This window comes from Pristiophorus japonicus, chromosome 7 (genome assembly GCF_044704955.1).
Source record: "Pristiophorus japonicus isolate sPriJap1 chromosome 7, sPriJap1.hap1, whole genome shotgun sequence".
NCBI lineage: Eukaryota > Metazoa > Chordata > Chondrichthyes > Pristiophoridae > Pristiophorus > Pristiophorus japonicus.
Window position 1 is genome coordinate 92,913,319 of NC_091983.1, and position 144,179 is coordinate 93,057,497.

Here is a 144,179-nt window from a genome sequence, read left to right on the forward strand (position 1 = left end):
GATGAATCAGAGCCTAAGATACCAAGTTTCTGGCAAAAAAACAAAAAGGTGGATTCAGTCTTGCCAATGTTTAGTTGGGAGAACATTCTTACTCATTCAGGATTTAATATCTCACCAGCGTTCTGAAAGCACAGCATCAATCATGAAGTCGAGGATGGTGTCAGACAGATAAAACTTAATTTTATTGGAAAACATACAGTACTCTAGTTAAATGTTTCATGGCTTCACAGAAAAAATGAATGGTAAACCTTATTTGTTTGGGGAATCAAGAGTCATATGTCATTTCGTCACAATAATATTGCTTACAAGTGCTGTATTTTGACATCAATTAAGTAATTGTTTGCCAAACCATTTTTTGTTAAAAGGACTCCATAGCACCCGATTTTTCGGCTCTACGAGTGCCGTACTGGACTGCATCTTGCTGAGGAGAGTGTGCCGGAAGTATGTTGAGTGGGCAGGGCATGAAATTTGATGGTAGCACTGCCATTTTCATCCTCAATGCTGGAGCTAATGCCCTGTGTTAAACTCGCACACATACGTTCAGCAGCAGCAAGGGCCCCCAACCAAAGATAGTTAAAGGGATCAGCAACCACTCTCGGGTTAGTTGCTGATTGATTTCTACTGACTGTGTGTAAGTTTGCGGAACAGTTTGGAGCTTTCCAGAGTTGGTTAAAGTTGGTGAGTTGACAGAGAGTGGTGCTGCAAGTGGAGAAGCCCTTGGTTCTGACTTTAAGGGCTTTGGTCAGACCTCTTCTTCCCAGTCATGGGTGCTCTAATTGTCATTCCACTTGGCCTGCAGCATAATAGGGAGATGGAGCAGAGGCAGTGAAGAAGAGGACAAGCTGCTCACAGAGGGAGGAGGAGGAGGGGGAGAAGAACTTTCAGTAGGAGGCCTTACCCACCTAAGGTCTTCCGAGAGAAATTCTCTTACTTCAACCTGAGTCAGAAGCAGTGTCTGAGGTGTCAGCAATTTACGAAGGAGGTGCTCACAGAACTCTGCTACCTCTTGCAACAAGACCTGCAGCCTCACTCCAGGGCAAGGACAGTGCTGCTAGTGTCTGTGAAGGTGACCATGGCCTGACTTTCCTCACTGGAGCAGGCGACATCTGTAACATCTCCCAGTTCACCTTCCACTGCTGCATAAGAAAGGTGACAGATGCTCTTTATGCCAGGAGAGGGGACTTCATTGTCTTCTCTCTGACCAGACAGAAGCAGGCGGAGAGTGCACGTGGCTTTGCCAGGATAGTGGGCTTCCCCGTGGTGCAAGGCACAAATCAACTGCACACATTTGGCTTTACAGGTGCTGCATCTAAATGCAGAGATGTACTGCAACCGCAAAGATTACCACTTGCTGACTGTGCAGCTGGTGCGACCATGCTCAGCATATAATGATGGTGAATGCCCAGTATCCTGGCAGCAGTCTTGATACTTTAATTCTGCGCCAGTCTGCTGTTCCCTCAGTCTTTGAGCCACCAAGACAAAGTAGAGGATGGCTGCTGAGCAACAAGGGCTATCCCTAGACCACCTGGCTCATGACCAAGCTGTGCAACACATGCATTGTGAGCAGCATGCATATAACGAAAGCTATGCTCCACATGGAATCTGATAGAGCAGACCATTGCCATCCTTAAACAATGCTTCCGCTGTCTGCACCCCACTGGAAGAGCGCTGCAGTACTCACCAGAGCATGTCTCAAGATTCATCATGGTCTGCTGCATGCTCTACAACCTTGCCATCATTGGGGCACAGCCCTTGCCACCAAGAATATGGCGACCAGCTGAGGAAGAGATGTAGGAGGAAGAGGAGGAAGAGCAGGAAGAGGAAGCAGAAGAGGAGGAAGCAGAAGGGGAAGTGAACACAACCCCAATTCCCCTTTCAACAATAGTCCCACACCTTACCTTCCCTCTGTTACTGACCATCACAGCATCCTCTTGGCCACAATGCTGACATAAAAGCCACCACAAAAGAAACATTCCAATCCAACTTTATACATCAATCCATCCAATATTACATCGCAAAGTTGACTAATCACCCTTGCAAATATCCTTAGTGCCTATCTCCTGTGTGTCTTTGCCTGTCCTAACACTCCTACAAAGTGCTATCCCAGTGGCTGCAGCATGGCTGTTGACTTTTAGTGGAGCAGGCTGAAGATGGCCTTGCAGGACCACCTTGAACAACTCTGGGCCTAGAAGGCCCAGCTGCAGACTGCACCACCTCGGCATAGGTGGCAGCAGTCTGGGTTGGATGGCTAACAAGTAACAAAAGCACTGGTGGAGTGGCAGTGGTGGGAGAACAAATGTTGTCATCTGAAAGAGGACAGCAGGTTTGTCCTCCATGGAGTCACTTCGACTATCCTGGGGAGGTGCCTCAGCATTCCTAGTAATCTGCTGGAGGATAGATTACTAGACTGTGATACCTGCATGCCCCTTTCCACACTGGTAAATGCAGCGATGGCGGCAACAGTCTAAGCTTGTTGTAAGCAAACTGAGCCTGCACGAGAGCATTATGGGCTTGCATGACAGAAGTCTGAGCTTTCACTGCAGCACTCGGATGTTGGGTAGCTTTTGCTTGTGTGCAATGAAAGCTGAGACATCGGCCATCAGACGTTGCATAATGGTTGGATCTACAAGTGTGCTAATGGATCTGCCCACCCTTTCCAGCTCTGCACAAAGCCTTGTGCAAGGTCGATGCCGGACTCTACCATGCTCCTTGACATTGTACTCAGCTTTCTGGCAGATCTGCCAATTACCAAGCATTTCATTGTGCTTACCCATCACTGATTTTCTGTAGACACCCTATCAAAGTCTTCATCTGAATCCTCTGTAGCAGAACTCATACGCGACTTCACCCTCTGGGGAGCTGGCACCTGCGCTACCATTTCCCCCTGGCCTGGCTATTGGCCACTCATATCCGGTGTCCTACCACATGCAGATCCCACCTCTAACCTATCCTCTAAAGTAACTGGAGTGTCAGTATCTGAGTTGGTAGCTGCGAGTGTAAAATTGTGTGACGGTGATGTGTCTTCATCATCAGTGCCTTGGTGTTCTTCAATTTCCTGCTCCTCTACAGTGCCTGGTCAGGTGGCAGTTCTTGGATATCTGCAAGGAGAAAGGCACAAGGGTAAGGCTGTGGTGAGGGGAAGGGGGGAAAGCAGGAGGTGCATGCTTACATCATGTGCAGCTTGTAAATCAAAATAGATTGTTGGAAGAGGGGAAGCGGGATGTGAGAAGGAAGATTATGTATGAGGATACCTGCATTTTGTATTCTTTCAGTCCTGCTGCTGGCCAGGGGCTCAGTGATGGCCCTGCCAATAATAGCCAGCACCGCCTCCTCCATCGGGGTCAGGTTATGCAGGCATGTCTGTCCCCCACCAGTTAGGTCATGCTGGTGCCAGTTGTGAGCCATTTTGTCCTGCAAGAGAAAGGGAAGTGTGTCAGTGAGTGTGGTGGAATGTGTTTGAGTGATATGCCTGTCATGGTTGAATAGTTGACAGTGTCTGTAAGCTGTGAGAAGTGGCTATGAGGTTTGCAGCAGTGGTAAGTGTGTAAGGATGAAGTGAAGCTATGAATTTGAAGTATGAGTTGTGTTTGGTAGAGATTGTTGGTAGATGAATGATGTGAGTGTAGTGCAGTGTATGAGGCTAATGGTGCAGATGGTGGGATATGGCATTTGAAGATAAATTCACTGACCTTGTCCACTCGTGTCAGGTAATTAAATTTCTTCCAACACTGTGTCAAGGTCCACGTGGCTATAATGCTGGCACTGGCCACAACTGCTATCTGCTTCCATTGGATTGGATGCATTTGCCTGGAGGGCCTCCTGGCCCCCTGTGGTAACTTCGATGAAATGAGATGTGAATTGGCAAGAATAGACTGGCGAATGATGCTTAAAGGGTTGATGGTGGATAGGTAATGGCAAACATTTAAAGGTCACATGGATGAACTTCAACAATTGTACATCCCGGTCTGGTGTAAAAATAAAATGGGGAAGGTGGCTCAACCGTGGCTAACAAGGGAAATTAAGGATATTGTTAAATCCAAGGAAGAGGCATATAAATTGGCCAGAAAAAGCAGCAAACCTGAGGACTGGGAGAAATTTAGAATTCAGCAGAGGAGGACAAAGATTTAATTAGGAATGGGAAAATAGAGTATGAGAGGAAGCTTGCTGGGAACATAAAAACTGACTGAAAAAGCTTCTATAGATACATAAAGAGAAAAAGATTAGTGAAGATAAATCTAGGTCCCTTGCAGTCAGAATCAGGTGAATTTATAATGGGGAACAAAGAAATGGCAGACCAATTGAACAAATACTTTGGTTCTGTCTTCACGAAGGAAGACAAAAATAACCTTCTGGGAATACTAGGGGACCGAGAGTCTAGTGAGAAGGAGGAACTGAAGGAAATCCTTATTAGGCTGGAAATTGTTTAGGGAAATTGACGGGGTTGAAGGCCGATAAATCCCCAGGACCTGATAGTCTGCATTCCAGAGTACTTAAGGAAGTAGCCCTAGAAAGAGTGGATGCATTGGTGATCATTTTCCAGTAGTCTATCGAATCTGGATCATTACCTATGGACTGGAGGGTAGCTAATGTAACACCACTTTTTAAGAAATGAGGGAGAGAGAAAACGGGGAATTATAGACCGATTAGCCTGACATTAGTAGTGGGGAAAATGTTGGAATCAATTATTAAAGATGAAATAGCAGCGCATTTGGAAAGCAGTAACAGGATCAGTCCAAGTCAGCATGGATCTATGAAAGGGAAATCATGCTTGACAAATCTTCTAGAATTTTTTGAGGATGCAACTAGTAAAGTAGACAAGGGAGAACCAATGGATGTGGTGCCTTTGGACTTTCAAAAGGCTTTTGACAAGGTCCCACACAAGAGACTGGTATGCAAAATTAAAGCACATGGTATTAAAGCACATGTATTGACGTGGATAGAGAACTGGTTGGCAGACAGGAAGCAGAGAGTCGGGATAAACGGGTCCGTTTCAGAATGGCAGGCAGTAACTAGTGGGGTGCCGCAGGGCTCAGTGCTGGGACCCCAGCTATTTACAATATACATCAACGATTTAGATGAAGGAATTGAGTGTAATATCTCCAAGTTTGCAGATGACACTAAGCTGGGTGGAGGTGTGAGCTGTGAGGGGGATACTAAGAGGCTGCAGGGTGACTTGGACAGGTTAGGTGGGTGGGCAAATGCATGGCAGATGCAGTAAAATGTGGATAAATGTGAGGTTATCCACTTTAATTGCAAAAACACAAAGGCAGAATATTATCTGAATGGCGGCAGATTAGGAAAAGGGGAGGTGCAACAAGACCTGGGTGTCATGGTACATCAGTCATTGAAAGTTAGCATGCAGGTACAGCAGGCAGTGAAGAAGGCAAATGGCATGTTGGCCTTCATAGCTAGGGATTTGAGTATAGGAGCAGGGAGGTCTTACTGCAGTTGTACAGGGCCTTGGTGAGGCCTCACCTGGAATATTGTGTTCAGTTTTGGTCTCCTAATCTGAGGAAGGGCATTCTTGCTATTGGGGGAGTGCAGCAAAGGTTTACCAGACTGATTCCCGAGATGGCAGGACTGACATATGAGGAAAGACTGGATTGACTGGGCCTGTATTCTCTGGAGTTTAGAAGGTTGAAAGGGATCTCATAGAAACATATAAAATTCTGACGGGACTGGACAGGTTGGATGCAGGAAGAACGTTCCCGATGTTGAGGAAGTCCAGAACCAGGGGATGCAGTCTAAGGATAAGTGGTAAGCCATTTAGGACTGAGATGAGGAGAAACTTCTTCACTCAGAGAGTTGTTAACCTGTGGAATTCTTTACCGCAGAGAGTTGTTGATGCCAGTTCGTTGGATATATTCAAGAGGGAGTTAGATATGGCCCTTACGGCTAAAGGGATCAAGGGGTATGGAGAGAAAGCAGGAAAGGGGTACTGAGGTGAATGATCTTATTGAATGGTGGTGCAGGCTCAAAGGGCCGAATGGCCTACTCCTGCATCTATTTTATATGTTTCTATATTTCTCTATCCTTGTGTTGACTTCCTGCACCAAGACCTCCAGTGCTGCATCAGAGAACCTTGGAACACGCGGTCTCCCCTGTTGTGTTATCATTGTTTTTCTTTCCTGCTCTCACTCTTTTCCCCAGTCTGTTTAATGACCTGCTGCAGGCAGAATGCACATCCACTTTAAGAGGTGCAGACTGCCTTTAAGAAGTGAGCATTCAGCTGCTCAGCTATGCATTCAGCACTAGGCTGAACACCACAATCATGTTAATCAACAGACATGCATTACTTTGAACGGGCATGGGTTAATTGCGCATCGCGATGCCCGCGGCAGTTTTCGGGTGCAAATAAATTTTTAGCCTAAACACATTTTTCCAAACCCAATGTACCTTTAATAGCCTAGCCAAGAATTGAGAAAACTAGAAGGCAATATTTGATTTAATGGAAAATGACCTCTCCATGGTTAAATCATTTTCTTTTCATATTTTGTTTTCTCTGTTCAGCTGACATTCCCCTCTTCTCTCAAGTTGCCCTGCTATCCAGAGACACAGAATCCAAGTGTGAATCAAGACTGTAGTTCTACTCCAACTGTTGCAAATTGAAATCCATGTGAGACAGCCTCCTGGAGTGCGTATTACACCTCAGGTCTTAAATGTGCTCCATTATTCTTGTTAGGTATTTTGCCACTTCTGTGTTGCGTGTCCAAACCTAGTTGCATTAATGTAAAAGTGGAAATATAATTGTAGCCTTTTACGTCTGCAAAGACCTCAAAACTATGGAGATCCTCCATTGATCGACACGCTTGATTGAACCCCAGTAAGCTGGCCCATATATCTCTGGCTTCTCAGTACAATAAATATCTAAGCTTCCTGCTCGTTTTGCTGAAGAGGAAAGACTCTCATTGTATCAAAGAACATGGTTGGAATTTTTTGTCGCATTGTAACCGCTCATTGCTTCTCCCACAAAGTGCTTCTGAGTACTCAATCTCTCCCCAAGCCCTTTTCCCAACTAATCCAGATCACTGTCTTCCTGTTGTTGCCAATTCACACTTGCATGATTGAAAATATTACAGTTTCCCTGCCCACAATGTCTCAGTTGCTTACATGCAATTGGAATCAGAAAAGTTGACTAACAGCTTCAAAACAGCTGACAATTCAAAAAGCATTATACAACTGGAATAGTCCTTAATAAAGGCCAATGACTAAGGGCACTAATTCAAGATGACTGAGTAATTAAATTATTTTTATTAGATTGGATTTCAGAATCTTAATTGGTGTTTTGAGTTCATATTCTGGAATTCAGTTTATTTTTCTGTGAAAACTGAAACCCAATGGTTTCGCGTATGACAAATACGAACATACAAACAATGACGAACAGGTAACGACCATCTGGTCCATCCAGCCTGTCCCACACAATTGAGATACCTTGTGTATCCACCCCACCCGAAACCACGTGATCGCCTGGAAGAGGCAAAAAAAAGATTTTTAAAATTCCAGACCAATTTTGGAAAATAAATCTGGGAAATTAATCTCCAACCCACCTAGACGATCGAAACTAGTCCAGGAGATCACTCTGGCCCTGAATTCCCTGCAGTACCGACTTGCTGTAAGAGGTGATCTCCACCCCAGCCAGAAACATATCTAGCTCTCACTTGAAGGAATTCAGTGAATCAGCATCCACTGCAGGAGGCGGCAGCCTGTTCCATAGGTCCACTATTCTCTGGGAAACGAACCACCTCCTGACATCAAACCTAGATCTGGCCTTATACAATGTAAGTTTGTGACCCCTGGACCTCCTTAACCTACTTAATTGGAACAAACTGATAACTGGAACAGTCTATTTCCTTTATTGTCTTATAAACCTCAATCAGATTACCTCTAATTCTATGCCTCTCTAACGTGTAGAGTCCCAACTCTTTTAGCCTACTTTGATGCTTTAAACTGGGAATTAGTCTAATGGCCCTCCTCTGTACTCTTTCCAAAGTCTCAATATCACCTACTCACCATGTGAGGAGACCAAAACTGGACACAGTATTCCAACTGAGGCCTGACCAAGACAAGGACAAAATAGTATAGCTTGCCTTGTACTTAATTGTCCTATGGATACACCCCAATACCCTATTTGCCCTAGCTATTACTTCATGGCATTGCTCATGTACCTTTAAAGATGTATGCACTCGAATGCCAAAATCTCTTTCTATCTCCACCTTCTTTAATGCTTTTCCCTGAAGGGTATATGAATGTTGAGCATTTGCCCTGCCCACATGCATAACACTGCACTTATCTAAGTTATACATAATTTGTCAGTCATCAGCCTAAACTCCCAACACATTAAGATCTGCTTGAGGCAGACAAACATCGTCTACAGTCCTAACACTCATACAGATCAAATTTGCAGATCGTGTCCCTAACACCCACACCCAGATGATTAATAAAGATAGTAAAGACCAACGATCCCAACACCAATCCCTGCAGGACACCACTGGTGACCAGTCTCCATACAGATCCAAATCCATCTATAACTATTTTTTATCTATGTCCTGCCAGCCAGTTCTCAATCCAGCTCAATATATTACCACTGATACTAGAGGCTTCGAACTTATAGAGAAGCCTCTTGTGTGGTACCTTATAAATGCTTTCTGAAAGTCTATGTAGACAATGTTTACTGGACTTCCCTCGTCCACCAACTTTGTAACTTCTTCAAAAAATACAATCACATTTGTAAGACATGACCTCCTTTTTATAGAAACATAGAAACATAGAAAAATAGGTGCAGAAGTAGGCCATTCGGCCCTTCGAGCCTGCACCGCCATTCAATAAGATCATGGCTGATCATTCCTTCAGTACCCCTTTCCTGCTTTCTCTCCATACCCCTTGATCCCCTTAACCGTAAGAGCCATATCTAACTCCCTCTTGAATATATCCAGTGAACTGGCATCAACAACTCTCTGCGGCAGGGAATTCCACAGGTTAACAATTCTCTGAGTGAAGAAGTTTCTCCTCATCTCAGTGCTAAATGGCCGACCCCTTATCCTAAGACTATGTCCCCTGGTTCTGGACTTCCCCAACATCGGGAACATTCTTCCCGCATCTAACCTGTCCAGTCCCATCAGAATCTTATATGTTTCTATGAGATCCCCTCTCATCCTTCTAAACTCTAGTGAATAAAGGCCCAGTTGATCCAGTCTCTCCTCATATAACACCCCAGCCATCCCTGGAATCAGTCTGGTGAACCTTCGCTGCACTCCCTCAATAGCAAGAATGTCCTTCCTCAGACTAGGAGACAAAAACTAAACACAATATTCCAGATGAGGCCTCACTAAGGCCCTATACAATTGCAGTAAGACCTCCCTGCTTCTATATTCAAATTCCCGAGCTATGAAGGCCAACATACATTTGCCTTCTTTACCGCCTGCTGTACCTGTCTGCCCACTTTCAGCGACTGATGAACCATGACACCCAGATCTCGTTGCACCTCCCCTTTTCCTCGACTGCCGCCATTCAGATAATATTCTGCCTTTGTGTTTTTGCCCCCAAAATGGATAACCTCACATTTATCCACATTATACTGCATCTGCCATGCATTTGCCCACTCACCTAACCTGTCCAAGTCACCCTGCAGCCTCTTAGCGTCCTCCTCACAGCTCACACCGCCACCCAGTTTAGTGTCATCTGCAAATTTGGAGATATTACACTCTATTCCTTCATCCAAATCGTTAATGTATATTGTAAAGAGCTGGGGTCCCAGCACTGAGCCCTGCGGCACTCCACTAATCACTGCCTGCTATTCTGAAAAGGGCCCGTTTATCCCGACTCTCTGCTTCCTGTCTGCCAACCAGTTCCCTATCCACGTCAGTATATTACCCCCAATACCATGTGCTTTGATTTTTCACAACAATCTTTTGTGCGGGACCTTGTCAAAAGCCTTCTGAAAGTGCAAATACACCACATCCACTGGTTCTCCCTTGTCCACTCTGCTAGTTACATCCTCAAAAAATTCCAGAAGATTCGTCAAGCATGATTTCCCTTTCATATATCCATGCTGACTTGATCCGATCCTGTGACCGCTTTCCAAATGCGCTGCTATTTTGTCCTTCATGATCGATTCCAACATTTTCCCCACTACTGATGTCAAGCTAACCAGTCTATAATTACCCGTTTTCTCTCTCCCCCCTTTTTTTAAAAGTGGTGTTACATTAGCTACCCTCCAGTCCATGGGAACTGATCCAGAGTCGATAGACTGATGGAAAATGATCACCAATGCATCCACTATTTCTAGGGCCACTTCCTTGAGCACTCTGGGATGCAGACTATCAGGCTCCGGTAATTTATCGGCCTTCAATCCCATCAATTTCCCTAAGACAATTTCCCGCCAATAAGGATATCCTTCAGTTCCTCCTTCTCACTTGACCTACTGTACCCTAGTACCTTTGGAAAATTATTTGTATCTTCCTTCGTGAAGACGGAACCGAAGTATTGGTTCAATTGGTCTGCCATTTCTTTGTTCCCCATTATAATTTCACCTGAATCTGACTGCAAGGGACCTACGTTTGTCTTTACTAATCTTTTTCTCTTCACATATTTATAGAAGCTTTTGCAGTCAGTTTTTATATTCCCTGCAAGCTTCCTCTCGTACTCTATTTTCCCCCTCTTAATTAAACCCTTTGTCCTTCTCTGTTGAATTCTAAATTTCGCCCAGTCCTCAGGTTTGTTGCTTTTTCTAGCCAATTTATATGCCTCTTCCTTGGCTTTAACACTATCCTTAATTTCCTTTGTTAGCCATGGTTGAGCCACCTTCCCAGTTTTATTTTTACTCCAGACAGGGATGTACATTTGCTGAAGTTCATCCATATGATCTTTAAATGTTTGCCATTGCTTATCCACCGTCAACCCTTTTAGTATTGTTTGCCAGACTATTCTAGCCAATTCACACCTCATACCGTCGAAGTTATCTTTCCTTAAGTTCAGGACCCTAGTTTCTGAATTAGCTTTGTCACTCTCCATCTTAACAAGGAATTCTACCATATTATGGTCACTTTTCCCCAAGGGGCCTCGCACAACAAGATTACTAATTAGTCCCTTTTCATTACACAATACCTAGTCTAGGATGGCCAGCTCCCTGGTTGGTTCCTCGACATATTGGTCTTGAAAACCATCCCTAATACACTCTTAGACTGGGTGTTGTGTAATGAGAGAGGATTAATTAATAATCTCATTGTGCGAGGCCCCTTGGGGAAGAGTGACCATAATATGGTGGAATTCTGCATTAGGATGGAGAATGAAACAGTTAATTCAGAGACCATGGTCCAGAACTTAAAGAAGGGTAACTTTGAAGGTATGAGGCGTGAATTGGCTAAGATAGATTGGCGAATGATACTTAAGGGGTTGACTGTGGATGGGCAATGGCAGACATTTAGAGACCGCATGGATGAATTACAACAATTGTACATTCCTGTCTGGCGTAAAAATAAAAAAGGGAAGGTGGCTCAACCGTGGGTATCTAGGGAAATCAAGGATAGTATTAAAGCCAAGGAAGTGGCATACAAATTGGCCAGAAATAGCAGCGAATCTGGGGACTGGGAGAAATTTAGAACTCAGCAGAGGAGGACAAAGGGTTTGATTAGGGCAGGGAAAATGGAGTACGAGAAGAAGCTTGCAGGGAACATTAAGACGGATTGCAAAAGTTTCTATAGGTATGTAAAGAGGAAAAGGTTAGTAAAGACAAACGTAGGTCCCCTGCAGTCAGAATCAGGGGAAGTCATAACGGGAACAAAGAAATGGCAGACCAATTGAACAAGTACTTTGGTTCAGTATTCACTAAGGAGGACACAAACAACCTTCTGGATATAAAAGGGGTCAGAGGGTCTAGTAAGGAGGAGGAACTGAGGGAAATCTTTATTAGTCGGGAAATTGTGTTGGGAAATTGATGGGATTGAAGGCCGATAAATCCCCAGGGCCTGATGGACTGCATCCCAGAGTACTTAAGGAGGTGGCCTTGGAAATAGCGGATGCATTGACAGTCATTTTCCAACATTCCATTGACTCTGGATCAGTTCCTATCGAGTGGAGGATAGCCAATGTAACCCCACTTTTTAAAAAAGGAGGGAGAGAGAAAGCAGGGAATTATAGACCGGTCAGCCTGACCCCAGTAGTGGGTAAAATGATGGAATCAATTATTAAGGATGTCATAGCAGCGCATTTGGAAAATGGTGACATGATAGGTCCAAGTCAGCATGGATTTGTGAAAGGGAGATCATGCTTGATAAATCTTCTGGAATTTTTTGAGGATGTTTCCAGTAAAGTAGAGAAAGGAGAACCAGTTGATGTGGTATATTTGGACTTTCAGAAGGCTTTCGACAAGGTCCCACACAGGAGATTAATGTGCAAAGTTAAAGCACATGGGATTGGGTGTAGTATGCTGACGTGGATTGAGAACTGGTTGTCAGACAGGAAGCAAAGAGTAGGAGTAAACGGGTACTTTTCAGAATGGCAGGCAGTGACTAGTGGGGTACCGCAAGGTTCTGTGCTGGGGCCCCAGCTGTTTACATTGTACATTAATGATTTAGACGAGGGGATTAAATGTAGTATCTCCAAATTTGCGGATGACACTAAGTTGGGTGGCAGTGTGAGCTGCGAGGAGGATGCTATGAGGCTGTAGAGTGACTTGGATAGGTTAGGTGAGTGGGCAAATGCGTGGCAGATGAAGTATAATGTGGATAAATGTGAGGTTATCCACTTTGGTGGTAAAAACAGAGAGACAGACTATTATCTGAATGGTGACAGATTAGGAAGGGGGAAGGTGCAGCGAGACCTGGGTGTCATGGTACATCAGTCATTGAAGGTTGGCATGCAGGTACAGCAGGCGGTTAAGAAAGCAAATGGCATGTTGGCCTTCATAGCGAGGGGATTTGAGTACAGGGGCAGGGAGGTGTTGCTACAGTTGTATAGGGCCTTGGTGAGGCCACACCTGGAGTATTGTGTACAGTTTTGGTCTCCTAACTTGAGGAAGGACATTCTTGCTATTGAGGGAGTGCAGCGAAGATTCACCAGACTGATTCCCGGGATGGTGGGACTGACCTATCAAGAAAGGCTGGATCAACTGGGCTTGTATTCACTGGAGTTCAGAAGAGTGAGAGGGGACCTCATAGAAACGTTTAAAATTCTGACGGGTTTGGACAGGTTGGATGCAGGAAGAATGTTCCCAATGTTGGGGAAGTCCAGAACCAGGGGTCACAGTCTAAGGATAAGGGGTAAGCCATTTAGGACCGAGATGAGGAGAGACTTCTTCACCCAGAGAGTGGTGAACCTGTGGAATTCTCTACCACAGAAAGTAGTTGAGGCCAATTCACTAAATATATTCAAAAGGGAGTTAGATGAAGTCCTTACTACTCGGGGGATCAAGGGGTATGGCGAGAAAGCAGGAAGGGGGTACTGAAGTTTCATGTTCAGCCATGAACTCATTGAATGTCGGTGCAGGCTAGAAGGGCTGAATGGCCTGCTCCTGCACCTATTTTCTATGTTTCTATGTTTACTCCAGGAAATCCTCCTCCACTGCATTGCTACCAGTTAGGTTACCCCAATCAATGTGTAGATTAAAGTCGCCCATGATTACTGCAGTACCTTTATTGCACGCATCCCTTATTTCTTATTTGATGCTGTCCCCAACTTCACTACTACTATTTGGTGGTCTATACACAACACCCACTAGCGTTTTCTGCCCTTTGGAATTCCGCAGCTCCACCCATACCGATTTCACATCATCCGGGCTAAGGTCCTTCCTTACAATTGCATTGATTTCATCTTTAACCAGCAACGCCACCCCGCTTCATTTTCCTTTCTGTCTATCTTTCCTAAATGCTGAATACCCTTGGATGTTGAGTTCCCAGCCTTGGTCCCCCTGGAGCCATGTCTCCGTGATGCCAATCACATTGTATCCGTTAACTGCTATCTGCACAGTTAATTCATCCACCTTATTCTGAATACTCCTCGCATTGAAGCACAGAGCCTTCTGGCTTGTTTTTTTTTTAACACACTTTGCCCCTTTAGAATTTTGCTGTATTGTGGCCCTTTTTGTTTTTTGCCTTGGGTTTCTCTGCCCTCCACTTTTACTATTCTCCTTTCTATATTTTGCTTCTGCCTCCTTTTTATTTCCCTCTGTCTCCCTGCATAGTTCCCATCCCCCTGCCATATTAGTTTAACTCCTCCCCAACACACTTATGGAGCCATGTTGGATGTCCCTAATATGTCTTTATCAAAGCATTCATATATTGCATCCCGAATAATTCCCTATGAAAAGAATTAGTTACAGTGGGAGTGCAGTGGGACATGAACTTGTCATAATTGAAACCGCAGCTATACCCAATTTTCCATTACAGGTACTTGCATTATATAGGGGTGGAGGGGGAAACTGAAGTGCTGAACAGTGCAATTTTTGCATAATGTATTTGGAACTTTTTGAAGGGGGAATTGAGCTCCAGTGATACAAAAGATATTTTTTAATGAAGATTTGTGGGCATGACCCTTCCCAAGAATGTTTTGTTGCGTCCTTTGGTGTCTATTCCAGCTTTTTGAAAGATACGATGATTCTTTTCTTTATCTGCTTTCCGTCCTCCTACAATCCAAGATTGGTGGGTCACCTAACCATTACTTCTTGAATAATCTCACCTTCTCTATTATTCCTTTCAACCTTGATGGTAATTTGCATTGTGAGCTTTGATCCTGTGTCTATGTATCTCAATTAAGTTACAAAATACAGGAACGTATATCTCTGATGTCTACTGATGAGAAGTTAGCAAACAGAATCTCACTGTGAGTGGGAAAGTTTTACATTTCACAGGATGCAGTAAAGTTTTGGAGATTGTCAGAGCTAAATATTGTATGAGACCACCAGAATTGGTAAGGCAGTTGAACATGTCTTTAGCATGCCCAAGTTTCATCAAAAGTAATACATTGTATCTGATCATCTTTCCATTCAACAGCTATTACTGGCTTTGAGGATTGTTAGCATTGCTTCAGCTGGTAACCTTTATCACCACAATAATCAAGATTCACATCTACTCCCAGCTTCCTGTAGAAGAAATTGTCAGGTCAATTGGTATTATTGCAGGATCCTGGGAAAAGAGTTAATATATGTTTGGTGATATTTTTGACAGCACACTAGCTGTTTGTACTGGATTTCCCCATTGCAAAAATAATTGAAACTAAAGAAAAAGTGAACATTCTGCATTTCTTTTTCTTATCAGTAAAAAACCTTTGGCATTGTTGCCAAATTAAGTAAATTCAATGGTTAAGTCATGGCAGGAGAGCCCAGATGTGTGTCATGGTCCTCCTGTGCTATGTGGGAAATCAGGGAGGCTTCCAGAGCTCCTGACTACTATGGGTGCGGGAAGTGTATCCCGCTGCAGCTCCTATCAGACCGCACTGCGGCACTGGAGCTGCGCATGGATTCACTGTGCAACATCCGCGATGCTGATGATGTCGTGAATAGCACGTTTAGTGAGTTGGTCATACCGCAGGTAAAGGTTACAAAAGCAGATAGGGGATGGGTGACCATCAGGCAGAGCAAGAGTAGGAAGATAGTGCAGGAGTCCCCTGCGGTCAACTCCCTCCAAAACAGATATACCACTTTGGATAATGTTGGGGGAGATGACTCAACAGCGGAAGGCAGCAGCAACCAAGTTCATGGCACCATGGGTGGTTCTGCTGCACAGGAGGGCAGGAAAAAGAGTGAGAGAGCTATAGTGGTAGGGGATTCTATTGTAAGGGGAATAGATAGGCGTTTCTGCAGCCACAATCGAGATTCCAGGGTGGTATGTTGCCTCCCTGGTGCAAGGGTCAAGGATGTCTCGGACACAGGGCATTCTGGAGGGGGACGGTGAACAGCCAATTGTCTTGGTGTATATAGCTACCAATGATATAGGTAAAAAATGGGATGAGGTCCTACAAGCTGAATTTAGGGAGTTAGGAGTTAAATTAAAAAGTAGGACCTCAATGGTGGTAATCTCAGGAATGCTCCCAATGCCACGTGCTCATCAGAGTAGAAATAGCAGGATAGTTAAGATGAATATGTGGCTTGAGAAATGGTGCAAGAGGGAGGGATTCAAATTCCTGGGACATTGGAAATGGTTCTGGGGGAGGTGGGACCAGTACAAATCGAACGGTCTGCACCAGGGCACGACTGGAACCGATGTCCTAGGCAGAGTGTTTGCTAGTGTTGTTGGGGAGGGTTTAAACTAATATGTCAGGAGGATGGGAATCTATGCAGGGAGACAGGGGGAAGTAAAATGGGGGCAGAAGCAAAAGGTAGGAAGGAGAAAAGCAAGAGTGGAGGGCAGAGAAATCAAAGGCAAAAATCAAAAAGGGCCACATTACAACATAATTCTAAAAGAACAAAGAGTGTTAAAAAAACAAGCCTGAAGGCTCTGTGTCTCAATGCGAGGAGCATTCGTAATAAGGTTGATGAATTAACTGCGCAGATAGCTGTTAACGGATATGATGTAATTGGGATTACAGAGACATGGCTCCAGGGTGACCAAGGCTGGGAACCCAACAATCCATGGGTATTCAATATTCAGGATGGATAGACAGAAAGAAAAAGGAGGTGGGATAGCATTGCTGGTTAAAGAGGAGAGAAAAACACAACAGTAAGGAAGGACATTAGCTTGGATGATGTGGAATCTGTATGGGTAGAGCTGCGGAACACCAAAGGGCAGAAAACGCTAAGTGGGAGTTGTATACAGACCACTAAACAGTAGTAGTGAGATTGGGGATGGCATCAAACAGGAAATTAGGGACGCGTGCTATAAAGGTACAGCAGTTATCATGGGTGACTTTAATCTCCTTATAGATTGGGCTACCAGAGAGCTGGCCATCCTAGACTGGGTGTTGTGTAATGAGAGAGAATTAATAAGCAATCTTGTTGTGTGAGGCTCCTTGGGGAAGAGTGATCATAACATGGTAGAATACCACATTACGATGGAGAGTGACACAGTTATTTCAGAGACTAGGGTCCTGAATTTAAAGAAAGGTAACTTCGATGGTATGAGACGTGAATTGGCTAGGATAGACTGACGAATGATACTTAAAGGGTTGACGGTGGATAGGCAATGGCAGACATTTAAAGATCACATGGATGAACTTTAACAACTGTACATCCCTGTCTGGTGTCAAAATAAAACGGGGAAGGTGGCTCAACCATGGCTAACAAGGAAAATTAAGGATAGTGTTAAATCCAAGGAAGAGGCATATAAATTGACCAGAAAAAGCAGCAAACCTGAGGACTGGGAGAAATTCAGAATTCAGCAGAGGAGGACAAAGGATTTAATTAAGAGGGGAAAAATAGAGTACGAGAAGAAGCTTGCTGGGAACATAAAAACTGACTGCAAAAGCTTCTATAGATATGTGAAGATAAAAAGATTAGTGAAGACAAATATAGGTCCCTTGCAGTCAGAATCAGGTGAATTTATAATGGGGAGCAAAGAAATGGCAGACCATTTGAACAAATACTTTGGTTCTGTCTTCACTAAGGAAGACACAAATAACCTACTAGGGGACCGAGAGTCTAGCAAGAGGAGGAACTGAAGGAAATTCTTATTAGTCAGGAAATTGTGTAGGGAAATTGATGGGATTGAAGGCCGATAAATCCCCAGGGCCTAATAGTCTGCATCCCAGAGTACTTAAGGAAGTGGTCCTAGAAATATTTGATGCATTGGTGGGCATTTTCTAACATTCTATAGACTCTGGATCAGTTCCTATGGAATGGAGGGTAGCTAATGTAACCCCACTTTTTAAAAAAGAGGGAGAGAGAAAACAGGGAATTATAGACCAGTTAGCCTGATATCAGTAGTGGGGAAAATGTTGGAATCAATTATTAAAGATGAAATAGCAGTGCATTTGGAAAGCAGTGACAGGATCGGTCCAAGTCAGCATGGATTTATGAAAGGGAAATCATGCTTGACAAATCTTCTGGAATTTTTTGAGGATGTAACTAGTAGCGTGAACAAGGGAGAACCAGTGGATGTGGTGTATTTGGACTTTCAAAAGGCTTTTGACAAGGTGGCATGCAGGTACAGCAGGCGGTGAAGAAGGCAAATGGCATGTTGGCCTTCATTGCGCAAGGATTTGAATATAGGAGCAGGGAGATCTTACTGCAGTTGTACAGGGCCTTGAATATTGTGTGCAGTTTTGGTCTCCTAATCTGAGGAAGAACATTCTTGCTATTGAGGGAGTGCAGCGAAGGTTCACCAGACTGATTCCCGGGATGGCAGGACTGACATATAAAGCACGACTGGATCGACTAAGCTTATATTCACTGGAATTTAGAAGAATGAGAGGGGATCTCATATAAACAAATAAAATTCTGATGGGATTGGATAGGTTAGATGCAGGAAGAATGTTCCCGATGTTGGGAAAGTCCAGAACCAGGGGGTCACAGTCTCAGGATAAGGAGTAAGCCATTTGGGACCAAGATGAGGAGAAACTTCTTCACTCAGAGAATTGTGAACCTGTGGAATTCTCTACCACAGAAAGTTGTTGAGGCCAGTTCGTTAGGTGTATTCAAAAGGGAGTTAGATGTGGCTCTTACGGCTAAAGGGATCAGGGGGTATAGAGAGAATGCATGAATGGGGTACTGAAGTTGCATGTTCAGCCATGATCATATTGAATGGTGGGGCAGGCTCGAAGGGCCGAATAGCCTACTCCTGCACCTACTTTCTACGTTTCTATGTTTCTATGTACTGGGCAAGACTATGCAGAAACCAGCAGTCTTATAATGTTATACACGTCTTCTTGTTACTATTCGCTACTCATAGAGAACAAATGCAATGAGATAATTGATTATCTGATATTTCAGGGTTTCATGGTAGACTGATTGACAGTCTGTTACATTACCATAATAGTTAATCTTGTTGCTGCTCACCCCTTCTCTCTACCATGCCTTGTGGCTGCTCTTCACTTCCCAACATCTTAAACAATGCCTAGTTGTGTTTCATACAATTTGGCAGTTAGTGGGCGAACACTCTGAGGGAGAAGCAATGTTTAACCCTGCCTTGAAATATGTAGTGTGTGAATTGGAGAAATTGTTTTTGTAATGAATGGGTTGTGAGCTTAAGTGAAAGTATAAGGTTATAGCTTGAAGGAAAGTAACTCAATGATAAATTCACACGTTAGAATATGCTTTTCCCCCAGGGTCAAAATATTGGCAACCATCATGACTACTGCGTCTGTGTGTTCGTAGACCTACTTTCATATATTTTGGGATATGCTTATGCTTATGGCAAGTTGAATCCTGAAGTAATTTGTGTGAAAGTGAATTAGTTTCGGAAGACAATTGTTTAGAATCTAGCATACGGATCAATTTTAATCTGGAACTACTCTTGTAGTGCTAATCCTTATCCATTTTGTTTGCATAGTGGCTCCTAAACCAACATATCTGACTCTCAGCTGGCTTACACTCCTCAAAGCTCAAAATTTGCTGCTCCTGCATATGTATAGATTTTATGGAGTGTGAATCAGCTGAGAACCAGAAATGCTGGTTTGAAGAACTACTATGCTAGCCTCCAGGCTAGATCCAAGGTCGTCCCATCCTCTGTCTTCAAACTACAGTACGCGGACGACGCTTGCATCTGCGCACATTCAGAGGCTGAACTCCAAGCCATCGTCAACATCTTCACCGAGGCATATGAAAGCATGGGCCTTACATCCATAAGACAAAGGTCCTCCACCAACCTGACCCCACCACACAGCACTGCCCCCCAGTCATCAAAATCCACAGCACGGCCTTGGACAACGTGGACTACTTTCCATACCACGGGAGCAAGGGCAGACATCGACGACGAGGTCCAACACCACCTCCAGTGCGTCAGCACAGCCTTCAGTTGCCTGAGGAAGAGAGTGTTCAAGGATCAGCTCTTCAAATTTGGCACCAAGCTTATGATCTACAGAGCTGTAGTGATACCCGCCCTCCTGTATGGCTCAGAGATGTGGACTATACACAGCAGACACCTCAAATCACCGGAGCAATGCCACCAATGATGTCTCCATAAGATCCTGCAAATCCCCAACGTCAGTGTTTTCGATCAGGGCAACCTCCCCAGCATTGAAGCACTGACCACGCTCGCCCAGCTCCGTTGGGCGGGCCACATTGTCTGCGTTCCCATCACAAGCCTCCCAAAGCAAGCACTCTACTCGGAACTCCTACATGGCAAGCGAGCCCTAGGTGGACAGAGGAAAGGTTTCAAGGACACCCTCAAACCTCCTTGATAAAGTGCAACATCCCTACCGACACCTGGGAATCCCTGGCCAAAGACTGCCCTAAGTGGTGGAAGAGCATCCGAGAGGGTGCTGAGCATCTTGAATCTCATCGCTGTGTGCATGCAGAAAATAAGCGCGGGCAGTGGAAGGAGTGTGCGGCAAACCAGACTCCCCACCCACCCTTTTCTTCAACCACTGTCTGTCCTACCCGTGACAGAGACTGTAATTCCCGTATTGGATTGTACAGTCACCTGAGAACTCACTTTTAGAGTGGAAGCAAGTCTTCCTCGATTCCGAGGGACTGCCTTTGATGATGATGATGATGATGCAAACAGAGTCTTAAAAGTGAATTTTCCACTCAAAACGCCGACAGTTGGCAGCTACACAGGAGTAGAGAGTTAAGGTGTTCCACTAGTGAAAATAAATCAGGATTACATTGCACAGGCAGCTGAAATGCTTCTGCTCTCTTGCTCCTCCCCTTCAACTCTCACTATGGCTGTGAGAGTAGGGAAACTGCATTGATATCAGGGAGAAGAGAAACAGGGAGATAACATCTCGCAAGAGTATAGTAGCAATAATAATTTGCATTTAGATCGCACCATTACCATAGAAAATGTCTCAAGTCACATTACAAGGGGCGGGGTGGGGGTGCAGGGGGTGGTGAGGGAAAAGAGAAAAAAATAGATGAAGTGAATAAAAGAGCAACTGATTCTCGGCTGGTTAACACTACCTAGCTTACACATGGTATGAAAGTCAGGAGAAGTGAACAAAACCTGAGATAAAAAGATGGTGATTGAGAAGGTTTTAAATGATTAAAATTAAACCAATATATGGTCGTGAATTTGTACATTCTTTCTGGTTATCTTGTGCTTATCTTTGCTCATCAGACATACAAAAGAGTTTTGTAATCCATTATACCAAAGCAAAGAGGGGAAGCTGTATGTTTAGGCAGGAAGCTCCAAATAATAAGGCAGAGACAGCTAAAGTATTTGCCACCTATATTGGGTCAAAGTTGGAAGACCAAAGGGTGCAAGACGGGTTATAAGACTAGAGGAAGCTGAATAGGGTGGGGACGAGGATACAGATTTTGAACTTAATGCATTGGGATAGGGTGCCAGTGTAGGCAAAAAGAGCAGAAACTATAATTAGGTAGGTTCTACAACAGGCAAGCAATCCACTCTGTCATTTACCACCCATTGGTGAAAAATACCCTCATTTTCCCTCTCTGCTTTTCATCTCTTCTGTGAGATGCCTTGTTCCCTTGATCCCCTTCCCGTTCAACAATTCCTCCTGGCTCCCATGCTTGCCAACATTGAAAATGGCACTCTTTGTTCAGGTACTGTCCCTACCCCTTTCAAAACTGCCAACACGTCCCTATCTCTAACCTTCTCCCACCTCAAAGTTCATCGAACATGTCATTACCTTCCAGCTTCATTCCCATCTCTCTTAAAACTCCCTGTTTGAATCCCTCCAGTCTAGCTTCTATCCTGCTTATGGCTCTGTAAACACCCTGGTCAAAATCATGAATGATATCCTCTGGAGCTATCGAATACATTTGCATAATAATAGCACTATCAATTTAATATTATCCAGCTTCAGTATTTTGCATTGAAAATTGTTTGAATTTAGTAATTTAAAGAATTGATATTATGTACTTTGCAATAACCTATATCCTGGCCACAATAGCATGAGTTTAGGTATGTGGGAGCTGCATAGAGTTTGATCTGTATAATCTTGAGCATTCTGCCAATGTTGCCTACAGTTGAATCTACATTATTCCATGTGTTGCTTAGAATGCCATGATATATACATAGTTACCAAGTCCCAATGTTTCTCCTTGCATGGATAGTCCTGTTAAGTGCAAATCTATTTAAGGCAACTTTTAGTCTATCTCATCGAACTGCATAAGATCTTTTCTTTGCACACTCTTTTGTGAACCTTTAAAAAAATATTTCTAATCAATGAAAAATGTAAAAGGGTGCCCTTGTTTCTCCTGGGTCCTTTGCTCCATCTCCCACCCCCTGAAAAATGGAATGGCACAGATTTTGTGGGGCCTATGACTGCATAAGCACAAGTGTCCCGCAAGTTCCAGGTTTCCGCATGTGATGTGGAACTATCGATCTGTCATGTTTCAGTTTGACAGATCGTACCAATCTGCAGGAAATGGATATTTGCTGGAGCAGAGTTGGACTATTTGGCCAACTACTGCCCAGTGAAATCCTTACACCTGGTAAAAGCAAGCGTAAGGCCCTCTTTTACCGGCATAAGGGTTTAAATAAATCTTATAATATATTTTTTTCATGATTTAACCGTTAAAAAACCTTTAAAATGAGTTTAGGTTATTTTTGGCCGTTAAAAAATGTTTAAATATATTTTTCGAAAAATTACATTTTTGTTTTAAATGTTTAATTACATTTTATTTTAATTAATTTTTAACATGTGATGATTTATTTTTATTTAAGTGCTGTGAAATGTAGTTTTTTAGGGGATTCCTAATTATGCTTATGGGAATTCTGTACATAAATGGGAATTCTGTACGTAAATGGAAATCCCCTTTGTGATTGGTTGGGCTGGTCCACGTGATCCCAGGGATGTTTGTGACCCACATGAACCTCTGGGATACGTGGCCTTTATGCAGGTGTATGCCTGTAGACCCAGGAGCATGAGTCTTTGAATATATGGAGGCACCAGGTGCTTTCCTTGCAGTTCGGAGGCATTCACCCACAGGAAGCCTCCGACCGCAACTTCCAGCCCAATATTTCCTTCAACCACTTCACAACTGCACAATACTGCTTTAAGAGCTTGTGAAAAGTCCTGTAATTTATATATTTTTTATTTGCTATGAGTTTTATATTTTTCTCATATTCACCAAGAATACAATGACTATGGGCCCTGTTCACTCAAATACATTATAGGCATAGAAATCAAAAGTGACTTGTGATGGAATATTCTATCAATACAGAGGCATTTAGATTGTAACTTTGGAGAGTGACCTCAATATGTCAGTTCCATCTCAGGAACTATTATTCTATCTCTTGGCTTCTGCTAGTTGTATGATGGATAACACATTTATAGGTTTTATATTCTTGCATAATGCCAGTGTTGGCAGCAATTTGAGCAGGTGGTATTTCATTTCTTTTTAATCTTTTAAATGATTAAAATCAAACCAATATATGGTCGTAAATTTTTATATTCTTTCTGGTTATCTTGTGCTTATCTTTGTGCATCAGACATACAAAAGAGTTTTGCAATCCATTATATCAAATAGTTAGTAATTTTAGTTTCTATCCATTTTTTTGTTCGTCCACTAATTTAGGTTTGTTGTATCACAAATATCTCCAACAAAAGATGCAGACAGCAAATCCATGCCATCTTCTGTCAATAGCACTCTGTAATCACCACTAAAAGGTGGGCTTCAATTATTTTTTTTATTTTACCCAGCTGGGTGGAGGGGGGGGGAGTGTTATCCGCCTCCCAATGAAAGCCCATCTGTGTTTCGAAACTCAGTAAATGGAGAATAGTCACAAATCCATGTTCTAATTTTCCTGCATGTGGCATTGTGTATTGGTAAATCAGTACTGTCTCCCACTAGACTACCTACAGTTAATAATTTAAATCAAAATGAAGATTAGTGGATTTTAGTTTAGTGGCACATTTAACAACATTTTAAGTGCTGTGATTTCTGAATCTCAAAAACATTTTACCCTAAGTTATCTCAGCTTTTATAATTTAGATCACTCTCATGCGTGAGTCCCAACTTTCCAAACCTTTCACGAGTTGTCTTGATCTTGCCTTGCCTTGATCTTTCATTGCTAACTTTTAAAGATACACTCTATCTTTCAAGAATATCAATCTTGTCAATTATTGTCAAACTGTCTGGCTGCTTTTTTCACATTTCCAAGCTGTCTTTTCTTATCAGATTCTTTAAGTGTCTATGAGGTTATCCAACTCTTAACTGTCTGATTCAAATAAAATTGTCTCTTTTATATCCTGGAAAAAGATTACGAGGACACTATGGCTTTGAATATCTGATCTCTCAAATCCAAAAGAAACTGTCAAGTCAAATACAAACTGAACCAATCATGAAGTCTGTCTGTACTTGAAAACTGTGTTAAATTCCCTCTCAAAGCTGTTACAAGAAAGATGACAACAACAAATCTTGCAACATTGTATGAGTATGGACTTCAGCTGGTCACTTGCATAATAAGTGAGTTTTAAAGTGTCAGCCAACTGTTCAAAGAAACATAGAAAGTAGGTGCAGGAGTAGGCCATTCGGCCCTTCAAGCCTGCACCACCATTCAATATGATCATGGCTGATCATGCAACTTCAGTACCCCATTCCTGCATTCTCTCCATACCCCTTGATCCCTTTAGCCACAAGGGCCACATCTAACACCCTTTTGAATATATCTAACGAACCTACCTCAACAACTTTCTGTGGCAGAGAATTCCACAGATTCATAATTCTCTGAGTGAAGAAGTTTCTCCTCATCTCAGTCCTAAATTGCTTACCCCTTATCCTTAGACTGTGACCCCTGGTTCTGGACTTCCCCAACATCGGGAACATTCTTCTTGCATCTAACCTGTCCAATCCCATCAGAATTTTATATGTTTCTATGAGATCCCCTCAGTCTTCTAAATTCCAGTGAATATCAGCCTAGTCGATCCAGTCTTTCTTCATATGTCAGTTCTACCATCCCAGGAATCAGTCTAGTGAACCTTCACTGCACTCTCTCAATAGCAAGAATGTCCTTCCTCAGATTAGGAGAGCAAAACTGCACACAATACTCAAAGTGTGGTCTCACCAAGGCCCTGTACAACTGCAGTAAGACCTCCCTGCTCCTATACTCAAATCCTCTCGCTATGAAGGCCAGCATGCCATTTGCTTTCTTTACTACCTGATGTACCTGCATGCCTACCTTCAATGACTGATGTACCATGACACCCAGGTCTCGTTGCACCTCCCCTTTTCCTAATCTGTCACTATTCAGATAATATTCTGCCTTCCTGTGTTTGCCACCAAAGTGGATAACCTCACACTTATCCACATTATACTGCATCTGCCATGCATTTGCCCATTCACCTGACCTGTCCAAGTCACCCTGCAGCCTCCAAGCATCCTCCTCGCAGCTCGCACTGCCACCCAGTTTAGTGTCATCTGCAAACTTGGAGATATTACATTCAATTCCTTCGTGTAAATCATTAATGTATATTGTAAATAGCTGGGGTCCCAGTACTGAACCCTGCGGCACCCCACTCGTCGCTGCCTGCCATTCTGATAAGTATTCCCACTCCTTGCTTCCTGTCTGCCAACGAGTTCTCTATCCACATCAATACTAACCCCCAATACCATGTGCCTTAATTTTGCACACTAATCTCTTGTGTGGGACCTTGTCAAAAGCCTTTTGAAAGTCCAAATACACCACATCCACTGGTTCTCCCGTATCCACTCTACTAGTTACATCCTCAAAAAACTCAAGAAGATTTCTCAAGCATGATTTCTCTTTCATAAATCCATGCTGACTTGGACCGATCCTGTCACTGCTTTCCAAATGCGCTGCTATTACATCTTTAATAATTGATTCCAACATTTTCCCCACCACTGATATCAAGTTGACTGGTCAATAATTATCTGTTTTCTCTCTCCCTCCTTTTTTAAAAAGTGGGGTTACATTAGCTACCCTCCAATCCATAGGATCTGAACCAGAGTCCATGGAATGTTGAAAAATGACCATCAATGCATCTACTATTTCTAGGGGCACCTCCTTAAGTACTCCGGGATGCAGACTATTAGGCCCTGGGGATTTATCGGCCTTCAGTCCCTTCAATTTCCCTAACACCATTTCCTGAATAATAAGGATTTCCCTCAGTTCCCCCTTCTCGCTGGGCCCTCGGTCCCCTAGTATTTTCAGGAGGTTATTCGTGTCTTCCTTAGTGAAGACAGAACCAAAGTATTTGTTCAATTGGTCTGCCATTTCCTTGTTCCCCATTATGAATTCCCCTGATTCTGACTGCAAGGGACCTACATTTGTCTTCACTAATCTTTTTCTCTTCACATATCTATAGAAGCTTTTGCAGTCAGTTTTTATGTTCCCTGCAAGCTTACTCTCATACTCTATTTTCCCCCTCCTAATTAAACCCTTAGTCCTCCTCTGCTGAATTCTAAATTTCTCCCAGTCCTCAGGTTTACTGCTTTTTCTGGTCAATTTATAAGCCTCTTCCTTGGATTTAACACTTTCCCAAATTTCCCTTGTTAGCCACGGTTGAGCCAACTTCCCTTTTTTATTTTTATGCCGCACAGGGATTGTACAATTGTTGTAGTTCATCCATGTGCTTTTTAAATGTCTGCCATTGCCTATCCACCGTCAACCCTTTAAGTATCATTCTCCAGTCTATCCTAGCCAATTCACGTCTCATACCGTCGAAGTTTCCTTTCTTTAAGTTCAGGACACTAGTCTCTGAATTAGCTGTGTCATTCTCCATCTTAATGAAGAATTCTACCATATTATGGTCACTCTTCCCCAAGGGGCCCCGCACAACAAGATTGCTAATAGAAACATAGAAACATAGAAACATAGAAAATAGATGCAGGAGTAGGTAATTTGGCCCTTCGAGCCTGCATCACCATTCAATAAGATCATGGTTGATCATTTCCTGAGTACCCCTTTCCTGCTTTCTCTCCATATTCCTTGATCCCTTTAGCCATAAGGGACATATCTAACTCCCTCTTGAATATATCCAATGAACTGACATCAACAACTCTCTGCGGTAGGGAATTCCACAGGTTAACATAGAAACATAGAAACATAGAAAATAGATGCAGGAGTAGGTAATTTGGCCCTTCGAGCCTGCATCACCATTCAATCAGATCATGGTTGATCATTCCCTCAGTACCCCTTTCCTGCTTCCTCTACATACCCCTTGATCCCTTTAGCCATAAGGGCCATATCCAACTCCCTCTTGAATATATCCAATGAACTGGCATCAACAACTCTCTGTGGCAGGGAATTCCACAGGTTAACAACTCTCTGAGTGAAGAGGTTTTGCCACATCTCAGTCCCTTATCCGAAGACTGTGTCCCCTGTTTCTGGACTTCCCCAACATCGGGAACACAATCTACCCGCATCTAACCTGTCCTGTCCGGTCAGAATCTTGTATGTTTCTATGAGATCCCCTCTCATCCTTCTAAACTCCAATGTATAAAGGCCCAGTTGATCCAGTCTCTCCTCATATATCAATCCAGCCATCCCGGGAATCAGTCTGGTGAACCTTCGCTGCACTCCCTCAATAGCAACAACGTCCTTCCTCAGATTAGGAGACCAAAACTAACACAATATTCCAGGTGAGACCTCACAAAGGCCCTGTACAACTGCAGTAAGACCTCCCTGCTCCTATACTCAAATCGCCTAGCTATGAAGGCCAACATACCATTGCCTTCTTTACCGCCTGCTGTACCTGCATGCCAACTTTCAATGACTGATGAACCTTGACACCCAGGTCTCGTTGCACCTCCCCTTTTCCTAATCTGCCACCATTCAGATAATATTCTGTCTTTGCGTTACCCAAGTGGATAACCTCACATTTATCCACATTATACTGCATCTGCCATGCATTTGCCCACTCACCTAATCTGTCCAAGTCACCCTGCAGCCTCTTAGCGCCCCCCTCACAGCTCACACTGCCAGCCAGTTTAGTGTCATCTGCAAACTTGGCGACATTACACTCAATTCCTTCATCCAAATCATTGATGTATATTGTAAATAGCTGGGGTCCCAGCACTGAGCCCTGCGGCACTCCACTAGTCACTGCCTGCCATTCTGAAAAGGACCCGTTTATCCCGACTCTCTGCTTCCTGTCTGCCAACCAGTTCTCTATCCACGTCAATATATTACCCCCAATACCATGTGATTTGATTTTGCATACCAGTCTCTTGTGTGGGATCTTGTCAAAAGCCTTTTGAAAGTCCAAATCCACCACATCCACTGGTTCTCCCTTGTCCACTCTACTAGTTACATCCTCAAAAAATTCCAGAAGATTTGTCAAGCATGATTTCCTTTCATAAATCCATGCTGACTTGGACCGATCCTGTCACTGCTTTCCAAATGCGCTTCCCCACCACTGATGTCAGGCTAACCAGTCTATAATTACCCGTTTTCTCTCTCCCTCCCTTTTTAAAAAGTGGTGTTACATTAGCTACCCTCCAGTCCATAGGAACTGATCCAGAGTCGATAAACTGTTGGAAAATGATCACCAATGCATCCACTATTTCTAGGGCCACTTCCTTAAGTACTCTGGGATGCAGACTATCAGGCCCCGGGGATTTATCGGCCTTCAATCCCATCAATTTCCTTAACACAATTTCCTGACTAATAAGGATATCCTTCAGTTCCTCTTTCTCACTAGACCCTCGGTCCCCTAGTACTTCCGGAAGGTTGTTTGTGTCTTCCTTCGTGAAGACAGAACCAAAGTATTTGTTGAATTAGTCTGCCATTTCTTTGTTCCCCATTTTAAATTCACCTGAATCCGACTGCAAGGGACCTATGTTTGTCTTCACTAATCTTTTTCTCTTAACATATCTATAGAAGCTTTTGCAGTCAGTTTTTATGTTCCCGGCAAGCTTCTTCTCGTACTCTATTTTCCCCCTCTTAATTAAACCCTTTGTCCTCCTCTGCTGAATTCTAAATTTCTCCCAGTCCTCAGGTTTGCTGCTTTTTCTGGTCAATTTATATGCCTCTTCCTTGGATTTAACACTATCCTTAATTTCCCTTGTTAGCCACGGTTGAGCCACCCTCCCAGGTCTCATTGCACCTCCCTAATTAATCCTCTCTCGTTACACAAGACCCAGTCTAGGATGGCCTGTGCTCTAGTTAGTTCCTCGATATATTGGTCTAGAAATCCATCCCTTATACACTCCAGGAAATCCTCCTCCACAGTATTGCTACCAGTTTGGTTAGCCCAATCAATATGCAGATTAAAGTCACCCATGATAACTGCTGTACCCTTATTGCACGCATCTCTAGTTTCCTGTTTGATGCCATCACCAATCTCCCTACTAGTGTTTGGTGGTCTGTACACAACTCCCACTAACGTTTTCTGCCCTTTGGTGTTTCGCAGCTCTACCCATTTGGATTCCACATCATCCACGCTAATGTCCTTCCTTACTATTGCATTAATCTCCTCCTTAACCAGTAACCTTACCCCACTTCCTTTTCCCTCCTGTCTGACCTTCATGAATATTGAATACCCCTGGATGTTGAGTTCCCAGCCTTGGTTACCTTGGAGCCATGTCTCCGTAATCCCAATTATATCATATCCGTTAACAGCTTTCTGCACTGTCAATTCATCCACCTTATTATGAATGCTCCTCGCATTGAGACTCAAAGCCTTCAGGCTTGCTTCATTCACACTCTTTATCCTTTTAAAATTATGTTGTAATGTGGCCCTGTTTGATTTTTGCCCTTGATTTCTCTGTCCTCCAATCTTGCTTTTCTCCTTCCTATTTTTTGCTTCTGCCTCCTCTTTACTTCCCTATACAAAAACACATAAGGCTAGAGTTTCCACTTTGGGCACAATCGCCGATCCATTATGCCCAAAATTGTGCCTGTTTTGAGAAGTTTATTTTCTTGTGTTTCCACTAAACTTTATTTCCATATCGCCAAACTTAAAATTTGCCATGAACTAGCGCAATCGAGCAGCTGTGTGCTGCACAGCATCAAACAATTGATTTGCAAGGAAAGACTGGAAAAACTTTGTGAGCGAAATTCAGTGGCGTCTCATTTAGGGGTTAGGGTTGTCCCTTCTTTAAGGCCCATTACCACCTTTAATGGGGTGGTAAGGCCTTTCCGCCCGGGGGCAGGCAGAGGGGCCGACCCATCCACAATTGAACCCAAGCTGGAGGCGGCGGGAACGGGTTTCCGCCGCGCCCCGTGTTTCTGCCCTGACCGCCCGGTTGTAACCCCTTACCGCCCCGCGGGGGAAATTCCCCTGGGGGAGCGTGACTGCCACCGGTCAGTGCCCCCGACAGCTTCGCAAGGCGGGAAGCTGCCAGTGGATGAGCGGTGTGGCCACCCTTTTGTTTTAATGGTCGGCCGATTCCTGAGTCAGCCGACCATTTACCACCCCCTTCAATGGTAGCTGCAGGTTCAGCCGGGCCACCAAGAGGCAGCCCGGCAACCCTCTTGGGTGCTGGGCCGCTGGCCCGACCAAAGCACTCCCTGGTGGCCCAGTGGGCTCCATGTCGGCCTCGCAGCGTCCCTCCCCTCTAAGTGAAGAGGAGGGGCGCTGACGCCATCACCAGCGTACTGACATGATCACTGGGCGATGGTGTCAGAGTTGAAGAGCCCAATTTTCCGGCTCTTCCCTCTGACTCCTGCAGGGTGGTAAATTGCTGGCTAATTCATAGTGCTGTCCTCAATTTCCCACTGAGGCAATTATGGCTGCTTAACTTTTAGAAAATGTATCACCAGCGAGATGCCTTACCAAATTGTGTGAAATTCTAAGTTTTCACCTCAGGAGTGAAGGGGGTGGTAAATGAGGTGCTAATGGCCTCAACTGGGCACTGTAGGGGTGCTATTCACAGAGAGTTACCCAATGTTAGCAGACTTGCATTCAGTAATCAGCCTTCAATCTTTGACTCCAGCTCGATCTAGCTCTTAAAGGGGAGGTTATTTCAATTTGCTGCTGCTCATTTTCAGCATTGCTGCACTTGAGTCAGTCATCTGTGCATCTCAGCAACTCAGAGATCTTTTCTGAAATGGCTGCGGAGAATCCCGCTTCTAGGGAGAAGGCCACGTGTTTTAATGATGTGGCGCTGGAAGCATTGGTGAGAGCAGTGGAGAGAAGGAGGGAGTCGCTGTTCCCTCCATTGGGAAGGAGACCATCTCCACAGGTTTTCAGGGCCATGTGGCGAGAGATGGCCCAGGAGGTGTTGGCCAACACAGTGGTGGACAGAACCCTCACCCAGTGCAGAAATAAATTCAACGACTCAGTCAGGTTGTGAAGGTGAGTACATAGAATAGAATAGAATACATGCCTCCATACCTCCTCCATACCAGCTTCTGAACCTCTGTCTGTGCACACTGTGCAAGCCACCACTTCCCCACCACTCAACCACCAAGCATCTGCAGCTACTCACACTCACATCCTCAACTCATGCCTAACATTCACAGCTATTCAACCACGGCAGGCATATCTTCCATATACATAGCTGGACTCTTACTCACACAAGTTCTTTTCTTTTGCAGGCTAAGATGGCACATAACAGAAGGAAGCAGTTGCGGATTGGAGGAGGGGAACCTGAACTGCAGCAATTGAGTGACCTAGAGGAGCAAGTGCTGCGGTTCATTGGCTTGCAGGTGGTGGGCGCCATGGCCAGTGGAGACGTCGGCCCCGCTGGGGGCAACAATGGTATCTTTATCCCCTTTCCTTTTCACATACCACTTCCCCCACACCAAAAGGCTTTATCACTTTCCAAACCCTTCTCCTTTTCTCATACCACTCCCCCACCCCCCCTCCCCCCACCAGAAGACTTTATCACTTTCCTGCTCCTGATACTGTCTGCATTCCTTGCTCCATTCCTGCCCCATTGCCCTCACCTTAATGCGAGTCTTGTGCCATTTATGCTTTCAGATAACCAGCCAGCAGCTGTGGAGCCTGCACCTAAGTGGCCCCTGCCCCCCCCCCCCCCCCACCCCCACCCCCACCACACACACGGGAAGTATCTCTGGCTGCTTGTGTTCAAGCTCAAGGTTTCTGAATTTGAGGAGCAGTGCGGGGAAAGCTCCATCAAATACATGGATTGCACATGCTCAGAAAATGGTCACCTCACAGGCAGAGCAAGTTATTGAGGAATGGAAGTTGGTGGCTATTCAGTGGGTTGGGAAGAGGAGACAGGATGAAGTGTAGTGATCTCCTGAGAGTGCTGAATTGACAGATATACCACTATTAAGGAAGCAGTAGCGGGACATTGGGAAAAGCATGATTCAATCAACCAGAGTTAGCAAGGTTTTATGAAAGGGAAATCATATTTGACAAATTTGCTGGAGTTCTTTGAGGATGTAATGAGCAGGGTGGATAAAGGGGAACCAGTGGATGCGGTGTATTTGGATTTCCAGAAGGCATTCGATACGGTGCCACATAAGAGGTTACTGCACAGGATAAAAGTTCACGGGGTTGGGAGCAATATATTAGTATGGATAGAGGATTGGCTAACTAACAGAAAACAGGGAGTCGGGTAAATGGGTCTTTTTCCGGTTGCCAAACAGTGATTAATAGGGTGCTGCAGGGATCGGTGCTGGGTCCTCAACTATTTACAATCTATATTAATGACTTGGATGAAGGGACTGAGTGTAATATAGCCAAGTTTGCTGATGATACAAAGATGGGTGGGAAAGCAAATTGTGAGCAGGACACAAAAATTCTGCAAAGGGATATAGACAGGCTAAGTGAGTGGGCAAAAATTTGGCAGATGGAGTACAATGTGGGAAAATCTGAGGTTATCCACTTTGGCAGAAATCATAGAAAAGCAAATTATAATTTTCCCAAAACAGATGTTAGGCTAACCGGTCGATAGTTTCCTGTTTTCTGTGAGCTTCCTTTTTTAAGTAGGGACGTTACATTTACGGTTTTCCAATCCGCTGGGACCTCCCCAGAATCCAGGGAATTTTGGTAGATTACAACCAATGCATCCACTATCTCTGCAGCCACTTCTTTTCGGACCCTAGGATGCAAGCCATCAGGTCCAGGGGATTCGTCTGCCTTTAGTCCCATTATTTTACCGAGTACTACTTCTTTAGTGATAGTGATTGTATTAAGTTCCTCCCTCCCTATAGCACCTTGATTATCCACTATTGGGATGTTGTTAGTGTTTTCTACCGTGAAGACCGATACAAAATATTTGTTCAACGTCTCTGTCATTTTTCTGTTCTCCATTATTAATTCCCCAGTCTTATCCTCTAGGGGCGCAACATTTACTTTAGCCACTCTTTTCCTTATTATGTACCTGTAGAAACTCTTACTATCTGTTTTTATATTTCACGCTAGTTTACTTTCATAATCTATCTTCCCTCTATTTATTATTTTTTTAGTCATTCTTTGCTGGCTTTTAAAAGTTTCCCAATCCTCTGGCCTCCCACTAGTCTTGGCCACATTATATGCCCTTGTCTTCAATTTGATACCTTCCCTTATTTCCTTAGTTAGCCACGGATGGTTACCCCTTCTCTTACAGCCTTTTCTTCTCATTGGGATATATTTTTGTTGAGAGTTATGAAATATCTCCTTAAATGTCTGCCACTGCTCATCAACCCAGTCCACTTTTGCCAACTTTGTCTTCATATCTTTGTAATCTCCTTTATTTAAGCTTAGGACACTGGTTAGAGATCCAACTTTCTTACCCTCCAACTGAATTTGAAATTCAACCATGTTATGGTCACTCATTCTGAGAGGATCCTTTATGAGGTGATCATTTATTAATCCTGTCTCATTACACAGTACCAGATCTAATCAGTCATTGAAAGTTGGCATACAGGTACAGCAGGCAGTGAAGAAAGCAAATGGCATGTTGGCCTTCATAGCTAGGGGATTTGAGTACAGGAGCAGGGAGGTCTTACTGCAGTTGTACAGGGCCTTGGTGAGGCACCACCTGGAATATTGTGTTCAGTTTTGGTCACCTAATCTGAGGAAGGATGTTCTTGCTATTGAGGGAGTGCAGCGAAGGTTCACCAGACTGATTCCAGGGATGGCTGGACTGACATATGAGGAGAGACTGGATCAACTGGGCCTTTATACACTGGAATTTAGAAGGATGAGAGGGGATCTCATAGAAATGTATAAGATTCTGACGGGACGGGACAGGTTATATGCGGGAAGAATGTTCCCGATGCTGGGGAAGTCCAGAACCAGGGGACACAGTCTTAGGATAAGGGGTAGGCCATTTAGGATTGAGATGAGAAGAAACTTCTTCACTCAGAGAGTTGTTAACCTGTGGAATTCCCTGCCGCAGAGAGTCGTTGATGCCAGTTCATTAGATATATTCATGAGGGAGTTAGATATGGTCCTTACGGCTAAAGGGATCAAGGGGTATGGAGAGAAAGCGGGAAAGGGGTACTGAGGTGAATGATCAGCCATGATCATATTGAATGGTGGTGCAGGCTCGAAGGGCCGAATGGCCTACTCCTGCACGTATTTTCTATGTTTCTATGTTTCTAAGATAGCCTGCTCCCTGTTTGGTTCTGCAATGTACTGTTGAAGGAAACTATCCCGGATACACTCAATGAACTCTTCCTCAAGACTACCCTGGCCTATTTGCTTTGTCCAATCAATATGAAGGTTAAAATCGCCATGATTATTGCCGTTCCTTTTGTACAAGCCTCCATTATTTCTTGATTTATACTCCGTCCAACAGTGTAGCTACTGTTAGGGGGCCTACAGACTACGTCCACCAGTGACTTTTTCCTCTTATTATTCCTTATCTCCACCCAAACCAATTCAACATCTTGATCTTCTGAGCCAATATTGTTTCTCACTAACGCACTGATCTCATCCTTTATTAACAGAGCTACCCCACCTCCTTTTCCTTTCTGTCTGTCCTTCCGAATTGTCAAATACCCCTGAGTATTTAGTTCCCAGCCTTGGTCACCTTGCAACCACGTCCCTGTAATGGCTATCAGATCATATCCATTTGTATCTATTTGTGCCGTCAACTCATCTATTTTGTTACGAATGCTGCCTGCATTCAGATAAACAGCTTTTAAATTTGTTTTTTTTACCATTTTTTCCTGCTTTGACTCCACTTTCTGATTCACTTTTATGTTTATACATTCTGTCCCTTCCTGTCACATTCTGGTTTTCATTTCCCCCAGTGCTACCCTGTTCTGTTGCCTTCTCCTTATTCTTTGACTTTTAAAATTTTCATTCACCTGAACCCTCCCACCCCCTAGTTTAAAGGCCTCTCTACAGCCCTAGTTATTCAATTCGCCAGGACCCTAGTCCCAGCATGGTCTAAGTGGAGACCGTCCCAACGAAACAGCTCCCTCTTACCCCAGTACTGGTGCCAGTGTCCCACGAACCAAAACCCATTTCTCCCACACCAGTCTCTGAGCCATGTGTTTAACTCTGATCATATTTACCCTATGAAAATTTGCTCGTGGCTCAGGTAGTAATCCAGAGATTATTACCCTTGTGATTCTGCTTTTTAATTTGGCCCCTAGCTACTCATACTCCCTCAGCAGAACTTCTTTGTATGTCCTACCTATGTCATTGGTACCCACGCGGACCGCGACAACTGGATCTTCCCCCTCCCACTCCTAGTTCCTCTACAGTCCTGAGGAGATGTCCTTAACCCTGGCACCGGGCAGGCAACACAGCCTTCGGGACTCATGCCCTCGGCTGCAGTGAACCATATCAATCCCCCTAATGATACTGTCCCCTACCACTACAAAGTTTCTTTTTACTCCTTGAATGGCCCCCTGTACCACGGTTCTGTGGTCAGTTTGCTCATCCTCCCTGCAGTGCCTGTTCTCGTCCACACAGGAAGTAAGAGCCTCAAACCTGTTGGACAAGAGCGAGGGCTGAGGCTCCTCCGTCACTCCATCCTGAGTTTCCATACCTTCTTTACTCATAGTCACACCCTTCTATCCCTGACCACGGACCAAATTAGAAAAAATCTAAGGGGTATGACTGCCTCCTGTAACGCAGCATCCAGGTAACTCTCCCCCTCCCTGATGTGTCGCAGTGTCTGCAGCTCGCATTCTAGCACATCAACACAGAGACTTACGGGAATAATCTTTTCAAGACAACTGGATAATTATCTGGCTAGGAATTACATTTAAATTTGTAAGGAGATATATAGAGGTAATTATATCATAGTTCATGGCATACAATGGTTTCTGTGCTGTTCGGACAAAGGCAATGGAGTAAACAATCAGGCAGGATTCAGTTTGGAGGAGCGAGATTGGAAAAATATTCTGCAGGTTTGCTTGATTATTTGTGAGAATTGGAAATTATGCAGAACTTTCTCTCCAAATGTAAGGTCATCGTGTAAACCAGAAACCGAGCAGTTTGTACATGCTCTGTGAAGGGAAAAAAAAACTTAGAGGCAAATAGTTTCTCGCTATCCATTCTTTTTTATTAACCCGTTTCAGACTACACAATACGTCTCCTCTTAAGACAGTTTAGAAAAGCAATTACTCCAATTTAGCCATTGAAGGCAGCAGTGATGAATTTAACAAATGGTGGTGAAATTATGCTTCTCTCATTTTAAAATGGAATTAATATGTAAATTAAACAGGAGTGCATGTAACCATAGTCTTCATGCAGATGTAAAAATAACACCTAATAATGTTAGAGGTAATCGATGGATGGAAAATCTTGGGGGAGCATTTGCTTAATTTCCTGATGTGGACTCCTGACAAGTGAAGCTCCCTGCCAGAAGCAGGATTAAATTAAACTACATTTGTTGAGATTGTACCATGCTGGTGATCATTTAAGTTAGGCACTCCAATCATTCTCAATATCAGAATCAGAATAGATTTAAATAAATCGGTGCTTGTTCTAAACAGGTGTTTATTTTAATGGTATTCATTTAACTACATAGAAGTAAATTGTGGATGGGAACTGTAATAAATTGTCATATGAATTGTCATAACAGAAACTAGCGTATCATGCAATAGTTTTTCAAATCTTTTCTATTGTAATACCCATTCGTAACCTTTTAAAATCCGCAAGTCAAATGGTTTGACAAGTGGAGGCGATATACTGTCAGCTTTTCATTACCCTGCATTTAAATTGGGCGGCTGCTCTTAACAACAGCGATAAAAGCTAATCGTGCACTTCCACACACCTGCTGGAAAAGATAGCTGCTTGAAATGTTTGTAATGATTTCAGTTTTCAGGCTCCCATGTTTGAGAGCCACTGTGCAGTACACAGCTGTACAATGAAATGACAGTGTCAAGTATAGGTGTGAAAAGAAATAGACATGTTGGAATTAAAAATAAATGCAATAATTTTTTATTATTCTGGCCTTTTCTTCCAATTACTAGCGTTAGCAGCTGAACAGAAGCCTTTGAAATTCATCCATGAAGAAAGTATACATTTTATTTGATTTCAGAGACTATTATATTTCAAAAAGGTCTGAAATCAAATCTGTCCAATGTATCTTTTCGTGATAGTCTTGCTTTCTCAATGTGTTGTGTGATTTATAAGAACATAAGAACATAAGAAATGGGAGCATGAGTAGGTCATCTGGCCCCTCGAGCCTCAACCTCTGATCTTGGCCTCAACTTCACTTCCCTGCCCTCTCCCCATAACCCTTTACTCCCTTATCCTTCAAAAATTTGTTTATCTCCACCTTAAATATATTCAATGACCCAACCTCCACAGCTGTCTGGGGTAGAGAGTAGCTGATTCTGCTTGAATGCATTATGCTTTTCCAAATGTCCTGCTACTACTTCCTTAATGATGGACTCCAGCATTTTCCCAAGGATAGATGTTAGGCTAACTGGTCTATAGTTTCCTGCTTTCTGTCTGCCTCCTTTTTTAAATAGGGGCATTACATTTGTGGTTTTGCAATCCGCTGGGACCTCCCCAGAATCCAGGGAATTTTGGTAGATTACAACCAATGCATCCACTATCTCTGCAGCCACTTCTTTTAAGACCTTAGGATGCAGACCATCAGGTCCAGGAGATTTGTCCACCTTTAGTCCCATTAGTTAGCTGAGTACTTTTTCTCTAGTGATAGTGATTGTTTTAAGTTAACCCCCCCCCCCCACCCCCCACACACACATACACTATAGCCCCTTGATTATCAATTTTTAGAATGTTTTTAGTATCTTCTACCGTGAAGACCAATGCAAAATATTTGTTCAAAATTTCTGTCATTTCTCTGTTTCCCATTATTAATTCCCTAGTCACATCCTCTAAGGGACCAGTGTTTACTTTTGCTACTCTCTTCTGGCCAAAATTGAGCCCTTTATACCTGTAGAAGCTCATACTGTCTGTTTTTATATTTCTTGCTAGTTTTCTCTCATAAACTATCTTCTCTCTCTTTATCATTTTTTTAGTCATCCTTTGCTGGTTTCTAAAAATTTCTCAATCCTCTGGCCTTCCACTATTCTTCGCAACATTGTATGTCTTTGTCTTCAATTTGATACCATCCTTTACTTCCTTAGTTAGCCAGGGATGGTTCATCCTTGCATGATGTTTAAAGGATAACATTCTAGATTCTTAAATTTTGCAAATATGAATTACATTTGAAGTTTTGAGTTTTAATAATTTTGTTCTGTGTCTATATTAGTTGTGTAATTTAAAAAATTTAGAGCTTCCAACAGTGACATAAAATAAAAACCTAACAAATTTGGAGGAAGGAGATTATCATTGTAGTCACTATATTTCAGCAGCATTCAAGATCTACCCTCAATCCTAACCTTGAAATTGTTCAAAAACATTATAAAAATTAGACCAAACTCCATGATCAGCACCAGTTGGCCCACCTTGTTGTGTATTGCAAGATTATTTACAAAACCATTTTAAAATCAGTAAAGAATATGAAGGTGAATTTCATACAGATTATACAAAAAGCATTTGATTTAGTTGCTAACATCACAAAAGCATATTTGATTTAAATTTAATACATATGGGGCTGAACTTGGTGGACTCACTGCCCACTGGCACCCACTGCCATCAAATTTTCTGGGCAGTCTCCCTCCAAGCGAGTTTGGTGGCGGCATCCCACTGGCGGGGAGAGAAGATCACTGGGGACCGCCCGCTGACATTGGCTGGCGTGCAACGTGCTTAAGTGTCCTCCCGCCCACCGAGCTGCCAGTTTGGTCCGGGCAGGAGTCTGCTGCAGCAGGGGAAAGGACTGCCATGTGGAGGCAGGTCTAACAATCAACCGTAAATAAGAAGACCTGCAAAATAAGGTTAGTAAACTTCTTTACTTTATTTTTTTCCCAGCGATTCAGGTGGATGGGGTCCCCTGAAGGTTTTCCAGTGTGTTTTTTTATTTTTTGGAAATTTTAATTTTTATCAGTTCCCCCCTCTCTGGGCCCGACTTATTCCTCGGTGGTACTTGCCGAGGATTGCATTTGCTGCCGAGATTGGAAGCTCATGCCTGCTGCTGCCCATATTCGGGGCATAAGTCCTGGAAGTCTTTCCAGGACTTTTTCAAGAAACTTCTGTCCTAAAGTACTATCAAGATCTCAGCGGTCCTTTGGGCAGCACGTGGGCGGAACTTAGTTTCCACCAGGTTCGGAGCCATGGAGGAAACAATTGGGAGGAAAAAATTGTGATCACCACCTGAATGTAACATTGCCGGTTAATTATTTGATGTCTGATCAGTTTTGTTAGTATTGCTGCAAACCTATCCTTCTCTAATAAGAACATAACATAAGAATTCGGAACAGGAGTAGGCCATCTAGCCCCTCGAGCCTGCTCCGCCATTCAACAAGATCATGGCTGATCTGGCCGTGGACTCAGCTCCACTTACTTGTCCTCTCCCCATAACCCTTAATTCACTTATTGGTTAAAAATCTATCTATCTGTGACTTGAATATATTCAATGAGCTAGCCTCAACTGCTTCCTTGGGCAGAGAATTCCACAGATTCACAACCCTCTGGGAGAAGAAATTCCTTCTCAACTCGGTTTTAAATTGGCTCCCCCGTATTTTGAGGCTGTGCCCCCTAGTTCTAGTCTCCCCGATCAGTGGAAACAACCTCTCTGCCTCTATCTTGTCTATCCCTTTCATTATTTTAAATGTTTTTATAAGATCACCCCTCATCCTTCTGAACTCCGAGTAAAGATCCAGTCTACTCAATCTATCATCATAAGGTAACCCCCTCATTTCCGGAATCAACATAGTGAATCGTCTCTGTACCCCCTCCAAAGCTAGTATACCCTTCCTTAAGTAAGGCGACCAAAACTGCACGCAGTACTCCAGGTGCGGCCTCACCAATACCCTATAAAGTTGCAGCAGGAACTCCCTGCTTTTGTACTCCATCCCTCTCGCAATGAAGGCCAACATTCCATTCGCCTTCCTGATTACTTGCTGCACCTGCATACTAACCTTTTGTGTTTCATGCACAAGGGATGGCGGAGGAGCGGGCTGGATGGCGCCAGGCACGCTGGCGCGGCGCCTAATTTCAGCCAACGTCCGCCACGCGGCCGAAGCCATCGAGTCGCTAAAAACAGCTTTGGGCCCTGACTCCGTTAGGTGCATCGAGAAGGCTCAAGCACGTGGGGAGATCCCGTCCGAACTGACCCCCATCCGGACGGAATTCCTCATCGGCGCCAAACCCCGGAACCTCCCTCGGGGGCCGGCGCCTCACAACTTGAGCCGCCTCGGGGAAATCCCCTCCGTGCCTTTCAGTTCCGCGTGGAGGGGTTTCCTGTACGGGCTGCTCCTGCACACTCTCAACTTTGCCATCCTCGCCTGCCGTCCGGACACGCCATGGCGTACCATCCTGTCGTCCGGAGGAGGCGGGGGTCCCCGATGGAGGGCACTCTACGCAGGGGTCCTCCCATTATTCATCGGGGACTTGGCCTGGAGGGTGGTGCACGGAGCAGTGCTGTGCAATACATTTTTAAGCCGGTTCACGGACTCCCAGGCCGCCTGCAATTTCTGCGGTCTGGAGGAGTCCGTGTTCCATGTTTTTATTGAGTGCACAAGGTTGCAGCCCCTGTTCCATTATTTGAAGGGGCTGCTCCTGAAATTCTGGCTGCACTTCAGTCCCACTCTCCTGATCTTTGGGCACCCTGTGCGGAGGGGAGCGGATAGGTCCGAAGGCCTCCTCGTAGGACTGCTCCTGGGCACAGCCAAGGGTGCCATCAGCCGGTCCAGGCAGCGGGCGGTCGAGGGGGTCGTTCAACCTGACTGCCTGCCTCTCTTCCGCTCTTACATCCGGTCCAGGGTGTCCTTGGAGATGGAGCACGCGGTGTCCACCGGTACGCTCACGGCCTTCCGCGAGAGGTGGGCACCGGAGGGACTGGAGTGCATCATCACGCCCGGCAACCAAATTTTAATTTGATTTTACGTTTTAAAGTTTAATTTGTTTTAATTGCCGGTGCTTTTAGTGTCCCCCTCCCCTTTTATAGGGGGCACTGGAAAAAGGAAAATTTGATTTTAGTGCCCAAAAAAAAAAGGAAAAAAAGAGGGCCTTGTAAATGTCTGGTGTGTCATCCAGGGCGGGTGGCACCGATTAATGTTTTTGTCTTGCAGGTAAACTCCAAAAAGAGTTTCATGCACAAGGGCCAATTGAGGAGCAGTGGAGGCGTGTCCTGCACAGTTGGAGCTGTGCTGCTGAGAGAGGAGCAGCTATCAACTTTTGCTCTTGCCTGGAAGGCCTGGAGAGCCCTGAGAACAGCCCAGGAAGAGAAGGAAGGAAGGGGCTTCACCACCAACTTTCACCCAGAGGGAAGCAGAAAACTTTTACCAACTTTAACATTCTACAAAGAGTTGGAGAGAGGGGGAAAGACCAACAACAACATCCAGTGTGGAAGGAGGGAGACTCTACTATTCTACAGGTGGGTGTATTGGTGCAGTCCCCAATAGACTTTGTTGTATCGGTGGGGGGAGGAAAGAAGACCACTGAGGGCCGGAACATCGCGGGGGGTGTGTGTGTGTGGATAGTGTGTGTGGGGGCCTTGCTTATAACTAGGCCCCACACACAATTGAACCCCCCCCCCTCCATTGCCTAGCCTGGGATAGCTGGAGCTACCAGGCTGAAGTTTTCTTTAACCACCTATTTAACATCGTTAGGAGTGTGTGCCTGGTGGCTCTAGCTGCCCCAGGTGAAGACATCTTCTCCCCTCACCCAAAGACCACCCCAAAGACTATTTGTGTTTTGCCATCTGGGGATTGCACCCACCCACAGCTGCGAGGGGAGACCTGCCCTCGCAGTTCCACCCCCCTCTCTCTTTCTCTGTTACTTTCTGTTTCTCCCCTCTCTCTGAAAGCCCTTCCTCCCAAATTGAAAAAAAAATCAATTGAGACAACTGAGCAGAGGGAGCAAGGCCCCTCCCCAATTGCCAACTAGGGGAGAGGTGTGCCTCGTTAAGAGCTCCTCTGCTCAGTCACATTAAACGAGGCCAATTAAGACCATTAAGGCCTGTGACTTTGGGGTGGGTGTAGCCCTTAAAGGGACCCCGTGATGGCGACCCCATCCACGCCGATGGCGGGGCCAGCGAGGACATATGCGCAGGCGGTGTCCACATCCACGGCACCTCCTGCGCCACCCGCTGCCCTGCCACCTTTTACACTCATCACGAAAAAACACGGGGTCAAGAGCTACACTCACCCCACAATGAGCATCGAGGAGTGCGTGCGGGCGATGGCTGGGGTAGTCGGCCCCTCGGCCATTGTCACAGCCTTCAAGATGTCTGGGAAGGCCGTGTTCTTCCTGGGGTCGGAGCGGGCGGTGTCCCTGGCCATCGAAAAGGGGCTCACGGTGGGTGGGACGTTCCTGCCGGTGGACCCTCTCGAGGCCACCGCGCAGAGGGTCATCGTGTCAAACATCCCACCCTTTGTTCCCGCTGAGCTCCTCCTCCCTCACCTACACCAACTGGGGGAGGTAAGGTCGGGGATTAACCCCATACCGCTCGGCCTCAGGGAGAACAGCCTGCGCCACGTGTTCTCCTTCCGCCGCCAGCTCTTTGTCCGGCTGGCGCGGGAGGAGACGACGGAGGGGTCTTTTAATGTGGTGCACGAGGGGACTGCCTACCGCGTCTTCTGGACGTCGGACGGCGTGCGGTGCCATGCCTGTAGGGAGGTGGGGCATGTTCGTAAGAACTGCCCCGCCTCCAAGGCCGCCAAACCACCGAAGGCAGCCAAGGCTGGCGCCGCCGCCACCCCTCCCCCTAGTTGCGTCCGCGTGCCGGGAGCCGTAGGTGCACGGGCATCGTCGGAGGCCTTTGTTTTCAGGGCCTCCGGCGGGGGGGAGGGAGAGCGTCCGACCGGAAAGAAGGCGCAGAACAAGGCGAAACATCTGGAGGCGGGTCCCCTCGGTGCGCCAGAAAGTTTGACCACCGCGCTCGGCCCAACCCAGTCACCGGCGAGCACGGGGTGCCCTGAGCCCGTGCCCGAGCCCTTGAACAACACCACAGAGGGGCCCGGGTGCGGGCAAGAAAAGGAAAAGGGGGGGGCGGAGCAGGAGGCCTCGGCAGACATGGAGGTCTCCCTGCCTCAGCGCACCCCCAGCAACAAAAGGAGACGCCGCTCCGTTGAGGCGGAGAGGGAACAACATCCCTCCGCGGAGGAGTCGGTGCCCGCCGCGTGTCCCGCGTCCCCCACCAGCGCCCCCAAGCAGCGCCGTAGGCAAGAGGAGTCTGTCCCCGGGGAGGGTGAGACAGTCGAGGCTACCCAGCCTCTGCCTCCCGGGGATGGCGTGGAAGATCTGCCTGTCGTGGGGGGCGTGGGGATCGCAGAGGAAAGCATTGCCGCCGGGCCGGGCGTCCCGGGGACTGAGGCGGGCAGGGCCGAAAAGGCCGAACCTGAGCCCGCCCAGCCAATATCCAACTTCCCCCGGGATTTGCTCGACCCGGCAGAAACCGAATTTAAGAATTTTAATGAAACTGTACATGCTGGGCCGGGGGGTGGCAGCGGGGAGGGGGAGGAACACCCACCCTCGTCCCCTACTTTGGAGCTGTGGCACTTGGAGAGCCTGGGGATTTCCTATGGCCGGGTCTCTCCTTGTTCCCCGGTTCCTGGGGCGGAGGGGGAACCCCTTCCGCTGTCGTTTCCCGACCCAGCACCATTTTTAAAAGAGCCCAGTGGGGACTCCTCTGCCGACGATCCTGGGGGTGGGATCGGGGCAGAGCCAGGGCCGGTTGGAGCGGCCGGGTCATTTGCCGTACCTTGTGCGGTCGATGGGCCGGCTGCTGGCGGCCACCTCCCGGAGGAGGACAGGGACTCGGTGGGGGACGCGGGAGAAGAACTAGAGACCACCGCCAGGGAGGCGGTGGATCTGCTCGCAGCCGCCACTGAGACCCTCCTCATTCCTGCAAAGGAACTCCGGGACTTTTTGGCCCAGAGCCGGGGTCGCTGCGACCAAGCCCGACTGGCCCTGGAAAAATGGTCCAAGCCAGAGCTGATCAAGGGGTCCGTCCACGCCGCCGCTAAAACCTTGGCCGCGGGCGGGCCCTTGACAAAGGCGCAACACCTTGAGCTGCGCGAGCTTGAGGGACTCCTCGCTGGGCTGCGGAGGGAGTGGAGTTCAACAAAAGACTCCGCTCCCTCCCCCACAATAGGTTAAGGTAGAGGTTGCACTATGCTTTTGCCATGAAGATAACCATAGCCAGCCTCAACATCAACGGCGGCAGAGGGGCACGCCGTAGATTTGACAATTTTTCGCTCCTACGGGAGGGGAAATATGCGGTGTGCTTCCTGCAAGAAACCCACACCGTTCCGGGAGACGAAGCCACGTGGCTCCTGGAATGGCAAGAAGAGGTCCGCATGAGCCACCTCACCGCCATTTCTAGTGGGGTGGCCAGCTTGCTGGGCCCGCATTTTCAGCCGGAGATCTTGGGGGTCGAGGAGCCCGTGCCAGGCCGCTTGCTGCACGTAACGGTTCGCCTGGGGGACGTGCCGCTCCATCTCGTGAACGTGTACGCCCCTCAGCCCGGCCCGCAGCAAACGCGCTTCTTTGAAGAGGTGTCCGCTCTTCTTGGCTCCGTCGACGTCGGCGAATGCATTGTCCTCAGGGGGGATTTTAACTGCACCCTCGAGGCGAGGGACCGCTCCGGTGCCCCGCAGTGCATGACGGCGATGGAGAAGTTGAGGGACCTGGTCGGGTCCTTCGACTTGGTGGACGTCTGGCGAAATCTCCTTTACTTGGGTGAGGCCTGGAGTTGGATGGTCTAGAGTCGACCGCCTTTACGTGTCTCGGGCGTACGTTTCCTGCGTCCCGGCGGCCTCCATGCGGCCGGTGCCGTGTTTGGACCACCACCTGGTGTGGGCGGAGCTCGCTTCGCTCCGCGCGAGGACGGGGTCCGCGTACTGGCACTTTAACAACCGGCTGCTGGAGGACGAGCGGTTCCAGGACTCGTTCCGTCGATTCTGGTCCGACTGGAGAAGGAAGCAGGGGGGCTTCCCCTCCTTGAGGCTATGGTGGGACGTGGGCAAGGCTCACGTCCGCGTCTTCTGTCAAGAGTACGCGAGGGGGTCGACCAAGAGGCGGGCGGCCAGGGTCGGGCGCCTAGAAAAAGAGGTGCTCGACCTGGAATCCCGTCTCGGTCAAGTCGTCCAGGACCCGGCCCTGCGGACGGTGTACGAAGCGAAGAAGGCCGCGCTGAAGGACCTGCAGCTCGTCGGGTCCCGAGGCGCGTTTGTGAGGTCGCGGATCCGGTTCCTGCGGGATCTGGACCGCGGCTCCCCCTTCTTCTACTCGCTGGAAAAAAGGCAGAGTGTCCGTAAGCAGCTCTTGACGCTGCTGGCCGACGACGGCTCTCTCGTCTCGGATCCGGAGGGCGTCAACAACAGGGCCCGTGAATATTACGGGGCTCTGTTCTCTCCGGATCCGTCCAGCGAGGAAGCGCGTAGAGTTTTGTGGGAGGACCTGCCGAAGGTCAGCCCGGAGGGCGCCGAACATTTGGAAGCTCCGCTAAGCCTGGCGGAGCTGACCGGTGCCCTCGACCGGCTCTCGAGGGGAAAATCCCCGGGGCTGGACGGGCTGACCATGGAGTTCCACAGGGCGTTCTGGGACGTCCTGGGGAGCGACTACGCGCGGGTCCTGGGGGAAAGTCTGGCGACCGGGGAGATGCCCCTCTCTTGGCGCAGGGCAGTCATCGTCCTGCTGCCTAAGAAGGGCGATCTCCGCCTCCTTAAGAACTGGCACCCGGTCTCCCTCCTCAGCACGGACTACAAAATCTTCGCCAGGGCGATGTCTGCTCGCCTTGGTGCCGTGCTGGACCACATGATCCACCCCGACCAGTCCTACACGGTCCCGGGCCGGACAATCCACGATAACATCCATCTGGTACGGGACCTCATCCATTGTTCCCAGGAGGCTGTTCTGTCGGTCGCCTTCCTATCCCTCGACCAAGAGAAGGCGTTCGACAGGATGGATCACGACTATCTGCTCGGAACTCTGCGCGCTTTCGGGTTCGGGACGCATTTCGTCGCCCGGATCCGACTTTTGTACGCCGCCGCGGAGTGTCTGATTAAGGTTAACGGGTCCTTGACGGCGCCCCTTCGCTTTAAGAGAGGGGTGCGCCAGGGATGCCCCATGTCCGGCCAGTTATACGCCGTTTGCGTGGAGCCTTTCCTGCGCCTCTTGCGGACGAGGTTGACGGGACTGGCTCTGCAAGGGCCGGGCGTGGAGGTCGTCCTCTCGGCTTACGCCGATGACGTGTTCCTCGCGGTAGAGGATCCCGCTGACCTGCGGAGGATGCGTGAGTGCCAGGTGATTTACTCGGCCACGTCCTCCACCAGGATCAACTGGGAGAAATGTTCCGGACTCCTTTTGGGTCAGTGGCGGGTGGACTCCCTGCCGGAGGAGCTCAGGCCTTTTGCCTGGAGCACGACCCATCTCCTCTATCTGAGAGTCTACCTTAGCCCCGACGAGGGAGCCTGGCCGGCGAACTGGCAGGAGCTGGAGGCCAAGGTCGCCGCTCGCCTAGGGCGCTGGACAGGACTGCTCCGAGTGCTGTCCTACAGGGGTCGAGCGCTAGTCATAAACCAGCTGGTGGCCGCAATGTTGTGGTATCGGCTGGTCACTTTGACCCCTCCCCCTGCGTTTGTCGCCAAGATACAGAAGAAGCTGGTGGACTTCTTCTGGAACAACAGGAAGCACTGGGTCTCTGCCGCGGTCTTGAGTCTCCTGCTTGAGGAGGGCGGTCAGTCGTTGGTGTGCGTCAGCGCCCAGCTCGCGACTTTCCGTCTTCAGACCCTGCAGAGATACCTTTACGTCGAGCCCCCTCCTAGGTGGTGCGCTCTGGCGACGTATTTTTTCCGCCAGCAGCGCGACCTCAACTACGACACGCAGCTCCTGTTTGTGAACTTGGGGGGTGTAAGGACCGCCCTCCGGGAGCTGCCTGTCTTTTACAGGGACCTCATCAGGGTCTGGAACAAAGTCTCCACCAAGCGCAGCTCTCCGCCGGCTGGAGTGGCGGCTGCTCGGGAATCCGTACCTCCACGACCGAGGTTTTATGTGGCGGTCGGAAGAGAGGGCTGTGGCTGGTGAGGTGACCAGGGTCAGGGACCTGCTCGATGGCGGAGGAGCGGGCTGGATGGCGCCAGGCACGCTGGCGCGGCGCCTAAATTCAGCCGACGTCCACCACGCGGCCGAAGCCATCGAGTCGCTAAAAACAGCTTTGGGCCCTGACTCCGTTAGGTGCATCGAGGAGGCTCAAGCACGTGGGGAGATCCCGTCCGAACTGACCCCCGTCCGGACGGAATTCCTCATCGGCGCCAAACCCCGGAACCTCCCTCGGGGGCCGGCGCCTCACAACTTGAGCCGCCTCGGGGAAATCCCTTCCGTGCCTTTCAGTTCCGCGCGGAGGGGTTTCCTGTACGGGCTGCTCCTGCACACTCTCAACTTTGCCATCCTCACCTGCCGTCCGGACACGCCATGGCATACCATCCTGCCGTCCGGAGGAGGCGGGGGTCCCCAATGGAGGGCACTCTACGCAGGGGTCCTCCCACTATTCATCGGGGACTTGGCCTGGAGGGTGGTGCACGGAGCAGTGCCGTGCAATAAATTTTTAAGCCGGTTCACGGACTCCCAGGCCGCCTGCAATTTCTGCGGTCTGGAGGAGTCCGTGTTCCATGTTTTTATTGAGTGCACAAGGTTGCAGCCCCTGTTTCATTATTTGAAGGCCTGTTCCATTATTTGAAGGGGCTGCTCCTGAAATTCTGGCTGCACTTCAGTCCCACTCTCCTGATCTTTGGGCACCCTGTGCGGAGGGGAGCGGGTAGGTCCGAAGGCCTCCTCGTAGGACTGCTCCTGGGCACGGCCAAGGGAGCCATCAGCCGGTCCAGGCAGCGGGCTGTCAAGGGGGTCGTTCAACCTGACTGCCTGCCTCTCTTCCGCTCTTACATCCGGTCCAGGGTGTCCTTGGAGATGGAGCACGCGGTGTCCACCGGTACGCTCGCGGCCTTCCGCGAGAGGTGGGCACCGGAGGGACTGTAGTGCATCATCACGCCCGGCAACCAAATTTTAATTTGATTTTACGTTTTAAAGTTTAATTTGTTTTAATTGCCGGTGCTTTTAGTGTCCCCCTCCCCTTTTATAGGGGGTACTGGAAAAAGGAAAATTTGATTTTAGTGCCCAAAAATAAAACCCAAAAAAAGGAAAAAAAGAGGGCCATGTAAATGTCTGGTGTGGCACCGATTAATGTTTTTGTCTTGCAGGTAAACTCCAAAAAGAGTTTCATGCACAAGGAAGTGAATAAGAAGTGAAGGTACCATTTAATGGAATACTCAACCTCGGCTGGTTGTGGTCTGTGTTGTTAGGTTTATTTCTGCAGAAACATCGATGTGTTTTAGTCCAGACTGACTACAACAACAACAAGTATTTATATAGTGCTCTTAACATAGCGAAGCATCTCGCGGTGCTTCACAAGAGTGTTGAGAGCACAAGAGTATTCAAATCACCTGTAAAATACAGTAATTTCCAACAATGCAAATTGCACCCAGCTGGAGGTTTCATATTGCATCAAATACTCCCTTCTAGATTCCGTTGTAATTTTTCCACTGAATATAAAATAACACTAGGATGTGATATGATGTAAAATGTTCCCACCACTAATTTTCTTCTAATGAATCATACTGGGGCCATTCCATCGGCAATAACAGACATCTGGGAGGTCATCTAAGAGCTCGTACTTCACACTTAGGTTGAGACAAAGAACACTGATGGGCTATTTCACCATGAAATAGCCCTTCAATCGATGGAAGTCGAGATAACTGATTTCAATTCTCTACTCAACCATCATCCATATAGCTCAATAAAAGCAAAATACAGCAGTTGCTGGAAATCTGAAATAAAAACAGAAAATGCTGGAAATACTCAGCAGGGCAGGCAGCATCTCTGGAGAGAGAAACAAAATTAACATTGCAGGTTGATGACTTTTCATCAGAACTGGAGGTTGCTAGAGATGAACAGTTTTTAAACAAATACAGACCAAGGATTGAACCTGCACGTACATGGTCAGTGCTGCACCGGGTTCCTTCATCTGTTGAGCTATCCATTGCAGGGGATGGTGCGTGGGGTCAGTTTGCCTTCCTGACCTAGAGCGGTTGCGAGTCGTTCCCACTCCCTGGTTCTCGAGCTTGGATTTATTAATCAGGGTGTGATAAAGTGCAGCAATCGTTTTGTACAAAGAAGGTATGGATTTTATTCAAGAAGAGTGAATACACCTTTTATTAAAAAACTGAGAAAACTTATCACTTTAAATGAGAGAAAACTTATCACTCTAATGGGGAATCCTTCAGTAAAACACAAGAGAATACACAGCAGTACAATACCTCCCACCTCCCAATTCCCCTATCTAACTAAGTTAGGCTCTGGGGCTTCAGGGACTATGCTCTCCAATCCTTTCTTGACAGTCGGTAATGGGTCGCGGTTTCGGGGTTCGTTGGATTTTGTCCATTCGACTAGCCATACCCCGAACGTAGGAGAGTAATTCTTGCTGCGTGTTCCTCAGTTGGGTGGTATCCGTTGATGTGGTAGGGCGCGTATTGGATCTATGGGATAAGTACCCACTTTATTCCTTCAGCAGTAGGTTTTAAAGTTCTTTTAGGTAACGTTTTACCCGTTGGTAGCTCAGGGATAGCTTGTAGAGTGGAAACAGCTTGCGAATCTTTGGGTTTTCGTCGAGTTGACTTCGGTTTTGAAATCGTTGGTCGTGGTGGCTCAATATTACAAATTTGGTTGCTGCTAATATCTTGGTGGTTGTTTCGTGAGCCTCTTGTTGCCACAGCGTGCTTGGTATCCTGGTCGCTTGCAACACTGTCTTGGTTGATGTTCTGAAGAACCAGGTTAACGAAGCTGGTATGCTGATCTTGATGTCTGCCAGGTCTGAAGCATACGAAGCTGGTGTAGAAGCAAAGTGCAGTCCTGACTGTAAAAACAGGCCTCAATTATACTTTGAGAGGCTTCCTTATCTGTGCCCCAAATCAAGCCCCGTTCTTTGTTTAAGTTTTGCAGCCCAGCTAACTGAAACTTGATTAAGTGCTTTTAATCTGGTGTTGATAGACTTTTCTGACCCGACGAGCTCTTATCAATTGCTGGAATTATCTGTGGGTTTCGAGTCGCAATTGTTAAAGTTAGTTTCTGGTGTCAAGCTGTCTGCCTGGGTCCCAGCTTTCTATGCAGGCCGGAAAGGTGCTTAGCATTATGCCTGCGTTGGATGGGTTTTTGCGCTCGAGTTGAAACTGTACTTCCTTGGATCGATTGTTGAAATATAAATGTCTTCTAGGGGCAGGTTTCGAGGGTAAACAGTTCCCCAGACAATTTGATTAGCTTAAATGTCCCCAGACAGCTTGATTAGCTCCAATATCCAAACTGGCCTTTTAGAGGTTGAACCCATCCCTTTTCTTGCAGCCCTAACGTTCACCTTAAAAATCCCAAACTTGGTTAAAACTCGTAAATTTCTTCAATAAGCATTTTAGGATCTCAAACTTTCTGCTTAATAGTCCCAAATCTAATTTCCTTTTCAATGAGTCCAAACACTGGGGATTTCCCATGAATTTTGGAATCTTGCACCGTGGAGCCATTCTATTTGGATAGACCATCAGCTAGAATTGTTGTGACAAAAAGGTGTATAATTTCACATTAAGTGTGATGTTATAGTGGTGACATAGCACTACCCAGTGGTATTGGCAAACAAGTGTATCTAGCAATCTTGTTGTTAATTAGCAAACCTGTTGTGCGAGGCCCCTTGGGGAAGAGTGACCATAAAATGGTAGAATTCTTTATTAAGATGGAGAGCAACAAAGTTAATTCAGAAACTAGGGTCCTGAACTTAAGGAAAGGTAACTTTGACAGTATGAGGTACGAATTGGCTAGATTAGACTGGCAAATGATACTTAAAGGGTTGACGGTGGATAGGCAATGGCAAACCTTTAAAGATCACATGGATGAACTTCAACAATTGTACATCCCTGTCTGGAGTAAAAAGTAAAATGGGGTAGGTGGCTCAACCGTGGCTAACAAGGGAAATTAAGGATAGTGTTAAATCCAAGGAAGAGGCATACAAATTAGTCAGAAAAAGCAGCAAACCGGAGGACTGAGAGAAATTTAGAATTCAGCAGAGGAGGACAAAGGGTTTAATTAGGAGGGGGAAAATAGAGTACGAGAGGAAGCTTGCCGGGAACATAAAAACTGACTGCAAAAGCTTCTATAGATATGTGAAGAGAAGAAGATTAGTGAAGACAAACGTAGGTCCCTTGCAGTCAGATTCAGGTGAATTTATAATGGGGAACAAAGAAATGGCAGACCAATTGAACAAGTACTTCAGTTCTGTCTTCACAAAGGAAGACACAAATAACCTTCCGGATGTACTAGAGGACAGAGGGTCTTGTGAGAAAGAGGAACTGAAGGATATCCTTATTAGGCAGGAAATTGTGTAAGGGAACTTGATGGGATTGAAGGCTGATAAATCCCCAGGGCCTGATAGTCTACATTCCAGAGTACTTAAGGAAGTAACCCTAGAAATAGTGGATGCATTGGTGATAATTTTCCAACAGTCTATCGACTCTGGATCAGTTCCTATGGACTGGAGGGTAGCGAATGTAACAGCACTTTTTAAAAAAGGAGGGAGAGAGAAAACGGGTAATTAAAGGCCGGTTAGCCTGATATCAGTAGTGGGGAAAATGTTGGAATCAATCATTAAGGATGAAATAGCAGTGCATTTGAAAAGCAGTGATAGGATTGGTCTAAGTCAGCATGGATTTATGAAAGGGAAATCATGCTTGACAAATCTTTTTTTTTTGAGGATGTAACTAGTTGAGTGGACAAGGGAGAACCAGTGGATGTGGTGTATTTGGACTTTCAAAAGGCTTTTGACAAAGTCCAACACAAGAGATTGATGTGCAAAATCAAAGCACATGGTATTGGGGGTAATACGTGGATAGAGAACTGGTTGGCAGACAGGAAGCAGAGGTGCAGCGAGACCTGGGTGTCATGGTTCATGCACCTCCCCTTTTCCTAATCTGCCGTCATTCAGATAATATTCTGCCTTCGTGTTTTTGCCCTCAAAGTGGATAACCTCACATTTATCCACATTATACTGCATCTGCCATGTATTTGCCCACTCGCCAAACCTGTCCAAGTCACCCTGCAGCCTCTTAGCTTCCTCCTCGCAGTTCACACTGCCAGCCAGTTTAGTGTCATCTGCAAACTTGGAGATATTACACTCAATTCCATCATCTAAATCATTAATATATATTGTAAAGCACTGAGCCCTGCGGGACTCCCAGAGTACTTAAGGAGGTGGCCTTGCAAATAGCAGATGCATTGAGAGTCATTTTCCAACATTCCATAGACTCTGGATCAGTTCCTATGGAGTGGAGGGTAGCCAGTATAACCCCACTTTTTAAAAAAGGAAGGAGAGAGAAAACAGGGAATTATAGACTGGTCAGCCTGACATCGGTAGTGGGTAAAATGATGGAATCAATTATTAAGGATGTCATAGCAGCACATTTGGAAAGAGGTGACATGTTAGGTCCAAGTCAGCATTGATTTGTGAAAGGGAAATCATGCTTGACAAATCTTCTGGAATTTTTTGAGGATGTTTCCAGTAGGTGTGTTAAAAAGACAAGCCTGAAGACTCTGTCTTAATGCAAGGAGTATCCGTAATAAGGTGGATGAATTAACTGTGCAAATAGATGTTAACAGATATGATGTGATTGGGATTACAGAAACGTGGCTCCAGGATGATCAGGGCTGGGAACCTAGCCTCCAAGGGCATTCAACATTCAGGAAGGATAGAATAAAAGGAAAAGGAGGTGGGGTAGCATTGCTGCTTAAAGAGGAGATTAATCCAATAGTTAGGAAGGACATTAGCTTGGATGATGTGCAATCTATATGGGTAGAGCTGCAGAACACCAAAGGGCAAAAGACGTTAGTGGGAGTTGTGTACAGACCTCCAAACAGTAGTAGTGATGTTGGGGAGGGCATCAAACAGGAAATTAGGGGGGGCATGCAATAAAGGTGCAGCAGTTATCATGGGTGACTTTAATATGCATATAGATTGGGCTAACCAAACTGGAAGCAATACGGTGGAGGAGGATTTCCTGGAGTGCATAGGGGATGGTTTTCGAGACCAATATGTCGAGGAACCAACTAGTGGGGAGGTCATCTTAGACTGGGTGTTGTGTAATGAGAGAGGATTAATTAGCAATCTCGTTGTGCGAAGCCCTTTGGGGAAGAGTGACCATAATATGGTGGAATTCTACATTAGGATAGAGAATGAAACAGTTAATTCAGAGACCATGGTCCAGAACTTAAAGAAGGGTAACTTTGAAGATATGAGGCGTGACTTGGCGATGATAGATTGGCGAATGATACTTAAGGGGTTGACAGTGAATGGGCAATGGCAGACATTTAGAGACCGCATGGATGAACTACAACAATTGTACATCCCTGTCTGGCGTAAAAATAAAAAAGGGAAGGTGGCTCAACCGTGGCTATCAAGGGAAATCAGGGATAGTATTAAAGCCAAGGAATACAAATTGGCCAGAAATAGCAGCGAACCCAGGGACTGGGAGAAATTCAGAACTCAGCAGAGGAGGACAAAGGGTTTGATTAGGGCAGGGAAAATAGAGTACGAGAGGAATCTTGCAGGGAACATAAAGACGGACTGCAAAAGCTTCTATAGAGATGTAAAGAGAAAAAGGTTAGCAAAGACAAACGTAGGTCCCCTGCAGTCAGAATCAGGGGAAGTCATAACTGGGAACAAAGAAATGGCAGACTAATTGAACAAGTACTTTGGTTCGGTATTCACTAAGGAGGACACAAACAACCTTCCGGATATAAAAGGGGTCAGAGGGTCAAGTAAGAAGAAGGAACTGAGGGAAATCCTTATTAGTCGGGAAATTGTGTTGGGGAAATTGATGGGATTGAAGGCCGATAAATCCCCAGGGCCTGATGGTCTGCATCCCAGAGTACTTAAAGAGGTGGCCTTGGAAATAGCAGATGCATTGACAGTCATTTTCCAACATTCCATAGACTCTGGATCAGTTGCGATGGAGTGGAGGGTAGCCAATAAAACCCCACTTTTTAAAAAAGGAGGGCGAGAGAAAACAGAGAATTATAGACCGGTCAGCCTGACATCGGTAGTGGGTAAAATGATGGAATCAATTATTAAGGATGTCATAGCAGCGCATTTGGAAAGAGGTGACATGATAGGTCCAAGTCAGCATGGATTTGTGAAAGGGAAATCATGCTTGACAAATCTTCTGGAATTTTTTGAGGATGTTTCCAGTAGAGTGGACAAGGGAGAACCAGTTGATGTGGTGTATTTAGACTTTCAGAAGGCTTTCGACAAGGTCCCACACAAGAGATTAATGTGCAAAGTTAAAGCACATGGGATTGGGGGTAGTGTGCTGACGTGGATTGAGAACTGGTTGGCAGACAGGAAGTAAAGAGTAGGAGTAAATGGGTACTTTTCAGAATGGCAGGCAGTGACTAGTGGGGTATCGCAAGGTTCTGTGCTGGGGCCCCAGCTGTTTACATTGTACATTAATGATTTAGACGAGGGATTAAATGTAGTATCTCCAAATTTGTGGATGACACTACGTTGGGTGGCAGTGTGAGCTGCGAGGAGGATGCTATGAGGCTGCAGAGTGACTTGGATAGGTTAGGTGAGTGGGCAAATGCATGGCAGATGAAGTATAATGTGGATAAATGTGAGGTTATCCACTTTGGTGGTAAAAACAGAGAGACAGACTATTATCTGAATGGTGACAGATTAGGAAAAGGGGAGGTGCAACGAGACCTGGGTGTCATGGTACATCAGTCATTGAAGGTTGGCATGCAGCTACAGCAGGCGGTTAAGAAAGCAAATGGCATGTTGGCCTTCATAGCGAGGGGATTTGAGTACAGGGGCAGGGAGGTGTTGCTACAGTTGTACAGGGCCTTGGTGAGGCCACACCTGGAGTATTGTGTACAGTTTTGGTCTCCTAACTTGAGGAAGGACATTCTTGATATTGAGGGAGTGCAGCGAAGGTTCACCAGACTGATTCCAGGGATGGCTGGACTGACATATGCGGAGAGACTGGATCAACTGGGCCTTTATACACAGGAGTTTAGAAGGATGAGAGGGCATCTCATAGAAACATATAAGATTCTGACGGGACTGGACAGGTTAGATGTGGGAAGAATGTTCCAGATGTTGCGGAAGTCCAGAACCAGGGGACATAGTCTTAGGATAAGGGGCAGGCCATTTAGGACTGAGATGAGGAGAAACTTCTTCACTCAGAGAGTTGTTAACTTGTGGAATTCCCTGCCGCAGAGAGTTATTGATGCCAGTTGATTGGATATATTCAAGAGGGAGTTAGATATGGCTCTTACGGCTAAGGGGATCAAGGGGTATGGAGAAAAAGCAAGAAAGGGGTGCTGAGGTGAATGATCGGCCATGATCTTATTGAATGGTGGTGCAGGTTCGAAGGGCCGAATGGCCTACTCCTGCACCTATTTTGTATGTATCTATGTATTATGTACTGGGCTACCACGCCTCACTGTCCTCTGCCAAAACCACTCACTACTCTAGGTTCATTCTGGAGAGCAAAGATGTCTCCTTCTCTGAACCACCTCCTTAAACAACTCTTCCTTGCCCCTCCATCCTCACCTGCAACAACAAGCAGAGAGGTAATGGAAGAGGATCGTGTTATATATGTGGACTTATATTTACTCTGTACAGCCACCAGAGGGCTCGTTGCCTGGAGTCCCAAGGGTTCCCATAATCCCTTGGGAGCACAGGTATTTAAGGAGGCTTCACAGATTGGAGAGGCACTCTGGAGATCTGCAATAAAAGACTAAGTTCACAGTTTATTTTGAGCTCAGTGTTCAGTCTGACTCTTTCTCCATACACAATAACTGGCGACGAGATACAGATAGTATCCAAAGATGCAGAGAACAGTGGGCATCCTGGAGAAATCTTCGGAGGGAGATGATTTGGAAACTTTTGTGGAACAACTTGACCAATACTTCGTGGCCAACGAGCTAGATGGGGACGAGAGCACTGCCAAACGAAGGGCGATCCTCCTCACCATCTGTGGGGCACCAATATATAGCCTCATGAAGACTCTGCTCACTCCAGCGAAACCTACGGCGAAATCATACGATGATTTCTGCACACTGGTCTGAGTGCATTTGAACCCGAAGGAAAGCATTCTGATGGCGAGGTACCGGTTCTACACCTACAAAAGGTCTGAAGGCCAGGAAGTGGCGAGTTATGTTGCCGAGCTAAGATGCCTTGCAGGACATTGCGACATTTGGAGCACATGCTCAGAGACCTTTTCGTACTTGGCATTGGCCACGAAAACATACTTCGCAAACTTTTGACTGTAGAGATCCCAACCTTGAGTAAGGCCATAGCGATAGCCCCAGTGCCACCAGTGACAATACAAAGCAAATCTCTCAGCATACAAGTGCTGCTACAAGTACTGTGAACAAAGTGATGTCGTTTTCCAATCGTAACGTACAGGGCAGATCACACATACGTGCAGTTGCACATCCGCAGATGACTCAGAGTCCACCATCAAGGGTGATGAGTGCAATGCCATTAACACCTTGTTGGTGGTGCGGGGGTGATCATCGTTTCCATTCATGCCAATTCAAAGGATACGTTTGCAAGGGTTGTGGAACAATGGGACACCTCCAATGAGTGTGCAGGCGAGCTGCTAAGTATGTTAAACCTGCAAACCACCATGTTGCAGAGGACAGATCCACGGAAGATCACGACGAACCAGAACCTCAGATAGAGGAGGCAGAGGTACATGGGGTGCACACATTCACCACGAATTATCCCCCGATAATGCTGAATATTGAACTAACTGGACTCCCAGTTTCAATGGAGTTGGACACGGGTGCGACCTAGTCCATCATGGGCAAAAATACTTTCAAAAGGTTGTGGTGCAACAAGGCCTCAAGGCCAGTTTTAACTCCAGTTCGTACGAAACTAAGAACTTATACAAAAGAACTGATTTCTGTAATCGGCAGTGCTACCGTAAAGGTCTCCTATGATGGAGCGCTATACAAGCTACCACTCTGGTGGTACTGGTCGATCGTCCCACGCTGCTCGGCAGGAGTTAGCTGGGAAAGATATGCTGGAACTGGGACGACGTCCGAGCGCTATCGCCCGCTGACGATACTTTGTGTGCCCAGGTCTTAAACAACTTTCCTTCACTGTTCGAACCAGGCATCGGGAAATTCCAAGGAGCAAAAGTGCAGATCCACCTAATTCCGGGGGCGTGACCCATCCATCACAAGGCGAGAGCAGTACCGTACATGATGAGAGAAAGGGTAGAGATCGAGCTAGACCAGTTGCAAAGAGAGGGCATCATTTCACCGATCGAGTTCAGCAAGTGGGCCAGTCCTATTGTCCCAGTCCTCAAGGGAGACGGCACCGTCAGAATCTGTGATTATTACAAAGTAACTATCAATCGTTTCTCCCTGCAGAACCAATACCCACTACCAAAGGCCGACGGCCTCTTTGCAACGCTAGCGGGAGGAAAGACATTCACGAAGCTGGATCTGACTTCAGCCTACATGACGCAGGAACTGGAGGAATCATCGAAGGCTCTCACCTGCATCAACATGCACAAGGGCCTTTTTGTTTATAACAGATGCCCGTTTGGAATTCCGTCAGCGGTGGCGATATTCCAGAGAAACATGGAAAGTTTACTGAAGTTGGTACCGCACACTGTGGTCTTCCAGGACGACATCTTGGTTACAGGTCGGAACACAGTCGAGTACCTGCAGAACCTGGAGGAGGTTCTTAGTCGACTCAACCGCGTGGGGCTCAGGTTAAAATGCTCGAATTGCATTTTCTTGGTGCCTGAAGTGGAGTTCCTGGGAAGGAGGATTGCGGCGGACGGCATCAGGCCCACCAATGTGAAGACGGAGGCAGTTGAGAACGCACCGAGGCCACACAACATGATGGAGCTACGGTCGAATCTGGGACTCTTGAACTACTTTGGTAACTTCTTACCGGGTCTCAGCACACTGCTAGAACCACTACATGTCTTATTACGAAAAGCGGGTGAATGGGTTCGGGGCAAAAGCCAAGAAAATGCCTTTGTAAAAGCGAGAAAATTGTTGTGCTCAAACAAATTTCTTGTGTTGTACAATCCATGTAAACGTTTGGTACAAGCATGTGATGCGTCGTCATATGGCGTCGGGTGTGTATTACAACAAGCTAATGATTTCAGGAAACTGCAACTGGTTGCTTATGCATCCAAGAGTCTGTCTAAGGTTGAGAGAGCCTACAGCATGATTGAAAAAGAAGCGTTAGCGTGTTTCTATGGGGTAAAGAAAATGCATCAATACCTGTTTGAACTAAAATTTGAATTGGAAACTGACCATAAGCCACTTATATCCCTGTTTTCCGACAGTAAAGGGATAAATACCAACGCATTGGCCCGCATCCAGAGATGGGCGCTCACAGGCCAGGCATAGAAAACTGCGCCAATGCTCAGTAGGCTGCCATTGCCCACCACGGGGGTGGAAATGGCACAGCCCGCAGATCTAGCCATGGTTATGGAAGCATTTGAGAGTGAGCAATCACCCATCACTGCCCGACAGATCAAAACCTGGACAAGCTAGGATCCCTTATTATCTCTGATCAAAAGCTATTTGCTTTACGGGAGCTGGTCCAGTGTCCCAGTGGAAATGCAGGAAGAGATAAAGCCATTCCAGCAGCGCAAAGATGAAATGTCTATACAGGCAGACTGCCTTCTGTGGGGCAATCGAGTCGTGGTCCCCAAGAAGGGCAGAGACACCTTCATCAATGATCTCCACAGTACCCACCCAGGCATCGTAATGATGAAAGCGATAGCCAGATCCCACGTGTGGTGGCCCAGTATCGATGCAGACTTAGAGTCCTGCGTTCACAGATGTAATACATGCTCGCAGTTAAGCAATGTACCCAGTGAGGCACCGCTAAGTTTATGGCCTTGGCCCTCCAAACCGTGGTCTAGGGTACACGTCAACTATGCAGGCCCGTTCTTGGGCAAAATGTTCCTTGTGGTTATAGACCCGTACTCCAAGTGGATTGAATGTGAGATAATGTCAGCTAGCACGTCCGCTGCCACTATTGAAAGCCTGCGGGCCATGTTTGTCACACACAGCTTACCCGATGTCCTGGTGAGCGATAATGGGCCATGTTTTACCAGTGCTGAGTTCAAAGAATTCATGACACGTAACGGGATCAAACATGTCACATCTGCCCCATTTAAACCAGTGTCCAATGGTCAGGCAGAGAGAGCAGTGCAAGCCATCAAGCAAGGCTTGAAGAGGGTAACTGAAGGCTCACTGCAGACTCGCCTATCCCGAGTCCTGCTTAGCTACCACACGAGACCCCACTCACTCACTGGGATCCCACCTGCTGAACTGCTCATAAAAAGAGCACTGAAGACAAGGCTCTCGTTAGTTCACCCTGATCTACATGAACAGGAAGAGAGCAGGCGGCTTCAACAAAGTGCATACCATAATAGCGCAAATGTGTCACGCGAGATTGAAATCAATGATCCTGTATTTGTATTAAATTATGGACAAGGTCCCAAGTGGCTTCCCGGCACTGTCATGGCCAAAGAGGGGAGCAGGATGTTTTGGGTCAAACTTACAAATGGACTCATTCACCGGAAACACTTGGACCAAATCAAACTCAGATTCACGGACAATCCTGAGCAACCCACCTTGGACCCTACCTTTTTTGATCCCCCAACATACACACCAGTGGCAACCGGCACCACGGTTGACCACGAAGCAGAACCCATCATCCACAGCAGCCCTGCAGGACCCAACACACCAGGTAGGCCAGCTGGACTGCAGCCCAGCGAGGGCCCAACAAATGATTCAACAACACTAGCTTTCACACCGAGACAATCAATCAGGGCAAGAAGGGCCCCAGATCGACTCACATTATAAATAGTTACACTACTGACTTTGGGGGGGAATGTTGTTATATATGTGGACTTGTATTTACTCAGTACAGTCACCAGAGGGCTCATCCCCTGGAGTCTCAAAGGATCCCATAATCCCTTGGGAGCACAGCTATTTAAGGAGGCTTCACAGGTTGGAGTGGCACCCTGGAGACCTGCAATAAAGACTATGGTCACACTTTACTTTGAGCTCACAGTGTTCAGTCTGACTTTTTCTCCATACACAACAGATGCTATGGTCACCTGTGTCAATGGCGCAGAGAGATCAGAGGATGAGAAGGATGATGCACTATGGTCAAAGTCACACAGGACGTTATTTTTAAATTTGGTTGATGCCATTTTGGTGCTGAGGCAGAGTTGGAAACCTAATTGGGGATATTCAAATGTAGAGTTGCGGAAAAGATTGACAAGGTTTTGAGGTGTGACATCGCATTTAAAAATGTTGGAGAGGAAAGGAAAGTCTAAACTGTTAAGTTTTCAAGTAGACAGCAGTTCCCGGTTGTTTTTTTTTTGAGCGGGGGGGGGGGGAGGGGGGAATAATGACAGTTTTGAAAGAGAGGGGAATAGTACCCGAGGGGAGGGAACCATGTACAATGTCAGCTAGCATGGGGACTAGGAAGGGAAGTTGGGTAGCTAGCAGTTTAGTGGTAATGGGGTCAAGAGAGCAGGAATGGAGCTCCAGGATAAGGTGAGCTCGGAGAGGGCATGAGGGGAAATAGGAGCGAAGCTAGATGAAGATGCAACTTCAGGGCTAGGGCAGGGGGGGAACAGTGCAGGGGGTTTGGCTTGGTGGATAAGGGGGAGGCAGATGCTGAAGAGGCAGCTGAATGGGTGGTCTCAATCTTAGTCAGATAGAAGTCAATGGGCTCCTCACGCTTTTTGTTGGAGGTGAAAGTGTAGCGGGCAGGAGAGAGGAGTTTAAAGAGACACTTGGTAAATGGAGAAAAGAAGCCAAAGTTATCATGGATGATCCTGGAGTCGTAGGAAGTTTTTGATGAAAGAAGAACAAGGCCTGAAGGTGCTAGATGTGGTCCAACCAGAACTGCCAATGGATGTCTAAAACAGTTGTACACCAGATCTGCTCTAGTCTGCACCCCTTCGACTTGAGGGAGCAAAGTTGGGGCTATACTCAGAGGGAATGACCAGGCGGGCAAAGAATATGAGCTGAATCTTAACTCCAAAAACAGGTGGGTTGGGTTCATGTCAGAAGTTAAAATGCAAAAAATCTGAAATAGGAAGCCAACTCACCTCAAACCTGCGCCCTTCCCGTTTTAATGGAGGTGTGACAAGGGGCAAGTGACCAATCCTGTGGTCATTTAAATATTATAATGAGGCTGCCTGTCTATATTTTTACACTCATTCTACTTTTAACTCATTTTGGCCAGGTTTCCCAGGCCTCAGAAAACCCGGCAGCTGAAAGGAGGTGTGAATCCATGAGGTGAATGGCTTTACAGCACTGCTTGTGGGCAGTAGGAGCAGGAGTGTTTTCTCCCGGCCCAAAAAGCTACTCAATAAACCTCTCCGCCACCCTAACGTGATCTGTCTGCTTCCCCACTCACGGCCACCATCGTACTCCCCCCCAACCACCATCGTATCCCCCCACCCCTCAACCACCATCGTATCCCCCCATCATATCCCCCATCTCCGACCACCATCATACCCCCCCACCCCCGACCACCATCGTATCCCCCCACCCACGACCACCATTGTATCCCCCCACCCCCGACCACCATCGTATCCCCCCACCCCCGACCACCATCGTATCCCCCCCCCACCCCCGACCACCATTGTATCCCCGCATCCCTGACCATCATCGTATCCCCCCCCACCCCGACCACCATCGTATCCCCCCACCCCCGGCCACCATTGTATCCCCGCACCCCTGACCATCATCGTATCCCCCCACCCCGACCACTATCGTATCCCCCCACCCCCGACCACCATCGTATCCCCCCACCCCCGACCACCATTGTATCCCCCCACCCCCGACCACCATCGTATCCCCCCCACCCCCGACCACCATCGTACCCCCCCAACTACCATCATACCCCCCAACCACCAATGTACCCCCTCAACTACCATCGTACCCCCCACCCCTGACCATCATACCCCCCACCCCCGACCACCATCGTACCCCCCCACCCCCGACCACCATTGTACCCCCACCCCGACCACCATCGTACCCTCCACCTCCGACCACCATTGTATCCCCATCCCGACCACCATCGTACCCCCACCTGACCACCATTGCAACCCCCCACCCCGACCACCATCGTACTCCCCCACCCCCGACCACCATCATACCCTCCCCACCCCCGACCACCATCGGACCCCCACCCCCCCTGACCACCATCGGACCCCCTCCACCCCTGACCACCATTGGACCCCCACCCCCGACCACCATCGTACCCCCCACCCCCGACCACCATTGTACCCCCCATCCCCGACCACCATTGTACCCCCCGCCCTGACCACCATTGTACCCCCCACCCTGACCACCATCATACCCCCCACCCCCGACCACCATCGTATCCCCCCACCCCCGACCACCATCGTAACCCCCACCTCCGACCACCATCGTACCCCCCACCCCGACCACCATCAGAACCCCAAACCCGACCACCATTAGACCCCCCCCCCCACCACCGACCACCATTGGACCACCCCCCACCCCAGACAACCATCGGACCCCCACTCCCCAACCAGCATCGGAACTCCCAGCGGGCCCCGACCAGCATCGGAACCCCAGGGGGGGCCCCCACTAGCATCTGCTTCCCCCCTGACCATCATCTGCCTCCCCGGACCATCATCTGCTCCCCCCCAACCACCATCTGCTCCTCCCCCACCTCTCCCAACCACCATCGGACCCCCATGACCAACATGATCGTAGACCTCCGCAATCGGGACCTCCCACAGTTGGGACCCCCAACCTCATGATCTCTCTCACTCCCCCACTACACCTACATGCTCTCATACGGTGCAGCCGGGTGTCTCCACCACAACAGCCCCTGCGCACAGAAATTGCTTCCGGGCTAAAATCCAGGCCTGTGAATTTTACTGGGGACAAGGGCATCAAAGGTGCAGATGAGGGAGTGGTTGAGCAGATTGACAGCTGCAGAAGTATTGTGCCAGATGGAGGGTGAAAAGCATGGCAGTGGGTAGTATCAAAATGCAGTTGTAAGTGAGTTGGGTGTGCGGGGCGGGGGGCGGAAGAGAGCATTTTCCAGATATAGATGCAGAATGAAGTGGGATTGGAAAGAGGTGGATGGATGTGGTGGTGAGGAATACAAGGAAGTGGTGAGTGATGGTCTTGGCTATGATCGCGATGATGCGAGTGGAGAGACCATATATGATGACGAGGTCAAGGCAATGGCTGTGAATATTGGTAGGAGAGTTTATATGGAGGGAGAGGTTAAGGGATGACAGGAGGGCAGTGCAATCAGAAGACAGAACATACGATCATAAGAATTAGAAGGAGTAGGCCATTCGGCCTCTCGAGCCTGCTCCGCCATTCAAGGAGATCTTGGCTGATCTTCTACCTCAACTCCATTTTCCTGCACTGTCCCCATAATCCCTTGATTCCCTTAATATCGAAAAATCTACCGATCTCTGCCTTGAATATACTCACTGAGCCTCCATAGCCCTCTAGGGTAGAAAATTTCAAAGATTCACCACCCTCTGAGTGAAGAAGTTTCTCCTCATCTCAGTCCTAAATGGCCGACCCCTTATTCTGGGACTGTGACCCCCTGGTTCTGGACTCCTCAGCCAGAGGAAACATACTCCCTGCATCTACCCCGTCAAGCCCTGTAAGCTCTATAGGCCTAGTCCACTCAATCTCTCCTCATAGGACAAACCCCCCATCCCAGGAATCAGTCTGGTGAACCTTTATTGCATTCCCTCTATGGCAAGTATATCCTTCCTTGAGTAAGGAGACCAAAACTGTACACAATACTCCAGGTGCGGCCTCACCAGGGCCCCATATAATTGCAGTAAGATGTCTTTATTCTTGGACTCAAATCCTCTTGTAATAAAGGCCAACATACTTTTTGCTTTCTTAATTGCTTGCAGTACTTGCATGTTAACTTTCAGTGATTCATGTACAAGGACATCCAGGTACCTCAACACCAACATTTCCCAATCTCTCACCATTAAAAAATACTCTGCTTTTCTATTTTTCTACCAACATGGATTACTTCACATTTCTCCACATTATATTCTATTTGCCATGTTCTTGCCCACTCACTTAGCCTGTCTATATCCCATTGAAGTCTCTTTGCATTCTCCTCACAACTTACATTCCCATCTAGCTTTGCATCATCAGCAAACTTGGATATATTACATTTGGTCCCCTCAGACAAATCAATGATATAGATTGTGAATAACTAGACAAAGTGAGTTGAGATAGAGGTTGAAATCATAATGGATGAGGAGTTACTCAATACAGAGGCTGAGGGAGAAAAGGAGGGAGAGATGCTGTGGGTCACCATTAAATATAACCTTAACTGGACCAGTCAGACAATACCATGGCGACAAAAGCAGAGCAGTGGCTGGGTACTATGCAACAAATGGCTCAACTTTGAGCCATCCACAAGACTCAACTCATGAATTTAATGGAATCCTCACACTCACCTGGATAGATGCAGCTGCAATAATGCTCAAGGATTTTGACACCATCCAAAACAAAGCAGTTTGCTTGACTGGCGCCCTAATTATCAGGATTAATATCCACCACCTCCATCACCAGTGGCTACAGTATATGCAATCCACAGGTTACACTGCAGCAACTCACCAACGTTACTTCAACTGCACCTTTCTCCCCTGTGACCTCTACCACCGAGGACAAGCGGAGCAATGTCATGGGAAAACAATCACCTCCAAGCTTCCATACAAAGAATCATGTCATTCTAACTTGGGCATATATTGAGCACCACAAAGACTGTAATGGTTCAAGGAGAATGCCCACCCAACATCTTCTCAGGGCAATAAATGCAGCCTTCCCACTATGGCTCACATCCCAAAAACAAATGATGAAAAAGCACTCTGGCCTCTTGTCCATCCCCCCTCCCTTTGTCCCATCCTTAGTGACCATGCCTTCAGCCACCCGAGGCCCAATACTCTGGAATTCTCTCTCCCTCTCCACCGCCCTCTCCTCCTTTAAGATCCTTCTAAAAACCCACCTCATACTACAAACCATTTGATGATCCCTACTACACTCTCCTTCTTTCACTCGATGTCCATTTCTTTGCTAACACTCTAAAGTGCTTTCGAACATTTTTCTACGTTAACGGAGCTATTTAAATGCAAGTTGCTGCAATATATTTTCAATAAACTGGAGGCATGCTTTAGATGAAAAGTACTCCCCCAAATGTAATCCCCACATTAATCATCATTGAATAATTCAAGCTTCTTCAAGGTTTGAATAGATATGGGGGAGGGGGGGTGGTGGTTCTAACTTGGATAACCTCTGAAAGTGGGTGCAGGGATCGTGATGCGCGATTAACCTGCACCCGCTGATTGCACTGCAGTCAGCACGTCAAATTCATGCTGCCTGCTGAGTATCATATTCCTGCGTGCAGCCAGCGCTCCCTGCGCTGTTCGTTGGCTGCACATATCAGCAATTATGATAATCAGCAGGGAGCCCAATATCGTGAGTTCCTAGCACTATTTGAAGCCAGCCAGCACCTCTTAAAGGGAAGGTGCATTGTGGCTGCTGGTGGTGCTGAGATCATTCTGAACATTGTGCTGCGGAAGAATCAACAATGGCTGACCATGGAAGAGTGCGTGCACCAAGGTTTTCAGATGCTGCACTGAAGGTCTCGGTGAAAGAGGTGGAAGGAAGGAGCGATGTCCTGTATCCTCAGGCGAGGGCAGAAGGCCCTCCAAACACATGCTCAGAAGGAAGTGGAAAGAGATAGCAGGGGAGGTCAATGCCCTGAGGATCTAGATGCAGTGCAGGAAGAAATTAAATAAACGCAAGGTCAATGAATTCATCTTCAAATGCCATTTCCTACCAACTGCACCACTAGTCTCAGCCACTGCTCAATTCATTACACCCCCATCACCCATCTATCCACAATCTCTATCAATCAGGACTCAAACCTAACATTCATAAGCTTCACCACACCCTCGCACACATGGCACTGCTGCAAGCCTCACACCCACATCTTACAGTTTGCACAGACTGGTAGCTATTCAACCATGACAGCTATGCCACCCAAACATATTGCAGATCACTCACTGACACACTTCCCTCTTTCTTGCAGGAGAAGATGGCGCAGCAGCAGGAATTAGCAGGAGGGGAAGAGGCACACCTGCATATTTTAACCACCATGGAGGAGACGGTGCTGGCCATCATGGGAGGGCCATTGCTGAGGCTGTGGCCACCGGTAGGGCTGAAGCAATTGATGACGAGGGTATCCGCATACCTAATGCTCCTGTCATCCCACTTCTCCCTCATCCCTCAATCTCTTCTGACTGAGAAGCTGCAGAGGGTGTAAGCACACACTTCTTACTTTCTCCTCTCCCCTCGCCACAACCCAACCCTTATCCCTATTTCATTTCAAGCACTCAAGAACTGGAACATGCCCAGTCAGGGGAGGAAGAGGAAGAAGACAATAAAGATGAAGAGACACCAACACTTCACCTTACACTTGCAGCCACCAGCTCAGATACTGACACTGTATATTTTAGAGGCTAAGATAGAGGAGGGATCTGCACATGGTGAGACATCAGGCACAAGTGTCAAGGGGGAAAGGATAGCGTAGGTGCCAGTTCACTGGAGGATGAGGTCACACACTAGTTTTGCTGCAGAGGACTCAGATGATGACTTCGATGGGCCAGGCTACAGAAGAAGACTGATGAGTGTACACACCGAAATGCTTGGTCCATTGGAAAGCCTGCCAGAAAGCCTGCGCTCAATGCAAGGAGAATGGAAGAATCCAGCACCAACGTGGCACAGGGCTTTGCACAGAGTCCATCCTTACCAACATGGAATGGGTGTCCACCTCTATCAACACACTCGTGGAACTAACCATGATTCAGCTTCTGATGACCGATGTCTCAGCTTTCATTGCAGCACAGGCAGCATCCACTCAACGACTGAGCACTGCCATGCAAGCTCAGACTGCTACCCAGCATGGCTCTGGATAGCAGTATGCAAAGGGCCTTTCAGGGCATCACAGCATTCCAGCAATCTGTTCTCTAACAGATTACTAGGATTGCTGAGGCACCACCCTGGGGGAGTGGCAGTGGCTCCATAGAGTACGAACCTGCTGTCCTCTCTCAGGGTGACAGCATTCATGCTCCCTCCACTGCCACTCTGCCAGTACCCCAGCTGTTGCATGTCAGCCAGCCCAGACTGCCGCCACCCATGCTGAGGTGGTGCAGTCCACATCCAGGCCTTCTAGGCCCAGAGCTGCTTGAGGTTGTCCTCCAAGGCCACCAGTAGTCTTTCCATTGAAAGTCAGCAGCCTTCCACCAGCCATGCTGTAGCCATTGGGGAAGCACCTCATAGGAGCATTAGGACAGGGAAAGGCATACGGAAGAGGCACTAAGCTCCCAAAACATGTAGAATTACCCCAGCAGCCAGAATAAATAATCTAGCAACGAACCTGTAAGTAGCGCTCCTTCATGCTATTTCGTGTGTGTTCAGCTGTGCATGGTTAAGACAGGGCATGGACGAGAGCGTGGAGCTCTGAATTGGCGGCACTGGCGTCAAATCTGCATTGCACACTGATTGACGTCATGATCTGCCTGTTGTGCATGGTTCCGTCGGTCGTTAGGTGCGCATGTGCAAACACCTTTACAAGTAGGATATCCGGCACACCCGTGAGAAGTGTGCATGTGCATCGCAGAAGCCATTTTCGCAGTTTGAGAGGATGTGTAGCGTTCAAAAAAATGGGCACTATAGAACCCAATTTTGCCCACACAATCTTTCACTCTTGGAAGTTTTGGTGTGTAAGAGGTTTTCTATATAGTGTACATATTGCAGTGAAGTTGTAATCAAATTTGACCTATATAAAGGTAGAACAAATGCTGATTAACCCTACTTGGAGGTGGTAACTCTTCGGTATACCACGGGACCAGATGGGGCATATACAGTGCAGTTACAAGCTCGCAATTACATTATTTAAAAAAATCTTTACTCAGTGATGGTGATATTAATCATCCTATCTAATGTATGGCCTTAAAACAATAAGGGTGACATAATAAAGAGGCAGGGCGGATCGAGGAGGAATGGCATTATTGGGCTCAAAATTGGCCAGGAGTTGCTCCATTTTTTTTGGAGCAATTTGATTTTTCTGGAGTATCTTAAAAATCCCCATTTTGCACATTCAATTTGCGCCAGTGTAAGCGAGTTAGTTAGAACATAAGAACATAAGAATTAGAAACAGGAGTAGGCCATCTAGCCCCTCGAGCCTGCTCCGCCATTCAATAAGATCATGGCTGATCTGGTCGTGGACTCAGCTCCACTTACCCGCCCTCTCCCCATAACCCTTAATTCCCTTATTGCTTAAAAATCTATCTATCTTTGACTTGAAAACATTCAATGAGCCAGCCTCAACTGCTTCCTTGGGCAGAGAATTCCACAGATTCACAACCCTCTGGGAGAAGAAATTCTTTCTCAACTCGGTTTTAAATTGGCTCCTCCGTATTTTGAGGCTGTGCCCTCTCGTTCTAGTCTCCCCCACCAATGGATACAACCTCTCTGCCTCTATCTTGTCTATCCCTTTCATGATTTTAAATGTTTCTATAAGATCACCCCTCATCCTTCTGAACTCCAAGGAGTAAAGACCCAGTCTACTCAATCTATCATCATAAGGTAACCCCCTCATTTCTGGAATCAGCCGAGTGAATCGTCTCTGTACCCCTTCCAAAGCTAGTATATCCTTCCTTAAGTAAGGTGACCAAAACTGCACGCAGTACTCCAGGTGCGGCCTTACCAATACCTTATACAGTTGCAGCAAGACCTCCCTGCTTTTGTACTCCATCTCTTTCGCAATGAAGGCCAACATTCCATTTGCCTTCCTGATTACCTGCTGCACCTGCAAACTAACCTTTTGAGATTCATGCACAAGGACCCCCAGGTCCCTCTGCACCACAGCATGTTGTAATTTCTCCCCATTCAAATAATATTCCCTTTTACTGTTTTTTTCCCCCAAGGTGGATGACCTCACACTTTCCGACATTGTATTCCATCTGCCAACCTTAGCCCATTCGCTTAACCTATCCAAATCTCCTTGCAGCCTCTCTGAGTCCTCTACACAACCTGCTTTCCCACTAATCTTAGTGTCATCTGCAAATTTTGTTGCAGCACACTCTGTCCCCTCTTCTAGGTCATCTATGTATATTGTAAACAGTTGTGGTCCCAGCACTGATCCCTGTGGCACACCACTAACCACTGATTTCCAACCGGAAAAGGACCCATTTATCCCGACTCTCTGCTTTCTGTTCGCCAGCCAATTCTCTATCCATGCTAATACATTTCCTCTGACTCCGCGTACCTTTATCTTCTGCAGTAACCTTTTGTGTGGCACCTTATCGAATGCCTTTTGGAAATCTAAATACACCACATCCATCGGTACACCTCTATCCACCATGCTCATTAGATCCTTAAAGAATTCCAGTAAGTTAGTTAAACATGATTTCCCCTTCATGAATTCATGCTGCGTCTGCTTGATTGCACTATTCCTATCCAGATGTCCCGCTATTTCTTCCTTAATGATAGTTTCAAGCATTTTCCCCACTACAGATGTTAAACTAACCGGCCTATAGTTTTTTTTAAACAGAGGCGTTACATTAGCTGCTCTCCAATCCGCTGGTACCTCCCCAGAGTCCAGAGAATTTTGGTAGATTATAACGAATGCATCTGCTATAACTTCCGCCATCTCTTTTAATACCCTGGGATGCATTTCATCAGGACCAGGGGACTTGTCTACCTTCAGTCCCATTAGCCTGTCCAGCACTACCCCCCTAGTGATAGTAATTGTCTCAAGGTCCTCCTTTCCCACATTCCTGTGGCCTGTAAATTTTGGCATGGTTTTTGTGTCTTCCACTGTGAAGACGGAAGCAAAATAATTGTTTAAGGTCTCAGCCATTTCCACATTTCCCATTATTAAATCCCCCTTCTCATCTTCTAAGGGACCAACATTTACTTTAGTCACTCTTTTCCGTTTTATATATCTGTAAAAGCTTTTACTATCTGTTTTTATGTTTTGCGCAAGTTTACCTTTGTAATCTATCTTCCCTTTCTTTATTGCTTTTCTAGTCATTCTTTGCTGTTGCTTAAAATTTTCCCAATCCTCCAGTTTCCCACGAACCTTGGCCACCTTATACGCATTGGTCTTTGATTTGATACTTTCCTTTATTTCCTTGGTTATCCACGGCTGGTTATCCCTTCTCTTGCCGCCCTTCTTTTTCACTGGAATATATTTTTGTTGCGCACTATGAAAGAGCTCCTTAAAAGTCCTCCACTGTTCCTCAATTGTGCCACCATTTAGTCCTTGTTTCCAGGCTACTTTAGCCAACTCTGCCCTCATCCCACTGTAGTCCCCTTTGTTTAAGCATAGTACGCTCGTTTCTGACACAACTTCCTCATCCTCAATCTGTATTACAAATTCAACCATATTGTGATCACTCATTCCGAGAGGATCTTTTACGAGGAGATCGTTTATTTTTCCTGTTTCGTTACACAGGACCAGATCCAAGATGGCTTGCTCCCTTGTAGGCTCTGTTACATACTGTTCTAAGAAACAATCCCGTATGCATTCTATGAATTCCTCCTCCAGGCTACCCCGTGCGATTTGATTTGACCAATCGATATGTAGGTTAAAATCCCCCATGACTACTGCCGTTCCTTTTTCACATGCCTCCATTATTCCCTTGATTATTGCCCGCCCCACCGTGAAGTTATTATTTGGGGGCCTATAAACTATGCCGACCAGTGACTTTTTCCCCTTACTATCTCTAATCTCCACCCACAATGATTCAACATTTTGTTAATTGGAGCCAATATCATCCCTCACAACTGCCCTGATATCATCCTTTATTAACAGAGCTATCCCACCTCCTTTCCCTTCTTGCCTATCTTTCTGAATCGTCAGATACCCCTGTCTGTTTAATTCCCAGTCTTGGCCACTTTGCAACCATGTTTCTGTAATGGCCACCAAATCATACCTATTTGTAATGATTTGTGCCGTCAACTCATTTACTTTATTTCGAATGCTGCGTGCATTTAGGTAGAGTGTTTTCATCCTAGTTTTTAAACCATGATTTTTAGTTTTTACCCCTCCTGCAGCCCTTTTATATTCAGTGGCCCTTTTTGTTTCTTGCCTTTGGTTTCTCTGCCCTCCACTTTTACTCATCTCTTTTCTGTCTTTTGTTTTTGTCTCCTTTTTGTTTCCCTCTGTCTCCCTGTATTGGTTCCCATCCCCCTGCCATATTAGTTTAACTCCTCACCAACAGCACTAGCAAACACTCCCCCTAGGACATTGGTTCCATTCCTGCCCAAGTGCGGACCGTCCAGTTTGTACTGGTCCCACCTCCCCCAGAACCTGTTCCAATGCCCCACGAATTTGAATCCCTCCCTGCTGCACCACTGCTCAAGCCACGTATTCATCTGTGCTATCCTGCGATTCCTACTCTGACTAGCACGTGGCACTGGTAGCAATCCCGAGATTACTACTTTTGAGGTCCTACTTTTTAATTTAACTCCTAGCTCCTTAAATTCATCTCGTAGGACCTCATCCCTTTTTTTATCTATGTCGCTGGTACAAATGTGCACCACGACAACTGGCTGTTCTCCCTCCCTTTTTAGAATGTCCTGCACTCGCTCGGAGACATCCTTGACCCTTGCACCAGGGAGGCAACATACCATCCTGGAGTCTCGATTGCGGCCACAGAAACGCCTATCTATTCCCCTTATGATTGAATCCCCTATCACTATCGCTCTCCCACTCTTTTTTATGCCCTCCTGTACAACAGAGCCAGCCACGGTGCAATGAACTTGGCTGCTGCTGCTCTCCCCTGATGAGTCATCTCCCTCAACAGCACTCAAAGCAGTGTATCTGTTTTGCAGGGGGATGACCAGATGGGACCCCTGCACTACCTTCTTTGTACTACTCTTCCTGCTGGTCTTCCATTCCCTAGGATTATTTTAGTTTAGTTTTTTTTTCCAAAAGGGGTCATTACCAGCCACCTACACCTGTTTTGACCATTTAGGCCACTTTGGCCAGCTAATAGTTACTCCAAACTAACTTAGGCCAACGTATGTGGCCACTCATGGCCGCTTGTGAAAACCCTTGCGGAGAGTTAAGAAATCAGCGCAGATAGGTACATCGGAGGCCAGCAGAATTTAATGACTTGACTAAAGAATGTGAATTGGATCAAACAGCTATACAGGACATCATATGACAAATTTCACAAAGTTAATTTACTATACAACATTCATGGAAGCTTAAACTACAAAAAATAAAAGAAGTAAAAAATAGTTGAATTAATTGCCCTAATCTCTAAACTAATTTAAACAACTATTTGTTTGTAATGATTATACTGGGCCAAAATTAAGCCCATATTATCTAAATAAAGTCTACTTCAATAAATAAGATATTCTCTTAGTGTTCCTCCGTCACTTATGTTCTTTTTTCACAATAGCACCAGGTAAATAGACTTGACAAATGGCCACCCCTATTCACAAGAGACAAAACATATTTACATAATTTAAAAAAAATATCCAAATAAAAAATAGAAGTCCTACCCTACCTTCATCTTCAGCGCGGGAAGGCAGAGGGCCGGCCTGTGCGGTAGGCCACTCGGCCTGGGATAGGGGAGGGACGCACCAGCAGCCAGTATGATGATGATGATGATGATGATGATCGGGTCCCACGCTGCAGCACGCACACTGAGAGACTGGGGGTAGGCGCCACTGCGCATGCGCGCACACTCCACGCGCATGTGCGGACGTCCTGGCACTGTTTTCAGCATGGGACGCTGGCTCTGCCCCCGACCTGACTGGCCACGCTGCGCGAAGACCCGGGAGAGACCGGACAGCGGCCAAAGTGGGGACCGATAGTTTCGGAGCACTATTCAATGCAGAAAAGCGGCGCATCTCCGGTGAGTGCGCCGAAAAAAGGGGTGGGCCAATTTTGAGCCCGATATGAGGGAGACATGAAAAGAAGTTGGAAAGGTCAATATTTAATTAGTGACAAACAAAATCTATTTAAACAAGAGTTAATGTTGTAAGTATTGATGGTTGTGAATAACATTGTATGAAATGTATTCCCAAAGTTATTTTAAGCTCTGGCGTTTATAATACTGCAGAGGTATAAGGATTTCGTAAACAATCCACAGTGGGTGGATCAGACATTTCACAACTTTATTGCAGAAGTGTCAAGTAGCCTTCATTTCACTGACAATCCCCTATAGCCATAATTAAATTACCTCAACTCGACAATCCAATGGAGAGGCAGGGGTTGTGCTTGAAAGCACCACCAAAACTTGACGAGAAAATTGTGTTATTTTTCTTTTTTCAATTGAAACATTTTAAGGAGGGGTAAAATTTTCTCTTGAGCCCCAATCAGTAAGTTGGCATATACCTTAATTGTGAGATCTAGATTTGATTATACAACAATATTAAGACATTAAATCTTAATCAGTTTACACTGATAGGTGAGACTAGAACTAGAGGGCATAATCTTAGAATAAGGGGCCGCCCATTTAAAATTGAGATGAGGAGAAATTTCTTCTCTCAGAGGGTTGTGGATCTGTGGAATTCGCTGCCTCAGAGAGCTGTGGAAGTTGGGTCATTGAATAAATTTAAGACAGAAATAAACAGTTTCTTAAACGATAAAGGTTATGGAGAGCAGGCAGGGAAGTGAACCTGAGTCCATGATCTGTTCAGCCATGATCGTATTAAATGGCGGAGCAGGCTCAAGGGGCCATATGGCCTACTCCTGCCCCTATTCTTATGTTCTTTTGTTCTTATTAAATCATTGTCAGAACTGCTGTGAACATAGTCAGAAGCGAGGAGGAATGTCTTCATCGAATCTTGGGAAATCAGCCCCTTCCACTCATTTTAATAGATTCTCTACATATGGACCATCACAATTACTGTGGGAGAAGAGTTAAGAAATCCAACGCAACAATTCCTAAAAGCTGCTGTTCTTCATTAAACAGTATGGTAAATGTTCGTGCCGATGAATAACCCCAGCTCACAACACTCTGCTCTTGAAATCAACTCGGTAACAATAGTCCTATCTTTTGGAAGGAAACTTAGTGAATCAGGGACGAGGGCTCACCAAAATTAACATAAGCAAATAACAGCAATGAAGAAAATAATGGCACTGAAGAGTGACAAATCCCCAGGACCAGATGGTTTCCATCCCAGAGTTTTAAAGGGAGTAGGTGAGAACATTGCCCTAACTATAATCTTTGAGAGTTCTCTTAATTCAGGAACGTTCCTTTAAATTGGAAAATTGCACATAACACTCTGCTATTTAAGAATGGTGAGAGAGGGAAACCAGGGAATTATAGACCAGTTAGCCTAACATCTGTTGTCGGGAAATTACTAGAGTCTATAATTAAGGATAGCGTGACTGAACACATTGAACATTTTCAGCTGATCAGAGAGCCAGCATGGATATGTAAAAGGTAGGTCATGCCTGACAAACCTGATTCAATTTTTTGAAGAGGTGACTAATGTAGTGGACAGGGGAATGTCTATGGATGATATTTATATGGACTTCCAGAAGACAATTGATAAAGTCTCACATAGGAGATTGCAAGCTAAAACTGAAGCTCATGAAATTGAAGACAAATTATTGACCCAGTTAGGAAATTGGCAGGAGATAGAGAGTAGGGATAATGGACAAGTATTTTAATTGGCAGGATGTGACCACTGGTGTCCCACATGTTATTATGTTGGGGCCTCAACTGTTGAGGCCAGTCTTGGGCCTCCAGGTTAGGGTGTGTGTTGTCTGTAAATAAATGGACTCAGCCAAATTGTTACCCCAATAATGTTTCTGTACAAGCCTCATGGCCAATATTTTGAAATCTCAGAGAGGAAAAACATAAATACTGAACAAAAATATCATTGACCATATATTGCAAAAGGACAAAGCTATGAGGCCCAATTTTAACCTTGACCACTTGGCGGGAAATGAGCGGACAGAAGGATTGAAATGGTAGTGGCGTGCTTCCCATTGCATTCACGACGTGTTTGCACCCACTACCATTTTAACTGAGTTCAGTTTTAATTTGGGTGAGTTGCCTGCCTGCACAGACAGACAAGGGTCTTATTAATATGTGTATGTCACACTCCGATAATGTCATCTAGACCCCAACACCATTTTAACTGAAAATTGCAGAATCCCGCCCAATCCTGGATCCAGCAGAAATTGCTGGCGAGATTGGTATGTGAGACACCCTGAAGCTGTATAAAAGGGGGATGAATCTCAATGGATCTTTTTGATGTCTGATTGACCAAGAGACTTTCCAGCTTCCAGGTCACTTCTTTCACACATTTTTGGCCTGATCACCTTCAGACAGCTTTTGCTGCTTATTATGAGGGCTATTATTGTGACTTTATTCTGGATGGAGGAAATTACGAGGGGCCTAGATAGAATGGATAGGAAGCACCTATTTCCCTTAGCAGAGAGATCAATAAGTAGGGGGCATGGATTTAAAGTAATCGGTAGAAGGATTAGAGGGGGGTTGAGGAGAACCTTTTTCACCCAGAGGGTGGTGGCGGTCTGGAACTCACTGCCTGAAAGGGTGGTAGAGGCAGAAACCCTTATCACATTTAACAGATACTTGGATATGCACTTTGTTGTATATTGTGCTGGTACATTAAATGTATGATAAGTACAATGGTGCACCACAGAGAGCGCTGTGGTGGGAGTGCTGAAAGTACCTGCACGAGGCAGTACAAAAGGCTGCCCACCACACCTGAGAGTCACTCTGGAGCTGTTCAATAAAGGACTAAGGTCACAGCAGTTAGATCAACACCAGACCGTGTGGAGTCAGTGATTTGTATGTTACATACACGACATTGGCGACGAGGAAGCGGACGAACTCCACGCAACCATGGCTACTCTGGGCTCGCTAAAGGATTTTACCGTGGGAAATGATTGGGAGGCCTTTATGGAAAGGCTCGAGTACTACTTCACAGCAAACGATCTGACGGGGAGCACGGACGCAATGAGAGATAAGCGTAAGGCGATATTACTTTCCAGTTGTGGCGATGAGGTTTACTGTCTCATCAGGGATTTGCTGGCACCCGCAAGCGCCAGGGACAAGTCATATGAGGAGCTGGTCGCAATCATTCATGACCAGTTGAAACTGAAGGAGAGCATCCTCACGGCCTGATACAAATTTTATCATCACTGCAGACCCGAGGGCCAGGATGTCACCAAATATGCTTCAGACCTCAGGAGACTCGCGGCGCCGTGTAATTTTGACGAGGCGTTGCGGGACGTTTTCATTATGGGGATTGGCCACGAGGGCCTCCTTCACAAGCTGCTAGCCACGGAAGCCACAATCACCCTGACAAAGGCCATCGCCATCAGCCGGGCATATATGACCTCGACTTGCAGCACCAAGCAAATGATCCACACAGTCTCGAACCCGGCAGGCACTGTCCACAGGATACGCCCACCACGGGCAAAACTGCAGAACGTGGCTCTGCCCGGGGCAGAGAGCATGGACCTCGGGGGGTCCTGGAACTCAGAGTCCGCTGAGGGAGGCCAATCAAGCAGCACCATGCTGGCGCTGCGAGGAAGCCATGGGCCTCACCGGTGCAGGTTTGCGGAGTATATGCGGAATACGTGCCACCTGAAAGGCCACCTTCAGGGTATATGTAAAAGAAATCGGACTCACCGTGTGGCTGAGGAGATGGGGGATGATCCACTGTTCAGTGAGGAGCAGGCAGAAGAAGATGAAGGGTTGGGACTGTATACGTGTACCGACGATTCGCCCCCAGTGATAATGGAAGTAAAAATTGACGGAGTCCCAGTGAGTATGGTAGTGGATACGGGATCGGGTCCATCGTTGATGAGTCAGAGAGCTTTTGATAAACTGTGAGGTAACCCGGCCGCACGACCCAAGCTGGTCCCGGTCACGGCAAAGCTGCGTACCTACACCAAGGAACTGATACCTGTTCTCGGCAGAGCGGATGTGCAGGTATTTCACGCGGGCGAGACGCACGGTTTACCTTTATGGGTCATTGCAGGTGATGGGCCAACGCTCCTCGGCAGAAGATGGATGGGAAAGGTCCGTGGGAGCTGGGAAGACTTCACTCCTCCTCAGACTGCTGCTCCCCGGGTTTCTAAAGAGCAGCGCCAACCAAAAGAGCTGGAGCTGCAGCCTAAATCTACACACAGAAGCCCAGAACTCCTGACCCCAAGCAATCCTGCAGCCTCAGCCTCCACAGACGAGCAGACCCTGGAAGAACAGGTTTGCAGGTCAGCCTCCACTCAAAGTTACAGGTACGGGCCTATTGCTGGGGTGCGGGCCGGCGGGGTGCTACGGGCACTTAGCGGGAGGCCCATCGATGGCCGGCGGACCCATGCAGCGGAACAGTCAGGCGGCGGCAGCGGCCGCGATGGTGGCGGCCACGGAGGCCACAGGAGGGGCGGCCACGGAGGCCGCAGGAGAGGCGGCCACGGCGGGAGCGGAGGCTGCAACGGCAACGGGCGCGGCAGCAAGCAAACTGAAGAATGGTGAACCCGGATCGGAGAACGATCTCTTCGATTTCCTCCGCGTTGTCGATGGCGTCGGGGGTGATCAGGGCCAGTGTCCTCTCCATGTGCACCTCTGCTGCAGACTGTGCTTTCTCCATAACTCACTCACCTCCGCTGGAAATACCACACCTTTCCTAAAAACACTGCAAAATTCCCTTTCCCTCCTTCTTCTTTCTAGGCCAGCAGAACACCTAAGATGGCGGCACCCAACGGAAGCCTCATGGGAGCCACAAGATGGCGTCTTAAAAGGGAAATGCTCCCGGGAGTCTTAAAAGAGCCTCACACCACTGCGGTCCCCACATAAAGACTTTTGGATTTTTGTAGGGCTAGAGCGAGTCTAAGTGTGCTATGTGAATGTAGGATGATGGATTCATGACAAGAAATAATATTTTAATGCTGGGTGGTCACTGTGTTTAAAATAATGGACATGAATTGCAAATTACGACGAGTTAATATTTCAATGCTGAATGGTCACTGTGTTTAAATTCAGGGATGTGGATCCGTGACCAACAATACCAATGGGCTAATGCATTTTTCGATTTAGGGGATTCAAGCAACGGCTTTTTGAACTGGGGGGGGCAGTGATGTTGTGTATTGTGCTGGTACATTAAATATATGATAAGTATAATGGTGCACCACAGAGGGCGCTGTGGTGGGAGACCTGAAAGTACCTGCCTGTGGAGCACTCTGGAGCTGTTCAATAAAGGACGAAGGTCACAGCAGTTAGATCAACACCAGACTGTGTGGAGTCGGTGATCTGTACGTTACATACACGACACACTTGAAGTGCCATAATCTACAGGGCTATGGACCAAGAGCTGGAAAGTGGGATTAGGCGATAGCTCTTTTTCGGCCAGCACAGGCACGATGGGTCAAATCGCCTCCTTCTGTTGTGTAAATTTCTATGATTCTATGATTTGGGGGAGGAGAAGCAGCAGCAGCTGGGCCGCTCAGAAAAAACAAGTGAGGAGGACTATTTGAAGGAGGCCTTACACAGCTGACAGGGTGCACAGGCCAAGACCTCTCTGAAGAGCAGTGCAGGAGCAGGCTGCGCTTCTCCAGGTAGGTTGTCTCAGACCGTTGCAACCTCCTGCAACAGGACCTGCTGCCTGCTGGACCAGGGGAGCATGCCTTGCCAGTGGCCCTCAAAGTCACCATAGCCCTGACACTTTATGCCATTGGCCCCTTTCAGTCTTCTGCAGGGGACATTGGCCGCATCTCCCCATTTGCAGTTCGCTGCTGCATTAAGCAGGTCACCAACACCCTGTTCACCAGTGTGGAGCAGTACATCACCTTCCCCAATGACCTCAGCAGTCAACAGGACATAGCTCGGGTACTTGCAGCAGTGGCTGGCTTCCCTCGCATGCAGCATGTCAATGACTGCACACATGTTGCTATCAGGGCACCAGAACACCAGCCAGCAATGTGCATCAATAGACAAAGCCACCCCTCCATCATTGTCCAGCTAGTGGCCGATCACAGGAACACCATCATGCAGATTTGTGCACGGTACCCCGGGAACTGCCACGATGATTTGAGCAAAGCTTTCAAGATATTAAGGCGTACTGATAGTGTAGATAGAGAGGAACTATTTCTGCTGGTTAGGGAGTCTAAGACTAGGGGGTGGGGCAGGTGGGGGAGGGCGCGGGGGATGACGGCATAATCTAAAAATTAGAGCCAGGCCTTTCAGGAGTGAAGTTAGTAAACACTTCTACACGCAAATTGCGATTGATGCTAGGTAAATTGTTAATTTTAAATCTGAGATTAATAGATTTTTGTTAACCAAAGATATTAAGGGTTATTGGGCAAAGGTGGGCTATGTCACAGGTCAGCCATGATCTCATTGAATGGTGGAACAGGCTTGAGGGACTAAATGGCCTACTCCTGTTCCTATTTTCCTATACGTGCAGGACCCCAACGGTGAATCCATAGGCTTTCGAGTCAGAGGTTAACTTTTGCTCACCGCTATCAGATCTCACTTTCACAATTCTCCAGTATCCTCTGTCTTGTGTCTCTCCCAGTGAATAACTCTTATCAGCACTATTTGTAACCCTTGGAGGGATTTCTCTGGGCTGGTGAGTGTGGGAGAATGGGGAAACGACAGTGTGTGCAAGGATATGACTTCTAGGGTAGAGGTGGAAACCTGCTCACCTCTTTCTTCTTCCTTTTTGGTAACATTCTGCTTTGGATTCTCTGGAGGAAAAGAAAATTAAGATGTTAAGCAGCCAATGTGAGAGTCCAATGACGCTTTTAAAAGTGCATGATCATGTTGTTTGCTAGTGTGCTTGCTCTCCCAGATCCTTACACAGGCAAACTGTATCCACCACTGACCTTTCTACATCTCTGTCCCCAACAGACCTGGTCAGATGGCTCCTCAGGATTTCCAAGATTTCTTCCTCATGAGGTAGTCAGAGTTCTATTATCGAGGAACCGCCATCTGTTGCCAGAAAGTCCTGGACATTATGGGCCACCACCTCCTGTTGGAGTGAAAAAAGGGAGGACATGAATAAAGCCAAAAAAGCTGGTCAGTTCTTTTAGAACAGATTGGTATGTTAGTTATAATAGGGTAAGAAAGCAAGGACGGACAGGTATTGTGAATTAGGGAGGCTTGCACAAGCCTGGTACACTGTGAGGAAAGATGCCTTTGTAGGTAGGAAGTGAAACAGGATGGGAGAAAGAATCATTAGTTCAGAGTGCAGCCGTAGAACACAAAGAGATTAATAAATGAGTGCTACACATACCAAAAGACTCCAAGCAAGCGTCAGGGGAAACAGGTAACTTATGGTGAGGTCATTAAATTTATTCTTGACTTGCAAGGGATCCAAGATAGTACATTTTAAGTGTGTCTATTTTTAAAACTTCTTCCTGTCCCTTCACTTTCATTTATATTTAGGTAGTTCATTCATGGTTGGTGTATTAGAAGCCTACTTTCAGCAGATATGTGGAGTCTGAGAAAGGAATGCAACTACTGTATCCAATCTGTAAAAATAACATGCCTGTTGTGGTCATACTGGTAGTGTCTCTACTGAGATCATTCAATAAATTCAAAGTTCCCTGTTAAACTTGGAATACTGAGAGAAAAATACATCTTACAACTCCGACATTTCCTATGTATTTCGGCATAGGGCCTGAAGCAGCAGCTGAATATTATTGTGGAGAAACCTGTTACCTGAGTCCTACCAGCTAAATGAATGCTGATCCAAAGCCAGTCAGGTCAGTGGAATGAAATCCTTTCTGTTAAGGTTTATTGATTCCAGTTGAATTCCAATGCCTCACATTGAATATGATGTTTTTTTTAATGTCTGTGGGCAGCTCCGCATAATTTAAAGCATGTTCTTTAATGTTAGCTTTTATTAAACAGAATTAAACAAATTGTAATTAAAATAACCAGAAAGTTGAAAAGAAGCTGAGCCTAGAAATTGGCCTCCTTCGTTCCTCTTGTTATTGCCTCTGGGGGCGATAACAGGGCGCTAAGCACTTACCGAACGGGCGTGGCGAGATGAACGGTGGTGGTAGGACCCCGATTTCCTTTGCCCAGAGATCGCGACGTCATTGCCGTGCACATCACCCCAGTAGTGCCCCCAGACCCGAACTTCAGTTCCAGTTCCCTGCAACAACGCCGGCCAAAAACACTGACAGCTGCAGCAGGCGTTGTTCAGGAGGCCGGGCACTTCGGGCGAAAGTTAAAGTGAAGGCTGCTGAAGTACGTACCAACATTTCTGAAATAGTTTTAAAAAATTTTTTTAATTCTCCTGGGCTGTGATTGATCAGCCCGGTACTCTGCTGGAGTACATGGGGCTGATTGAGCCAGATCGTAGCTGCCATCGGGGAACAGCTCACTGGTCCTAATGTGGAGCCTGCAGTGATAGCCCTTCCCTTTATGGGAGGGAAGGAGCCTCGATACGAGGCAGTGCTGCACAGCCCAGTGTGCAGTGCTGCATCCTCTAGCGCTCCAGGAAGCGAGTGGAGTGCTTGATTTAACGCTCCACTTCCTTCCTGGAATGCAAACACATTTTTTAAAAACTGAAAGACATTAGCGCTTGGAACGAATCTTTTCAACTTTCAAAAGTTAACATCCCAAACGGGACAAACCCGAATTTCTCCCCCTTAGTATTTGTAGTCAGTCTTAAAAGTAGTTGCACAATATATTATATATTAAAATCAGTAGATGGATCACTGCATTCAATTTCAAAATGAATTGAAATCCCTTATTTGACCCTGTCGATGAGTTTTCCATTATAAGAATGTTCACATTTATATGCAACATCTATTATGCCTGTGGTATGGACTTCCAATGTTGCATGCTGTGCATACAAGCTAACATTACATGACAGCCTAACTTCTTATGTACATGTTGAGGAGCAGAACAAAGACACTACAAACATGAAAAACCTGGGGCCATTAAAAGTTAAGTAAAATTAAGGCTAGTCCAAGTGTCAAAATTGTGGCCTGTACAAATATGTAAACAAACAAATAAAATTTGCAAATCATTGTCTTTTTCTTTTTCTAAAATTCCTTTTTCCTATTGACTTTTAAATTTTTGATCCCGTTTCTCCATGCCTGGCTGACTGCCCTGGCCACTGCCCCTGGTGTGATGAAAAGCATCCCTGGCTGGCTCAGGCACTGCAAGGTTTGCAGAGCACAGGACGCTGGTGGTGGCCCAGTGTTTATGGTGCTGCCCCCATACTGCTGCTGCTCCCCTTCACTTGTGCACACTGACCACTCTGCTGCTCTCAGCTATAACTGAAGTCCAGCTGCTGTTCTTAGTTTCCTCCCTGGTTCTCCCACTTGGCTCCGAGCATGGTGCAGAGTGGTTTAGCTGGCTCAGAGTCTCCAGGGTTTGAGAGCATCCAATGCAATCTGCTGTTATTGCTACTGCTCAAAGGACAGAGGCAGAGAAAGAAACAGCAACACGAAGATGTAAGATGCAGGTCATATACAATGACCTACCATGAGCAATGTCATGGAAGAACCACCAGCATATAAAATTAAATAAATTACATGTATATAGTGTATGGGCATATAAGTGCAGAAATAGATGTAATTGTGTAAATATAAGTATATAAATTTAAATATATCAAACTGCAGAATATAATATATATATAGATGTCAGGGTAGAATTCGTGGGTGGTATGACTGCTAACTCTCAGAGTACGCCATCATACCGCCTTTCAAATTGACCACAAGTTCGGGATTTCCGCTTGCATTAAATACCGAACATTGCGATGTGTCAAGTTTTGACGACAATCCTTTATGGGTGTTGATGCAGGTGAGTTTCTTTGAAGTGTCGACAAGCTCCTGTATCATATAGGCAGACGTCAGATCCAGTTTAGTAAATGACTTTACACCAGACAGCATAGCAAACAGGTTATCAGCCTTCGGTAACGGGTACTGATCCTGTTTCGAAAATCAGTTAACCGTAACCTTGTAGTCTCCACAAATCCTGACAGTGCCATTACTCTTCAACACAGGAAGAAAAAGACTGGCCCACTCATTAAACCTGACCAGTGATATGACCCCTTCACGTTGGAGTCTATCAAGCTCAATTTCAACCTTCTCCCTCATCATGTAGGGAACAGACCGAACTTTATGATAGACAGGCCTTGCATCAGAATCCAGGTGAATCTGCACCTTGGCTCCAGTAAAATTATCAATGCCTGGTTCAAACAAAGAAGGAAACTTCTTCAACACTTGAGCACACAAAGTGTCATCCACCGATGACAACGCTTTGATATCATTCCAATTCCACTTGATTTTCTCAAGCCAATTCCTGCCGAACAGCATTGGGCCATTACCTGGGACAATCCATAACTGTAGATTATGAACCACATCATCATATGACACCTTGACTACTGCACTGTCAATTACCAGTATGAGTTCCTTAGTGTAAATACGCAACTTGGCCTTGACTGGACTCAGCTTAGGCTTCACAGCCTCAGTGTCCCACAGCTTGTCGAATGTCCTTTGGCTCATTATCGACTGATTCGCACCAGTGTCCAGCTCCATTGATATAGGCAAGCCATTCAGCTTCACATTAACGATTATCGGCTGGCTCCTTCCCAAGAACGAATACAGCCCATGCACTTCCTCCTCGGGTTGATTATCCGGGCCAGCACTGAACTTGTCATCATCAGCAATGTAATGAGCGGCAGCACGCTTTCTCAGTTGTGGGCACTTTCGAACAGCCATTACAGGAGTACTGTTTAAACCGACACTGATGAGGCCGATGATTGCCCCCACAACACCAACAGGGTGAAATTGGATTCGTACCAGTTGCCGGACTTTGATCAGCTACAGGTTTCACAGAAGCAGTAGAGTTGGCCCTGCCATAAGCAACTCTGTCAAATGATGACACAATCTTGTTTACAGTACTTGCCGTGGAGCTCCGACTCTTCGATGATATCTGCCTCAAATTATCATCAGTCGTCATGTATGCCTGGGCAATCGGGATGGCCTTGCTCAAATCCAGCTTCTCTTCGGCCAATAACTTCCGAAGAATCACATCATGGTTGATGCCTATCACGAAGAAATCTCGCAGCATGTCTTCCAACATGTTCCCGAACTTATACGGATCAGCAAGACGTCACAGGTTGGCGACGAATCCCGACACATCCTGGCCCTCAGCACGAACATTCGTGTAGAAGCGGTAGCGTGAGATGATGATCCCCTCTTTTGGCTTAAGATGGTCACGTACCAAAGCACACAAATCCCCATATTCTTTGTCCATTGGACATAAAGGCGAGAGAAGATTCTTCATGAGGCCATAAATTTTTGGACCACAAACGGTGAGGAAAACCGCCCTGCGCCGAACTGCATCAGCCTCTCCCTCCATTTTGTTGGCCACAAATTACTGATCCAGGCAGTCGATAAAATCCGCCCAATCCTCGCCATTCGCGAATCTCTCCAGAATTCCAACAGTGCCCATTGTACATGCGAAGGTTCTTAAGTTACCTCATCGCCAATGTAATGAATGTAATGACTCAAAAGACTTGTTACTGTAAACTGCCTCAGGTGTAAACCTGATCCAACTTTATTCGTACCCAAAGTAACCCGCCTGACATGGTACCTGCGCTTAAATACCAGTGACTGCGCACGCGCGCGTACGGCCCGATGACCTCCGACAGTGGCACCCTCTGGTGTCTGGTGATCCCAAGCATAAATACATAACAGAAGGAGTTTTCACAACTTTTGGAGCCCCAGGTCTTATCACCAATCACCTATAAAGAACAATAGTTAGTTAAGAAAACTTTTAGTGGTGCCGTCCACATATGTATCGACAATCTTGGGGGTCGTCCAGCTCCTCTGTATTATACAGTTTCTGAGGAATGTACCAGGTTCCCACAAGTCCCTGATATTGAGTAACTTTGCCCACATAAGATTAATGATACACACTCCAGCTTCTACCGCAAGTCGGTCCTGACAAATGATAAAAGTCATATCTTAGGCCTTATTTGTATCTGGGTTCATTAGGGTTTTAATTACCTGCGAGCCATCAAACCTCATGTGATAGTTATTGACCATTTCACATGTTTCCTCTAGAGCAAGGATACAAATATATTCTTGGGAAAAGAAATTAGGAGCCAAATAAATATCTGGATCACTAGAGGCAAACATCTGAGTAATGGTCAGCACCAAGGGTATGGAACAGGCCAGGTCATTAGGCTATCACAATGGTCTAGGTAAGTGGCACTGGCATGATAAAGGCACACCAGTGTGTTAAGAGTGGCTTCCGTCACACACAGACACAGAGTGGTTGGTGTTATATAAATTAAGTTGTGCTTTTAAGCATAAGGTCCACAGCCTATTGCCTGGAATGCTTTTCTCTCAGTTTAAGTTGAATAATGAGTGTCATGGTGATTGCATCTTGGAGAGAACAAATCATGACATGACTGGAGAAATTTTTTTATGTAATGTATTTGAACAGTTTATTTTTTGTTGCTATTTGATTGGACAGAATACATTGAAGAGAGAGAAAGATTTTATGGAATATGATTTTGGTTCTGTGATCTGAACGATTGAAATTACACTGGTTTCTGGTTCTGCAATTTGATTGATTAAAGGGGCACTTTAACAGTACACACATTCACACACAAGATATTTAATAATATAAATAGATGGATGGATATCATGCACGTTACATTAGAACGTGACATTCAATGTGAAACTGCATCAGACCAAGATCGTATGGACGTCCAGCATGCAGCATCACTTGTGAAATATTATGAGGTTTATTTTATCTTTTTTTTTAAATAATCATCCCTTTTAAGTCTGATGAGCATTTACTTAAGATTATTCATGAAGACGAATGTGGAACACCACATATTTCGATGAGTGTGCTTCAGGGCTGTCTAAGTGGAGTAGATTGCTAGTTTTTGAGTCAAATAGAACTGGTTGAGACGAGTAATAAGATAATTCCACACAAATGCTTTTCAATTCAGATCATGATCCAACCACATTTATCAACAGTTAACTATGTTTGTCAATATGGCAAAACAAAACAAAAATATAATCCATACATAAGTGCTCATAAAATTATAATGTTAGTTTTGGTCAGCTCTTTAAAGTCAGACAGTGCTGCTTCTATCCATTTTGTTTATTATTATGTATTCATCTGTTGCTATAAAGGAGCCTTCTAGGTTCCTCCATGTCTGCTTCCCTGCATAGCGTACACACGTTTCAGTAACTATTGATTTTACTGTCATAAAATGTTCCAATTAGACCTCCATTAGCCGATTCCAAGAAATATTGAAAAGCATATTATTTCACTCAATAAACGGCCATCAGCATGTGAATGTCATTTCAAAATTCCACGTGCTCCAGTTCGTTTAAAGTCTTCAATAGCTTGAAAATGACCTAACAACAAGGGAGTGGAAAACATAATCCTAAACGATACCACAAGTACACAGTTGTGTCTAAGATTTAAACTATAATTTATTAATGTTGAATCATTATAGTGTATTTCTGACCAGACAGGTTTCTTTTACTTATATATTTCAATTTAAGAAGGCAGTCAATTATGGGTGAAGTTGAATGTTCTTCTGTAGACTGTTCTTCGGTAGAATGTGAATTAAAGGATACCCAGTGCTTTTATTATATGTGGAATTTTGCCATAAATTGAATACAAAATTCATATAAAATGTCTGAATTATGCTCCAATTTGATAGCTCTGGCTCAAGTAATCATGCTGATTCCAGTATATCAGCTGAGGCTGGCACAGTGCTCCAGAAAACAGTGCACATCACAACCGCAAGTTATTAGTACAGGTATGTGGATTGAGTATGCATGTGTCTGAGTGAAACTAATTGCACACACTGGTCAGTCCTGTTGCACCACCCCTCCCAACCACCCCGTCCCCCCCCGTCCCCCCACACCCCTCAGAAGTACCACTGTGAATCTACACACAATCCAGGTAAGAAATCAAGATTTGGAGTGCCTCTGTGTACAAAAATTCAATTTATACTCATAAATGTAACTTAAGATGTTGTATTGCACTAGGTCATTCATCAACTCTGTGCTATTCATTGGCTGCACGCTGGTTTGGGGGGAGTGGAAATGGGGCATCACCTCTGAAAGGAAGATGCGCCATGGCTACAGACAACAGGAAAACACTGCTGAATGCAGAAATGGCTACAAGACCTGCAGGACAGGCACCCAGATTCTCTGCTGCCACTTTGGTGGTCCTGGTCCAGGCGGTAGATAGGAGGAGGGAAATCCTGCTTCCCTCTCCCGCACCCCCCAACCCCACACCACAAGGGGGCAGAAAGCCCTCCAGGTAGCACTTCCACCACCAGTGAGTTTCCAAGTGTGTTTACAGAGAAACATAGAAACAGAAACATAGAAAGTAGGTGCAGGAGTAGGCTATTCAGCCCTTCGAGCCTGCACCACCATTCAATATGATCATGGCTGATCATGCAACTTCAGTACCCCTTTCCTGCTTTCTCTCCATACCCCTTGATCCCTTTAGCCGTAAGGGTCACATCTAACTCCCTTTTGAATATATCTAATGAACTGGCCTCAACAACTTTCTGTGGTAGAGAATGCCACAGGTTCACAATTCTCTGAGTAAAGAAGTTTTTCCTCATCTCGGTCCTAAATGGCTTACCCCTTATCCTTCGACTGTGACCCCTGGTTCTGGACTTCCTCAACATTGGGAACATTCTTCCTGCATCTAACCTGTCCAATCCCGTCAGAATTTTATATGTTTCTATGAGATCCCCTCTCATTCTTCTAAATTCCAGTGAATATAAGCCTAGTCGATCCAGTCTTTCTTCATATGTCAGTCCTGCCATCCCAGGAATCAGTCTGGTGAACCTTCACTGCGCTCCCTCAATAGCAAGAATGTCCTTCCTCAGATTAGGAGACCAAAACTGTACACAATATTTAAGGTGTGGCCTCACCAAGGCCCTGTACAACTGCAGTAAGATCTCTCTGCTCCTGTACTCAAATCCTCTCGCTATGAAGGCCAACATGCCATTTGCCTTCTTCACCGCCTGCTGTACCTGCATGCCAACTTTCAATGACTGATGTACCATGACACCCAGGTCTCATTAAACCTCCCCTTTTCCTAATATGTCACCATTCAGATAATATTCTGCCTTCCTGTTTTTGCCACCAAAGTGAATAACCTCACATTTATCTACATTATACTTCATCTGCCATGCATTTGCCCACTCACCTAACCCTGCAGCCTCTTAGCATCCTCCTCACAGCTCACACTGCCATCCAGCTTAGTGTCATCTGCAAACTTGGAGATATTACATTCAATTCCTTCGTCTAAATCATTAATGTATATTGTAAAGAGCTGGGGTCCCAGCATTGAACCTTGCGGTACCCCACTAGTCACTGCCTGCCATTGTGAAAAGGACCCGTTTAGTCCTACAATTTGCTTCCTGTCTGCCAACCAGTTCTCTATCCATATCAATACATTACCCCCAATATGATGTGCTTTAATTTTGCACACTAATCTCTTGTGTGGGACCTTGTCAAAAGCCTTTTGAAAGTCCAAATACACCACATCCACTGGTTCTCCCTTGTCCACTCGACTAGTTACATCCTCAAACAATTCTAGAAGACTTGTCAAGCATGATTTCCCTCTCTTAAATCCATGCTGACTTGGACCGATCCTGTCACTGCTTTCCAAATGCGCTGCAATTACATCTTAAATAATTGATTCCAACATTTTTCCCACTACTGATGTCAGGCTAACCGGTCTATAATTCCGTTTTCTCTCTCCCTGCTTTTTTTAAAAAGTGGGGTTACATTAGCTACCCTCCAATCCATAGGAACTGATCCAGAGTCTATAGAATGTTGGAAAATGATCACCAATGCATCCACGATTTCTAGGGCCACTTCCTTAAGTACTCTGGGATGCAGACTATCAGGCCCTGGGGATTTATCGGCCTTCAATCCCATCAATTTCCCTAACACAATTTCCTGACTAATAAAGATTTCCTTCAGTTCCTCCTTCTCGCTAGACGCTCGGTCCCCTAGTATTTCCGGAAGGTTATTTGTGTCTTCCTTAGGTGAAGACAGAACCAAAGTATTTGTTCAATTGGTCTGCCATTTCTTTGTTCCCCATTATAAATTCACCTGATTCTGACTGCAACGGATCTGCATTTGTCTTCACTAATCTTTTTCTCTTCACTTATCTATCGAAGCTTTTGCAGTCAGTTTTTATGTTCCCTGCAAGCTTACTCTCATACTCTATTTTCCCCCTCCTAATCAAACCCTTTGTCCTCCTCTGCTGAATTCTAAATTTCTCCCAGTCCTCAGGTTTGCTGCTGTTTCTAGCCAATTTATATGCCTCTTCCTTGGAATTAACATTATCCCTAATTTCCGTTGTTAGCCACGGTTGGGCCACCTTCCCCATTTTATTTTTACGCCAGACAGGGATGTACAATTGTTGAAGTGCATCTATGTGATCTTTAAATGTTTGCCATTGCCTAGCCACCATCAACCTCTATAGTATCATTCGCCAGTCTATCCTAGCCAATTCAGGTCTCATACCATCGAAGTTACCTTTCTTTAAGTTCATGACCCTAGTCTCTGAATTAACTGTCACTCTCCACCTTAATGAAGAATTCTACCATATTATGGTCACTCTTCCCCAAGGTGCCTCGCACAACAAGATTGCGAATTAATCCTCTCTCATTACACAAGATCCAGTCTAGGATGGCCAGCTCGACATATTGGTCTGGAAAACCATCCCTTCTACACTCCAGGAAATCCTGCTGCACCCTGTTGCTACCAATTTGGTTAGCCCAATCTATATGTAGGTTAAAGTCACCCCATGATAACTGCTGTACCTTTATTGCACGCATCCCTAATTTCCTGTTTGATGCCATCCCCACCCTCACTACTACTGTTTCGTGGTCTGTACACAACTCCCACTAGCGTTTTCTGCCCTTTGGTGTTCCACAGCTCTACCCATACAGATTACATCATCCAAGCTAATGTCCTTCCTTACTATTGCGTTAATCTCCTCTTTAACTAGCCACACTACCCCATCTCCTTTTCCTTCCTGTCTATCCTTCCTGAATATTGAATATCCCTGGATGTTGAGTTCCCAGCCTTGGTTACCCTGGAGCCATGTCTCCGTAATCCCAATTACATCATATCCATTAACAGCTATCTGCACAGTTAATTCATCCACCTATTACAAAACTCCTCGCATTGAGACACAGAGCCTTCAGATTTTTTTTTTAAACACACTTTGTCCTTTTAGAATTATGTGTTCCTGTGGCAATGCTGCCGGGATAACTGCATTATACGGTCATCAATACAAATCTGCTTATTCTCTTTTCTTACTTTTTCTTCTCTCCTTTCCTCTGCTGAAAGTGAAGTCTCACATTGAGCTACGGTTCACAGGTAACCGAAGTCTTCCCCACTACCTTGTTCAAATGATCCTTCTTCTTATGTGAGTTAAGAAAATAGGTATTGGCAAGCTATTTTACTACGCGATGCAGACAACAAACAGGAAACTATAGACTAGTTAGCCTAACATCTGTGGTTGAGAAAATTTTGGAGTCCATTATTAAAGAAGCAGTAGCAGGACATTTGTTAAGCAAAATTCGGTCAGGCAGAGTCAGCATTGGATTGATTCCGGAGATGAGGGGGTTGACTTATGAGGAAAGGGTGAGTAGGTTGGGCTTCTACTCATTGGAATTCAGAAGAATGAGAGGTGATCTTATTGAAACGAATAAGATTATGAGGGGGCTTAACAAGGTGGATGCAGAGAGGATGTTTCCATTGATGGGGGAGACTAGAACTGGAGGACATGATCTTAGAATAAGTGGCCGCCCATTTAAAACTGAGATGAGGAGAAATTTCTTCTCAGAGGGCTGTAAATCTGTGGAATTCGCTGCCTCAGAGAGCTGTGGAAGCTGGGACATTGAATAAATTTAAGACAGAAATAGACAGTTTCTTAAACGATAAGGGAATAAAGGGTTATGGAGAGTGGGCAGGAAAGTGGACCTGAGTCCATGATCAGATCAGCCATGATCATATTAAATGGCGGAGTCATATGGCCTACTCCTGTTCCTATTTCTTATGTTCGTATCCAAGTCCAATCCTGACATCGCTCAATGTCCATGCATGAGCACAAGATTCACTGAATATCAATCAGGAAGGAAACTCTGCAAACTTTTCCACCTTAACCAAGGTTTACTGAGGCCAGCTGTCATACTCACATCAAAACCCCAACTGAGATCAGCTAACAACAAAACAAATTGTATTTATATAGCGCCTTTAACATGGTAAAACATCCCTAGCCTCTTCACAAGAGCGTTATCAAAACAAAAAGACACCGAGTCCCATAAGGAGATATTAGGGCAGGTGATAGAGATAGGTTTTAAGGAGCATCTTAACGGAGGAAGGAGAGGTAGAAAGGTGGAGAGGTTTAGAGAGGTTTAAGGAGGGAGTTCCAGAGCTTAGACCCTTGACAATTGAAAGCACGGCTGCCAATGGTGGAGCAATTAAAATCGGGGATGAGCAAGAAGCCAGAATTGGAGTAGCGCAGATATCTCGGTGGGTTGGAGGAGGATACAGAAATAGGGAGGGACGAGGTCATGGAAGGATTTGAAAGCAAGGATAGGAATTTTAACATTCCTGTTTCTGAGGAGGCTTTCCCTCATTCCTTCCCCCCCACCCCCACCCCCACCCCACCTCCCTGCCCCCCCCACCTCAATACAGCCAATCACCCCTGCTGCATTTCTTCCAGCAAAACATGCAAACTCTCATTATTGAGGGGGAGGTTCTGCAAACATTCCCTTACTGTGCTTCCAAAGCTGCTCCTCAATGCAGCTAAAACAACCAGCTATGTTAAAATGGAGCAGCACACTAATAGTTGCTATTTCCATGATTCCACACCCTCTTCTATTTATTGCATTCCTTGTGCTTGTGAAAGATATGCATGGAGAACATTCAAATTATTATACAGAGCTGACCTCACTGAACCTCGCTCCATTTTGCTGGGATCACTGAATTGGACCTTCAGCCTTTTTCTGACAGTGGGAGCAGTCCTAGTAAAAAAGATAGAAGTGCTGTGCTACTGCTCATTCTGTTTACAAAAGAATTGCATACCCTGCGTCGGGTCAGTTCTTGGCTTGGTTTGGTTTGTCAAGGCAACACCTGTTAATACACATAGCTGTTGTGTGTTTTGTGTACTGGAACTGGAAGTTTTGGCCTATTTCTTATGAAACTACATGTCCTCTTCAATACAGGTGAAGGACAAGGTCAGGGATGTTGCATATTTTTCACCCGCCAATGCTGAATTTCAAAGCTCCTGTAAATTTTTTCAACAATGATACCTCCCTGGAGACTAATTTTGACACACCAATGCAGTAACCTTGAGGGGTTTAATAATGATCTTTACCAAGTGCCAGCAAATGAACTGAACTGGTTTGATTTTTTTAATTATTATTCTTTCCTGTCCCTGCTTTCTGGCACAAATGCGCCTCTCATGGGATGATTGAAGCTCTTAGTTCCCTCTGACATTTATGCCTCAGAGCAGCAGAATCTAGCTAATTGAAAACTGGCTTGATGAATACATTTTCTGCAGAATGTGAGCATTATTAAATTGCTTGAACAAAAATGAACTTATAAGACCTGATACAAATGATTTTTCTTTCTAAGCTTTTAAATTAAAAGCTATTAAAGGAAACAGAATCCTAATTTAATTGCTCGTAATCTGAAAGACAGCTTAATTATTATCAGCATTTGTTTGTATCCAACTATATCAACCATATTTGGGCAGGCACTGAATCGAAGCTGTGCCTTTCTCACTTTTCTAGCTTTGATCATCCTTGCTTAGTGCGGAGGTTGTTTGCAGTAAAATACTGTACCAACAGTGTTTCAGAATGCTGATGCTTCCCAATAATTTGCCCATTGGTCAGTTCCTAAACTCACCTGGTCATCTGTGGAAGGCATCAAGACTTCCTCAGAAGTAAAGAGACCATAACTAATTGGCAAGTACTCTTGTGCACATTTTAAATCCAGCATGTGTTGCATTCAGTTTTATGAGCAAGCCCCCATCATAAAATGGTGGCATCAGGACTTTAAGAGGGAAAAACCAGCAAAATCAAGCACTGGAATGAAGATAGTTTGAATGTACCCTTGTTTTCAGAAACTAGACAGATAAGATAGCTTGGCAGTTATAACACTGGATTGTCTGTACACAGAAATGAAACTAGAATCATAGATACTGCACAGGAGGAGGCTATTCAGCCCATCGAGCCTGTGCCATTCTCTGCAAGAGCACATTAGCAAGTCCCACTCCCCCGCCCTTGCAAATGTATTTCCTTCAGGTGCTTATCCAATTCCCTTTTGAAAGCTGCAATTGAATCTGCCTTCACCACCCTTTTAGGCGGTGCATTCCAGATCCTAGCCACTCGCTGCTTAAAAAAGTTTTTCCTCATGTCGCCTTTGATTCTTCTGCCAATCACCTTAAATCTGTGGCCTCTGGTTATCGACCCTTCTGCCAATGGGAACAGTTTCTCTCTATCTACTCTGTCCAGACCCCTCATGATTTTGAACACCTCCATCAAATCTCCTCTCAACCTTCTCTATTCTAAGGAGAACAACTCCAGCTTCTCCAGTCTATTCACGTAACTGAAATCCCTCATCCCTGGAATCATTCTTGTAAATCTTTTCTGCAGCCTCTCTAAGGCCTTCACATCCTTCCTAAACAGCAGTGCCCAGAATTGGACATAATATTCCAGTTGAGGCCGAACCAATGTTTTATTAAGGTTCGTCTTAATTTCCACACTTTTGTACTTTATGCCTCTATTTATGAAACCCAGAATCTGTTATGCTTTTTTAATCACTTTCTCAACCAGCCCTGCCACCTTCAACAATTTGTGCATATATACCCCAGTTTGCTCTGTTCCTGCACCCCTATTTAGAATTGTATCGTTTAGTTTAGAAACATAGAAACATAGAAAATAGGTGCCATTTGGCCCTTCTAGCCTGCACCGCCATTCAATGAGTTCATTGCTGAACATGCAACTTCAGTACCCCCTTCCTGCTTTCTCGCCATACCCCTTGATCTCCCTAGTAATAAGGACTTCATCTAACTCCCTTTTGAATATATTTAGTGAATTGGCCTCAACAACTTTCTGTGGTAGAGAATTCCACAGGTTCACCACTCTCTGGGTGAAGAAGTTTCTCCTCATCTCGGTCCTAAATGGCTTACCCCTTATCCTTAGACTGTGACCCCTGGTTCTGGACTTCCCCAACATTGGGAACATTCTTCCTGCATCTAACCTGTCTAAACCCGTCAGAATTTTAAACGTTTCTATGAGGTCCCCTCTCATTCTTCTGAACTCCAGTGAATACAAGCCCAGTTGATCCAGTCTTTCTTGATAGGTCAGTCCCACCATCCCGGGAATCAGTCTGGTGAACCTTCGCTGCACTCCCTCAATAGCAAGAATGTCCTTCCTCAAGTTAGGAGACCAAAACTGTACACAATACTCCAGGTGTGGCCTCACCAAGGCCCTGTACAACTGTAGCAACACCTCCCTGCCCCTGTACTCAAATCCCCTCGCTATGAAGGCCAACATGCCACTTGCTTTCTTAACTGCCTGCTGTACCTGCATGCCAACCTTCAATGACTGATGTACCATGACACCCAGGTCTCGTGGCACCTCACTTTTTCCTAATCTGTCACCATTCAGATAATAGTCTGTCTCTCTGTTTTTACCACCAAAGTGGATAACCTCACATTTATCCACATTATACTTCATCTGCCATGCATTTGCCCACTCACCTAACCTATCCAAGTCACTCTGCAGCCTCATAGCATCCTCCTCGCAGCTCACACTGCCACCCAACTTAGTGTCATCCACAAATTTGGAAATACTACATTGAATCCCCTCATCTAAATCATTAATGTACAGTGTAAACACTGGGGCCCCAGCACAGAACTTTGCGGTACCCTACTACTCACTGCCTGCCATTCTGAAAAGTCCCCATTTACTCCTACTCTTTGCTTCCTGTCTGACAACCAGTTCTCAATCTACGTCAGCACACTACCCCCAATTCCATGTGCTTTAACTTTGCACATTAATCTCTTGTGTGGGACCTTGTCGAAAGCCTTCTGAAAGTCCAAATATACCACATCAACTGGTTCTCTCTTGTCCACTCTACTGGAAACATCCTCAAAAAATTCGAGAAGATTTGTCAAGCATGATTTCCCTTTCACAAATCCATGCTGACTTGGACCTATCATGTCATTTCTTTCCAAATGCGCTGCTATGACATCCTTAATAATTGATTCAATCATTTTACCCACTACTGAGGTCAGGCTGACCGGTCTATAATTCCCTGTTTTCTCTCTTCCCTCCTTTTTTAAAAAGTGGAGTTACATTGGCTACTCTCCACTCGATAGGAACTGATCCAGAGTCAATGGAATGTTGGAAAATGACTGTCAATGCATCCGCTATTTCCAAGGCCACCTCCTTAAGTACTCTGGGATGCAGTCCATCAGGCCCTGGGGATTTATCGGCCTTCAATCCCATCAATTCCCACAACACAATTTCCCGACTAATAAAGATTTCCCTCAGTTCCTCCTCCTTACTAGTCCCTCTGACCCCTTTTATATCCGGAAGGTTGTTTGTGTCCTCCTTAGTGAATACCGAACCAAAGTACTTGTTCAATTGGTCTGCCATTTCTTTGTTCCCAGTTATGACTTCCCCTGATTCTGACTGCAGGGGACCTACGTTTGTCTTTACTAACCTTTTTCTCTTTACATATCTATAGAAACTTTTGCAATCCGTCTTAATGTTCCCTGCAAGCTTCTTCTCGTACTCCATTTTCCCTGCCCTAATCAAACCCTTTGTCCTCCTCTGCTGAGTTCTAAATTTCTCCCAGTCCCCGGGTTCGCTGCTATTTCTGGCCAATTTGTATGCCACTTCCTTGACTTTAATACTATCCCTGATTTCCCTTGATAGCCACGGTTGAGCCACCTTCCCTTTTTTATTTTTACACCAGACAGGAATGTACAATTGTTGTAATGAATTCATGCGGTCTCTAAATGTCTGCCATTGCCCATCCACAGTCAACCCCTTAAGTATCATTCGCCAATCTATCTTAGCCAATTCACACCTCATACCTTCAAAGTTACCCTTCTTTATGTTCTGGACCATGGTCTCTGAATTAACTGTTTCATTGAAATAGTTTATATTGCCTCTCCTCGTTCTTCTTACTAAAATGTATTACTTCGCACTTTTCTGCGATAAATTTCATCTGCCACGTGTCTGCCCATTCCACCAGTCTATCACGATCAAGCAAGTCATCCTCATTTCGAGGGACCACCTATAACTGATTGACTGACACTGTTCACTATACTTCCAAGTTTTGTATCATCTGAAAATTTTGAAATTGTGCCCTGTGCACCAAAGTCTATGGCCACGATATTGGTGGCCGTACCGCCCACTACTGTGGTTAAACTGACTGGCCTGTAGTTGCTGGGTTTATCCTTACACCCTTTTTTGAACAAGAGTGTAACATTTGCAATTCTCTAGTCCTCTAGCATCACCCCCGTATACAAGGAGGATTGGAAGATTATGGCTAGTACCTCCGCAATTACTTCCCTCAGTATTCTAGGATGCATCCCATTCGTTATCTATTTTAATACACCAAGCATTTCTAGTACCTCCTCTTTAACAATATCTCAACTACCTCCTCTTTCACTATGACTTTGGCAGCATCTTCTTCATTGATAAAGACAGATGCAAAATTTACTCTCAGGTTCCCATTCCCCAAGCTAGTTTAAACCCTCACCAACAGGACTAGCAACCCCCGCGCCCCCCAATCCCGCAAGTATATTGGTCCTGGTCCTGGTGAGGTGCAACCCGTCCGGCTTGTACAGGTCCCACCTCCCCCAGAAGCTGTCCCAATGCCTCAGGAATCTAAAGCCCTCCCTCCTGCACCATCTCTCCCGCCATGCATTCATCTGCTCTATTCTCCTATTTCTGCACTCACTCGCATGTGGCACCGGGAGTAATCCGGAGATTACTACCTTTGATGTCCTGCTTAGCTCCCTAAAGTCTGCCTGCAGGACCTCATCCCTCTTTCTACCTATGTCATTGGTGCCAATATGGACCACGTTCCCCCCCAGAATGCCCTTCAGCCGTTCAGTGACATCCTTGACCCTGGCACCAGGGAGGCAACATACCATCCTGGAGTCACGTCTACAACTGCAGAAACGCCTGCCTGTTCCATAACTATCGAATCCCCTACCACTATTGCTTTTCCACTCTTCTTCCTCCCCCACTGTACAGCTGAGCCACCTGTGGTGCCGTGGGCTTGCTCTGGCTGCACTCCCCAGAGGAACCATTTCCCCCACCAGTATGCAGAATTGAAAACCGGTTAGTGAGCGGGTTGCACTCCCGTGACTCCTGCCCTACCTGCCTGGTCCTCCTTGTCTGTCTGACAGTCACCCATTCCCTCTCTACCTGCACACTCTTAAGCTGCAGGCTGACCACCTCCTGAAATGTGCTATCCACGAATCTCTCAGCCTCTTGGATGTACTGCAGTGACGACAGTAATACTCACCAACCAATCACCTACCTGTTGTCCTGTGACATCACTCCTTGATTTATTTTTCTTGTTCTTTGCTCGCTGTCGCCGCTCTCGGGCCTCCACAGCTCCTGATACCTCCCCACCCTCGCTGTTCCTGATACCTCCCCACCCTCGCTGCTCCTGATACCTCCCCACCCTCGCTGCTCCTGATACCCTCCTCACCCTCGCTGCTCCAATTCCTCCCCACCCTCGCTGTTCCTGATACCTCCCCACCCTCGATGTTCCTGATACCCTCCTCACCCTCGCTGCTCCTGATACCCTCCTCACCCTCGCTGTTCCTGATACCCTCCTCACCCTCGCTGCTCCTGATACCTCCCCACCCTCGCTGCTCCTGATACCCTCCTCACCCTCGCTGCTCCTGATACCCTCCTCACCCTCGCTGCTCCTGATACCCTCCTCACCCTCGCTGCTCCTGATACCCTCCTCACCCTCCTGCTCCTGATACCTCCCCACCCTCGCTGCTCCTGATACCCTCCTCACCCTCGCTGCCCCTGATACCTCTCCACCCTCGCTGTTCCTGATACCCTCCCCACCCTCGCTGCTCTCGGGCCTCCACTGCTCCTGATACCTGCGCCGTTCTCACTGCTCTCAAAATTAGAAACAATTTTGAGAGAGTAAATAAGGAGAAACTGTTTCCAGTGGCAGAAGGGTCAGTAACTAGAGGACACAGATTTAAGGTGATTGGAAAAAGAACCAGAGGCGACATGAGGAAACATTTTTTACACAGCGAGTTGTTATGATCTGGAATGCACTGCCTGAAAGGATGGTGGAAGCAGATTCAATAGTAAGTTTCAAAAGGGTGTTGGTTAAATACTTGAAAGGAAAAAATTACAGGGCAATGGGGAAAGAGCAGGGAACGGGATTAGTTGGATAACTCTTTCGAAGAGCCAGCACAGGCAGGATGGGCCAAATGGCCGCCTTCTGTGCTGTATCATTCTGTGATTCTTTGATTCTATGATTTGGTTGTTGTTCCAGATATCATACTTGTAAAAACTAATTATTGTATAATGTATATTCTTAGTATGTTAGCAAATTCAAAATTGTCAGGATGTTGCAGTGCATCATAAAACTTCATTGTCGAACTGAAGGTTTATTCCCATGGGACATCCTTATGTTTTCTGCAAATGGGATATTTGTGCTTGCATGCCTGCATTTGCCAGAGTAACTGGGACAAACTGTAATTGGTAATTGGCAGCAATCTGTTTCCTTGCAGTATTTGTTTTACTTTTTTTTTAAAACTTGATTTTCTCCCATTAACAAGGAGTTAAATTCAGAATTCACCCTACACCTCTTGCATTTGTATAGTGTTCTTCACACTGTAACATCTCAAAGTACTTCGAACAATTAACTACTTCTTGAAGGCAGTGACTGTACTGTAACTGATTGAAAAGGAACCCAATATATGAGGGCCTAGCTCTAACTAGCTAAGGAGATTCTGCACAAGAATTGTCCATATGTACCACAAGTCTCTGATTTCTCAACTGGATTGCTAAGCAAAGCACTTAGCATTAATTGAGCATTTTACTTGAAGCAAAATGATAAAATAACATTGCCCATTTTGGCTTGCTGCTCCTGTCAGCCAGTCATGGGAGATACAACAGTTGTTGATATGTATGTGAACTATGGTGTTGTCTGCATAATGCTGCATGGAGGCAAGGAGCCATATGGGGGGAATGAAATGGAAATATGAAATGTCATTTATAATGCCATGAGAACTCAAACAATATACAGTATGTCACTTTGTTTAATGAAACACCTTTGATTAAAAGCTAAGCTCAAAGTCATTCTAAGTCCTTTGCTTTCATTGAATGTAGCAGAGAATATTTAAATATCCCTTAGGATATTCTAAATTGAGCTTTATAAAAGCCCCCCAACTATAATGGAAATTTGCACTTTGCTGTCTCCTACAGAATAAATTACAAACTAGTGTAATATTCAGAAATTAGAAGCTGCAGACAACTGCTGATGTCAGTACATTAGATACTTTGAAGCCTTGTGCTGCAGGTTTCAGTGTATCAGACCTTGGATGTCCCATAGCATATTATGGGCCTAGAAATCCCAGTCGAGGGCTTGCTGCGGGCGCTCGACAGAAAAAGGTAAAAAAGATGCGCATGTACCTGTTCCTGCTGCACCCACCAGTGATCCCAGTCCTGAGGCCTCCTCTCCCTGCGCATCGGAGTGCATGCAACTTGGGATGAACGTAAGCTGGAGCTGGAGTCACATGGCACAGGGCAGCCAATCCAGTTACAGGTTCGACCTCCAAAATCCAGAGTTCAGGAATCCAGAATGTTCCGGAATCTGGACACCGAGCCGATCCGTGGCGGGGTCGTCCGGAAACCGGAAAATGTTCCGATATCCGGACTCACCCCACCTCGGCGAACTGACTTCACCCCAGCCTGACTTCGCCACGACTTCGCCCACCTCGACTTCACCCGCCCCGACTTCGCGCAGTCCGACCTTGCCCCGGCTCCCCCCCTCCCCTTTACTTTGACTGTCCGACCCCACCTACCTCAGGCCAGACAAGGAACTCCTCCACGGCGGCGGGGTCCCGCCCGATCAGGTCCTCGGCGGCGGGCCCCGCACGAACAACATCTCGGCGGCGGGCCCCGCACTAACAACTCCCCAGTGGCGAGGCCTCGCTCGAACACTTTAACATCAGTGAGGCCCCGCCAAAACACTTCCACAGCGGCCAGGCCCCGCCCAAACACTTCCACATCAGTGAGGCCCCGCCCAAACGCTTCCACAGCGGCCAGGCCCCGCCCAAACACTTCCACAGCGGCCAGGCCCCGCCCAAACACTTCCAAGGTGGCGGGGCCCCACCCGGCGACCCGAACAGCTCCCCCCCCCCGCACTACCTCCAACCTTTCTGACATTCCGAAATCCAGAAATACCCGAACCTGGGCTCGGGTGTTTCCGGATTCGTGACATCAGAAAGACGTTCCAAAATCCAGCAAAACGCAAAATCTGGAATGGCCTCGATTCAGAGGATTCTGGATTCGGAATGCTGCACCTGTACAGTATTTTCTCATTAAAGGAGTTCCCATTATTATGATTGAGAAACATCCCCCAAACCAAAATAAAGAATAGAAAAAATACACCACATATTTAAGGTTAATTTAAATTAAAGTTATTACCTGTAATGTCTTATAAAAAATATATTTTTTTCCAATTTTTTTAAATCTTTTTTTAGTTATGGTATAAAATAAACTTACCTTAGTGAGCAGGGTTTTTAACATTAAAATTAGTTTTTAAATTTGATTTTATTATGTACTTTTATGTTTTAAAACTCTTAAGCCTGTAAAAATAGGCTATGCGCCTGCTTTTACAAGGCGCAAGAGTTTTCAGGACAGGAGAGCACCAGTTCAAACTGTCACAGGAGAGAGAGTGGAGAGCACCAGTTCCAACTGTCACAGGACGGGAGAGTGGAGAGCACCAGTTCCTACTGTCACAGGAGAGAGAGTGGAGAGCACCAGTTCCAACTGTCACAGGACGAGAGAGTGGCGAGCACCAGTTCCAACTGTCGGAGGACGGGAGAGTGGAGAGCACCAGTTCCAACTGTCGCAGGACAGAGAGTGGAGAGCACCAGTTCCAACTGTCACAGGAGAGAGAGTGGCGAGCACCAGTTCCAACTGTCACAGGACGGGAGAGTGGAGAGCACCAGCTCCAACTGTCACAGGACGGGAGAGTGGCGAGCACCAGTTCCAACTGTCACAGGACAGAGAGTGGAGAGCACCAGTTCCAACTGTCACAGGAGAGAGAGTGGCGAGCACCAGTTCCAACTGTCACAGGACGGGAGAGTGGAGAGCACCAGTTCCAACTGTCACAGGACGGGAGAGTGGAGAGCACCAGTTCCTACTGTCACAGGACAGAGAGTGGAGAGCACCAGTTCCAACTGTCACAGGACGGGAGAGTGGAGAGCACCAGTTCCTACTGTCACAGGACAGAGAGTGGCGAGCACCAGTTCCAACTGTCACAGGACGGGAGAGTGGAGAGCACCAGTTCCAACTGTCGCAGAACGGGAGAGTGGAGAGCACCAGTTCCTACTGTCACAGGACAGAGAGTGGAGAGCACCAGTTCCTACTGTCACAGGACAGAGAGTGGAGAGCACCAGTTCCAACTGTCGCAGAACGGGAGAGTGGAGAGCACCAGTTCCAACTGTCACAGGACGGGAGAGTGGAGAGCACCAGTTCCTACTGTCACAGGACAGAGAGTGGCGAGCACCAGTTCCAACTGTCACAGGACGGGAGAGTGGAGAGCACCAGTTCCAACTGTCGCAGAACGGGAGAGTGGAGAGCACCAGTTCCTACTGTCACAGGACAGAGAGTGGAGAGCACCAGTTCCTACTGTCACAGGACAGAGAGTGGAGAGCACCAGTTCCTACTGTCACAGGACAGAGAGTGGAGAGCACCAGTTCCTACTGTCACAGGACAGAGAGTGGAGAGCACCAGTTCCTACTGTCACAGGACAGAGAGTGGAGAGCACCAGTTCCTACTGTCACAGGACAGAGAGTGGAGAGCACCAGTTCCAACTGTCACAGGACGGGAGAGTGGAGAGCACCAGTTCCAACTGTCACAGGACGGGAGAGTGGAGAGCACCAGTTCCTACTGTCACAGGACAGAGAGTGGAGAGCACCAGTTCCAACTGTCACAGGACGGGAGAGTGGAGAGCACCAGTTCCTACTGTCACAGGACAGAGAGTGGAGAGCACCAGTTCCAACTATCACAGGACAGAGTGGAGAGCACCAGTTCCAACTGTCACAGGATGAGAGAGTGGAGAGCACTAGTTCCAACTGTCACAGGAGAGAGAGTGGAGAGCACCAGTTCCAACTGTCACAGGACGGGAGAGTGGAGAGCACTAGTTCCAACTGTCACAGGAGAGAGAGTGGAGAGCACCAGTTCCAACTGTCACAGGAGAGAGAGTGGAGAGCACCAGTTCCAACTGTCACAGGACGGGAGAGTGGAGAGCACTAGTTCCAACTGTCACAGGATGAGAGAGTGGAGAGCACTAGTTCCAACTGTCACAGGACAGAGAGTGGAGAGCACCAGTTCCAACTGTCACAGGATGAGAGAGTGGAGAGCACTAGTTCCAACTGTCACAGGATGAGAGAGTGGAGAGCACTAGTTCCAACTGTCACAGGACAGACAGTGGAGAGCACCAGTTCCAACTGTCGCAGGACAGAGAGTGGAGAGCACCAGTTCCAACTATCACAGGACAGAGTGGAGAGCACCAGTTCCAACTGTCACAGGATGAGAGAGTGGAGAGCACTAGTTCCAACTGTCACAGGAGAGAGAGTGGAGAGCACCAGTTCCAACTGTCACAGGACGGGAGAGTGGAGAGCACTAGTTCCAACTGTCACAGGAGAGAGAGTGGAGAGCACCAGTTCCAACTGTCACAGGATGGGAGAGTGGAGAGCACCAGTTCCAACTGTCACAAGACGGGAGAGTGGAGAGCACCAGTTCCAACTGTCACAGGACAGAGAGTGGAGAGCACCAGTTCCAACTGTCACAGGACGGGAGAGTGGAGAGCACCAGTTCCAACTGTCGCAGAACGGGAGAATGGAGAGCACCAGTTCCAACTGTCACAGGATGGGAGAGTGGAGAGCACCAGTTCCAACTGTCGCAGAACGGGAGAATGGAGAGCACCAGTTCCAACTGTCACAGGACGGGAGAGTGGAGAGCACCAGTTCCAACTGTCACAGGACGGGAGAGTGGAGAGCACCAGTTCCAACTGTCACAGGACAGAGAGTGGAGAGCACCAGTTCCAACTGTCACAGGACGAGAGAGTGGAGAGCACCAGTTCCAACTGTCACAGGACGGGAGAGTGGAGAGCACCAGCTCCAACTGTCGCAGGACGGGAGAGTGGAGAGCACCAGCTCCAACTGTCGCAGCACAGAGTGGAGAGCACCAGTTCCCACTGTCACAGGACGGGAGAGTGGAGAGCACCAGTTCCCACTGTCACAGGATGGGAGAGTGGAGAGCACCAGCTCCAACAGTCACAGGACGGGAGAGTGGAGAGCACCAGTTCAAACTGTCACAGGACAGAGAGTGGAGAGCACCAGTTCCAACTGTCACAGGACAGAGAGTGGAGAGCACCAGTTCCAACTGTCACAGGACAGACAGTGGAGAGCACCAGTTCCAACTGTCACAGGACAGAGAGTGGAGAGCACCAGTTCCAACTGTCACAGGACAGAGTGGAGAGCACCAGCTCCAACTGTCACAGGAGCATCCAGTCGTGCCCCGGTAACTGCCCCCAAAGGAAGTGGAGTGTGGAAAATTGCACTCCGCTTCCATTGAGGGGTGGTAAGGCCAATTCTGCGGCGGGAGCAGGACTTCCACTTTGGGGGCTAAAATTCCTGGCCCCAGAAGGTTACCGCCCCCAATATAGGAGCCTGTGCGGGGAGGCAGAGGGAAGATGAGGGGAGACGGGGGGCGGGGGATGGAGGGGAGAGTGGTGGAGGTGGGGGGTGGAGAAACCCAGTGCGGGGGACAGGAGGGGCCACATTACAGCGGAGGGCTGGGGGGGGCGAAGTGTGTTGGAGGGCGGGCCTGGGGGCTCTGTGCCTCGGTGCGGGGAGTGTTCAGAGTGGGGTGGATGGGTTGACTGTGCAGATGGCAGTTGGTGGATGTGGTGTGGTTGGCGTCGCGGGGGCATGGCTCCGGGGTGTCCGGGGCTGGGAGCTCGACATCCGGGGGTGTTCGGCATTTGGGAAGGATTCTGACGGGATGGAGTGGGTTGGGTGCGGGGGGAGTGTTCCCAGTGTTGGGTGGGTCCGGAGCCGGGGGGTGGGGCAGGGTCTTGGGATGGGGGGTGGGCTGTTTGGGGCTGGGATTGGGAGAGACTTCTTCACTCGGGGAGTTGTTGGCCTGTGGAGTTCCCTGCACAGAGAGTTGTTGATGCCAGTTCATTGGATGTGTTCGGGAGGGAGTTGGATGTGGTCCTTGCGGCTGGGGGGGGGGTCGGGGGGTGTGGAGGGGGCGTTTGCTGGGGTGGGTGTTCAGCCATGAATCTTGTTGAATGGCGGTGCAGGCGCGAAGGGCCGAATGGCCTACTCCTGCACCTATTTTCTATGTTTCTATGTTTCTAATCTATCCGCTGGGCAAGATATGGGTAAATACTGCAACCTTGCCCACGATCTGTCAAGCCAGAGTGGAAAAGCCGGTTTTCAGCACATGCGCATTGTGCGCTGAAAACTAGCTTTTGCGGGGCCTCCCCGGGTCCATACACACTCCAAACTGACCCGGGGAGGCCGGGATTGCTAGGCCATTTTACCACAGTACAGACCAAACATAAGTAGCAAATTTTATGAGTTTATTCTAATCTCCAATAGTCAAAACATTGGCCCAGAAACTGGGTGCATTTGCGCCTCCTTTTAGCACCCTCAGGGGGCGCTAATGGGGCGCAAATGTGTTTGCGACCGGGCGTGGCGCTGACATATTGGGTGGGAGTTTAGCACCGGCGGTCAGAGATTGTGACGTCATCGCCATGCGCATCGCCCCATTGGTGCCCCGAACCCAAAATTCACTTTCGCCCCCTGCAGCAGCGCCAGGCGAAAATATCGGTAGCTGCAGGAGGCATGGATCAGATGGCCGGCCAGTACCGGGATGGCGAGGTGGCCGAGGTAAGTAAAAAACTATCTTTGCTGCTGACGTTTCCCTTGTTTTCATCGCAGGGTCCTGCCCGCGATTGTTCAGCCCAGCACTCTGCGTGAGTGCCGAGCTGTTTACGTGGGTCCGCCGCTCCCTTGGTAGTCCAGGTAGGTGATTCTTTAATTGCAGAGCCTGTAGCAGTAGCATTGTACGGCCCAGTGTGCAGCGCTGCTGAAATGTGTGCCCCGTTAGCGCTCCAAGAAGGAAGTGAAGTACTTGATTTAGCAATCCACTTTCTTCCTGGAGCGCTAAAGCCAATTTTCTGAGAGCGGGGAAACATTAATGCCTGGTGATAAGTTTCCCACCTTTCAAAATTTACTGGCCCCCAAATGGGACAATAATCAATTTCTCCCCCATTATTTCCAGTTCTGAACATGTGTTTACTCAATTTCATTCTATTGCAGTGAGGCACAGATCTTCAATTTGAGGCCATAAAGGATGATTGAGCATATAACAAATTCTAAGATTTACGCAGTAGATTTTATGGTGGAAATTTTAATCCACCCATTTTGGTTTGGGTGGGAGGTTAAAAAGCTAAAATTGGAAATCGGAACCCAACCTGCTTAATTCCGGTTTTAACATAGATGGGATGAGGAGTAGGTGATCAATCCACTTGCAGGAGGTAGGTTTGTCATTTAAATATTTTAATGCGCCTTATTTTTAACCACAGTTGGCCGGGCTTTGCAGGCCTCGGGAAATCTGGCAGGTGAAAGGAGACGAGGAGCACTGAATCCATGAGGTAAATGCCTTTACAGCCCTGCTTATGGGCCAGGAGGAGCAGGAGTGATTCCTCCAGACCCAACAAACAACGTAGTAACCCACCCCCCCACAATTAGACCTCCAAACCACCATCTGCCCACTTCCATGATCACACCCCCACCCCACGATCTCTCCTCCCCCCATTGTACCTACCCGCTCTCAGCCCAGCTCAGCTGTGGTCTTCTGTTGCAGAATTTCCTGCCCAACAGGTAGCCTTACAGATTTCCTGATCTCAAAACAGTTCCCTGCTCCCTCCCTGCCTCTGAGCTAACATCTAGCCCTATATTTGTATTCTCTTTAATCAGTTGTTCCCATTATTGTAGAATATATGGACCAGGATTCCCACTTTGGTGGAATCACCGCACATCTTCAGCGGAGCAGGAATTCCAGCTGCGCCAATGGCCCACCCTTGAAACATTTTCTGAGTTCAGAGTAATTTGAATAATGTGGTCAGGTTCTTGGGAGCTCAGTTTGAGGGAAGGTGGACAATCATTGTGGGAGGCCTGAGTGCCGAACTGAGTGTAACTGAGCCAGCTGCCTCCAGGACAGATGAAAAGGTTTGAGGAGTTGAATCAATCACCCCTCATGCCATACAACAATGGATAGCAGGAACACATTGAGATGCCTAGGATGCAATGCTACCGGGGCACTAATGGCAGGATATATGTTGGATGACATGTTACCATCATTTGCATTTCCTCGGACTATACCCACTTATAGTCTACGTTCCTTGTCATCTCCTGATAAAAAATTCCTGGAAGTGACAGTGGAAGCCAGCAGAGCAGTTCCCAAAGAATTCCCCTACCTCCCGCCCACTGGATTTATGCTGAGAAGCTAAGTTAAGTCCAATGGAAATTCTGCCCTCTAGTTTATGAACGGAAGTACTTTCAAATATGTGGGGCCCGAAATTCACCACCCCCGAAGTTTGGGCGGTCAATCGAAAAAAATCGATCGGCCGCTGCGGTCGGGTACTTTTCCCTCCCCGAGCCATATTCAGCTGGAAACGGCGCAGTGAAGCCGCTGTAAAGGTAAGTTTCCAGCGGTGAGCTCTGTAGCGGCAGGCCGCTGGAGAGGGATTATCACAGCGAAATTCACCAAGAAAAAGGTAGAACTTTTCCCAGCTGTGCCCCCGCGAGGTTTTCGATGCGGTGCTCGAACTCGACACCGCTGGGGCCCTTTGGTAGGTAAAAAGTTTTATTACTTATTGTTTTTATTTCATTTTCCAGCGTGCATCCGCAGTATTTATCTTTTGATATAGTTTTATTAACTATTAATGTATTATTTCATTTTCCAGCATGCACAGTATTTATCTTTTCATATAATTTTATTAATTGTTTTGGTTCTATTCAACCTTCTGAGTGCTGCTTAGAGGTTTGCACATACCCCTGTACTTTTGTACAACTTTCAGGTCTGATTCTTTAGTGGAGGCCTGTGGGCTGCAGAGACTTGCTTGGCAGGGTTCACCCTGAGGATGGGAGGAGTGTTGGGAGGACGACGCCTGGTCAGAAGCAGGAGAAGGCCTCACCATCAGTACCGTACAGACAGGCAGCGGGCAAGGGAGGCAGCAGCCATGATTCGTTCCTTCTGCGCCAACCCAGTGTGCCCGCCGTCTTCATTGGCCCGAATCAGGATTGCGGATGGCTGCTTTGGGGACAAGGGATATTCCCTGTCCACTTGGCTGATCACTCCTCTGCGGAACTCCAGGACAGTGCCAGAGCATGCCTACAATAATGCTAATTGTGCCACCAAGTGCATCATCGAGCAGTGCATAGGCATCCTTAAGCAGTGGTTCCGGTGCCTGGACCGCTCTGGTGGCACCTTGCAGTACTCTCAATGCGTCTCCATGATCGTCGTAGTCTGCTGCACGCTGCACAACCTGGTCATCATGGGGAGACAGCCGCTGGAGGTCGAGCCAGCAGAAACGCCCGAGGAGGAGGAGAAGGAGGATCCCCGTCGCCCCAGAGCTAGGAGCTGTCAACCCATCGCCACCCTGGAAGGGCCGGGTGCAGACGGCCCGGAACCCTCCTGGGAGGGTGCATCCTCACATATATGGAGGTGCCTCACACCTCCCCTGCAATCTCCCTCCATGCATTATGTACTGCCTGTCTGCCAGGTCTCCCCACCTCAGGAAACTGTATTATTCTGTCCTCCACACCGTCCATCAATGTCTCCTGCTCCCTATCAGTGAACCTGTTGGCTCCCCTTGCACCTCTTACACCAGTAATCCTTCCAAACTCCTTCCCCCCCCTCAGGACCTTGCTGCAAACCCTGGCCTTTAAAAAGGCCAGGAAGCAGCTGGCTGTTAGAAACCCTTACCTGCATGCTGAATTTCTCAGTGGTGATAACAATCAAATTAAGACAGTCACACCACTGAAAAATCCACTTTGGAAGGGTTCATTAGCGCTGTAACCCATTTGTTCACTTTTGGAGTCGAAAATGGGGTGGCCCAGCCATGAAAAAATTTTGGCACTAATGGTCACAAAAAGGTGAGGGGGAGCACCAGCTTTCCAGCCTTACTGAATTTTGGGCCCGTGATTCAACACATTCTTCATTAATATTATTGTATTACATATGACTTGAATACATTCTGTGTTGCCTGATTAATATGAGTTTTTCTTTGCTATTGTACAGTCATCATCATAGGCGGTCCCTCGAATGAGGACGACTTGTTTTCACATGAGTTCACAGATGTTTCAATGAAGGACCCGATGTTCCAGTCCTGAACTCCAATTGAGGGGGGGTGGAAGATGCCTGTGCGTGGATTTTTTTAAGGTGTGGTGACATTTGCACACCAGTCACCACACGGGCTTGACAGCTAGGCCTTTATCCAGAGGCAAGGTTCAACCAGGACGACTGGAGACCTGCTCTGCTGCACGGACCTAGTGCGCACACATCGCAGTGTGGGCTGACCTGTGATGCCCCTGGGCCTTCGGCTCTTCTGGGCCCCGTCCCCTCATTCACCGCACCCCCGCCACGATTTCTCGCCGCTCCGCCGCCACAAACATTTGCCGCATCTCCGCCACCATCCCTCACCACTCCTCTGCTACAAAAAACACTTGCCGCACCTCTGCCACGATCTTCCGTCGCACCTCCGCACCAAACATTCACAGAACCTCCACCACAATCACCCACCAAATCTCAGCCACGATCCCTCATCGCTCCTCCATCCCGATCACTCGTCGCAAGTCCGCCACGACCTTCCCACTCCTCTGCTGTATCAGGGCCCTGCCGATGTTCCTGCCCATGCTCCAAACGGTGACCTGGGTCCTGATGACGTCACCCAGTCGCCCACCTCGAAGGCGTTGCACATTTGTGTCAGCTCGCACTGGAATCTTCAGTGGCACACCCCGAACTGCGGTGGTGTTCTCGCACAGGTCGGGGCGGTCCACAATGTTCCAGGGCCCGGCGCTCCAGCTCTATTTATAGCCCCGAACTGCGGTGGTGTTCTCACACAGGTCGGGGCGGCCCACAATGTACAGTATTGTTTGTTTGGAAACTGTTTTCATGCCTTTTGAATTAGAATTTTCAAAAATATTTTCCATGCACAGTCAACCAACAAGAATGTAACTAGAATCAGTACTATTCTAAACATCTACATGAAATCTTTTTGCTAAGCATTAAAAAAATCAATAGCATGAATACCACTTCAATATTCTGCCTTTATGCTCTGATGTAGGCTGATCTAAATCATTAGATTGAGCTGTTCTGATTTTTCTTCTTAGATTGCTCCTCAATCTATGCATCTTATTTTCGCTCTGATACCAAGTTCTGAAATGGTTTGTTGATTTGACTAAGGTGCCATTGTTGGGTTTACTTGCCAGTTTCCATTCTAAACAAGATATTACAGCAGTAGTGTAGTGTTTGCATTTGAAGTTAAGAGGAAATTTTGCAGCAGCTTCTGTTTTTCTGGCATAAACATGCAGGTCTGTCTTAAATGCTAAGGAGCTGCTCTTGGCAGACAACCCAGCCACACCTCCCCTATATTGTCGGAAATAGAGTTTAATATGAAGCACATCATCCTCATCATTCAGTGGTCTACACGGCTTTGGACTACTTGAGCATATTTATTTCACAACTGACTTAGCCATTTGTCACCAGATCTATCTGGACTACATCAAGCTGTACCAAGCTTTACACTCCTCTGCTAAAACTGCCTACTCCTTTGGGATCATCCAGCAGAACAAAGATGACACCCAGCTTCTTTTCTCCACTACCAGCCACTTCCTTAAGCCCCTCTCCCCTGACCCATCACCCTCATCTCTAACAACAAGTGACGGATTTCTTTGTCACCAAAATAAAGACCATTTCTCCAACTGCCTTTGCTACTTTCTCCCCTCCTCTTGCCCGCCAAGTCAAATCTCTCCCCAGTCCCTCCAACCACAGCACTGAACCCCAAATCTCTCTTGTTTCACCCTTATCTTCCCCCATGCCAACTCCAAGCTCAATTCATCCATGAGGCCCATCTACTGTTCCTTCAACCCCATTCCCACTAAACTGCTGACCATCCAACTTTCCCAATGCCCACCCCTGCCCTGATCTCAGCCCAACTTTGACTGAAAGCCCCATCCATGTCTTTGTCAATTCCAGACTCAACTATTCCAATGCTCCCCTGGCTGGTCTTCCATCCTCCACACTCTGTAAACTTCAGCTCATCTAAAACATCCTATCCTTCACTGTCTTGCTCACCCATCAGTCCTGTCCTTGCTGACCTAAGTTAGCTCTTGGTCCTCCAATTTAATATTCTTACTTCATGCTTAAACCCTTTCATGGCCTCGCCACTCCATTTCTCTGTAATCTTCTGTAGCGTTACGACCCCACTCCACAGTGCTCTTTCTCTGAGCTTTCGTGTATCCCTCCCTCCTTTTGCCCCACCATTGGTGGCTGTGTCTTAAGCCACCTAAGCCCCATGCTCTGGAAATCTATCCCTAAAGAAAATAAAGACTTGCATTTATATAGCGCCTTTCACGACAACCGGACGTCCCAAGGCATTTTTAGAGCCAATGAAGTAGATGTTTTTTTGAAGTGAAATTGCTGTTGTAATGTAGGAAACACAGCAGACAATTTGTGCACAGAAAGCTCCCACAAATAGCAATGTGATAATGACCAGATAATCTGTTTTAGTGATGTTGATTGAGGGATAAATATTAGCTAGGACTCCGAGGATAACTCCTCTGCTCTTCTTCAAAATAGTGCCATGGGATCTTTTATATTCACTTGAGAGAGCAGACGGGGCCTTATCTCATCCGAAAGATGATACCTCCAACAGTGCCTTAGTACTGCACTGCAGTGTCAACCTAGATTTTTCTGCTCAAGTCTTTAGAGTGGGACTTGAACCCACAACTTTCTGACTCAGAGACAAGAGTGCTACCAACTGAGCCAAGGCTGACCTAATTCTCTCCATCTGTCCATCTCCTTCTCTTCCTTTAAGATCGGTATCAAAATTCAGCTTGTCTCCCAAGATTTTGGTTGGCCTTCCTAATAGCCACTTCTTTGGCTCAGCATTATATTTTCCTTACAACTCTGTGAAGCACCTTGGGAAATAATAAGAACATAAGAACATAAGAAATAGGAACAGGAGTAATACATACGGCCCCTCTAGCCTGCTCCGCCATTCAATAAGCTGAACTTGCCAATGATGGATTCCGTTGCTAAAATTGTAGGATCATTTTTCATGAGTCATAGCCTTGCTAGTCATCTGCTACATATATATGACATGCAAACACAAAAATGAATATGACCTAAAAATACAAAAACGTTTAGAACAAGAAAATACTGTTTGGCCTACAAAAACTTGCTATATCTGTGCATAACTATTCAGCCATGAATATGCTCCCACCTCTTGTGAGAAAAAAATCTTCTAATCTCTAATTTTGATCAATGCTATTGAATGTTAGAATTGTAACATTTTAAACTTTTAATCAACTTGGGAAACTTTTAAACAATTTGGGAAAACTTTTAAAACATCGGGAGAAGTGTTTAAACAACTTGGAGAAATGTTTAAAATCTCTGGAGAAATTTTAAACAATGTGGAGGAACTTTCAAGAATATTTTCTTTAAAAAATTTTTTATTAAGGAATTGAATACTGTACCTCAATCTAACTAGAAAATAGTTTGGTGTGTTTTATTAGCATAATTTTAAGTCATTTGAAACCGGGTTACTCACGACGACGCCTGGCGAGCAGGTGTGCCTCCGACCAGGCGACCGGGACATCACCTCCCCCCGCCTCTCTTGCGGCGGGCCTACACCCCTCCAGCGGCGGGCTCTCATCCCTCCAACGGTGGGCCTACACCCTCTCCTCGTCGACAGCTGGACCTCTCCTTCCCCACTGGTGACCTGGCCTCTTCTACTGATGAGCATCACCGCTATGACTCTTCCACCCTCCCACTCCTTGCTGACTTCCCACTCAGAACTCCATCGGACAACTGACCTTCCCAATGCCTGCCCAAGTCTCGGGCCCCTACCATCAAGGGCGCTACTCGGTGCCGAGCTTGCGGCCAACACCTCGCCATAGGCAATTAGGCTCAAATAGCAGTGCCTGGTCTCCAGTCGTCTTGGACCCCCTTGCCACTGGACCAAGACCTTGCTCAGCTAAGCCCGTGTGGTGGCCGGTGTGCAATGGCCACCCCACATTTAAAGAACTCACGCACAGGCATCTTCCACTCCGTTAGCATGAAGTTCGGTACCTGGATCGTCAGGATCCTCATGGACAACTCCAACAGCGACAGGCCAGAACGTCGCACCGCCATAGTTGCCCGGGAACTTATACGCTTTGACATCGACATCGCCACCCTAAGCAAGACCCGGTGGGCAGGGGAAGGCCAGCTCAAGGAACAAGATGGAGGTTACACCTTTTTCTGGAAAGGAAAACCAGAGGAGGAACGCCGCCTTCACAGAGTCGGCTTCGCCATCAAAAATGAGCTGGTCGACCGCCTCACAGACTCCCCCTGTGAGGTTAGCGAACGTCTCTTGACTCTTTGACTCACCCTATCCCGGAACCAATGCGCCACAATCATCAGTATGTATGCCCCAACACTCGATGCAACGGATGAGACCAAAGAGGGTTTTTATTCCAACCTCAAAATATCCCTGTCCCGCATCCCCACGGGCGATAAACTGATCCTCCTAGGTGACTTCAATGCCAGGGGCGGCAAAGACACAGCTCTCTGGGGAGGCGTGATTGGCAGAGAGAGGGTAGGGAAAGCCAACTCCAGCGGTACCCTACTCCTGACAAAATGTCTACAACATGAACTTCTCATCACCAACACCCTGTTCCACCAGAGGACAAATACAAGGCATCGTGGCAACACCCTCGCTCCAAACACTGGCACCTGCTCGACTATGTCATCGTCCGAGCCAGGGATCAAAAGGATGTGTGCATCATCCACGCCATGACAGAAACTGATGACTGCTGGACGGACCAGCGCCTAATCAGATCCATCATCGACATTAACATAGCCCCAAAGCAGAGGGGACAGTAGAAGCAGTGCTGCAAAAAAGTCAATGTCGGGGCATTTAAAGACCCAGCTGAGAGAGTCCTATACAGCCATCGCCTCACAGCTAACCTGGTGTGCCTGATGACCCTGAGATGTTGAATACCCACAGCCCTTGGTCTGCCTTCCAGGCCTCCATAACCACTGCCTGTGAAGAGACACTTGGTCACTCAACCAGAAAACACCAGGACTGGTTTGATGAGAATGATCAGGCGATCCAAGAACTAATAGATTGCAAGTGCAGAGCATTTCTGAGCCTCAAGCAACAACTCGGAGCAGCAAAGCAACATTACAGGCAGCTCAAGGCTGAGTTCCAATAAAAAACCCGGGACCTAAAGAACAGGTGGTGGATGGAGAAAGCATAGGAGATACAACAACGGACCGACAGCCATGATGTGCGAGGATTCTTCATCGCAGTTAAGGCCATCTACGAACCAAACTCCCAAGGCCCCACCACACTACTGGCCAAGAACGGGGAAACACTCACCAAGAACACTGAGGCAGTCAGAGCCCGCTGGAAGGAGCACTTCGAAGATCTCCTCAATCGAGATTCTGCCTTTGACTCGAGTATTCTCGACTCCACCCCGCAGCATGGACCCGCCACCACCTCAGTGAAACTTCAATGTTGCACGAGGTAGGAAAAGCCATAAAACAGCTCAAGAACAACAAGGCTACGGGTGGGGATGGAATCCCTGCTGAGGCGCTAAAGTATGGTGGAGAGACGCTGTTGGTGCAGATACATGACCTCATCTCTCTCATCTGGAGGGAGGCGAGCATGCCGGGAGATCTCAGCTGCAGTGATTGTGATTATCTTTAAAAAAGGGGACAAGTCCGACTGCGGAGATTACAGGGAAATCTCCCTGCTGTCATCCACTGGGAAAGCTGTCGCTAGAGTTTTCCTCAACCGTCTTCTCCTTGTGGCCGAGGAGCTCCTCCCGGAGTCACAGTGTAGATTTCATCCCCTATGGGGCACAATGGACATGATCTTTGCAGCGCGACAGCTGCAGGAAAAATGCAGGGAACAGCGCCAGCCCTTATGCATGGCTTTCTTTGATCTTACAAAGGCCTTTGACCCTGTCAACCGTGAGGATCTATGGAGCGCCCTCCTCCGTTTCGGATGCCCCCAAAAGTTTGTCAACATCCTTCGCCTGTTCCACGACAACATGCAGGCCATGATCCTTACCAACGGATCCATTACAGACCCAATCCACGTCCTCAAACAGGGCTGCGTAATCGCTCCAACCCTCTTCTCAATCTTCCTCGATGCCATGCTCCACCTCACAATCAACAAGCTCCCCTCTGGAGTGGAACTAAACTACAGAACCAGTGAGAAGCTGTTAACCTATGCCGCCTCCAGGCCAGGTCCAAGATCACTCCAACCTCTGTTGTTGAGCGACAATAGGTAGATGACGCCTGCATCTGCGCACATTCTGAGGCTGAACTCCAGGATATAGTCGACGTATTTACTGAGGCAAATGAAAGCATGGGCCTTATGCTAAACATCTATAAGACAAAAGTCCTCCTCCAGCCTGTCCTCGCGGCACAGCACTGCCCCCCAGTCATCAAGATCCACAACGCGGCCCTCGACAACATGGACCATTTCCTATACCTCGGGAGTCTCTTATCAACAAAAGCAGACATTGATGAGGAGATTCAACACCACCTCCAGTGCACCAGTGCAGCATTTGGCCACCTGAGGAAAAGAGTGTTTGAAGACCAGGCTCTCAAATCTATCACCAAGCTCATGGTCTACTGGGCTGTAGTAATACCTGCCCTCCTGTATGGCTCAGAGGCATGGACCATGTACAGTAGACACCTCAAGTCACTGGAGATATATCACCAACAATGTCTCCGCAAGATCCTACAAAACCTCTGGGAGGACAGGCACACCAACATCAGCGTCCACATCCAGGCTAACATCCCCAGTATTGAAGCACTGACCACACTTGATCAGCTTCGCTGGGCAGGCCACATAGTTCACATGCCAGACATGAGACTCCCAAAGCAAGTGCTCTATGCGGGCCTCCTTCACGGCAAACAAGCCAAAGGTGGGCAGCGGAAATGTTACAAGGACACCCTCAAAGCCTGCCTGATAAAGTACGACATCCCCACTGACACCTGGGAGTCCCTGGCCTAAGACCGCCCTAAGTGGAGAAAGTGCATCCGGGAGGGCGCTGAGCACTTCGAGTCTCAACGCTGAGAGCATGCAGAAATCAAGTGCAGGCAGCGGAAAGAGCATGCAACAAACCAGTCCCATCCACCCCATTCCCTCAACGACTATCTGTCCCACCTGTGCAGAGTCTGTGGCTCCCGTATTGGACTGTTCAGCCATCAAAGAACTCACTTCAGGAGTGGAAGCAAGTCTTCCTCGATTCCAAGGGACTGCCTATGATGATGATGTGTCCTTGCATTCTGTGTTCAATGTCTGAGCTTAATAGCCTGCATACTTCTATTTTATAGTTTTATTATTCTATAAAGGCCTCAGACTTATATTGTCATCTGACAACCATCATCTGTGGTGTGGTCACTCTAGCTTTTACCTACATAACCCTTTGAAGATAATAATGAATAGCACCTACAATAAATAAGGAAAAAATGAGTCATGAATGTGCAGGTGCACTCAGTTGTAATTTAAGAACTGCTTGATTGAATGCTGGAAGTGGAGGGTGAATCTTTCAGTCAAATTAGCACCAATTGATGCATGACCACAGCTTTCTTTTTTTCAACAAGTCCCCTTTGCAAAGATGAGCACCACTCTCAGTTATGATGTTGGTGATAATTGAAAATTGAATCCTAATTGTTTAATCTTCTGATGGGTGTCTGGGATCTTCACCATCGGTAGCGCTATAACTTAGTAACTAATCATTTACTTTAAGTACTTTTATACTATTAGTACCACTTTAACCTGTGTGCTTTGTACCTAGGCAGAATCTACTATGAAAAGGCATTCCTATTATTATTAGATTCATAATGTGTCAAAATCAGCCAACCAGATACAAAGCAGAGTCCCAGACCGCTGAAAATATGGACTGCAATACTGTCATGAAAGTGAATATCTTAAAGTACAGTGGAGGTGGTGGGAATGATGATCTGGCAAAGTAAAGATAAATCAGGGGTATGCGTTTCATTTCTTTATTGCTTTAGACTCCAGAGGAGTTCACTGTAGCTATAATTTATTTATGTATTGCAATTTTTCCTTTATTTCTGTTTAATTTTTAAAGCCCTCAAATTTTGGACAGAATGATATCACAGTGGAATAATGCATGGTATTAGTTATCACAATTGTTGCTAAGTTCAGTATCACAATTGTATTTGTGTAGTTGCATCATAGTCATAAAGAAGATCAAATACCTTCAATTTTCAAATATATAAAAGTGTTTTAGGGAGATTGGGGTGGGAAGAGATTACAGCTTGGGTTATACTGTTGGAGATAAATTTGCAGATACATATTTCTGTTTTCCTTTTTTTAGATTTTTAATTTAAAGATACAAAAAAGGAACGCATAATTTGCTAACAACAACAAATTTTAAAGTTCCCATTTTCTACTGCTCCTCTGCAGCACAGTTCCATATGATTGTGGTGATACCTATCTCTCCTTATCATCAATCAACAGTTGCTTGTTGCAAAAGCAGCAGCCTTGTAGGCACTTGCAGAAAACTGTAGGAATGTTTGTTCATTATTGAAATTCACTGGTAACATTCAAGCGATCTGTATTGTGTTTCCTGATTGGATTAAGAATATTTGACAGAACATTTGATAGATTTGTATCAAATTTATTATATAGATCTTTTTAATTGTGATATTAATAATCCCTTTTGGAAACTGGGCCTCTCCTGTTACATGCAAATTGGCTGCCTTTGCCATGTTGATTTCTAAGTGCTGATTTTTCCAAATGCACTCATTGGGAATGCATATTGGAAAATTGTGGGAGTTCCTGCAACATCTCGACCTGCGCTCCTGGAGAGCAAGGCTCCATGTCCACAATGCATGTTTGTAAAATCTTACCCCTACTCTCAGCTCAATTAAAGGAAATTGTTCAAAAATGCACCAAATTCAATATTTCAAACTATTTTGTAATTGTCTCCCATTTACAAATTTAGATTGCTAAAATTACATCATGTTTTTCTTTTGATAAATGGATTAAATGCCCATTTTCCATTTTTTTGACCTAGTGACAAATGACGAGAATATGCACTTTTCAAGCTTGTACTTTCTGAGAATGCAATTTTGTTTGAGGTCAAATCAACCAATCAGGATGTATCAGGAATAATGATCCTATTACCCTTTTCAAGCAGCGATATGCCCTTTTCAAGCAGCTAACGAGCTATTTAACTGTATTAAGTGCTGAAAACATTGTCAGTGCAGCTATGGAGTGATCACATTTATTTGAAAATGGCTCAGCAACTGCGTATGCGGGAGGATGATCCCCCCACCCCCCCAAAAGTGACATGGAGACAACAAACGTACCAATATGTCCCAGATAACATGAATTCAATGTCTAAAGGGCCTGTCATAAGTTTAAGAAGAGTCTGGTTGATTTAAAGAAGAATATACAAGTAAAATAATATAACTATACAGAATCAGCACAGGAAAAATGTGGACCTGGACAAAGGTCATTGTCATTAGAAATAAATGTAAATGCTGCACCGACATACAGAAATGTTAGCAGGGTTGTGGTAAGGAAATTGGTAAGTGAAAATAGCAGGGTTATACAAAAGCAATGTTGTCAAAGAGAATGTGCTTCAGAGAAGAATTTCCATGGACCACATTACCCTATCTCAATCCACAATGCTCTTAGCTTAAGAGTAAAACTGTCACATAAAGTATAACATGAAATAGCTGGTGGGATCCATATACATAAATGACTCATTGCATAACAGGACAGAATAGTAAATTTATTCAGGAGGGGGGATTTGGAAAGCTCTGGAACTGCAAATGTGGAAGGCTTGCACAGACCAACTTGACCAGCTTGCACAGGCCAAGGGGCAGGGAGGTGTTGCTACAGTTGTACAGGGCCTTGGTGAGGCCACACCTGGTGTATTGTGTACAGTTTTGGTCTCCTAACTTGAGGAAGGACATTCTTGCTATTGAGGGAGTGCAGCGAAGATTCACCAGACTGATTCCCGGGATGGCGGGACTGACGTATCAAGAAAGACTGGATCAACTGGGCTTGTATTCACTGGAGTTCAGAAGAATGAGAGGGGACCTCATAGAAACGTTTAAAATTCTGACGGGTTTAGACAGGTTAGATGCAGGAAGAATGTTCCCAATGTTGGGGAAGTCCAGAACCAGGGGTCACAGTCTGAGGATAAGGGGTAAGCCATTTAGGACCGAGATGAGGAGAAACTTCTTCACCCAGAGAGTGGTGAACCTGTGGAATTCTCTACCACAGAAAGTAGTTGAGGCCAATTCACTAAATATATTCAAAAGGGAGGTAGATGAAGTCCTTACTACTCGGGGGATCAAGGGTTATGGCGAGAAAGCAGGAAGGGGGTACTGAAGTTTCATGTTCAGCCATGAACTCATTGAATGGCGGTGCAGGCTAGAAGGGCTGAATGGCCTGCTCCTGCACCTATTTTCTATGTTTCTATGTTTCTATCTACTCTATTAATCCTATTGTCTGTGATTTGCATGAATAGTGACATCAGCATATTCATACACATTGGTATTGTACAATAATGCATTTAATAAAAATATAAAACCTAAATGCATGAGTAGAGTTTTATGGCGTCTAGACTTCTCTATTCACAGATCAAAGATAAACCAAGGCATACCGAAAGAGCACCATACCCCTGAAGAGCACCACTCACTGAAGTACCAAACATCACTGCCCCCTACTTGAATCCGACATTATCACAGATACACACCCTTAAAAGGTTGAAGAGGAAGCACAGCGTGTATACAAAATACTGTGACAAAGGGGTAACAGTAACATTGATGAAAGAATAACAGGTGGCAGTCCAGTATGCTGAATGCCTTTCCCCAATTGTAATGGGATACATACTTTCATGGACCTGCTTTCCAACAAAGGATATTGCAACATATATTCTATGTTGACCAGTCACATCCCTCCATACACCTGGTAGTGAAGGTGCTATGTTCAAGTGGGACCACCAGTTCTCTGGGTTGCAGCTTGCCATGGAGCGTGTGGTAACAGCAGTAGAGACCTCAGTCAGAAAGGCCATTGATGCAAGAGGAGCATCTCCCATGAATACCATCACTGCTGCTATGGATCTTTGGGACCCAAATCCAAAAAAGGAGTTGTGGTTGGTTTCAATTCACCTGGAGTAAGGTTCCAGTCTTATCCAATGCTAAAATGACAAGCTAGAAGGAGGCTGTATCATTGTAAACTAAGCCCTAAAATTCTGAACCTGAATTCATTTCAGAAACCTGTTTTAACTAAATCTAAAATCCTTCCAAAGCCAATCAGCCAATAATCTTCCACAAAGACAAAATACAGTGGATGCTGGAATCTGAAATAAAAACAGAAAATGCTGAAAATCTCAGCAGGTCAGGCAGCATCTGTGGCGAGAAACAGAGTTAACGTTTCAGGTCGGTGACCCTTTGTCAGAACTGACAACAGTTTGAAATGTAACAGATTCTTAAGGAAGTGCTGGGGCCCTGAAAGGGGGAGGGGAGGAAAGAATAAAAGGGAAGGTCTGTGATAGGGTGGAAGACAGGAGAGATTTGAGAGACAAAAGGGATGATGGGCCTAATTTAGATGGTAATGGCACAAGTTAGGAAACAAAAGATGTGTTTAGATAGGGTGTGAATGGCGGAATAATTACCAGCTGCCATGGGAAACAGAAAAAAATAAAAATAAAAAGGGAGGAGGATGGTTTGTAAAAAAAAAAGAGAGGAAAGGGAACAAAATATGGGCAGATGTTATGGTCTGAAATTGTTGAACTCGATGTTGAGTCCAGAAGGCTGTAAAGTGCCTAAACGAAAGATGAGGTGCTGTTCCTCGAGCTTGTGTTGAGCTTCATTGGAACAGTGTAGGAGGCAGAGAATGGAAAGGTCAGAGTGGCAGTGGAGTGGGGAATTAAAGTTACAGGTGACCGGAAGCTCGGGATCACGCTTACAGACTGAATGAAGGTGTTCCGCAAACTGGTCACCCAATCTACGTTTGATTCCCCCCAGTGTAGAGGAGACCACATTGTGACCAGCGAATACAGTATACTAAATTGAAAGAAGGACAAGTAAATCGCTGTTTCACCTGGAAGGAGTATTTGGGGGCCTGGACAGTGGGAAGGGAGAAGGTAAAAGGGCAGGTGCTGCATCTCCTGTGCTTGCACAGGAAGATGCCGTGGGAAGGGGAGAGGTTGCTGGGGGTGACTGCAGAATGGACCAGGGTGTTGCGGAGGGAGCGGTCCTTTCGGAATGCTGGAAGGGGAGGGGAGGAGAAGATGTGATTGATGGTGGGATCATGCTGGAGGAATTAGTGGAGGATGATCCATTGAACATAAAGGCTGGTGGGGTGAAAGGTGAGGACAAGAGGAACACTGTCGGCGTTCTGAGAGGGAGGGGAAGGGGTGAGAGCAGAAGTGCGTGAAATAGAATGGACACGGTCAAGGGCCATGTTAACCACGGCAGAGGGGAATCTTCGATTGAGGAAAAAGGAAGACATGTCAGAGGCTCTAGTGTGGAAGGTAGCATCATCAGAACAGAAGCAATGGAGGTGGAGAAACTGGGAGAATGGAATGGAGTCCTTACAGGAAGCGGGGTGGGAGGAAATGTAGTCCAGGTACACGTACAAGAGTATGGGTCTTACACTAAACATCTGTAAGACAAAGGGTCTCTACCAACCTGTCCACGCCCTCCGATTATCAAGATCCATGGCGAGGCCTTGGACAAAGTGGACCATTTTCCATACTTTGGGAGCCTACTGTTAACAAGGGCAGACATCGATGACAAAGTCCAACACTGCCTTCAGTGTGCCAGTGAAGCCTTCTGTCGCCTGAGGAAGAGGGTGTTTGAAGACCAGGCCCTCAAACCCACACCAATATACAGCAGGCACTTCCAAGCACTGGAGAAGTACCACTGCAAGATCCTGCAAATCCATTGGCAGGATAGGTGCACCAATGTCCGTGTTCTCGCTCAGGCCAACATCCCCAGCATCAAATCATTGACCACGCTCGATCAGCTCCGAAGGACGGGCCACATTGTCCATATGCCCAATACTAGACTCCCAAAACAAGCGCTCGACTCAGAGCTCCGACACGACAAGAGTCCTAGGTTGGCAGAGAAAATGCTTCAAGGACACCCTCAAAGCCTCCTTGAAAAAGTGCAATATCCCCACCGACACCTGGGAATCCCTGGCCGAAGACCGCTCAAAATGGAGGAGAAGCATCCGGGAAGGTGCCGAACACCTTGAGTCTCTTCACCGGGAGCACGCAGAAGCCTAGCGCAAACAGCAGAAGGAGCGCACGACAACCCAAGCACCCCTACCACCCGTCCCTTCCACCACCATCTACTCCACCTGTGACAGAAACTATAGGTCCCGCATTGGGCTCATCAGTCACCAGAGAACTCCTATTAGTGTGGCAGCAAGTCATCCTCATCTCCAAGGGACTGCCTCAGAAGAGAAGAGTCCAGGTAGCTGTGGGAGTCAGTGGGTTTATAGTGAATGTTTGTCAATAGTCTATCCCCAGAAATGGAGACAGATAAGTCGAGGAAGGGAAGAAGCAGAGAAGGACCATGTGAAAGTGAGGGAAGGGTGGAAATTGGATGCAAAGTGAATGAAACGTTCTAGTTTAGGGCGAGAGCAGGAGACAGCACCGATACAGTCATCAATGTATTGGAAAAAGAGGTGAGGGAGGGGACCTGAGCCCAGTCCTACTCGGGTCCCCCCTCTCACACAAGAACCTCAACAGGTTGGAACATTTTTCAGCAACAGTTCGATGTCATGTAATCACAGCAAGTGTCACTTCTGAAAGCAATGAGACCACAAGCTAAACATATAGCTCCATCTGGGCTGGCTGCGAATTCAAGGGATGGTCCTGCATCACTTACAGTGAGAGTTAATTATCTAGTCACTCAATTAGCCAAGATAGCATTAAAGGTAGGGCATGTGAACACCCAACAAGCAGAAATTCAGAACATGCATAGGGAAAACAGATGAGCAAACCACACCAAACAATTAGGCAGTGAAATACTTAATAAAATGTATTGACATAGGCTATTTTTCAGTCTTTCATTCTTTGTGCAGAAAATAAAGCATTAGTTTTCCAAAAGAACATCAGCCGTTCTCTGAAAAAGTGTACAGATAAAGTAGCTGGGAGTTCCACAATTGTAAATATGACCCAATTGTAGAGCTCACCAAAAGAACTGGGCAGTGAGACCTGTAATGTATGTACATAAGGTCTGCCCATCAACAGGGGGCACTACTGTCGGAGGTCCTAGGGTCATAGGTACACTCGTGCTGGGCCCGGTATATAACCTGAACTTCACCTTTGTATCTTCACTACTGGAGGCCATTAAAGACTGACCATGTTACACCTGGTCACTGGCTCACAGTACGGAGTTTATTGTATCATTTCATACACCACAACTAGCGACGAGGCAAATATGAACCCACGCAAAAGTATGGCGAGCACAGCATGATCGAGTACTGTTGGAATTCTCGAGAGATTCAATGAGGGAGAGGATTGGGAAGATTTCATGAATTGTCTTGACCAGTATTTCGTGGCAAACGACCTAATCAAAGACAAGGATGCAGAGAGGCGCAGGGCAGTTCTTCTCACCATCTGTGGCCCCATGATCTATGCACTCATCAAGAATCTGCTCTCACCCACTCTTCCTACAGAAAAGGATTACAAAGAACTGTGTGTTCTAGTTCAGGAACACATTAAACTCACGGAAGGAATCCTCATATCCAGATATCGCTTCTATACGCACGTTCGTCCAGAAGGCCAGGACGTAGCGGCATTTGTTGCCAACCTGAAACGTCTTGCAAGGCCTTGCAAATTTGGGCCTGCGTTGGAAGACATGCTGCGTGACTTTTTCATGATCGACGTCAACCACGAGGCAATCTTAAGTAAGCTGCTGGCTGCGGAGATGCCGGACCTCAGCAAGGTCATCACCATCGCCCAGGCATGCATGTCCACGCAGAAAAGCACGAAGCAGATATCGCGACAAAACAGAAACTTCATGGCAAGTACTGTGTACAAAATTGTATCGATGGCTGGCAGAGCTGCACATGGCAAGGCCTACTCGACTGCGTATGCGAGAATGGGAGCCACTCAAAGTCCACCATCGGGAGCAAATCCGAGCTCAACGTGTTGGCGTTGCAGGGGCAATCAGCAACCCCATCAGTGCCGCTTCAGGCACTATGTATGCCGAGGGTGTGCGAAGACGGGGTATCTTCAGCGGACGTGTCCACAGCAGAGAAAGCGAGCAGCGACACACCATGTGGATGATGATCAATTCAGTGTGGATCTGCCGATGCAGCCCAAGGCATTTGAGAGCGTACATGCATTCCTAACAAAGAGCCGACCGATAATGGTGGAGGTAAAATTAAACGGCGTGCCGGTATCCATGGAATTAGACACGGTTGCGAGTCAATTGATATTGAGCCAGAGGACTTTCGAAAAGCTGTGGGAGACCAAGGCAGAGAGACCCGAGCTAAGTCTGATAAATGTGAAGTTGTGTACCTGTTGTGTATGGAGAAAGAGTCAGATTAAACACTGTAAGATCAAAGTAAAGTGTGACCTTAGTCTTTTATTGCAGGTCTCCACAGTGCCTCTCCAACCTGTGAGGCCTTCTTAAATACCTGTGCTCCCAAGGGATTATGGGATCCCTTGGGACTCCAGGGAATGAGCCCTCTTGTGGCTGTACAGAGTAAATACAAGTCCACATATATAATAACATTCCCCCGCCAAAGTCAATATTGTAACTATTTACAATGTGAGTCGATCTGGGGTCCTTCTTGCCCTGGTTGATCGTCTCGGTGTGAAAGCTGGTGTTGTTGAATCATTTGTTGGGCCCTCGCTGGGCTGCTATGCAGCTGGCCTTGCTGGACTGCCTGGTGTGTTGGGCCCTGCAGGGCTGCCGTGGATGATGGGTTCTGCTTCGTGGTCAACCGTGGTGTCGGTTGCCACTGGTGTGTGTGTTGGGGGATCAAAAAAGGTAGGGTCCAAGGTGAGTTGCTCAGGGTAGTCCGTGAATCAGAGTTTGATTTAGTCCAAGTGTTTCCGGTGAATGAGTCCATTTGAAAGTTTGACCCGAAACACCCTGCTCCCCTCTTTGGCCACGACAGTGCCGGGAAGCCACTTGCGACTTTGTCCATAATTTAATACAAATACAGGATCATTGACTTCAATCTCGCATGACACATTTGCGCTATCATGGTATACTCTCTACCTGTTCATGTAGATCAGGGTGAACTAACGAGAGTCTTGTCTTAAGTGCCCTTTTCATGAGCAGTTCAGCAGGTGGGATTCCAGTGAGTGAGTGGGGTCTCGTGCGGTAGCTAAGCAGGACTCGGGATAAGCGAGTCTGCAGTGAGCCTTCAGTTACCCTCTTCAAACCTTGCTTGATGGTTTGCACTGCTCTCTCTGCCTGACCATTGGACGCTGGTTTAAACGGGGCAGATGTGACATGTTTGATCCCGTTACGGGTCATGAATTCTTTGAACTCAGCACTGGTAAAGCATGGCCCGTTGTCGCTCACCAGGACATTGGGTAAGCCGTGTGTGGCAAACATGGCCCGCAGGCTTTCAGTAGTGGCAGCGGACATGCTAGCCGACATTATCTCACGTTCAATCTACTTGGAGTACGCGTCTACAACCACAAGGAATATTTTACCCAAGAACGGGCCTGCATAGTCAACATATACCCGAGATCACGGTTTGGAGGGCCAAGACCATAAACTTAGAGGCGCCTCACTGGGTACATTGCTTAACTGCGAGCATGTATTACATCTGTGAACGCAGGACTCTAAGTCTGCATCGATACCGGGCCACCACACGTGGGATCTGGCTATCGCTTTCATCATTACGATGCCTGGGTGGGTACTGTGGAGGTCATTGATGAAGGTGTCTCTGCCCTTCTTGGGAACCACTACTCGATTGCCCCACAGAAGGAAGTCTGCCTGTATAGACATTTCGTCTTTGCGCCGCTGGAATGGCTTTATCTCTTCCTGCGTTTCCACTGGGACACTGGACCAGCTCCCGTGAAGCACACAGCTTTTGACTAGAGATAGTAAGGGGTCCTGGCTTGTCCAGGTTTTGATCTGCCGGACAATGACGGGTGATTGCTCACTCTCAAATGCTTCCATAACCATGGCTAGATCTGTGGGCTGTGCCATTTCCACCTCCGTGGTGGGCAATGGCACCTTACTGAGAGCATCGGTGCAGTTTTCTGTGCCTGGCCTGTGGCGGATGGCGTAGTTGTATGCGGACAACGTGAGCGCCCATCTCTGGATGCGGGCCGATGCGTTGGTATTTATCCCTTTACTCTCGGAAAACAGGGATATAGGTGGCTTATGGTCAGTTTCCAATTCGAATTTTAGCCCAAACAAGTATTGATGCATTTTCTTTACCCATAGACATACGCTAACACTTCTTTTTCAATCATGCTGTAGGCTCTCTAAGCTTTAGACAGACTCCTGGATGCATAAGCAACCGGTTGCAGTTTCCTGAAATCATTAGCTTGTTGCAATACACACCCGATGCCATATGATGACACATCACATGCTAGTACAAAACGCTTACATGGATTATACAACACAAGCAATTTGATTGAGCATAACAACTTTCTCGCTTTTACAAAGACATTTTCTTGCCTTTTTCCCCAAACCCATTCGCCCCCCCCCCTTTTCATAGTAAGACATGTACTGGTTCTAGCAGGGTGCTGAGACCCGGTAAGAAGCTACCAAAGTAGTTCAAGAGTCCCAGAAACGACCGCAGCTCCGTCACGTTCTATGGCCTCGGTGCCTTCTCGATTGTTTCCATCTTCGGGTTGGTGGGCCTGATGCCGTTCGCCGCTGTCATGTATCTCACATTACTGTATATAACTGTATCTTACCATGCTATACATGACTATAACTGGATATGATCTGTAACAATAAGCATACCTTACCACCAGGGGTGCACTTGCAGGAGACACTCCATACCTGTCCCACTGTGGTATATAAAGGGAGGTCTCAGGCAAGTGCAGCACTGGAGAGCTGGAATTAAAGGTGCAGGTCCTGAGTGATCTTGGCTTCAGCATGTGTCTCATGTAATTCAGTACATTAGAGTCAGCACTTAACAGTGGCGACGAGTTACAGGATCACGGAATCCACAGAATGGCTACCAACAGCTCAGATGAAAAATACAATGCTGGAGACAATTGGGATGACTTTATAGAAAGGCTCCAGCAAAGCTTTGTGACCAAAGACTGGCTGGGCGATGATAAGGCAGACAAGAGAAGAGCCCATCTCTTGACCCAGCTGTGGCTCGAAAACATACGCTTTAATTAAAGACCTGCTGGCACCCGAGAAACAAACAAGCAAGTCATTTGAGGAGTTGAGCACACTGGTGAGAGACCACTGAAGCCAGCGAGCAGCCTACACATGGCCAGACACAGGTTCTACCAATACAGATGCTGTGTGGGCCAAAGCATACCCGACTTCGTGGCAGAACTTCGGAGGCTGGCTAGTTCATGTGAGTTCCCTAATGAACTAAGGAGAGAAGTACTGAGAGACTTTTTTATTGAAGGAATAGGCCATGCAGGCATATTCCGAAAGCTTATAGAGACTAAGAACTTGACTCTAGAGGCAGCAGCACTGGTCGCACAGACGTTCTTGTCAGGCGAAGAAGAAACGAGGCTGATCTATATTTCGGGTACGACAACCAACGATGCATCGGAACAAGGGGTTCACATTGTGAAACAAACCGCCACTCCCACACACAGACCAAGGCAGGAGAGCAGGCATTCAACAGCAGACAGTGGCGCCAGAAGCCATCAAAATCAAGGGCCACATGAACGGCTGATCACACCTCATCAACCCACAATGCGAGCAATCAACAACAGATTGAGAGAAGCTCAAGGGAGATCAGCCAGACGCAACTCATCCTTCGGAAACAATGGAAACGGTCTGTGTTGGAGATGTGGGGGAAGGCACTCAACCAGGGTGTGTCGATTTCAGCATGCCGTTTGCAGAAACTGCAACTATACAGGGCATCTGGCTCGCATGTGCAGAAAAACAGCAGCTCGGCTGGTATACGAATCGGAAGGGTCAGAAAGTGGACCAGAAGATGGTTGGAACAGTGCACGGACGCCAAGGTACAGCGGGTTAACACTATCAATGTCCACTGTTCTTACACCAAGACGCCTCCAATTATGATGAGGGTTCTACTCAACGGGATACCCGTCAACATGGAACTGGACATGGGGGCCAGTCAATCCCTCATGAGCGTTCAACGATTTGAACAGCTGTGGCCACACAAAAGCAACAGACCAAAACTCACAAAGATCGACACCAAACTAAGGACCTATACTAAAGAAATCGTCCCAGTCCTTGGCAGCGCCATGCTCTCAGTCACACACAAAGGGATGGTGCACCGACTTTCCCTGTGGATTGTCCCCGGGGATCTCCCAGCCCTGTTGGGGAGAAGCTGGCTAGCAGAACTTAATTGGAAATGGGATGATATTCACGCCATGTCGTCAGAGGAACGGATCTCCTGCTCAACAGTTCTAACATCTCTTTCAGCCAGGTGTGGGCACCTTCAAAGGGGCTAAAGTTAGAATCTACATCACACAGAATGCCAGACCGGTCCATCACAAGGCGAGAGCTGTGCCTTATGTGATGATGGAAAAGATTGAAAACGAACTCGACCGGCTTCTGCGGTAAGGCATAATTTCCCCCGTGGAATTTAGCGACTGGGCAAGCCCCATCGTCCCCGTCATGAAGCCTGATGGATCCGTGCGAATCTGTGGGGACTACAAGTCTACCATAAACAGAGTCTCCCTACAGGACCAATACCCACTGCCCAGAGCGGAGGACCTATTTGCCACGTTGGCTGGAGGAAAACTTTTCTCGAAACTTGACCTCACATCTGCGTATATGATGCAAGAACTGACCGAAGAGCCTAAGCTACTCACCACCATCAACACACATTGAGGCCTTTTTGTGTACAATCGATGCCCATTCAGCATCAGGTCGGCAGCTGCTATATTCCAGCGCAACATGGAGAGTCTGCTCAAGTCCATCCCGGGGACGATTGTGTTTCAAGATGACATACTCATCATGGGCAGGGACACCGACTCTCATCTCCACAATCTTGAGGAAGTACTAAGTCGATTGGATCAGGTAGCCCTAAGAGTTAAGAAATCTAAGTGTCTGTTTCTCGCGCCTGAGGTTGAATTTTTGGGCAGAAGAATTACCGCTAATGGAATCCGCCCAACAGAGTCCAAAACAGAAGCAATTAGCCTGGCACCCAGGCCCCGGAATGTCTCGGAACTGCCCGCCTTTCTCGGGCTACTCAATTACTTTGGGAACTTTATGCAGAACTTGAGCACGCTGCTGCAGCCTCTCCATGTGCTACTCAGACAGGGATGCGATTGGTTTTGGGGGGACGCCCAAGAACGCGCCTTCAATAAGGCACGCAACCTTCTATGTTCCAAGAGTGTTTTAGCCTTTTTTGACCCAGGTAAAAAGTTAGTCCTTACGTGTGATGCGTCAGCGTACGGGGTCGGGTGCATTTTACAGCACGTCAATGATGCGAGTAAATTGCAGCCCGTTGCTTATGCCTCCAGGTCACTTTCGCGGGCGGAGCACGGGTACGGTATGGTTGAGAACGAGGCGCTCGCTTGCGTGTACGGTGTCAAAAAGATGCACCAATACCTTTTCGGGGCCAAATTTGTGTTAGAAACCGACCACAAACCCCTCACATTCCTACTATCCGAGTGCAAGGCAATCAACGCCAACGCCTTGGCGCGCATTCAGCGGTGGGCACTCATGCTGGTGGCTTACGACTACACGATAAGGCACAGACCAGGCACAGACAACTGTGCCAACACTCTTAGCAGGCTACCCCTGGCGATCACAGAAGGGTCCGACGAACAGGACTGTGAGATGGCAATCAATGCCTTTGAATCCACAGGTTTGCCCATGACGGCTCGCCAAATCAGAGCCTGGACGACCAGCGACCCCACGTTATCTCTAGTTAAAAGATGCGTTTTAACCGGTGACTGGGCAGACTCACGATGCCTGCCCCGAGGAGGTCAAACCCTTCCATAGGCGCATGCATGAATTCTCACTACAGGCAGACTGTCTGATGTGGGGCAGCCGAGTAGTTATGCCCTTACGAGGCAGGGAAGTGTTTGTCTGGGAGCTCCATCGCGAGCACCCGGGGATCGTCCTTATGAAGGCCATAGCCAGATCTCATGTCTGGTGGCCTGGCATTGATGCGGACTTGGAGCTCTGCGTCCATCGGTGCACCATTTATGCCCAACTCAGTAATGACCTCAGGGAGGCCCCCCTAAGCCCCTGACCCTGGCCCACAAACCATTGTCGCGGGTGCATGTGGACTATGCGGGCCCATTCATGGGCAAAATGTTCCTCGTAGTCATTGTTGCATTTTCAAAATGGATCGAGTGCACCATTTTAAACTCGAGCACCACCTCCACCACTGTGGAGAGCCTTAGAACCATGTTTGCAACACACGGAATTCCTGACATATTGGTCAGTGATAATGGTCCGTGCTTCACCAGCGCAGAATTTCACGATTTTATAGTTGACCACGGTATAAATCACATTAAGATGGCATCTTTCAAGCCGGCCTCCAACGGCCAGGCGGAGTGAGCAGTGCAGATCATTAAACAAGGCATGCTCAGAATCCAAGGTCCCACGCTGCAGAGCCGCCTGTCATGACTGCTGCTGGCATACACATCTCGTCCGCATTTGTTGACTGGGATTCCCCATGCGCAACTATTGATGAAACAAACGTTAAAGACCAGGCTCTCGTTAATCCTCCCAGACATGCATGAAATTGTTGAGGCTAAGCGTCAAAAGCTAACTGAATACCATGACCGAAATTCGAGGGGGAGGTGGAATGAGATAGGGGACAAAGTGTTTGTGCCAAACTATGGCCGGGGTCCCAAATGGCTTGCAGGGACAGTAACAGACAAAGAGGGAAACAGGCTAATGGTTGTACAAATGGACAATGGCCAAACCTGCCGGAGGCATGTAGACCAAGTAAAAAGTAGATTCACTGATAACACTGAAGAACCAGAGGCAGACTACAATGTGGAACTCACACCACACCTGGTGGACAGACAGGTGGAACAACCTGAGGAAAGGGCAGTCTCAACAGATAGCCCAGGCGAGATACCAGCAATCACAGCGAACGAAACAGACAGCCCAGGCGAGATACCAGTAATCACACCGAATGAAAAACAGGCACCAAGGCAAACAACTGAACCACAACTGAGACACTCCATGCGAGAGTGCAGACCACCTGAGAGACTGAATCTATAAAGGCAATAAGACCTTGGGGGAGGGTGATGTCATGTATCTCACATTACTGTATATAACTGTATCTTACCATGTTATACATGACTGTAACTGGATATGACCTGTAACAATAAGCATACTTTACCACCAGGGGTGCACTTGCAGGAGACACTCCATACCTGTCCCACTGTGGTATATAAAGGGAGGTCTCAGACAAGTGCAGCACTGGAGAGCTGGAATTAAAGGTGCAGGTCCTCAGCATGTGTCTCGTGTAAGTCAGTACATTAGAGTCAGGACTTAACAGCCGCAATTCTCCTTCCCAGGAACTCCACTTCAGGTGCGAGGTAAACACACTTCGAGCATTTTAACCTGAGCCCCATGCACTTGAGCCGACTAGGAACCTCCTCCAGGTTCTGCAGGTGCTCGACTGTGTTGTGACCTGTGACCAAGATGTCGGTCTGGAAGACCACGATGAGCGGGACCGACTTCAGTAAACTTTCCATGTTTCTCTGGAATATCGCCGCTGCTGTTCGGACTCCAAACGGGCACCTGTTATAAGCAAAAGGACCTTTGTGCATGTTGATGCAGGTGAGGGCCTTCGATGATTCCTCCAGTTCCTGCGTCATGTAGGCTGAAGTCAGATCCAGCTTCGTGAACGTCTTTCCTCCTGCCAGTGTTGCAAAGAGGTCGTCGGCTTTTGGTGGTGGGTATTGGTCCTGCAGGGAGAAACGATTGATAGTTACTTTGTAATCACCATAGATTCTGACGGTGCCATTCCCTTGAGGACTGGGACAATAGGACTTGCTCACTCGCTGAACTCGATCGGTGAAATGGTGCCCTCTCGTTGCAGCCGGTCTAGCTCGATCTCTACCCTTTCTCTCATCATGTACGGTACTGCTCTCACCTTGTGATGGATGGGTCGCGCCCCCGGAATTAGGTGGATCTGCACTTTTGCTTCTTGGAATTTCACGATGCCTGGTTCGAACAGCAAAGGAAATTTGTTTAAGACCTGGGCACACGAAGTGTCGTCAGCGGGCGATAGCGTTTGGACGTCGTCCCAGTTCCAGCGTATCTTTTCCAGCCAGTTCCTGCTGAGCAGTGTGGGACCATCGCCCGGTACCACCCAGAGTGATACCTTGTGCATCGCTCCATCGTAGGAGACCTTTACGGTAGCACTGCCAATTACAGGAATCAGTTCTTTAGTGTAAGTCTCATGCGAACTGGAGTTAAGACTGGCCTTGAGGCCTTGTTGCACCACAACCTTTCGAAAGTCTTTTTGCCCATGATGGACTGGGTCTATTGATGAAGAGAGGCCTCTCTCTAGTCCATCCTGACCTTAAAGATCATGTCGAAACCCGACGTCAACGCCAGCAGTGGTATCACGACCGCGTCGCAGTGTCACGCAACATATCTGTAAATGACCCAGTGTATGTACTTAACCATGGTCAAGGGTACAGGTGGCTCCCGGGCAATGTTACAGATAAGGAGGATAAACGGGTATATATGGTTAAGCTCAAGAATGGGCGGATGTGCAGGAAACACATTGATCAAATCAAGCTAAGATACACTGACAAACTGGAACAGTTGGAAGAAGGCACCACGAGCTTAGACGACCAACCAACTCACGACCAACCATCAGAAGAACCCACTGTGGTCAACGCCAAGCCCCAAGTTGTGAGAGACCCGGAAAGCACTGGGATTGTACTGAGACGGTCAACCAGGGAGCGAAGGGCTATCTGAACTTGTAATATGGACTTGTACCAAGAACTGGGGTGGGGGGGCGGGGGGGGGCGGATGATGTAATGTATGTACATAAGGTCTGCCCACCAACAGGGGGCACTACCGTCGGAGGTCCTAGGGTCATAGGTACAACTCATGCTGGGCCCGGTATATAACCTGAACTTCACCTTTGTATCTTTACTTTTGGAAGCCATTAAAGACTGACCAGGTTACAACTAGTCACTGGCTCACAGGGAGTTCATTGTCTCATTTCATACACCACAAGACCTTCACAGACTTGTCTCCTTAACTACAGTGGCTGCTTTGTTGTTTGCGGCTGCTGCATACCGTCTGCCCTTTCATGGCTTGCAATTGGTACTAATCCAATTCCATGGTGAAACCTCCGTTCATAGCAACATGATGCAGAATATAACACTATGTTTGCTGAAATTCTCTGTGATATATTGTAAACTTCTGCCCTACAACACCCTGACCAGTCCAAACATTGATTTTGCACCTCAATGGGTTATTAATTTAGGCTTATTTTCGGGCCTGAAACGGGCACCGCACGCAGAGCATGCACCCCAACCAGGAAGCAAATTTGGGCTGACTTCAGGCCTCGTTAACTGGAAGCTCCTCAAAAGATGAATTTTGGGCCGCCACTACTTTGGCAGGAGTAGACCAGGAGGGCTGCAAACTAGGTCCATGACCTGGATATGCCTGGTCCTGACAATGAGGGGCCATATTCTTTGGCCCATGTTTGAGGCAGAAGCTTCAACCACCCCAAGGAAAGCCACTGACATGGAGCAGGTGGGAACTCCGAAACCTGCGGTCCAGCCTGACAAAACACCTATCAAAGGATTGGGATCAGTATGCCCACAAGGAAGGACATCTGATCAGTAGATGAACACATTATTTTTAATGAGATAAAAAGTACAATGTTAAACTTGTCCTGATTTGCATCATTTTTCCTTTGCAAATGATCATGAGTGGAGCCTTCAGATGTGAATCATTGATGACATGTTTGTTTTCAGTATTTATGCAAGACAACTGAGAAACAGTGACAATGATTAATTTCAAAACATTGGGCCCAAATTTGGCCAGTACAGATTTCTGGCACACTCACCAGAGGTGTGTCCATTTTCTGGAACAAAAAGGGCACCAAAAATCTTCAGGCGAGATTGGCCACTCCCCAGCCTCTCCTTGATGGTGGCGCAGTGTGGCAACTGGATTCGGGGGCGCAGCCAGGTCCCGGCGCTGGAAACAGTGTCGGGACCTCTACATATGCGCGCTAGAGTGTGTGCGCATGTGCAGTAACTCCGCGCTGCCCGAATCTCTGCGACGCTCTGCAAGCTATGTGGGAGGAGCCCGAAGCACAACGCCCCTATCCCGGGCCGAGTGGCCTGCCGCACAGGCTGGCTGCTGCCTTCCCGCACTCACTTAGACCTGCCCGGGGGAGCAGGAGCAGGAGCTGGAGGAACCCGGGGGAGAAGACTCAGGAGCTCGGGGGAGCAGGAGCAGCTGGAGGAGCCCTGGGGAGCAGGAGCTGCAGCTGAAGGAGCCCGGGGGGAGCAGGAGCAGGAGCTGGAGCTGAAGGAGCCCGGGGGAGCAGGAGCAGGAGCTGGAGCTGAAGGAGCCCGGGGGAGCAGGAGCAGGAGCTGGAGCTGAAGGAGCCCGGGGGAGCAGGAGCTGGAGCTGGAGGAGCCCGGGGGAGCAGGAGCTGGAGCTGGAGGAGCCCGGGGGGAGCAGGAGTAGGAGCTGGAGGAGCCCGGGGGAGCAGGAGCTGGAGCTGGAGGAGCCCGGGGGGAGCAGGAGTAGGAGCTGGAGCTGGAGGAACACGGGGGAGCAGGAGCAGGAGCTGGAGGAGCCCGGGGGAGCAGGAGCAGGAGCTGGAGGAGCCCGGGGGAGCAGGAGCTGGAGCTGGAGGAGCCCGGGGGAGCAGGAGCTGGAGCTGGAGGAGCCCGGGGGGAGCAGGAGTAGGAGCTGGAGCTGGAGGAGCACGGGGGAGCAGGAGCAGGAGCTGGAGGAGCCCGGGGGGAGCAGGAGCAGGAGCTAGAGGAGCCTGGGGGAGCAGGAGCAGGAGCTGGAGGAGCCTGGGGAAGCAGGAGCAGGAGCTGGAGGAGCATGGGGGAGCAGGAGCAGGAGCTGGAGGAGCCCGGGGGAGCAGGAGCTGGAGCTGGAGGAGCCCGGGGGGAGCAGGAGTAGGAGCTGGAGCTGGAGGAGCACGGGGGAGCAGGAGCAGGAGCTGGAGGAGCCCGGGGGGAGCAGGAGCAGGAGCTAGAGGAGCCTGGGGGAGCAGGAGCAGGAGCTGGAGGAGCCTGGGGAAGCAGGAGCAGGAGCTGGAGGAGCATGGGGGAGCAGGAGCAGGAGCTGGAGGAGCATGGGGGAGCAGGAGCAGGAGCTGGAGGAGCATGGGGGAGCAGGAGCAGGAGCTGGAGGAGCCTGGGGGAGCAGGAGCAGGAGCTGGAGGAGCATGGGGGAGCAGGAGCAGGAGCTGGAGGAGCCCGGGGGAGCAGGAGCTGGAGCTGGAGGAGCCCGGGGGAGCAGGAGCTGGAGCTGGAGGAGCCCGGGGGAGCAGGAGCTGGAGCTGGAGGAGCACGGGGGAGCAGGAGCAGGAGCTGGAGGAGCCCGGGGGAGCAGGAGCTGGAGCTGGAGGAGCACGGGGGAGCAGGAGCAGGAGCTGGAGGAGCACGGGGGAGCAGGAGCAGGAGCTGGAGGAGCCCGGGGGAGCAGGAGCAGGAGCTGGAGGAGCCTGGGGGAGCAGGAGCGAGCCTCCCGCTCCTAGCCCTGGCTGAAGGGCTTGCCGATGCGCTGCAGTCGGCGAGGTAGGACTTTTTATTTTTTAGTAATCGACTTATTTTTCACTTATTATTGATGATGTCGTGAAGATGTTGTGATGAAGATGTTGTGATGATATTGTGAAGGTGATTAGTGCATTTCAGAATCCTCTTGTTATCTATGCAGCACTATGTAACTAGCATTCTGCCGCCACCAGAGGGCATATCTTTTGGAGTTCCAAGGGATCCCGGCATCCTTTGGGAGCACTGTATATAAGCGGGCCTCCCATAAGAGACTAAGGTCACACTTACTTACGTGTACAGTACTCAGTCACATTGCTTTATTTGAGACATAACAACTAGCAATGAGATAACAAATCATCACGTGAAAATGCAGAGAACTGTTGGTACCATGGAGAAATTCTCAGAAGGGGACGATTGGAAGGCCTTCGTGGAGCGACTCGACCAATACTTAGTGGCCAACGAACTAGAAGGGTGTCATGTATGTAACCTTCATGTAACAACACTGCAATATTGTATATACTTGAGAAATGCACACCTTGACCACAGGGGGTAAACTTGTGGGAGACACTCCTCACCTGGTCATCCAGGGAAATAAAGGGAGGTCCCATGCAGAGTCATCACTTCTTGGTCCTGTGAATAAAGGTTCAGGTCACAGAGTGACCTTGTCCATAGAATGTGCCTCGTGTGGATTTGTGGTATTGTGTAAGGACTTTACAGTGGCGACGAGAAACGGGAATCAACGACCCACGAGAATGGCCACCGGTAGCACAGAGGAACAGTACTGTGTTGGTGAGGACTGGGACGATTTCATTGAGAGGCTCCAGCAGAGCTTTGTCACGAAGGACTGGCTGGGAGATGCAGCAGCCGACAAGCGAAGGGCTCATCTACTGACCAGCTGTGAATCTAAGACTTACGCGCTCATGAAAGACCTGCTAGCACCCAAGAAGCCGGCGGACAAAACCTTTGAAGAGCTCAGCAAACTAATCAGTGAGCACCTCAAACCGGCGAGCAGCGTACACATGGCCCGACACAGATTTTATACCCACTGATGTCGAGAAGGACAGAGCATACCGGACTTCGTAGCGGACCTCCAGCGCTTGGCCAGCCTCTGTAAGTTCAGACGCCTGCAGGGGGGAGATGCGAAGGGGTTTCTTTATTGAGGGCATCGGTCATGCCGGGATTTTCAGAAAGTTAATCAAGACCAAGGACTTGACCTTGGAAGCGGCGGCGTTGCTGGCTCAGACTTTATGGCGGGGAAGGAGGAAACCAAGATAATATAGGTGCGCAACTCTGACTCCAACTTGGCGATGGATCAGGGAGTCAATATCATAAACGCGACTCAGAGCCCAACAGGCAGGCAAGGGCAGTTCAACACACCCCAGGCAGCAATAGTCCCCAGAACAGTTGGCCTGCAGAAATTGTAACCTTACTGGCCATTTAGCCAGAATGTGCAGGAAGCCTGCAACCAGGCTAATTTACGAGGCGGATGGACCAGAAGAGGGGTCTGCGAGGCAGGATGGCGCGTGGGGCAAATCAATGGATGCTGAAGTTCAGCGGGTTCATGTGGCAAACATTCACAGTTCATATACCAAAACACCATCTATGATGATGAAGGACCTATTAAACGGCATCCCGGTACACATGGAGCTGGACATGGGAGCCAGCCAGTCACTCATGAATGTTCAACAATTCGAAAAGCTATGGCCACTCAAAGCCAGCAGACCTAAACTAGAACGCATTGAGACTCAATTACGGACGTACACCAGAAATCATTCCAGTGCTAGGCAGTGGCTGTCACACACAATGGATCAGTGAACCGGCTGCCGCTCTGGATTGTCCCGGGCAATGGTCCCGCACTGTTGGGGAGGAGCTGGCTAGCTGAGATGAACTGGAAATGGGGGGATGTGCACACAGTGTCATCTGTGGAGCAAAGTTCATGCTCACAGGTCCTACAGCAATTTGAGTCGCTATTCCAACCTGGCGTCGGGATGTTCAAAGGTACCAAAGTAGTGATTCGCATCACCCCGGACACCAGACCAGTGCACCACAAAGCCAGAGCTGTGCCGTATGTGATGCGGGAGAAAATTGAGAGCGAATTGGACCGTTTGCTGAGAGAGGGCATCATCTCGCCCTTTGAATTCAGCGACTGGGCGAACCCCATTGTTCGCTCGATCAGCATCTGTGGCGACTACAAGGCCACTATTAACCGGGTGTCACTACAAGACCAATACACGCTTCCGAGAGCGGAGGATCTTTTTGCCACGCTGGCAGGCGGCAAGTTGTTCACCAAGTTGGACCTCACTTCAGCCTACATGACCCAAGAACTGGCCGACGAATCCAAACTACTGACCACAATCACCACGCACAAGGGACTGTTTGTTTACAACAGGTGCCCGTTTGGCATTCGATCAGCGGCCGCGATCTTTCAAAGAAACATGGAAAGCCTGCTCAAATCTATTCCTGGAACTATCGTATTCCAGGACGATATCCTCATCACGGGTCGGGACACCGAGGAACATCTCCACAACCTGGAAGAGGTGCTACGCCGACAGGACCGGGTAGGCCTGCGACTCAAGAAGCCTAAGTGTGTGTTTTTGGCTCCCGAAGTCGAGTTTCTGGGCAGGAGGGTTGCTGCAGACGGGATTCGGCCCACCGAATCCAAAACAGAGGCGATTCTACAAGCGCCCAGGCCCGGCAACACATCGGAGTTGCGTTCATTTCTGGGACTCTTGAACTATTTTGGGAACTTTCTGCTGAACTTAAGCACATTGTTGGAGCCGCTACATGTGCTCCTGGGTAAGGGTTGTGATTGGTTTTGGGGGGGACTGTCGGGAATGGGCGCGAAACCTACTTTGTTCAAATAAGTTGTTGACTCTATACGACCCCTGTAAGAAATTGGTTCTGACATGTGATGCATCGTCCTATGGGATTGGGTGCGTGTTGCAGCAGTGCAATGCTGAGGGGCAACTCCAACCTGTGGCTTATGCCTCCAGGTCGCTCTCTCAAGTAGAACGTGGATATGGGGATGGTTGAGAAGGAAGCACTCGCCTGTGTCTATGGGGTGAAAAAGATGCACCAGTACCTTTTTGGCAGGAGGTTCGAATTAGAAACAGTCCACAAGCCGTTAACATCCCTGTTGTCAGACAGCAAGGCTGTCAATGCCAATGCGTCAGCTCGCGTACAGCGATGGGTATTCATGCTGGCTGAGTATGACCACTCCATCCGGCACCGGGCCGGCACTGAAAATTGCACTGACACGCTCAGCAGGCTTCCACTGGCCACCACTGAGGGGGCAGCGGAGCAAAGCGCTGAGATGGTCATGGCCGTTGATGCCTTTGACAGCGCAGGCTCCCCCATCACAGACCCCCAGATCAAAATCTGGACCAACAGAGATCCTCTCCTATCTTTGATTAAGAAATATGTCCTGACCAGGGATTGGGCGTCCGCACACGGAGCATGCCCTGAGGAGATCAGACTGTTTCTCCATCCAAGCCGACTGCCTACTATGGGGCAGCCGGGTAGTTATGCCCCAGAAGGTCAGGGAAGCTTTCATCAGTGAACTACACAGCGAGCACCCAGGCATCGTGCTGATGAAGACCATTGCCCGGTCACACGTTTGGTGGCCGGGAATTGATTCAGACCTGGAACACTGCGTTCACAGGTGCACGACGTGTGCCCAGCTGGGTAATGCCCCCAGGGAGGCCCCGCTCAGCCGGTGGCCCTGGCCCACCAGGCCCACTACGCGGGCCCGTTCATGGGGAAAATGTTTCTCATTGTGGTTGATGCGTACTCGAAATGGATCGAGTGCATCATTTTGAATTCGTGCACAACATCCACCACTGTGGAGAGTCTGCGCGCGGTTTTTGCGACCCGAGGTCTGCTGCACAGCCTTGTTAGCGATAATGGCCCATGTTTCACAAGCTACGAATTCCGGGAGTTCATATCGGGTAATGGCATTAAACATGTCAGGACAGCACCGTTCAAGCCGGCTTCCAATGGCCAGGCGGAACGTGCGGTCCAAATCATAAAACAAGGCATGCTCAGGATTCAAGGTCCCTCCCTTCAATTCTGCCTATCGCGCCTCCTGCTGGCCTATAGATCCCGACCGCACATGCTCACGGGCGTCCCGCCCGCGGAGCTCCTTATGAAACGTACACTCAAAACTCGGCTGTCCCTCATTCACCCTGTCTTGTCTGACATTGTTGAAGGCAAGCGCCAGTCCCAAAATGAGTACCATGACCGTAATTCAAGGGGGAGATGTATAGAAATTGGTGACCCCGTATTTGTTCCCAATCACGCTTTGGGGTCCAAATGGCTTGAAGGTACTGTAATAGACAAAGAGGGAAATAGGGTCATCGTGGTTAAACGTAACACTGGGCAGATATGACGCAAGCATCTGGACCAAGTCAAAAAAAGGTTCAGCATGGACTCTGAGGAACCTGAGGAAGATCATGAGATGGTATTCACACCACCGCCAGTGAACGAGCAACAAGAACAATCAGCAGCATGCACAGTCCCTGCAGTCAGCCCAGATAGGCCGGAATCACCACAGAGGACAGACACGCAGGCCAACAGCCAGAGCCCCAACTGCGGCACTCCACGAGGGAGCACAGACCACCCAAAAGACTTAACCTGTGATCCCAAGAAGATGGGGGGGAGGTGATGTCATGTATGTAACCTTCATGTAACAACACTGCAATACTGTATATACTTGAGAAATGCACACCTTGACCATAGGGGGTGAACTTGTGGGAGACACTCCTCACCTGGTCATCCAGGTATATAAAGGAAGCTCCCATGCAGGGTCATCACTTCTTGGTCCTGTGAATAAAGGTGCAGGTCACAGAGTGACCTTGTCCATAGAATGTGCCTCGTGTGGATTTGTGGTATTGTGTAAGGACTTTACAGTAAAGCGGGCCTCCCATGCTGTACCAGTACTCTGGAGTTAGAATAAAGAGACTAAGGTCACACTTACTTACGGGTACAGTACTCGGTCACATTGCTTTATTTGAGACATAACAACTGGCGATGAGATAACAAACCATCATGCGAAAATGCAGAGAACTGTTGGTATGCTGGAGAAATTCTCAGAAGGGGACGATTGGGAGGCCTTCATGGAGCGACTCGACCAATACTTCGTGGCCAACGAACTAGAAGGGAGTGTGAACGCTGCCAAACGAAGGGCGATCCTCCTCACCATCTGTGGGGCAACAACCTATGGCCTCATGCTCCGGTGAAATCGTATGAAGAACTGTGTACGCTGTTCCGGGAGCACCTAAATCCGAAGGAAAGCGTTCTGATGGCAAAGTAACGGTTTTATATATGTCAAGGTCTGAAGGCCAGGAAGTGGCGAGCTATGTCGCCGAACTAAGCCTTGCAGGACATTGCGAATTCGATGGATTCCTGGAGCAAATGCTAAGCGACTTGTGCTTGGCATTGGCCATGAGGTTATCCTTCGCAAATTATTGCCTATTGAAACACCGAACCTGAGCAAAGCCATAACAATAACCCAGGCATTTATGTCCACCAGCGATAACAACAAACAAATTTTGCAGCATAAAGATGCTTCGGCAAGTACTGTACACAAAGTAACGTCGTTTTCTGGCAGGAATGCATATGGCAGAACGTACACGTCTGCAGCTGCACGACCTCAGATGACTCAGAGTCCGCCATCAAGTGTGAATGCGAGGCAATTAACACCTTGTTGGCACTGTGGAGGTGATCATCGAGCCCATCAATGCCGCTTCAAACACAATGCGTGCAAATGCTGTGGAACAATGTGACACCTCCAGTGAATGTGCAGACAAGCTGCAAACCCTGCAAACCACCACGTTTCAGAGGAAGACCGATCCATGCTGGATCAAACTGAACAAGAGACTCAAACCGAGGAGGCAGAAGTGTGCGGGGTACACACCTTCACCACGAAATGTCCATCAATCATGTTAAAAGTTGAACTGAACAGAATTCCAGTATCCATGGAATTGGACACGGGTGCGAGTCAGTCCATCATGAGCAAAACTGCCTTCAACAGGCTGTGGTGCAGCAAGGCAACACAGGCCCAAGCTGAGCCCTATTCATACCAAGCTGAGAACTTACACTAAAGAGCTGATCCCTATAATTGGCAGTGCAGCAGTAAAAGTCTCCTATGATGGTACATCTACCATCTACCACTATGGATTGTACCACGAGATGGCCCCACACTTTTCGGCAGAAGCTGGCTGGGAAAAATCCGCTGGAACTGGGAAGACATCCAAGCGCTTTCGTCCATCGACGATGGCTCATGTGCCAGGTTCTGAGCAAGTTTCCATCGTTGTTTGAGCCAAGCATCGGAAGTTTCTTGGGGGCGAAAGTGCAGATCCACTTGGTTCCCGGTACACCACCCATCCACCACAAGACACGTGCAATGCCATACATGATGCGAGAGAAAGTGGAGATCGAGCTGGACAGGCTGCAATGAGAGGGCATCATCACGCCGGTGGAGTTCAACGAGTGGGCCAGTCCGATTGTTCCGGTTCTCAAGGGTGATGGCACGGTCAGAATTTGTGGGGACTATAAAGTAACGATTAACCGTTTTTCGCTGCAGGACCAGTATCCGCTACCCAAGGCAGACGACCTATTTGCGACACTGGCAGGAGAAAAGACGTTCACCAAGTTGGACCTGACCTCGGCCTACATGATGCAGGAGCTGGCGGAATCTTCGAAAGGCCTCACCAGCATCAACACGCACAAAGGTTTGTTCATCTACAATAGATGCCCATTTGGGATTCGATCAGCCATGGCTATTTTTCAAAGGAACATGGAAAGTCTGCTAAACTCGGTTCCGTGCACCGTGGTTTTACAGGATGACATATTGACGTCAGGTTGGGACACCATCGAACACTTGCAGAATCTGGAAGAGGTTCTAAGTCGGCTAGATCATTTGGGACTCAAGCTGAAATGCTCGAAGTGTGTTTTCCTGGCGCCAAAGGTCGAGTTCTTAGGGAGAAGAATCGCAGCAGACGGCATCAGACCCACCGACGCCAAGATGGAGACTAATCAAGAACGCGCCAAGACCACAGAACGTGACGGAGCTGTGGTCGTTCCTGGGACTCTTCAATTATTTTGGTAATTTCCTACCCGGATTAAGCACCTTGCTAGAACCTCTACACATGTTGCTACACAAGGGAGATGACTGGATATGGGAGAAATCACAAGAGACTGCTTTTGAGAAAGCCAGAAATCTGTTATGTTCCAACAAACTGCTTGTTCTGTATGATCCATATAAATGTTTAGTGCTAGCTTGCGATGCGTCTTTGTACGGGGTCGGGTGTGTGTTACAACAAGCAAACGAATCGGGAACATTGCAACCGATCGCTTATGCATTCAGGAGTGTGTCCAAGGCCGAAAGGGCCTACAGCATGATTGAAAAAGAAGCTCTGGCCTGCGTTTACGGGGTAAAAAAAATGCACCAGTATCTGTTTGGGCTTAAGTTCGAGTTAGAAACTGACCATAAGCCGCTCATATCGCTATTCTCAGAGAGCAAAGGAATTAATACCAATGCCTCTGCTCGCATCCAAAGATGGGTGCTCACGCTGTCTGCATATAATTATGTAATTCACCACAGGCCAGGCACAGAGAACTGCGCTGATGCTCTCAGTCAGCTACCATTGCCCACCACCGGGGTGGAAATGGCACAGCCTGCAGACTTGCTCCTGGTGATGGATGCATTTGAAAACAAAAAGTCACCCATTACAGCCTGCCAGATCAGGACCTGGACCAGCCAGGGGATCCTTTATTGTCCCTTGTAAAAAACTGTGTGCTCCATGGGAGCTGGTCCAGCAGCCCAGCGGAGATGCATGAAGAGATCAAGCCGTTCCAGCGACGCAAAGACGAAATGTCCATACAGGCGGACTGTCTTTTGTGGGATAATCGCGTGGTTTTGCCCAAGAAAGGCAGGGAAACGTTCATACGCGACCTACACAGTACCCACTCAGGCATAATAATGATGAAAGCTATAGCCAGATCCCATGTGTGGTGGCCCGGCATCGACTCAGATTTGGAGTCTTGCGTGCGCCAATGCAACACTTGCTCTCAACTGAGCAATGTACCCAGGGAGATACCGCTATGTTTGTGGTCATGGCCTCCAACCATGGTCTAGGATCCACGTTGACTTCGCTGGCC

At 47.2% G+C, this 144,179-nt stretch overlaps 1 long non-coding RNA gene across 4 annotated transcripts; it reads right to left on the reverse strand.

The window, feature by feature from the left end:
- Positions 1–19,737: 19,737 nt before the first annotated feature.
- Positions 19,738–100,834, reverse strand: LOC139266810 (uncharacterized). 4 transcript variants are annotated; one of them, XR_011593777.1, is made up of 4 exons: positions 100,674–100,834; positions 80,417–80,562; positions 80,237–80,278; positions 19,738–19,884 (listed from the first exon to the last, which is right to left on the reverse strand). It is a non-coding gene; the product is annotated as an uncharacterized lncRNA (long non-coding RNA). The 4 variants fall into 4 exon arrangements; XR_011593778.1 differs by lacking the exon at positions 19,738–19,884 and adding an exon at positions 49,608–50,277; XR_011593776.1 differs by lacking the exon at positions 19,738–19,884 and adding an exon at positions 72,857–73,034.
- Positions 100,835–144,179: the final 43,345 nt, after the last annotated feature.